The 144,179-nt window shown below is 36.2% G+C and overlaps 1 protein-coding gene and 1 long non-coding RNA gene across 4 annotated transcripts; one reads left to right on the forward strand and one right to left on the reverse strand.

The window, feature by feature from the left end:
• Positions 1-23,518: 23,518 nt before the first annotated feature.
• PCDH10 (protocadherin 10) lies at positions 23,519-85,783 on the reverse strand. Of its 3 annotated transcripts, none has more exons than XM_011281684.4 (5): positions 82,212-85,783; positions 80,579-80,637; positions 79,921-80,027; positions 71,673-71,978; positions 23,519-24,019 (listed from the first exon to the last, which is right to left on the reverse strand). In XM_011281684.4, exons 1-5 carry the CDS (start codon positions 84,840-84,842, stop codon positions 23,952-23,954), a joined length of 3,171 nt encoding a protein of 1,056 aa, XP_011279986.1. In that variant the 5' UTR covers positions 84,843-85,783; the 3' UTR covers positions 23,519-23,951. The 3 variants fall into 3 exon arrangements, with proteins under 3 accessions (XP_011279986.1, XP_011279987.1, XP_006930928.2); XM_011281685.4 differs by lacking the exon at positions 23,519-24,019 and adding an exon at positions 39,510-46,009; XM_006930866.5 differs by lacking the exon at positions 23,519-24,019 and adding an exon at positions 65,786-66,062.
• Positions 85,784-85,908: 125 nt separating this feature from the next.
• Positions 85,909-93,183, forward strand: LOC109498975. The gene is made up of 4 exons (XR_002156040.3): positions 85,909-86,030; positions 87,254-87,345; positions 87,776-87,853; positions 92,055-93,183. It is a non-coding gene; the product is annotated as an uncharacterized LOC109498975 (long non-coding RNA).
• Positions 93,184-144,179: the final 50,996 nt, after the last annotated feature.

Here is a 144,179-nt window from a genome sequence, read left to right on the forward strand (position 1 = left end):
TTACATGATTCTATCTGCCAGTGATTCTCAAAGAATGGTCCAGGAATTCCCAGAGTCCCTGAGATACTTTCATGGGGTCCACAGTATCAACGCTCTTTTCATAAAAATAGAATTTGAAGAAGTTTATTGATATGGCTTCAGATTCTACATTGCCATATGTGGAAACAACCATCTGTCCAGGTTGGTATCAGAGAAAATACCTACAATTAGCTGAAATACCCCTTCCTTTTCCAACTGCATACCTGTGTACTTTATACAGATGTTACTTATATTCTTTTTTTTTAATTTTTTAATGTTTTATTTATTCTTGAGAGAGAGAGAGAGAGAGCATGAGTGAGGGAGGGGCACAGCGAGAGAGGGACACAGAATCCAAAGCAGATTCCAGGTTCTGAGCTGTCAGCACAGAGCCTGACCTGGGGCTGGAACTCACAAGCTGTGAGATCATGACCTGAGCTGATGCTCAACCAACTGAGCCACCCAGATGCCCCTCTTTTTTTTTTTTTTTCACATTCTTGAAAGCCTGGAAATGGGTCAAGCTTGATGTTGTAAAGACCACTGTAGCTGTTGCTCTGTGAAAAAGAGGAGAGTGTTAGAAAACATAGCTAGGCAATCAAAAGCTATATTAATAGGGACTTTATACTTAAAAACTGATTTTAATTTGGATACAAAGACAAACCAATGGACATTTTAAGTTAGGCTAGGACAAATAAGGTTTGGAAGGTAGTGATATGGTCCAAATCAAATTCTAAAGACTTCCAGTGCCTAAGTGGAGGATGCAATATAGTAAACAATGGAAGCAGGAGAAAAATTAGTATAACTTTGCAGGAATCTGGGAGTAAATTGGTGTGGCAAAGAAGTCATCCCAAAAGATATATTTTGAAAGCAGAGCTGATGTATTGAATATTGTATTGGATTTAGAAAATTCTTAATGTGTATTTATCTTTGAGAAAGAGGGGGAGACAGAGCAAGACCAGAGGAGGGGCAGAGAGAGAGGGAGACACAGAATCCAAAGCAGGCTCCAGGCTCTGAGCCGTCAGCACAGAGCCTGATGTGGGGCTCGAACCCACGAACTCTGAGATCATGACCTGAACCGAAGTCGGACGCTCAACCCACTGAGCCTGCCAGATGCTCCTAGAATTCTAAGAAAATTAATAAAGAAAGACTTCCAGATATTTAACTTGTGAAAACGTGTGGACAATAGTTTCATTAACTGATATGAGAAAGATATGCATAGCGACAAGGTTGGGAAAAAAATTTCCAGATCTTAGTTCTAGACACATTAAATGTAAGTTACATACTAGACTTCCAAGTGAAAATGGTAAGTAATAAGTTTGATAGTCAAATCTATAACTTTAGGAAACCTGGAAGTCTGTACTGTCTCAGCTGTGCATCTATCTGTAACCTAACAGTGCCTAACCAATTGTATGTACTCTCAGAGTATTTGTTGACTAAATGATGCAACACCTAGTTCCCTTACTCTTAATCTTAACTCGTCATACAGTCTTCTAATTAATTAATTTATTATTAATTATCCTTCAAGCTTATACCTTATGAGGATGAATGATGAAATCTGAGCATTTCCCTTACTGAAAAGCAAGCTCCTTGAATAAATTCTTAGAGTGAAATATTTCATGTAAACTGAGATAGCGTTAATACTTACCAAACATATAACACTGCCGAATAACTAAGAAAATTTAAGTTCTGGGCGTTACGTGTCTTGTCATTGCTGTTTACCATGACAAGTTCTGCCTATGAAGAACTTATGTATTTATTTATACGTTCATTTATTTCACTGATTTTGACAAATATTTATTGCTCCGTGCTCTCCACTAAGCATTTCAGGTGGTCATATGGAAGAATAATGTCTCTGCCTTAGAGTCTAGGCACTGGGGTCTAGTCATATTCCAGAATTACAATCAATACCTTGCATCCAAGAGGATGGTATTCATAGGTCTAATGGCAACAAGACGTGGGATGTTCTAGAGAGTTCCTGGGAGTTAGGAAACATTTTGTAATATTTTATATGAAACTAGTAACAGAGAGTTAGAAAGGGTAGTCCAGGCAAAGGGTACAGTGTATCTTCTAATTGGAATATTATAGAAAATACTGTGGCAATATTTTAAACAATAAACTGAAAAGGTCAGCAGTAAAAGGAAGAGAAGGAGGTATGAAACTAGAGACAGGGAAAAGGATAAGAAAGCTATTTGAATAATCTAAGGGAACTCTCTGAACTAAGGCAATGACACTTTAGATAAAATATGGCTTCCAAATTTCAGACTTTGACATTTTGGTTGGCTAATACCATCATCTAAAGGTGCTAAGGAAAAAAACAGGAGAGAGATCTTGAGACATCCATGTGGGGATGTCTAGAAGGATAGGAAGGTCTGGAGGAACACTGAAATTGAATCCGTAGTGAATAGTTATATCAATGATCATTTAAGACATAAGTGTGACTATATTTACCCAGCAAGAGTAAAGAGAGCCTCTACCAGAGGCAGAGTCCAAGAAAAGAAATGTAAAAATAAAGGAAAAAAGGGTGTGTGTGTGTGTGTGTGTGTGTGTGTGTGAAACTGAGTCGATATAGACAGAAATACACCTACAGAAGTAATAGGATGCAATGTCATGAAAACCAAGAGAGCAGTGTGTAATGAGCAGTGGAGACTTAATAACGCCAGAGGACACAATCATAAAATTGAAATGCAGAACATTGAAATAAATTTTGATATAGTGATGCAAGATGGAGGAAAACAGTAGGGCATTTCTTCTGCCATCATGAACAATGGTCAAAGTTTTCATAGGAGAATGTGTAGCTTTTTTGAACAATGTACTTCCAAAGAAAATTCTTTGAGGAAAGTTTGAAAGATAGTTAAAAGACTGCAAGATGTGGCACAGCAACAGATGATTTTGAAAAGCCGAGGTCTTTAGTCTATAGGAAATAGGATGTAATGTAGTTTTCCCAGTAGTCCTTACTTATATGAAGGGCTCTTACATGGGATCTTCTCTGGAACATACCTGTGGGAATTAAGAAGTTAATACCAGAATAATATTTCACTGGGAAACGCCATACTCTAATTTGGAAGAAAGGAACAAGATTGTGACTAATGAAGTAAAAAAAAAAAAATCTATTTGAATTTGTTTGGCTTTGGAAGAGGTAGGAGTCATAAAGTTATAAAGATACATATTATGGTACCAAAGGGAATGCCAATGTTTAATTGAAGAAAATAACGTCTTAATGAAGTAGTTTTATTTTCAGACTAATAAGTATGCATTAGGGTTTTGTTTGTTTGTTTGTTTGTTTTTGCAGACTACTCTAATGTAACATTTCATGAAGATGAAACAGGTTTTGCTTCCAGTTATAAGAGAATATACTATGTCACTTTTATATTTTCTTGAAATTTGATGCAGTTTCATGTGTCTAGAATGAGTATCATAAGCACAGTAAATTTTTGCTTTTCATTTCCAATTGCTTGCCAACCTGGAAAATATTATACGTATTAGAATCATTATTTAATCTTTATTAGGTACTGAAAGTTGCATACTCTGAAAGCATATGAAGATTGAAATTATACTTCCATGACAAAAGAAAGTATAAACCTCATCAACTGTGTTTTTTAATCCAGGAAAATCATGTAGATCTAAATTATCCTGATAGCTCCAAGTTTTAATATGTATTTTTTTGTGATCTCTTTAATATGAAAATGACAAGAAATAGTCTCCTTGGATATATATGAAAACTATTTAGACCTTAAGTGGTATAATAGTATATTTTAGGAATATATGATTGACCTTTCATGACTAATGGTTGGTGATTTATTATTTTACCTCCCTTCCATAAAAATGGACTGTAAGACAGTGACAGACACTTAAAAGGAATCGAGGGTCTTTTTCCTGGCCAAATTTATGATAGACTTTACTATGCTTCCAAGAAAGAAAAGGATATCTTCAAGGATGGTCATCTTGGGCATAAATTTAGCCATTATTGATTATATTGTCCTCTAGTTGAAGTAACTAATCCTTCAGCTGATGGCACATGGAAGTAAAATGGTCTGATTATTTCACTTTGAATTTTAAAAGGCACACAGTCAAGTTTAAACTTAGCCAGCTAAAAATAAAATAATGGAAAAAGGTGTTGTCAGCTAGCTGAATAAAAATAGAAATGTTTTCATTACTTCAAAAATAATGAAAATATATTTTAGTAAAGAAGAAATCAACACTCCATTTCCCAGCATTATTTTGGAAACAGATCATAGGATGATAATGTAAGAAGACCAGATGGGAAACACAAGAAACAAGAATTAGACTTTCAAAATACTTCAGTATAAGGTACATGGGAACCTGGAAAATAACTCCATGCTTTATAAGTAATTTATTATTAATTACACAAAAATTTACCAAGGACACTTTATATTAAGACTCACATGGAAAAAATTAAATAAAGCATATATATATGTATATATATATATATGAATATATGTATTTGTGTATATATGTGTATGTTTATACAGTGTGTATATATGTGTGTGTATACATGTGTGTGTATTATATATATATATAATACACACACATGTATATAAAATACACACACACACACACTTTAAGCATATTTTGGTCTTAATTAAATGAAACATAAAATGAAAACCATTCAATGGTTTTGTGGAATTTATTAAAATATCAAAAAAAAAAAAAAACTTTGCGAATGTTGTAACACATAGTGTGGTACTGAATGTAATCAACTGTAGCATATTATAAACTTTTCCACAACTAGTTCTCTACTTTGACTCTAAGAAAAATTACCGCTAATATTTTCCTCATTGGAATTTGTGCTTTATATTTGAAAAGAATTCAAAAGAACAGTTACAAAGAAAAAAAATATACTACTTGATGTAAGGTGTAACACTAGTTGCAATTTAGCATATTGCTTTTGAAAATAATAGGGTCAATCACTTCTTTTCAGTTTGTATGATAAAAATTGCACACCACCCAAATTAGGGCTAATGCATCACATATTCAGTGTAGCATTTGTTTCAATAGGCCATTTTCTCAAATTTCAGTGGCCACTTTTAAAAATCAGAGTCTGTAATTTCTTAATCAAATACTATTGAATAAAGTTATTTGTGAATTTTTCACAGCTGTGAAATATCAAATATGACCAGAACTCCACAGTTAAAAATAAACAGAAAATTTATGAAATTATTTTAATACTTAAGAACTGACATGCTGTATATATATATTTTATATGACTTCTTTTTCCAAAGCAAAGCAAACGGAGACAACATACATAAAGAGGAATTATGGAATTGAAGCGATTGACAATTAAAATTAGGTTTCTATGGTTTCAAATGGCATGATTAATTCTAGCGAAATCTATGCTGAAAATAAAGAAGACCAGTCACGAGATGACTTTGACCTATTAACATAAGTTCCTGTGAATACAGGTTAAGTTATTTATAAATAAGAAAATCACAGAGCTCTTTCATATATTTATATAAAGTGTTACCCTTAATTCACTCATAGGAAAGAAAAAAAGAAACTTACTATTACCCTAGGACTGTGAAAGGTACTTAGAATAAAGAATTGTATAAAAAGTGGTTTCCTCATCTTAAAGTAACTGAGGATCCTGTGCAGCAGGCAGATGTTACAAGGTAGGCTTTGTACCTCTGAATGTGTCACTACCACACCCTGTCCTTCTCACTTCTATCCAGCCACTGATAACCTGCCTTTATTTTTCAGATGCACAAAAGACTTTCCATCTCAGGTGCTTGTGCTGAGGTTTCTATCTGCCTGGGGCGCCCGATGTGACCAGCTATTTCTCAAACTAAGGTCTTTGGAATTCACTAATAGTTGCCAACTCTGTATGCTTATCTCCTGTCTTTTTGCCTAAAATTTTACATGGAGGAAAAGATGATGCTTATTCCAAGCCAAGTATAATAAAAACTATATGCTTTCTTAATTTCCTGTTAATTTCCTATTAGCGCATATATATTCCCCAGTTGTAATACAATGTAGGCAAAAATCTGTTGGACACTACACTGGGAAATCTGTTGTTTCTCTAAAAACATACAACAAATGTAACTACTCCTTCTTTCTTTCTGCTTTGAAAAGAGGTGGGATAGATGGAAATGAAGTTATTGGGTAACCATGAGAGAGCAAGCAGGAGGGAGAAAGCAACAAGATAACAATAAGTATGTCGCTGGTTGCATAACTGAACACTTAAACCACTGTAGCAAAGGACTACTTCTAGATTTCTCAATGGGAAAAAAAAAACTACCTATTTTTTTAATAAATTTGTTTTATTTTTTAAAGTGTATTTATTTATTTTGAGAGAGAGCGAGAAAGAGAGAGAGCCAGCCCAGGCAAGAGGGGGGTGGGGGGGGGAGAGAGAGAATCCTAAGCAGGCTCCACACTATGTTTAACTGACTGAGCCACCCAGGTGCCCTTATAAATTTATTTTTATTTATTTATTTATTTTTTTTTTGAGAGAGAGAGAGCAGGGGAGGCGCAGAGAGAGAGAAGGAGAGAGAATCCCAAGCAGGCTCTACACTGACAGCACTGAGCCTGATGTGGGGCTCTACCTCACAAACCATGAGATCATGACCTGAGCCAAAATCAAGAGTGGGACACTTAACTGCCTCAGCCACCCAGGCACCCCAAAACTACCTATTTATTTTTATGCTACTATAGTTAAATGCCATTACTGACTGGTACAAAGCCCCAGTTCAAGTTCTCTGTTCAAACCATTGAGGATGTTCTCTAAAATTCCTTCCCCAACTAGTTATGTTTAAGTACCTGAACTTTTTTATTTACTTCCAAGCGTGTATAATAACATGTGATTTTCTCATTTATTTTATGTGTTCACTTGTTTGTTGTCTCTCTCCAACTCTGGATGGAATGGAATCTCCATGAAGGCAGGGACTTTGTCTTTTTGTGTACCTTTGTATTGTCAGCACTTGAACCTATCAGAGAGACAACACGGAGCAGGTGAAAACTGCCCGAATCTAGGACACAGAGGAGAAATTGTGCATGTGCATGGAAAGGAGAAATATTCTAGGCAGGACAAACTAACTTGGGAAAAGACAAGGAAACTTGAAGTGGCAAGCAGTTCCTCCTGGGTGGAAGAGTGTGATTGAAAATAGTACAAGATGAGGTTGTAAAAGATGTCACGTGGGCAGGAGATTATCCCTCACCTGCTCTAACATGGGGACTCTCTGATGGAATTGAGTCAACAAGGAATGTGATAGTTATGCCTTTCCAACAGGTGAGTTTGATGCCTTGTGTCTTAGGGAAGAAATGAGGTTGCTACCAGTAAAAAAAAAAAAAAAAAAAAAAAAAGAAGAAGAAAAAAGTTCTGCCACAGTGAGTTATGCAAAGAAGCTTCAATCAGGTTGAATATACTGGGATGGAAGAGGACAGGCGTATTAAGGAGACTTGGAGCTAGAACCTATGTTTTGGTGATGAATTATAAGAAAAAGTTAGTTTCGTATCGGTATTTCAGAAGAAGGAACACATTAGGTATAACAATAAAATTGGTTTTATTCATCTTGATTTTGAAGTGCCTGTAGAACAGTAAGGTGCCAGGATGTAATGATAATCAATAGGCGGTAATTAACCTGGATTGGAACTAAGATAAACCATCACGTCTGAAGATGCATACAGGTATGAGTTTAAAAATGTGGACGTGGAGAGATACCTTTCAGGCAGAGCATGTAGAAAGAGACGATGGAAAGGCCAGAGGAGAACTTTGGAGAAAACCAATATTGGATGGGAAACAGGAAGAAAAATGAGAGAAGTTATAGTTAAAAAAAAAAAAAAAAACCTAAGAAAATATCTGGTGAGAAAATATTTGAATCTCTCCTCTTGGAGCACTAGAAAACTCTGTTACATTTAAAGTTTTTCTGCCGATACGAGTATACGTGCACAACTCTGCTCTTGTCAAAAGAGGAACAGAAAAAGAGGAAGGATCTCCATTAGTTGGACATCTCCCGACTGTGGTAAATGTGATAGGAGAACCAAATTCAACTTAATTTAGGAAATCGTAAAATGTGCTGCTTCTGGCACATTTCTGGCACATGTTCTGCAGCCTAGTATGCCTACGGGGTACAAATCAACAGCACGACTAAAGATGACTACCTCGTGCACAATAAATAGAATACATCTTGTCAGTGGATATAATTCTATCAGGAGCAAACCATCCATCCTTAACTTACCATTTCCAGTTATTTTTAAAATCCGAAATGACAACTGGTAATAAATGTTACTGAGTCGGGAAGAGTAGCGCTCACTATTCTCTCAATGAGAGAAAAGACTCCTCTATTTAATGAGGGATATTTCTGACTTACACTTACATGGTAACAGCTGAATGTGTGCCCCCATGTTACACGGCCACTCATGCACAAACGCTGATTTAGTTTTGTCATCTTTTTTTTTTTGTCCTTAAATTCTCTTAGCTACTAACTGTTTCTGCATTTATTCCCACAACAGAATTCCCCCACATTTCTGAAAAGGGGTTTCTTGTTTTTGTATGTCTCTGGAATAACTGTGTTCTTTGGTATGTTTGAATTTTTGCTGAAATTAAACTGCATTGAGAAAACTGCAAGTCATAGGGTCGCTCACAAACAAAGTGCCCCTGAATGATCAGCACCTAAAGCAAGACCTGGAATTGTACCAGATCCTAATCCTTCCTTATGCCTGTTCAGATACTACTGAGCAAACTATAACCATTACCCTGAATTCTTTTTTTTTTATTTTTTTAACGTTTATTTATTTTTGAGACAGAGAGAGACAGAGCATGAACAGGGGAAGAGCAGAGAGAGAGGGAGACACAGAATCTGAAACAGGCTCCAGGCTCTGAGCTGTCAGCACAGAGCCCGACGCGGGGCTCGAACTCACGGACCGTGAGATCATGACCTGAGCCAAAGTCAGACGCTTAACCGACCAAGCCACCCAGGCGCCCCTGAATTCTAACATCATATATTATTTGGTCTTTTCTTGCATCCTATCTACACAGAATTTTACAACGTGTACTCTTTTGTGTCATATTTTATTAGCATAACATTATGTTTGTGACATTTATCACATTATTATATGTAATTATAGATTATTCATTCTCATTACTATATAATATTTCATTGTATACCTATAACTAAAATTTACTTAGCCATCTATTTTTGTTAGCCATGTGAATAGTTTTAGTTTGCTTTCTGTTTTCTTTTATGAGAGTTACCTGTTTGTTTCTTTTTTTTTCCCCAGGTTTTGTTTTTTGTGTTAATTGTGTATTTGTATGTCTGAGTATATGTTTACTACAAATAGAGCGGGATCTTAAAATATGTTTATGTTCTTTAGCAAATATTGCCCATATTTCCATACTGTATGAGAGTCCCCATTGCTCTGAATCTTGCCCCCAAATTTGTATTATCTGTTTTTCATTTTAGCCATTGCAGTGAATGTGTAATGTATCCCATTGTGGTTTTGATTTGCATTTGTCTGATGACCAACACAGTTAGCACCATTTGTATGTTCACTGCATTTTGGTTATTTGGATTTTTTCTTTTGTTAAATATCTGTTGAAATCTTTTACCCCTATTTCCACTGGATTTATGTGTTTTCACTATAACTTTGTAAGAGTTCTTAACTTATTTAAAAGTCTTTTATTTGAATACATGTACTGTAAAATCTTCTCCGTTGTATGGGTTGTTTTTTCACTCTGTGTCGAGTGTCAATTGAAGGTAGACGTTCTTATTTTTAATGCAGTCCAAATTATTTTCACTTCTCATTAGGTCTGTTTAAAAAATCCTATCTACTTCAAAGTCACAAAGATACTGCATGATATTTTCTTCTACAATATGACATCAATCTACAATTGATTTTTATGTATGATGCAAAGGAAGGGTATGTAGGCATGTGTGTGGTATATATGTGTATGTATGTATATATATATATATATATATGTGTGTGTGTGTGTGTGTATTAGTTGTGCAACATAAATGGGTGAAATTCTAAAGCTGTGGATTATACAATTCTTTACTCTTAAATGTTAACCTTAACCCTCTGAAACTTTCTTACAATTTTAACAAGGAAAAAAAAAAAAACGTTGCAGTGAAAGCAGACCTTGCTATCTTAAAACCTACTACAGAGAGTTAATTACAATAGGACACAGAAAATCACAAACTAAATCTGTATCTTCATCAGAAAGATCCAGGAAAGGTATACTCACAGAGAACAGTGGGCCCTGGATGAAAGGAGACAGAAAGACTGGAAGGCAGAGTAGAGAGCTATATGATAGAGATATATTTACATATATTTCACAGGAAATCCAGCATACTATATAATGTAAACATTTTAATATGTTTCCCCTACAAAAATCTTTGGTAATTTTCTAATAATATTCACTAAATGAAGAATATTAATTTTATCAATCTGCATTTGGCAGCTCTATTTCTTTCTTAAATCTTCGTACATATTCAGGTTGGCCTTGTATTATATATTCCATCATGTTTCATATTTGTTAGCCAAAAACATGTAGCCTAATGCAATGTCTGATAATAAAAAAAAGAGAGATGAAATGACAAATATAATACCAGATTTGCATAAAAGATTTCAGTAGTCTTCCTTATTAAACACATAATTTGGTCTACAATTCATTAGATGGCCCAGGATATTTTTATAGCAAGTAAAGAAATATCAAAGTTGTATTGTTGAAATTCTGTGAGTCAAATGACATTGATGGCCTAAGTTATCTGTAATATACAAATACATAAAAGTCAAATAGATTCTCAAAAAAAAAAATCTGCCTCTGAACAACCTGAGTTAACTATTAAAGGAATCAATGAATTTATCATTATCAGAGGTTTCTTTTGGCATTTTAAGTCAGTAGATCAATTACCATTGATATTTAACTTGCTTTGATGGGAAAATAAAGTCAGCATTTGTAGCCCATATAATTTAATAAAAATTTCATTGGGGTACTCGTGTTTTGCTTCATTTCAGATTTGATTTCAGACTTGAAGAATGGTTTGTCTACTATGGAGCTCACAGCAAACCTCAAACCAGAGAATATGCTCAAAAAACATATTCCATAGTTATTAGGAAATAATGCTACTGAGCACACTATCCTTGACTATACAGAAGATAGATTCTTCCTAGTGGCTGTATGCTTACATGTATATTGTAAACAAAATGATATGTTCATTCGTTTATATAGTCTAGAGAACTTTTTGCTCATTAAAGCTTCCTAGTCCAAAGCAGTGGTGGTTTCTTCAACGTTTATTTATTTTTGGGACAGAGAGAGACAGAGCATGAACGGGGGAGGGGCAGAGAGAGAGGGAGACACAGAATCAGAAACAGGCTCCAGGCTCTGAGCCATCAGCCCAGAGCCCGATGCGGGGCTCGAACTCACGGACCGCGAGATCGTGACCTGGCTGAAGTCGGACGCTCAGCTGACTGAGCCACCCAGGCGCCCCAATGGTGGTTTCTTGATAACGGCATTTTCCTGACTATGGCAGAGACAAAATTGATACGCCTGCTGATCACGGACAAGACGGTGCTTCTCTTACAAACTTGCTCTTGCAATATCACATTAAAAGGGGTTCCTAAATTCTCATCCAAAGATCTCTTTTCCTTAACTCTACTTGGGATTATGTGAGACACTTAATAATCTGTAATAAATTCCCTCCTGCTTAAAATAGCTAGAGAGGATTTCTTTCTTTCTAATGTACTTTGACCAATAGTATGTGGTGCAAAAAATTAGTGTGATGTAAATTGGTTAACACAGTGACTGGGATATAGTTAATGTACAACAAATGTTAGTATCATGATTATTGAGGAGTCCTTAAATATGTGTGAGGTATAAGGTATAGCTAACTAGTTGTAGATTAAACAAGCTTTTGAGCAAAGTTTAAAGGCAAAGAAAATTCCTGGGAATTTTAAGATACCTTTGGCTATCTTTTACAATCTTTCTTATTGTCAATTGCAATTTACTTTACAATAACCTGGGGATGTTGACCTTATTCTTATCTTCATAGATGAAAATTTTGATGCCATTCTGCCTCAGTTACAGTTCAGAGACTCTGTAAACCTCATTTGTGATTGCCTTTAAACAGTCTGGAACGTAAGATATACTTGAAGACCAAATGAAGGAATACAACTCCTCTTTGGATGTCCTCTAAGCTTATCTAAGTATTTATTTCTAGGAAAAAAGGATATTATTCTGCTCCATCTGAAATGAAGAGAAGGTGAAACCTTCAGACCAGATGAAGACAATTTGGACAAGCTTAGCCAGTTTGCATCATAGTATTTTTCATGATTATGGAATACTCGTGCAAGCAAAGGAACATTTGGATATGATGTTCTGAACTGCCAAAGCTGCCTCACCCATCAATGAATCCCATGATCTTAGCCCAGGGCTGGTAGGGCAGCTCACTTGAAAATTATCCTTGTCACCATTAACACCATAGCAACCAAAAAAAAATCTACCAATTACTGCCACTTTATAGTTTGTCCATGTAACAGTGTTTGGGGAAAGATATTACAAACTCAAATTTACCCAAGTAGGGTCTGAGAATCATTGAAATTACCCACTATTACACCAATAGAAAGTGGCAGAACCAAACATTGAACAGAGATTTTTCTAAAAGATCTCAGTGAGTGAACGGTAGAAACCTCCTTCAGTATGAAATATCGTTCTCCCTCCCCCATGGCAATTCGGAGATGTTGCTACTACTTGCCTTCCCCAACTATCATTTTTATCAACTGAACACAATGCGGATTTACTGACCCCTCTACTTCTACAACTAAAGATACTGTGTCTCTTCAAGCTTCTCCTCTGCCTTAAAGAAAAAAAAAAAAAAACAGACCTACAGGAATTCCTTCTTGAAGCCATTTTTTCTCTATGATTAAATGAAATAATTGTATTTATTAAAAAATGACATTGTATTAAATAAATAAATGTCAAAAAATCAGATAAAACTGGGGCACCTGGGTGGCTCAGTCAGTTGGGCGGCCGACTACAGCTTAGGTCATGATCTCGTGGTCCGTGAGTTCAAGCCCCATGTTGGGCTCTGTCCTGAGCACTCAGAGCTTGGAGCCTGCTTCCGATTCTGTGTCTCCCTGTCTCTCTGCCCCTTCCCTGCTTGTTCTCTCTATGTTTCTCTAAAATAATAATAATAATAATAATAATAATAAACAATAAACAATTTAAAAAAAGATAAAACTAAAATGATAAAACAGATTCCATAAGAAAAAATGGCAAATATTTCATATATTTTGTTTTTGTAAACACTAAAATAAAACAAAAAAATAAAAATAGATAATGAACATTCTTTGAAAACTATTATATGTACAGTTGGCAATTGACTTTTAAATAACGTGGAGGTAGAGGGACCGAACTCCTACACAATTGAAAATCCACATGCAACTTTTGACTCCCTAAAAACTTAACTACTAATAGCCTACTGTTGGCCAGAAACCTTACTGATAACACAAAAAGTTGATTAACATGTATTTTGTATGTTTTAAGTTTTATATACTGCATTTGTATCATGAAGTAAGCTGGAGACAAAGAAATGTTAAGAAAATCATAAAGAATAAAAAACACATTTACAGTACTATACTGTGTTTATTTTTAAAAATCCACGTATAAGTGGACCTGCTGTTCAAACCCAAGTTGTTCAGGGTCAACTGTAAATATAATTGTGTCTGTAAAATTAAAGGAAACAGTTATTCAAAGAACTCATATTTCGCTAAAGGCAATTAAGTCACACCATGGAGACACAGTTTCAAAGAGTTGGAAACCTATCCAGATGTTCCTTCTCTTGCCAAAATAAACTTTCTCTGCTTTTATAACATTCTATGAAAAAAGTCACGTTACTTCTCAGATTAATGCAGATCATCACCTGAATTGAACTGCTTCATTCATAAAGGCTTTTAACTCAGAATAAATATTTAAAGTATACTAAATATTGGACAAAGTGCTAAACTCCTAGGATGATAAAAATTAATTCTTTATAGTTCCTGATATTGATATCATTACTGCTAAGCCAAACGCTGGAAATAGAAAAATCTTTCCCAAATAGTTTTGATGAACATGGTTAAGAAAACTCAAAATGCCTTTTATTTCAACGTTCTAAAAAGTCTAGGCTGTACTTCAATGACAATGTACAGATAAGATGGTAACTTATATATACAGCAATAATAATAATAACTATTCATAAACAATTTAAAATCTATGGCTGTTATATTAAACTGGTCACTTTTTCAACATATTGCTTTAATGTATAAACATTACATTAACAAAATAGGAGCACTTGGGTGGCTCAGTCGGGTGAGCACCTGATCTGATTTCGGCTTAGATCATGATCCAAGGATCGTAGGATTGAGCCCCACGTTGGGCTCCACGCTCAGCATGAAGCCTGCTTAAGATTCTCTATCTCTCTCTCTCTCCCTCTGCCCCTTTCCCCCACTTGTGCTCTCTCTCTCAAATAATTTAATTAATTAATTAATTAATTAATTAAAGTGGTCTTTACCATAATACAAGGTTTATAAAGAGCATACATACAGCTTATTACTAATAAGTGATAATAGAGATAAACTAGTCACACATAGTATACTTTCCTTTGTTTTCTGTAATCTCTAAAACTAATCTCTATAAATAAATCATCCCCAATAAACTCTACATAGACTTACTCCATAATTTCTCACTTCATAACTATCTTTTTTTTTAATGTTTATTTATTTTGAGAGAGAGACAGAGAGCGGGCAGGGGAGGGACAGAGAAAGAGGGAGACACAGAATCTGAAGCAGGCTCCAGTCTCTGAGCTGTCAGCACAGAGCCCAACATGGAGCCCAAACCCACGAACTGTGAGATCATGACCTGAGCCAAAATTGGATGCTTAACCAACTGAGCCACCCAGGTGCCCCACTTCATAACATATCTTACTTAGACAATGCTTGTAAATTGTCTTCCTCATTCTTAAGCATTTTGCATGTGACTCTCAGATATATCTAGATTATAAACAACATAATGGCAAAAGTCATTCTTTGATTTATTTTCAAGTTACTTCTAGAAGAAGTGGAACAGAATCAAGTAAAAGAAGGGTAGACATTTATCTAGAGCAGTCAAAGATGTCACAGAATAATCAGCATTTGAATGATTAAGGAGTGAAGAATGAATTGGGGTTCCTTAGAAAAAGTGACTGAGACTGTTCCACACAAAATGAACATCAAATGCCCAGGGCAAAGAGATTGAGGGAGGTTTGTTCAACTAAGAAATACAACTCAGGGTTCCTAGACTGAAAAATGTGTCGCAAACTTAGGGAAAAGAAAGGTTGACTCACTGGTCAGAATATGCACGGAAGTTGTTTATGTTTTATCCAGTAAGTCAATGGTGTTAAAATATTTTAGAGGTAAAAATATTTTGAAATATTCTTTGGTACCTTAAACATAAAATAGACAAAAGGGAACTGCCAATAGTTTCTGGATAACTTGCTGTAGCTTTTTTTTTTTTTTTAATGGTTATTTATTTTTGAGAGAGACAGAGACAGAATGTGAGTGGGTTAGGGGCAGAGAGAGAAGGAGACACAGAAGCAGAAGCAGGTTCCAAGTATACCTCAGAGATACTGTGGGTTCAGTTCCAGACCATAGCAATAAAACCAATACTGAAATAAATCAGGTCGAGTGAATTTTTTTGTTTTCCCAGTTTATATAAAAAGTTATGTTTGGGGCGCCTGGCTGGCGCAGTCGGTTAAGCGTCCGACTTCAGCCAGGTCACGATCTCGCGGTCCGTGAGTTCGAGCCCCGTGTCGGGCTCTGGGCTGATGGCTCAGAGCCTGGAGCCTGTTTCCGATTCTGTGTCTCCCTCTCTCTCTGCCCCTCCCCCGTTCATGCTCTGTCTTTCTCTGTCCCAAAAATAAATAAACATTGAAAAAAAAAAATTAAAAAGTTATGTTTGCACTGTGTTATAATCGATTAAGTGTATGATAGCATTATGTCTAAACAGGTACCTACCTTAATTTAAGAAGACTTTATCACTAAAAATTACTCATCTGGGCTTTCAGCAAGCCACAATCTTTCTGTTTTTGGAGGGTCTTGCTTCGATGTTGATGGCGGCTGACTGAAAAGGATGGTGCTTGCTGAAAGGTTGGGGTGGCCGTGGCAATTTCTGAAAATAAGACAACAGTGAGGTTTGCTGCATCTACTGATTCTTCCCTTCATGAATGATTTCTATTTGATAGCATTTTACCTGCAGAAACTTCTTCAAAATTGCAGTCAGTCCTCTCAAAGCTTGCTGTTGCTTTATCAGTGAAGTTTATACAGTATTCTAAATCCTTTGCTGTCGTTTCAACAACCTTCACATCATCTTCACCACTAGTGGTTTCCGTCAAGGAACCACTTTCTGATTCTAGTGCTTCTGCTATTTCCACGACACCTGCTCTTACTTTTCCCACCGAAGTCTCGAACGCCTCAACGTCATCCATGAGGGCTAGAATCCACTTCTTTCAAACTGTTGATGTTGATATTTTGACCTCTTCCCATGAATCATTAGTGTTCCTTGTGGCATCAAGAATCCCTGTTCGAAGACTTTTTCGATTTACTTCATCCAGATCCATCAAAGGAATTGCTATCTCTGGCAGTTATGTCCTAATGAAATATATTTCTTAAATCATAAGACTTGAGAGTAGAAATTACTCCTTCGTCCATGAGCTATAGAATAGACGTTGTGTTGCATGAATCTTGTTATATACCTTTCCATCAGAGCTCTTGGATAATCAGACCCATTGTCAATGAGCAGTCATATTTTGAAAGGAATCTTTTTTTTTTTTTTCTGAGCAGTAGATTTCAGCAGAGATTGAAAATATTCCGTAAACCATCTTATAAAAAGATGTGCTGTCATCCAGGCTTTGTTATTCCGTTGACAGAGCACAGACAGAGTAGGTTTAGCATAATTCTGAAGGGCACTAGAATTTCCAGAATGATAAATGCGCATTGGCTTCCATTTAAGACACCATCTGCATTAACCCCTCGCAAGAGACTCACCCTATCCTTTAATGCTTTGAAACCAGGTATTGACTTCTCCCTTCTAGCTATGAAGGCCAAGGTGGTATCTTCTTCCAATAGAAGGATGTTTCATCTACACAGAAAATCTGTTGTTTAACTAGTCATCCTTCTTATTTATCTTATCTAGATCTTCTAGATAACTTGCTGTAGCTTCTCTATCAGCCGCTTACCTTGCACTTTTATGCTGTGGAGATAGCTTCTTTTCTTACACCTCATAAACCAATCTCTACTAGCTTCTACTGTTCTTCTGCAGCTTCTTCACCCCTCTCAGCCTTCATAGAGTTAAAAGAGTTAGGGCCTTGCTCTGGATTAGGCTTCGGTTAGAGGAAATGTTGTGGCTGGTTCGATCTTCTATTCAGACCGCTGAAACTTTCTCCATAATCAGCAATAAGGCTGTTTTGCTTTCTTATCATTCATGCGTTCATTGGAGAAGCACTTTTAATTTCTTTCAGGAACCTTTTCTTTGTATTCACATTCTGGGTAACCGTTTGGCACAGGAGGCTTAGCTTTTGGCCCATCTCCGCTTTCAATAGGGCTTCTCACTAAACTTAATCATTTTAGCTATGGATTAACGTGAAAACCATGTGACTCTTCCTTTCACTTGAACACTCAGCGACTATTATAGGGTTAATAATTGGCCTAATTTCAGTATTTCAGGGAATAGGGAGAGGGAGAGGGGTGGGGGAATTACCAGTGGGTAGATCAGTGAGAACACATATTTATTGACTCAATTTTCTGTTTTATCTGGGTACTGTCAATAGTGCCTCAAAATCGTAGCCTCAAAAATTACTGATCACACACACAGAAAAATCACTGATTACATATCACCATGACAAATATAATAATAACAAAATTGTTTGGAGGGCACCTGGGTGGCTCAGTCAGTTAAGCGTCTGGCTCTTGATTTCTGCTCAGGTCATGATCTCACAGTTCAAGAGATGGCGCCCTGCATTGGGCGCTGTGCTGACAGTAACAGAGCCTACTTGAGGTTCTCTTTCTTCCTCTCTCTCTCTCTCTCTCTCTCTTTCTCTCTGCCCCATCCTCATGCACTCTCTCTCCCAAAATAAATAGAAACTATAAAAAATTTGGAAATATTGGGATAATTACTAAAATGTGACACAAAGACATGAAGTGAATAAATGCCATAAGAAAAATGGGACCCCAAGACTTGATGGAGTCCTTTGACACAAATCTTCAATTTCTAAAAAATTTACTTATCTGTGAAGGGCAATAAAGCAACTTATGCCTGTCATTCCTTTAGTAAGAGGAGGCCTTGGCTCATTTAAGTTGGAAGTGAATCCAGAAAATCTGTTAAGTGTGAACAGAAGAGCTGAAAAGCAAGGATTCTCAGAGACTAAATAGTGTTTGGCTCTAGCTTTGGAGAGTACCTTGACCACTTTTGTGGCAGAGGTAAATCAGCAGTACCAGGACAAATTCTGTAGGGTCCACAGTGAGGCTTTAATTTTCTGGTGTGTTGAGTTTGAGAAATCGGCGTGAGGTGAGGGTTTGAGGTGCAGGGACATCTGAGTGGTTGAGCTAGGATATACAGAGAGAAAGTGAGAAACCACACATATATCAATCCAGATGTTGTGTAAGTGTGTATTTTTAAGTTAGGGTAGCTTGGACATGTTTATATACCGAGGGACAAACCTGAAATGTTACTGGAGAGGAGGAAAGAAAGGAAGAGATAATTGATGGAGCAAGATGTCCAAAGAGCAAGCAAGAAGAAATGGGATTAAAATCGTAAGTGAATGGATCAACCTTAAATTTAAGACTTAGTCTTGTTTCTCACTTGGATCCTTGAATACACCCATGCATAGACCTTTCAGTTACCTGAGCCAAGTACTCCTTTCCTCTTAAGCCAGTGTAGGTTGACATTCTGTCGCCTACAAGTCTTGACAAAGACAAACAGTGACAAAAATTTTCCTTTTAAGACGTAAAGATGGATGCAGATGATGTTGAGACTATGAGACGTTTAGAAGAAGTTACAGGATCCTTTCTGATGGCCAAACTATTTCTCTAAATTAGGAGGCAAGCTCACCCCTGAAATGTATGGGTGAGACAGGCTTAGGGTTCAGGCTTGAGTAGAGTAGTGATGGGTTAACATTGAGCAGGGAAGGAATAGAAAATAGTATGAAATGAGATGGCATTGGAAAGCTTAGACTGTGTGATGCCTGATTCGAGGAAATTTAACTAACTATAGATTAGTTAGTTAGTATTGTCAGATTATCCAATTTGCTAAGAACCATTTTTCAGAAAAAAACCCACATTTTTATCAAATGTTATGTTAATTCTCATATCCCTTGGTTTTTGAATTGGAAATCTAGGTATCCTTACCCTATATCAACTATTCAAACTTGAAAATGTAGTTACATGATCTGGTATTCCTGATAATTGCACACATCAAACATTAACTAGACAAATCATATTGGAAAGGCTTCCCATAAGAAAGGCTAAAAAAAACTATCATTTCCTCCAATGCTTATATTAATTCCCCTCTCTCCATTAAAGTGTGTTTTCGATTCCTTTTAATTAAGAATAAGTAATGAATACAATTTATCAGTGTCTTAAAAAGTTCCTTATGAGCCTTGATTTCATGCAAATCAATTACAAATAATTTGTTTTTAAACAAAAAACACTGTTTTTCACAGCATTTCTGAAGGATGATATACTTTTAGATCATCAGGTAAAATGTTTATTGCATTTTATATATTGTATAACATGCAGGTCTGTATTTATATGTGTGTGTATACATATGCACATACTTGGCTAAAAAGCATTAAACAGGACTTTAAGTTGTAAGACTCCTGTGAGACTTTTAACATGGCAAGGTGAATTATAAATCTTTCAGCATGCAATGTCTACTTGAAAATTCCTGGGGCTCCTGGGTGGCTCAGTCGTTTAAGCATCTGACTTTTGATTTTGGCCCAGGTCATGACCTTACAGGTTTGTAAGTTCAAGCCCCACATCCGGTTCCATGCTAACAGTGCAGGGCCTGCTTGGAATCTCTCTGCCATCTTAAAAAATGAAAACCAAGATTCCTATACTTTTCCCTTTTCCCCCACTTTCAATGAAGCGAAGCTGAAGTTCGTGTAACACTTTTGGGAAATTTTAGACAAGGAGATCTCTAAATCCCATTTTACTGCAGCATATTCTATGGAACTTTATTCTATACTATTTTGTTCATGTCCAGTATTGTGACCATGAAGTTCCTACCTCATTTTACACACACACACACACACACACACACACACACACACACACACACGCATACAGCGTCTGTATGCATTGTAATTTAAAGATGTAGCAGGGGCGCCTGGGTGGCACAGTTGGTTAAGCGTCCGACTTCAGCCAGGTCACGATCTCGCGGTCCGGAAGTTCGAGCCCCGCGTCGGGCTCTGGGCTGATGGCTCAGAGCCTGGAGCCTGTTTCCCATTCTGTGTCTCCCTCTCTCTCTGCCCCTCCCCTGTTCATGCCCTGTCTCTCTCTGTCCTAAAAATAAATAAACGTTGAAAAAAAAATTAAAAAAAAAAGATGTAGCAAAAGCATACAACCTACAATTTAAATCTGCTCATCTTTTTCCTCATTTCTAATATGTGTAATACACGCTTTGTTTAAACCACAAGGATATGTGGTTTAAATGTGAGAGAAATATATATATCTTGGTTTATATTTAAAATTTGCCACGTATCTATTTGGGGCATTTCTAATGAAACATAACATGCTTAATTGCCTCATTTTATTTTTTCTTCTTTCCATATTATTTTTTTTTATTTTTTTAAATGTTTATTATTTTTGAGAGAGAAAGAGCAAGCAGGGGAGAGGCAGAAAGGGAGGGAGATACAGAATCTAAAGCAGGCTCTAGGCTCTGAGTTGCTAGCACAGAGCCTGATGCGGGGCTCGAACTCACAGACCATGAGATTATGACCTGATCTGAAGTCAGACACTTAACCAACTCAGCCACCCAGGTGCCCCATTCTTTCCATATTATTTAAGGTAGCTGATAGCAGGGGTCCATATGTCAGAAGTTACTTTTAAGTTTCAACACTCACTAGCCTTATAATTAAGAAATAATCAAGTGTACATGCTTCTCATAGTTTCATCATCTGTAAATTGATTAAAAATATCATTTTTTCATATAAATATTGTGAGGAGTAGCACAGTACTTGTCACAGATGGAATATTTAAGAAATATTAGTTTTCATTATAACTTTAAAAGCATCATAGTTTTGATTTTAATGTGAGCCCTATAGGTTGACCTTGGTTTGTGCAACAATTTGGAATTGTAAAAAAAATTCATGGTAGCGATAGTTTATCACTTTTATCAAGAAAAGATTATTTGTAACACCCACCGATATAACTTAGAATATAACTATTCTCCATCACTAATAACTAGAACCATTTTTGTAGGTCCTTCACAGGATTGACAGAGTTTTTTAGTTTGTTTTTTTATGCTAACCCAGAACTTCCACTGAGCAAGGAGTTTCGCATGAATTTATGGAATGAGTATGCCCCCCACCCTGATCATAAAAGATTCTCTCTAGAAAATGAAGATTGTTTTCTTCTTTAAAAAAAAAATAATGTTTATTTTTATTTTTATTTTTGAGAGAGACAGAGAGAGGGAAGGAGAGAGAGATTGAGGGAGCGGGAGAGGAGCAGAGAGAGAGGGAGACACAGAATCCGAAGCAGGCTCCAGGCTCTGAGCTGTCACCACAGAGCCTGATGCGGGGCTTGAACTCACAAACCGCGAGATCATAACCTGAGCCGAAGTAGGATGCCTAACGGACTGAGCCACCCAGGCACCCTGGGATTGTTTTTTTCTTAAATTATTCCTAACTCAACTTTGATCCATGACCTTAATTTAGATATGAGAACTGATTTGAGTCTCCAGATCAACTTCCGAAATTTACCTAGGTCACATGATTTTCAGCAGTAGACCTAGCAGAATCCAGTTTGAAATAATTTCAGAGGTATCCTGATGCTCCTTACACACTGTGTATTTTCTACAGTATCGAAGTTAAGAGTGGTACCAATCTAATATATACATTAAGTATATACATTAAGTTACATGTCATATATATATATATATATATATATACACACACACACACATATATATACTTTTAAATTATAGTGCCAAAGCTAATTAATGATTATGTTTTTCTCAACTACTGCTTGAGTTATCATTTCCTTTCATATATATTTTGCAGATTAATAAGTGGTAAGCTTTGCAAAATGCCAAACACAGTACAATTCCCCAGCTGTATTGAACACATAAATACTCTATTCATCATCTTCTCAATTCTGCTTGAATCAGTATTAGTATCAAAGCGTCTATTTTGTCCAAAGTTTTGCCCCCCTCTTGTTCTGATTTCAATTATACTTACTTAGTATCTCTGCACAAGCTAGAAACACCAGAGTTTAGGCGATTTTCATCTTCAATTTTAAGACATATTTCCCTTTACTGACAAAACCAGATGAGATGAATATTTCATTCTTCTGTTTGGATTATAATTTCAAGAGAGAATGTGCCCTTTAAACAGAAAAAAAAAATCTTTATTCATGACTGCTCCAAAGAACACTTCTAAGATGTACTTTTACTTAACGCAAAGCGGTTGGGATATTAAAAATGAGCAGTGCGTACTCTTTCAACATAAAGTTAGGGTTTTTAGATTCTCCTCGTAAATAAACATAGTATTGATTTTCAGGTTTGGAACATAGAAAATGCACTGGTTTCCTTTTATGCTTTTATCTTCCTGCTAGCTGTAAGGAAGAGTGTGGGCGCTTTAAATCCTCTTGATGCGTCTGTCACTGGCACAATAAACTCCCCTCCTGTGCAGAAGAGACCCGTGTCTGTCACTGGATCTCTACGGAGGTGAAGATTGCCAAGTGGGTTTTCTGTCGACTTCCGAAAATGTAACCTCCTCATCTAGGCTGCCATCTCTAGGGTGACAGATTGGGTGGATGATTCCATCATCTCATCATACTATGTTTTACCATGTGGGGCCAGATGTCATCTTTGGGGAAGAGAGTTAAAGCTTTTGTCAGAGAGTATTTCTCTTGTTTCACTTAACATCTACTCACCTTTTGGTATTGAAAGAATAAAAAATACAAACTGATAAGACTATCCCCAGGCAGAGTTTTCGTGCTACCCAAAGCAGTCTTGGCAGTTATAAAGATCCTTCAATAATCTGTCAAAAACTGACATCACTGTGTAAAGAGCTGTTCATTTCTATATCTCATTTTGGATTGATGTACGTGCACTTTTATATCCTTCAGTTCGATATAACATTTGGCCTTTCATGTTCTCAGTTTAAGCTACAGGGAATTCAAAGCTATTTCAAAGCATAATTATATCAATCTGCATATAAAAGGCTCTATGTCCTACAGAGGGTTCGATGGAAAAGCAAACTCTTTCAAAGAAGAAAATTAGAAGTAATTCCCACAACTAAAATTCACAAAAGTTAATACATTTTTCATCTGATGAGAACAGTTTTATTTTTTTTTAAGCCAATAGAAGTTTAATCAAGAAAGTGATGGGGACTTTTGTGTGAGGTAGGGAGGAGAAGAGGAAGAAAGGAGAGCAGAAAATTGGAGAGGAAGGCAAAGAAACGATGCATGTACATTATACATATTGTTCGATTATACACATCACATCAGAAAACATCAAGAATTCATATTGCTGTGGCAGACAATAGGATTCTCACTTCCATATTGTATTAGTTATCTATTGCCGCATAACAATATATTCCAAATTCAAATTCGTATGATTCAAAATTCTTAGTGCACTTTAGCTGGGTGTCTCTGACTAAGGTCTCTTCTGGGACTGCGCTCCAGATGTTGGCAGAAGCTCTGGTCTCCTTTGAAGATGCCGCCTGGGGAAGGGAGTCTGCTTCAGGGCTCACTCATGTGTTTGTTGAGAGGCCTTGATCTCGCGCCGCGTGGGTCTCACCACAGAGCTGCCTCCAGATCTCTGCAAGCAATCCAAAAGAGAATGAGAGCGTGTATAAGAAGCTTCCCAAGATGGAAAACATAACCTTTTCATAACTTAACATCAGGACCACATTCTGTTTCATAGAAGTGGGTTCCGTATCTCAACAAGCTTCAAGGGAAGGAGGGTACTCAAGCGTTCAATACCAGGATATGGAAATCACGATGGGCCATTCCAGGGGCTGCCTACCCTGTGTATATACATCCATGTGAAGTTGCTTTGGGGACTTTTTTTATATTACGAAAGACTTTTCAAAATAGAAGTCCTGTGAATATGGTTTTAACCTGAAAGTAAATGTGACTACACGAATTTATTTTTTCCAAATATTTGCTCTCCAAATATGATCTTAGTAGTTTTCAAATGTTTCATAACTTGAAAATCACAAGTACAGTTGCTTCAATCTTTAAAGTGACCCTTTTTAATCTTTTTTTTTTTTTTTTATCATCGCATAAGGAAATTTTTTTTAAAAAACCTCCCAAACAAAATTCTGTAAATTCTGGAGCTAGCGAAATACTTAGCACCGAAGTTATGGAGCATATGGTTATCCTAGTCCCAAACAGTAAAATGCGTCTGTCTGTGCCAGCTCTTCATTACCGGCTCATTAACACTCAGGTGCCAATTGCTGGTGGCAAAGGCAATACCCAAATGGCCTAGTTTCTGTCATGCACAGTGTAATTACATTGACCTCAAGTACTAAAGCTCGCAAGTTGCCTGATACGATTTGGACACTAATTTCAGGCACTATTCAAAGTAGAATAATACGGTGAATAAACCAACGTAATAAGAGAAAAGCACTATGAGGTTTCCAGTTATTTTTTTCATATGTAACTGTAACTTTAAAGACAGTCGACTGTTCTGTTACATACAACAACACATAGGACACGTTTGGCTTTAACATTATTGATCTAAAATTTTGTTAGACCTCGAGATAATGATAAAGTTGTTACAAGCCAAAAGTGAAAACTAAGTTGTTGTAATAGTCACGTTTGGGAAAATAGAAATTCCATATCATAGTTTATAATCTCATTTATTGATATGTAATGGGAGCATTATTTATATCTTACATTTAAATTATGAATTCCCAGGGGGGCCTGGGGGGTCCAATCGGTTAAGCGTCTGACTTCGACTCAGATAATGTTCTCACGGTTCATGAGTTCGAACCTCAAGTTGGGCTCTGTGCTGACAGCTCAGAGCTGGAGCCTGCTTCGGATTCTGCGTCTCCTGCTCTCTCTGCCCCTCCCCACTCTCACTCTGTCTCTCTCCCTCAAAAATAAATAAACATTAAAAAAATTAAATATTAATTTAAATGTGACCAAATGTAAAGCAAATCTATATAATCCTAGCAACCAATAAATATGTACTTCCAGCAAGAATTACACCATCTCTTAATAATCTAAGAACAGATTTCTTCATCACTTTCTGTTTAAGACTTTGCTATTATGTGCAAAGCTTATTTTTAAGGTTCCAGTTGAAAAGAGAGAGGGGATGAATTCATGCACGAAACTTAACTTTTTATAAAACTTCACAGAAACGAAAAGAACATTTTATATGGAAAAATCTACAAGAACAATTCAAAGACAAAAAACAAAACAAAATAAAACAAAACACCCACCACCAACAACAACAGTGAGAAAACGACCGTAACAATATTTTGGAAGTTTGGAAGTGGACCACCAAAATGTTATCGACTTACTAGTTTTGAAAATGTTTAATTTTGAGCTGAAAGTTAAGAGTTTAAAGAAAAAAAAAATCTGATTTATCCCTCAGAATATTCCAAAGTCTCAGGAATTAATAGAACAAATTAGTTCTGAAGTGGGAGTGAATATAAAAATAAAAAGAAGGATCAAAAATGTCATTGAGAGGCAATTAGACTCCCAGGTTTCCCTCATCCACTGTGCATAAGTAGGTGATCAATTATCCCCTCTGGTTAGAAGACAGGAGATTTATTCTCGAAGGAGGTTAAAACAGAGGTGCCTACATCAGAAGACAGCAGGTACAGTTTAATGTGAGATCATCATACCCAGAAAACTTAGGATTTTGAGTATTCCAGACATCTTTCCCCAATTAACTTTCAGAATGCATGTGCCCAGGCAGAAGACCCAAAAATACTTCCCTGAGTATCTCTAACTAGCCTAAGAAGAAATATATACTGAACATATTTACACTGGAGTTTCCTTAACTAAATGATCCAGCAAGATCACCCTATAGACAAACATATTCAACAAGCTTTCCACACAAAACAGTTTTACCTTCAGCAATTTTGAATACTGTTTTATTTTAATAATTTATTGTCAAGTTAGCTAACATACAGCATAGTCTTGGCTTCAGGAGTAGATTCCCGTGAATCATCACTTACGTACAACACCCAGTGCTCATCCCAACAAGTGCCCTCCTCAATGCCCATCAACCACTTTCCTTTCTCCCCCAACACCCATCACCCTCAGTTTGTTCTCTGTATTTAAGAGTCTCTTATGTTTTGCCTCCCTCTCTATAACTTATCTTCCCGCTCTTTTTTTTTTTAAGTTTATTTATTTTTGAGAAAGAGAGTGAGTGAGAGCAGGGGAGGGGCAGAGAGAGAGGGAGACAAAGGATCTGAAGCGAGCTCTGTGCTGACGGCAGAAAGCCCCATGGGGGGCTCAAACCCAAGGACTGTGAAATTATCACCAGAAGCTCAACAGACTGAGCCACTCAGGAGCCCCTAGAGTACTGTTCTTAATTATGGGTACACAGCTAAGTGTAAATGTCACCAGACATCTGCAAAAAACCCCTACCGTAATTCCTGGAAAGAGATATTATTCAGGGAAAATGAAATGCAATATAAACTATCATCACTATTTTCAGATGAATAAGAGAAAATATTCAATACATGAAAAGAGTTCAAAATACCTTAAAAAAGAATTTTGGGAAAACATGAAGAACTTTTATACTTAAAATAATAATAAAATAATGAAGTTAAAAACTCAATAGAAGGTTGGAAGATAAACATAAGAAAATCACTGAGAAAGTAGATTAAAAAACTGTAGAAAGTAGGGAAGAAAACGTGAAGAATATTGGTAGGTCAGTAAAGGAGGTTCTATATTCAAATAATAAAGGATAAAAAAGATGAAAAAAATGGAAGAAATGATGAAAGCAATAATTAAAAAAAAAATTCCAAAACTTGAAAGGCTTGGGTTTAAAGATTGAAGAAACTTAATAAGTGTCTGCAATTCAGATGGAAACAGATCCGCATCAAATTACATGATATAATGAAATTTCAGAACTTGATGACAAAGAGACCCTCCCATAAGAATCCCATAGGAGGTGGGGGACCTATGTTCATAAAAAGTTTAGTTTAGTTTTACTTTGGAAAATGTTCTACTTTAAAAAACAATATAGAAAACCTTTCAAAGAATCAAAGCTTAATATCTGACAAATTTGGTTTGAATCTAGTGACAGAGACCTACATCCTGCAAGGGGTCTCAGGGATTTTGGTCCTCTGAAACAGCCTACTGTTCATTCTTGCAGTATGACCAAAATTAAGCCCAATATATGTGTTGTCTTGACATCTGGCATAACCAGGAAGACTTGAAACAACCTAACTCCAAGTTTCTCTCTCCATTCTGCTCCCAAAGATAATATTCCCTAGCAGGACAACCCTACTGGCCAAAGGGCTCAGGTGAAGGTGGGTGTCAGTTCCCTACTAACTTGCAAAACAAGCCAATTCAAAAAGCCTATCCTATCTCATCAGAATCAGGGAGCACCTCACCCTCTTGATGCTACAAAAACCTGCCTCCATGACTCCTGGTTGTTCACTCTGTTCCTGAGTGCAGCCCTGTGAGGCCTTGTCCAGGATCCTTCCTGCCACCTTCCACCCCGGGGTTGTGATTATATGAGACTAACAAATTGCTGTTGGTCTGTTCTGTCCTATGTCAGGTGCTACATAGTCTCCAACTCCATTACTCTGGAGCAGAAATTTTCCCCTCACCAATGGAGTGATTAGGAGGCAAGTTAAACAACCCTAAACAAGATGATCCAACAATGATCAAGGAGACCCAGTCAGCTTGAATTAACTGCTCTTGGATAACTAAATGGTTTCATGATACAGGGAAGGCTGCCTGGGACTAAACTGCTTGTTACTGGTGGACTTGCACTTCGGCCTACTGGACCCTGTGTTGTCTTTAGCAGGTATTTCCCTCCCTTTCCACCCCAAAATGCTCTTGTTCTAAAGAAGAGAATTGTGGTTAATTCCCTATACCTCAGCATGATGTTTTGCCAGTTTTAGTCTACATTTGGCAGGTGTCTCTAAGACCTCTGCCTGTAAAAGCACCATACCTGGTCTTCTGGTTCTTCAGCTCTACTTACCAAGGAATAAGCTAGAGCTCTCTGGTCACTGGGTCTAACTTGGGAATCATTACTAGCTGCTTGGACAGCCGTCTGGACGTTACTGTGATTGCACACCATCAGAGGGATTCCAGGGATGGCTCATTATGTGGTCCGTGGAAAAGAAGGACATCACTACCCTACAGAAGATTAATCATGGGACCTAAGTCACTTAATAAGTCACTTAATAAGAGTTGTTCAGGCAATGGCAGCTACCTTGCCCATTTCCTGTGCTACTGTTTCCCGTGCTGCTATCCCAAGTATTTTCCTGATCTCCAAGTGTAGGTATACACGTCTGGCAACCCATGGACCAGGCACTGATGGAAAAAAAAAAAGAAGAAGAAGAAGAAGAAGAAGAAGAAGAAGAAGAAGAAGAAGAAGAGGAAGGAGAAGAAGAAGGGGAAGGGGAAAGAGCATTGGGTACTAGTTCCTCCCCAAACAATGGAGGAGGTAACACAACTGCTGTCTCAATGAAAAGGCCCTAGCAGGGATGCCTGGGTGGCTCAGTTAGTTAAGCATATGACTTTGGCTCAGGTCATGATCTCACAGTTTGTGGTATTGGGGTCTGTGCTGATAGCTCAGAGCCTGGAGACTACTTTGGATTCTGTGTCTCCCTCACTTTCTGCCCCTCCCCTGTTTGTGCTCTGTCTCTTTCAAAAATAAATAAACATTAAAAATTAAAAAAAAAATAAGATAAAAGTCCATAGACAATGTGCCTGGGCTTGTCTTAGTGCTGCTGGCTACTAGCATGCCAAAGGGCTAACTTTCTAATCATAGGGCTTGACTGCATGACTAGCACCATAGACAGGAGGATGTTACTAGAGGTGAACCCTGACCTTGGGAACATCGCTTAACCCTGGAAAAGGAGATAGCTGTCTATAGGAGTTGCTGGGCTGCCAGGTTTTTCTCCTCCCCTATGCAGAAGGTCTGCACCAGGTTGTAAGTTTCCTGTGGACTTCTGATAAAGGAAACTGCTCTCCTTGGCCTTGCACTATATACCATTAGAGTGGTAGTTCTTGGCCACACACTGAGCTCTTCTGAAAACAGTCTCCCACAGCCCCTGCACATCTATTTCTCCATACCAAGCCAACCATTATGCCTTGGGTCGTGGAGCTAACATGCTCCATGCTTTGCACGGCTCACAAGCTTTGCACAGTTATCAAGCCTTCCGTTCTACAAGCTGGAGTCAAATCTGACCCTCTGACATATCCCATCTGCAGGGTGGTGTAGCCCCACCTCTCCTCAGTTCCTTGACACATGACATGGTGGTAGAGGAGATCAACCCTCTCCTAGACCCCTTAGCCACATGGAGAGCCCCTTAAGAGCAACCGAGTGAAAAATTAAAGGGAGTTTATATACTTTATGGGCCATATTGCCACTCTTCTCATATATGATGGAACTTGGTGGAATGTTTCTGGGTTTCATTCTTTATTCAGGATGTCCTTGTAAAACAACAGGATCTAAGGGTCAGCCATACATCAGGTAGTCATCTTAGCACCACATACCCTGGCTCCATACGTACATATTCATAAACTCTTGGTGTATTACATAAGAATTGCTTCCTTTGAGGTAAAGCACTCTGGGAACCGCTTGTCTCACAGAGACCCAAAATATAAATCAAGGTAACAGATGTCACTACCTGTACAAAAGCCACAATTCAAGGCTTTGCCAGTATACTCTTCATCCCCTTTGGAATTTCAGAGATTATTGATAGTGGCCAAGGCATTCATTTCACTTCTCAAAACAGACAATGTTGGACTCTTGAAGAAGACATTCAATACAACTTCCATGGCCTCTATAGACCTAATGGCCCCTTCAAAGAATTCCAAATAGAGCAAATAACCCCCCGTCATTGCCACAGATATGGTTTAGTCTCAATCCACGTGCCATGGGGACATGCAGTCTCTGTACTAATGCCACCAGCTTCCTTAATTTCCTTTACTGGTCATAAAGGGAAGACCTCTAAAGTTCATGTTTTCAAAGGTCACCTCACTATGTGGCCCTCTGTGTTGGGGGGGGGGGCGTAGCTGATGTATTAAATTAAAAAAATGCAGTTTATGATTTCCTGAATGAGGAGGCATAAGTCACCCATGCAAGTTTCGCAGATAGCTCCCTTAGCATCTGAGCTCCCACTTTGGGGAAGTAAAACCCAGGATTATTTTGATCAATAACACAGTTTCAATACACTCACACAAAGGAAATAAAATCACAAGGTTTAGTAGTTACAAATCTCAGGGTGGGGGGCAAAGAGCCAGGGAAAGGGCAGTCCCCTGTCCCAGGCCATGAGTAAGGAGACAGAGAGCAGGGTAGTAAGCACCTATAAGGTGGTTGGGGTGGAGATCACTAACTTTTCACTGGCTTGATTCTAAGTGGTTATTCTAAAAGGTGTCCTGGGAAAAGCAAAGCAGGAACTTTTGATGGGAATCCTAAGCTCAGGTCCTTATCTAAATGTCCAGACTCTGGGTCTATGCAGGGTTATCATACTGTGGAATGCTTAGGCAGCAACTCAAAATAGTTCTTTTTCTCATCACACTGCCTCTTCCTCCAGGTCAAGTGCCTACTTCATGTGTTGGAGAGGTACTTCTCTTACCTAGAAATCTCAGTTCATCACCAAGATAAAAATTGATGTCAAGACATCGGGGAGTCAATTTGATATGAGGACTAAAATTAAAGCTCAATATTATGTGGTGCCTTGACATCTGGCCTATCTTAGAGTGCCTTGAATGGTCTAATCTTACCTCCCTCATTCCCCTCTGGAAAGGGAGATCCAAAGAGCTGAACAGCTCTGCTGGACAGGGGACCAGGCCCATTTCATTCTTAAGTAGTGAGGTTTCATTTCCCTGCTAGCTCCACTGAATTCTCCCTGGTCACATCCTCCAGCAGGAACCAGAGAGAATCCCTCCCTCTTGATACCAAAAGAAAACCTGCCTCTCACGGCCCCTGGTAGTGTCGCCCTGTGTTTCGTGTGATATCCTTCTTCCCCAGCCTGTGAAAATACATGACTCATAAATTGTTGTCAATTTCATCTGTCTGTCCAGTGTCAGATGTTGTATGTTCTCCATCCCCGTAACCCTAGGATGGAAAACTCTCCCTCTCCAACAGGGTGAATAGTGGATGACTAAAACCACCCTTTACCTAACTTCTTTTTCTTTCAGTATTTCACTAAATTAGTTGAAGTTAGTTGACGATGATTTTATAAAGTCCAGTTATTCAGACCTATTCTTGGTGAAGCGGCAGTTGCTATATGGGATTTCTCTGGGAGATGTACTCATATTTGTTTGACTTTAGTTTTGCTTATTCACTGCCAACATAGCATGTTGTTAAGAGGAATAAAAATGCATATGTTAAAACAACATTTTATTCTAAATATAAACCATAAAAGGACAGTCAAAACTGTCTAGTTTCTTAGGCCACATTTCATGGTGCCTTATACATGTGAACCATCCTTAGAAATGAGCATGTGGCATAGGGGGAGCATTGAAATTTAAAAATATGAAGTGGAGTTCTAGATGCTATAACTTATTTTTATATTTTTTAAATATAGTTACTTCTAGGATTTCAAGTTAAAATAAGACACAGGGACTAGAAATGCAGCCTGGCACAGGTGAAGAATTCAGTCAAGAGATAGGGTTCAGGCGTTAAGTTCATGGTTATGCTCTGCCATCATCTGGTCTATATTGGTCTCATTTTCTTCATAAGTAGGTTAAGGACCAGAATATTTTCAAAGACTTGCTCTGCACTAAAAGCCTATTATTCTGTGGGGCCCACTTAAAAAGAAATAAAACATAGAAAATAACATTCATTGCTGATAGTAGTTGATGAATAAAGGTCAAGCACCATGAAGGTGTTTTGATTAAAAAAAAAATCTGCTGAAAATGTTAGTTGAACTTAGATGGAAAGGAAATATAAATAAATAGATTTTACGATTCTTATAACTTTATTTTTATTTATGTATCTTCCTCTTCATTATGTAGTATCATGCATGAGTCGCAAAAAGAGTGAGAGGGTTTTTGACTTAAGCTGCATCCTTTTTAAATTAGTCAAGACCCCTTTTGGCATATACACTAGCCAAAGTTGCACAGGGGAAAAAAAGAAAACCTTTAAAAATATTTCTAATTTACATATTACATATGTATTACATATTACATATGTAATTATTTCTACATAAACATAATGAAAAAATTCAGGTCAAGAGACATAATTTAAATGATCCTAGTTATATTACTACATGGAGAATAAACTAGAATACAGTAGAGAGACTACTTTTGATATAAGGATAAAAATCTAAAATTTTATGGTATGTTTAAATATAACTCAGTTCAATTTCCACTTGGATAGCAAGCATAGCAAAAAATTGAATGATAAAAGGAAATTAGCAAACCCTGCTACAAATAAGATTACCTTTCTCCCAAAGCTTTTTCTTTCTTTTATGTTGCCTTATTTAAGTACAGCATGATCCACTCAGGTGCACACAAAACCCCCGTCATAGTTACTTTTCCCTCTCCTTCATCAGTCAGGGAGCAAGTATAATCTGTTTTCTGAAATGTCTCCCAGTTGTGTCCTTCTTCTTCCATTTTTACTAGTCCAGACTGAAAGTTAATTGTGCTCACTTGCTTCTTAGCTAAAGATTTACAATAGATCTCTGTTATCCCAATTTCTTTTTTTTTTCTGTTTTTTTTTTTTTTTAATTTATTTTGAGAGAGAGAGAGAGAGCTGCATGAACAAGGAAGGGGCAAAGGGAGAGAGAATCTAAGGCAGGGTCCATGCTCAGCACAGAGCTGGAGGTGGAGCTTAATCTTACGACGCTGGGATCATGACCTCAACCAAAATCAGGAGTCAGTCACTTAACCCACTGGCCCCCTTGCTCCCCCTTTTCCTTGTTTTTAATGTTATGAATCATCTCATAACATTATCTAAATTAGTAATGCTTTTACATTATGTGCTGCATTTATTTTCATCTTTTCATTATTATTATATCTAATACTGGAATAGACTCTTCTAGAGTGCCAAAGGAAGTATTACATTTAAACTAAAACTGTGCTTCATATGTAAACTTTAAAAATACTAATAGGGGTGCCTGGGTGGCTCAGTTGGTTAAGCGTCCAACTTCGACTCAGGTCACGATCTCGCGGTCCCTGAGTTCGAGCCCCGCATCAGGCTCTGGGCTTATGGCTCGGAGCCTGCTTCCAATTCTGTGTCTCCCTCTCTTTCTGCCCCTCCCCCGTTCATGCTCCGTCTCTCTCTGTCTCAAAAGTAAATAAACGTTAATTTTTTTTTTAAATAAAAATACTAATATACTTTGTTCACTTCACCCAACTGGTGCGCGATAGAAAACACTCTTCCCACCTCAGTAGCAATACTCTTGACTAATAATCAGTGTTGTAAACTTGCCATGTAGCTTTATGAAATGTTATGCCAGTGTCACCTGATTCTGCATGATCTGTTCACAGTATTCCCAGTTTCTCCCCTGTACTGGTCCGTACAATTGCAAATGCATTTTCTTAAGATGATTGAGACGCCTTTGAACCCAGTAATATTTGCACACATTGTCATGTAAATCCATACATCCTTGTCAGAGAAACAAGGCACACAAAGCAAGCATCTACAGAGGCATCCCAATGAGATAGCTTGGTATTCTTAGATTTTAAAATAAAATTTATATATCCTTTCTGTGTTTGACTCCTTTCTAGGGTATACCAGGTCACTTTACCTCATTCTTTATTGTATTTTAACTAGAAATACTCAACCATCTTTTATTTTCATTACTTTTCTCCTTGTTTTAACTTATATATGTATACGACCACATGAACTTTGAAAATCATAACTGCTTCTCAGTCTTTTAAAACTTACTGGAGAATGAAGGAAGACAATGGTTATATTCTCTTTCCTTCTTTTTGGCCTCACATTTCTTACTTTCTCTCTCTAATTCAACTTTACTTGGTACATTTTATTATAAACATTGTGTTGTCTCTTTGTGGTCTTTGTCGCCCAGTATAAAATAAGGGTTCTTATCAGAGAGTGTCAAAAGAAATTGACTATTGATTGCCCACCAGTGGAAAAGCCCATGGTAGGGGCGCCTGGGTGGCTCAGTCGGTTGAGTGTCCGACTTTGGCTCAGGTCGTGATCTCGAGGTTCGTGAGTTTGAGCCCCGCATTTGTCTCTGTGCTGACAGTTCAAAGCCTGGAGTCTGCTTTCGATTCTGTGTCTCCCTCTCTCTTGCCCCACCCCTGCTCATAGTCTCTCTCTCTCCCTCTCTCTCTCTCTCTCTGTCTCTCGAAAAACAAATAAACATTAGAAAAAAATTAAAACAAACAAAAATAAAACCAGAAAAGTCCATGGTAGCTTGTTGAAGATCAACCAGGTTTTCTGATAGTCTAAATATTAATTAATAAAGGGGCACAGAATGTGTGTGTTTGCATATAGGATGATTCCCTTCATGTATTCCTCCATGAGTCTCCTTTGTGTTGCTTAATACCTCTCTCCATCACACACACACACACACACACACACACACACACACACATCAATTTTGAGAAAAATGTATTGCCAGAAAACCTTGAAGTTGGCCATTCTCTCCATTGTTAATTAGGAAACACAACTAAGAATATAAACACTCTCACACTATGAGGATACAATTCAGTTTCAGGCTTATGCAATTCACCACACCAACGCTTGTTTTCTTCGCTTTTTTCATGATTAAAAGAAGAGTCACTCACAATGATAAAGGGAAAAAGAGGATGGTGACTGTGTTCCAAATTAGATAATTGCAACATTCATTAAATGTTTCTTACGCCCAGGCAGACTGGTTGAGCAATGACCCAATGATTAGCAACTGCTCTCAAAGAAAAGTAAATATGTAAGATGAAACAAAACAAAAACTGTCTTCAATTACACAATATTCTCAATAGAAGTTTTTACATGGATTGATACATTTCTTTTAAAATAGAAATGCTCCCTCTGAGACATTTAGTCACAGATTAATATGAACTGCTTTATTTGATAAGTCTAAAACCCTAGCTTTCAAAATAAGGAAATAAAAATTGTGATTGATTAACAGACAAAAGCGGAAAATAAAATAATTTTGAACAACCCGAGGACAGCTCTAGAGAACCGGGTCTGCCGAGCTAAGAAATTACAAGTTCAACAAGTCTGCAGTTAGAACCACCAGTGAAAAAATCCATTTGATAGAGCAGATACTAAGTACTGCAGATTTACAGGGCACCCCTTTAACTAATCCTGATGTAATCGTGCTGTTTACAGGTCATGTTGTAGAAATGAAGAAAGACATTTCCAAGCTCGCCAGGTGCTTGCTTTCCAATAAGGACTATTTGAAAGGGGGAATTTCCCAACAAGTGAAGTCAGACCAACAAGCAGATCCCAGGCCCTCACCGGACCATGTCAGTTATCAGAAGGACAGACTGTTAATATTTATACTAACAGCCAGTATGTTTTGAGGGATGTTATGGAAACAAAGGGGTTTTCTTATGCTCTCTGAGACCCCAGTCAAAAACAGAGAAGTAAATGAACTATTCTTTTACTTTCTGAAATTGCTCTCATCAATATTGAGGCCCACACTGAAAGGACTGAACCTGAATCTCAAGGAAATGCCCTAGCTGACTTTCCTGCACAGACAGCAGCAACAGAATCTTAAAAGTTATGGCTCAGGTGGTGGACTTTATTCTGCTTCGGCAAAAAATTAACCCTCATTGTCAGACTTTTTTGTCATCCTGATGTTCTTGGCACATAGTAATTGTTCCTGATTCAGAAAAAATAATAATAATAATAAGATAGGCAAACAGTGGTTTAAATCAAACAGTTTGGGGCTATGGGAGACCCAAGATGATAGTTTACCCTGGCTCCCTAGTAAACCCCAACTTTGGGTTTTTGCACTCCTTTATCTGCCATGGTGCATTTAAGAGGACTCAAATTATGAATAGACATTGGTATAGCAACTTTTATACAATTGAGAAAACAGTTTACTACCAACATCTAACCTGTCAGATCCATAACCCTGGAAAAACTATTTTTGTCCCAAGAGGCCTCAGACTTAATCCTTTTGGTCCTTTTCAGCACTGGCAGCTGGACTTTATTCAACTGCTACTTATTATGGGTTATTGATATGTATTTCTTATTTTATTTATGTTTCCACATGGTTTGGAGACTCCCCCTGCCACAATGCTGATGCTCTCACCATGGCAAAGAGATTATTGGAGACTGTGTTTCCCACTTGGGGCATACCTTCCACAATCTCCAGTGATCAAGGAACCCACTTCACTGGATAAATCATATGAGCCTTAATGAAAATCTTGCAGACTTCTTGGAATGATTGCTGTCCCTATTATCCTCAGTCATCAGGCAAGGTCGAGAAAACTAATGGGATCCTCAAACTCAAAATCTCTAAACTTGTTGGAACTACTGGACTTCCTTGATCTAAGGTATTGCCTCTGGCCTTGCTGACTGCTCGCAGATCCCTTTCGGGAAACAAACTAACTCTACATGAGATAGTCACCAGTAGACCAATGTCTATTGGTATACAACTTTCTGCTGATCCCTTGTTGTCATGATAGTATGACTCGTTACCAAAAGTATTTCATGTCTTATATTAATATATATTAATAAATATGTCAATAATGTCTTATTTAGTGTCTTATATACGATCATTATTTAACATTTCTAAGTATCAACAGATTAAAGAAGACTTCCAAGTCTTGGGATCCAAGATCTCAATTCAAAAGATTCTGTTTGTTGGTCATTGTCTGAAGCCTAGTGACTGGGTATTCTGGAAACATCAACCTGAGCCCCACTGGAAAGAACATTACTGAGTCTTCTTGACCACTGACACTGCTGCAAATCTAGAAGGCACTGAGTCTAAGGTACACATCTCACAGCTAAAGAAGGCTTTACCTGACATCTTGGCCTGCACAGACGCTGAAGACCCCCAAATCAAACTGACGAGGAATAGAAGCAGCTGACATGAGTGTAGGCTCCTTCCACCCAGGACACCAGATCCACACTTCATACTTTAACTGAACATGAAAGCTTTTTTTTTTTTTCCTTCTCTTTCTTTCATTTACTCTGACATCGGTCTGGAAAGATACACAACACCCCCATCCATATTTCCTACACCAATGCTAATGGGGGTGAACTCGTCAATCTTGGAAGTCTCTTACCAAGTTCCACTTTTATGATCAGAATATCCAGTGCCTTGTTTTTTTTTTCCCCTTCTCCAATTATAGCTGTATTTAAGCAGTTAGACCCATATACCTATGTAAATCTTTGTAGAATCCCACTCCCACATTGCCATGAACATCTGGATCAGATCTGCCCACTAAGAAATCTCTTCAGCAGCACCCATCTTTGCAAGGCCTTTTTATTTCAGACAATGAGATTTACTTTCTGAATGTGCTGAGAACCTAGTTGACCCCTGGGTTGAATGGGGCAAATGCATTAATCTCTGTAAACGAATCCATTAACAGAACCTCCTTAATGGGAATGGTTTGTGCCCTAATTGGCTTTGTCTTTGTCTATGATACTTTTCATTCTTCTTGGACCTGAATACCTAGTTATGGCTGGTACATAACTGGGCCATGCCTCTTGGGTTATCCAACTGTGCCTCTAATTTTCCACAAACTAAGATACTTCGTGAATTGACTCCCCTGAATTCACACCATCCAATTAGAAAGAACCTCTCAGGAGGCACTAGTGACTCAAGATTTGCTTCCTTTGGCAGGGCCATACTTCCTTGGCCAGGAGTAAATGTAAATGAGAATATGATGGGAAACCTCTCCTTAATTCTTGAAGATATTGTAGAATCTGATGCTAAAACAATAGCTACCCAAGAAAAAGTTTTAGACGTTTCTGACCAAGGTAGTTCTTAAGGACAAGATAGCTCTTGATTATCTTTTTTTTTTAATTAAAAAAAATTTTTTTATTTATTTTTGAGATAGAGAAACACAGAGCATGAGCAGGGGAGAGGCAGAGAGAGAGGGAGGGAGACAGACAGAATCTGAAGCAGGTTCCAGGCTCTGAGCTATCAGCACAGAGCCCGAGACGGGGCTTGGACTCACAGACTGTGAGATCATGACCTGAACCGAAGTGGGACACCCAACTGACTGAGCCACCCAGGCACCCCAGCCCTTGATTATCTTTAAGCTCAGCAAGAAGGTATCAGTGCTATGGCCAACACCAATGTGCTGTACCTGAATTAATACTTCTGTGGAAGTTGAAACCCGGTTATATAAGATCATTGAGCAAGCCACTTGGCTTAAAAAGGTTACTCTTTTAGGGGGGTCTTTCTTTGACTTTTTTGATTTTGATTGGTTTGGGTTTGGGGGACCATGGCTCCAAAGTGCACGCCACACATTAAAAACTATCCTGCCTATTATAATAATAATAATCTCCCTAGTGCATTGTATTCTCTCAAAAGCTTTAAATGTATGTTCACAGCTGCTAGCCACCAAGAAAATGATCTCCCCAAGACTGGGATTTCAAAAAAAGAAGCAAAGAGAATGATGAATCTAAGGACTATGAACCTGGAACAGTGACCTATGGAAACCACACAAAGAAACAACAAAAGCTGCGAGTGGTAGCCGAGAGGGGTGCTAATGCCTTCAATTTTGATGACATATCTCAGTCAAGCTGACAGTCTGATCTAAAGGAAGGAATTGTTAAAAAGGAAACCACACATCCAAAATGGAGTTGCTTCTGCTAGGCCCGCATTGCCAAACAGGGGCTTTATTCCTAACCTAATTGTAGTTTCAGCCTTCCCCAGAAATGCAATCTTAGTCAGTCTGGAATTCTCTGCTCAGCACTAGTGAAGTAATCCACGTAATAAGTCCCTGTTAGCCCCCAAAGGGAGGCGATCTTGCCTATCTTGCCGGAAATAGTCCTTTATTTGGTTTATGATTCCCTTGTTCTGGATTTATGAAACCTTTCCCTTTCTGTAGCCCTTTGGAGCTCTTTTCTACTTGCTAGATGAGATGTCAGATTTCTGAATTGTTCGATAAAGCCAGTTAGAACTTTAAAATTTACTCAATTGAATTTTTGTTATTTAACACTGTCCAGATTCATTTTATGATATATCATATGCAAAAAAATATGATTCTGTCAATTATTCAGTAACTCCAACAAACATTTATTTGCATGGAAATAGAAAGTTATTCAAAAAGCACATTGGGGGTCAAGGGGGAAATATCAGGTAAATATATCCTAGTGCAATCATACATATATATTTTTCAATAGTAGGGATAGAGGGCTATTTGAGAGTTGCAAAGGGGGGCGAGGGAAACGCCTGGAGCTCAGCAGCTGTGAGTTTTACTTCCTGGACTCCATACCACCAATAAATAGAGAGGCAAAGGTGAACTGAGCTTATGAGTAGATACCAAAGGCAAGTTAACTTTCATCTTGCAATTTTGCAATCAGCGCTGGTCAAATACAACTCAGAAGCAGACTAGAGTTTTGAGAAAGGAATGATTTCCGTTTGTTGCCTGTATTCCAAACTTTTGAGAATCAAGAATAGCGACAAAGTGATGAAAAGCAATATTAATAATTAAATACACCACTTAATGTGCGTTAGCATTGTGCTATGCATTTCACACGTGTCAGTTCACCTAATTCTCATAAGAATTTCACAGCTAAGTGTACTTCATATTTTACAAAAGTAAAGATCAAAATTCAGATGTGAGATAACTTTTTGAAAAGATCTCCCCTGACTTTCTATAGCATTAAAGAAATTTAAATTTGAAATAGTGATCATACGATGCGGTGCTTTTCAAACATTTGGGTAATGATTCACAGCGAGAAATATATTTCACATTGTGACCTATTTTACACATGTATCGGAAAAAAAATGTTTCACAAAGAACTATTTGTTTTTACCATGAGTGACGTGTTTTCATACTCTTCTACTCTACTTTTTTTCCTATTCTATTTACTTCTAGTTTTATTTTTATGTTATTGTCTTAATACACTGAATTACTCTTGTGACCCACTATTGGGTTTTGACCACAAATTTGATTACTTAATTATTTGACTGTTGAATTATTTCACATTTTCCTATAGTTTCTTTGGTTCTCAAAGCAAACTAGAATTTTCATGAAGGCAGATATTACTATGCATTCCTACCTCTCCTCATTGTTGGACCTTAATAGAAGTGTGTAATTTAATAAAATTTAATTTTTACGTCTGAAAATTCATAATCTTGGTTACATAGAAGAGTCCATGATATGATTCCCAGAAAGGGTAAAAGTAAGGGACAGGAGGGACAGGTCTAGGGGAACAAAGCAACTTGTAACTATCGCTGTTAACATTCTCTTGAGAATCGTTCCTGTATATTTTTATTAGTTTTTTTCCCACCATAGGGCTGGCTTTATTAGACATAAAGAGGAAGAGAAATACCTAGTCCAATCCCTATCCCTTGTTGCTTCATAAAATGAGTTTCTGTCCAGGTATGTGTAGTTTGAACTCAAGAAAATTGGTTACGTAAACCACACATTAGGTTACAAAGCACACTTTTCTTTTACCTTTTAGTTATTTCAGAATATAAATTTCTGTAAGATTTGTCCAGATTATTGTTATCATTATTAAAAAACACTATACCTTAATTTATGTTTTCTTCTTGGAATATGATACCCATATGAATTTTATTTTTTTTCTTATGTGTCCATTGATTTTAAATATGAAGTAATTTGTGTCTAAAATTTTAGATAAAATATTTTCCTTTTATTGCTCGAAGGCATTCATATCCTGTGTCAAACAGCTACATTATTCCTTGTGGGCCCTTGGTATTACTACAAATCAAAAAACTTAAGAAGAAAATATAACAATAGGTGGAAAAATATATACATTTAAAATATTCATTGTGGGTATCATGAGAATCATATAGAATTAAATGCCTACTTTCAAAAGTGTAAATATCGCAAAATCCTTTAAACCTAGCATATGTTTCTTCGAATGAAACTCAGTTTTGAACAGATGTCCCCTTAGACCTGTTATATTAAGACTGAATTTACTAAATCAGCATTAGTTGTTTTTAAACTTAGGGCCATATTTTGCCACTGATTTTTATTCAAAGCTCCCACGGGCGTCAGTGGAAGATCCATGCATGGAAAAATGGCATAATATGTATCCTAGTTTTATTTATTTCATGTGTATACAGCAGTATAAAATAATATATTACATTTACACTCATTTTACTTATGTATTATTATAGCATTCACAGTAACAAACACTATAGTTAAGATTTAAACTCATCTTTTGTTATAATACCCTGTTTTCACTCACAGATAACTGTCTTGAAAATGTGTTTAGAGCTGAAATTCCCTGCTTACTTTCAGCTCTATGATGTACGGATATATTGGAAGTCTGAGTTCTATCATTCAGAAGTTTTTGAGTCTCATGCGAGATTTTAATATTTGCATCATTAATGCAAAAATTGCACGCAACTCAAAAACATCTGAAGTGTAAAACTTCAAACTAAGCATGTGACAAGTTTTCAAGAAATAAAAGTCATTTTTCTAATTTTACAAATACTTAAAAAATAACAGTGGTTAGAAATACATGCATGCACACTAAAGGTATTAGAATTTTAGTCATATTATTGCCTGCAATACTCTGGCGGCACCCATCTCCCAGCATTCTCATAGAATGCTATAATCTAAAACCTATGCCAAGTTTTAGAAGAAACAAAAATATTCTATTGAACAGTAGCTTCACAAATTACTGTATAAGGATTTTGTTCGACCTAGCAGAGGGATAGTCCTTGAAGTGCTAACAATATATATAAAATAATTTTACTACTCCATGGCATAAAAAATATGGAACTTTGTCATTTTCTGTTTTTCCTTGTTAAAAAGGAACATAAAAAGGATGTTAAGTGCAAAGCCTTTACCACTACAAAATTAGAGTTTTGAAAAAGATAAAGAACCCAAGAAATTGCAATATGAAAAATATAAGATTTTCAGAAAAATTATCAAGTATACCAAGATTTTAAATGGTTTTGAGTTCCTCGGGTATTAAAAGCACACATAGAAATATGAGGGGGAAAAAGAAAACCACATGTCATGACAAATAACAGTGCTATGATCAGTCAGCACCGTAAGTAATTTTTTTTATGCTGCCTAACATTTGCAACATTCTGAGTCAGTAGTCGTATTAAATATTAATTTTACTCCAGTAAACTATTTTTGTAAAGTTAAAACGGCATAATTAATAGACAGTTATTAAAGTTTATGTTGAGAATTATGAGGATGTTTTTTCTTCCTCTTATTGAAGAAATAAGGAGGTTTCTACAGTACAGGAGATCCGGCGGCAAATTATAACACTATTAAGAAATGAAACAGGAGGAAATTAAAAGGAAACGGGAGTAATTAAAATATTTAAATCCTCTACTATAGTACTTAATTTGCAATGTTTGATAAAGGCATTGCATTTAATATCTTCAAAAAACAAAATATACATATTTCTCAATAGTTCCCAAGAAAGATGATACACTTAGAGTGATACCATTATATCTGTAAAGTAATTATGATGTGATACTTAAATATTGATTGAAAATGATTTCACAAAATTATGTTTACAAGATAAGAATTAGAATTTTACACGTGGAGGAAATATTTCTAAAAATTGTCGTTTGACATACCTTTGAAACGTTAAGACACTGTTTCCACAGGAAAATATTTTGACATTTTTACTACTTTAGAACGAACCGTGTTTATCAAGGAGTAAATGTCATGATCATTCGTTTCTGAAGTAATTTATTGATGAAATGTCATCTAATAATTTAGATAGTATTTTTTGATATGTATGAAATTATGTAAGACTGGATATTAAGATGACTGGATTAAACAGAAAAACTATTCTAAAATTCCTTTTCATGGTAATCTAATACATGTTTTTTTGTAAACCTTTATTATTGATTGGTTGCATTTTTCTATTTTATAGTCCCCCTCTCATTGGTAGAAAACATCCTAGCCAATTAGCTAAAATTATATCATTACTCTCTGGTAACTTCTGATTTATTCTGGATACAATACATGATTAATAACTGTTTAGGATTTTAGCAAATTCTATCTTTCCCACAAATTGGGTAAAATTTTCTTGTTTTTGTTGTTTGTTTTTGTTGATTGATGATATAATTTAATAATTAGAATGTAAATTAGAATAACTGTTACTATGATATATAAAAACCGAATGCATAAATATATGGCATAAGAAGTTTGTTCAAGGGAGATGATATACGATGACATAAAAGTCTAAATAAGTAAAGAAACCTTCTTAACATTGAATGAATGAATATAAACATAATACATGAAATGAATATAACCTTATTTTTAATGCATGTGATAAGGCAGATGGATGTGTGTTTTCCGCCATAATTGGAAAATGATGAATGAAAGGTTTTAATTAAAGCAGTGATTCAACAAGAAAATCATTTTCTTGTTTAAAAAGCAATTACAACAAACAGACATTTTTCCAGCTAAATTATATAGAAACATATCCTTATTAAAATAGTCTATCATTCAAAATCTTAATGAAGTAGCGCCAAAAGTTTGAGAAAATGTTACTGCTGCACTTTTGTGAACGTATGTGCTTTTGTGTCATATGCGATGGATTGGTTTTACGTATTTTTAAAGGGTCCCCAAAAGACTGGAATATTACACATACTTCAATAGATAAAATGATTGGGATTACGACATATTAATCTCTGTCATTTGATAAGTCAAATGAGTGATGCCAAGATATCACTCAAATCTACATATCAAGGTCCTCTGAAAATATGTATGCATTTTATTGTTAAATCGAAGGAAAATATTCCCATTTACATGACCATAAAACTAGGTGGGAAACATTTGTTATGTGTTAAGCTTTAGTCTGCTCTTTAATAATACAGCACAGCTCAAACTATCACTGAATCCAGAAGATCAGTTAGCAGTTAAGGTAAATGTGTCAAAATTGATCTGTAATTTGGATTGGGCAAACATTTAGAAATGTTGAAGGCTTTCTTAGGAGGGAGCTTTGAGAATTCTGTTTTTTGCTAAGATTATCTCACATCCTCTGATTTTTCTCTCTTAATTTCTCTCTTAATTAAGCAATAAACAACAGCTGGTAAAAAGAAAACTATGTAAAAGAAAGGAAAATACATCTAAATGAATTTAATAATTAACTTCGTGGACATGAAAATAAAAGGCAAGCTTAACTTTTCAAGGCTGACTCAAAGAATTTTCTCATTAATAAAACACTGACTATATTTAAGCTATAAAATCTTCACATGTAAGATAATACTGAAACAATAATGTACCATATCTATCTCCAAATTTATTTAACTTATTTTAAATTTAGAGATCACTTATATCTTATAGTTACTCTTTACCAGTTCAGATACTTATATATCTCTATATGTTCATATAGAGTTATAAATAGATTTTATATTCATGTGTTAGTAAGAGTCACAAAACTATGTAAAACTATGTAAAATAAAATTCTGTGTGAGTTATACGGTTGAGGACTTCTTAAAATAGTAATCTCAATTACGTATTTTACACCACAAAATGTACAGACACCCAGTGTTTGTTTTTGTTTTTTTTTCTAACAACAAATACAGGTGGATTTATAGATTCTTTATAAAAGCTTTAAATGATTCTAAATTCAAAGCCATAGAAATAGAATCGAAAGAATGTAGATTGTTAGATATTCTGATATTACATATTCAGTGCTCTTCTGATAACATCGACAGCTATATCTTTGGCATTGAAAATTCAGTACAAGTTCTTGACAAAATTGTGTAGCTTAGAGCTTCATTTTCTTTTAAACAAGGAAAAACAGGGTTGTATAAGATGAAAATTGGGAGGAAACTATTAATGATTATTCTTTTCTTAGCAAGTTTATCTTTGGGACCCTGAATTACCTTCACTTTACTATATGATGTGGACTGTATGAATCCATTTAAAAACCAACTGAGTTGTACCACATTTTAGGAAAATTATATAATATAATATATATATTTTATATTTATTTAGAAGCTTTGAAATAGTACAGTAAACACTTTGCAACACGGTGTATAAACTACAGAATGTCTTTGATATTTTGTGGGTCTTCAGAATACAACATTTTTTATAACCCACAGGTGAAAAGAACATAATCACAATCTGTCTTGTAAAGTTGGAATAGTTTGGGGAACACTTGATCACACAAAAAGAATATAAAACAGTCAAGTTTAAAACAGTGATATTGCATTTATAATGCACAAATTTCCTTTATCTTTATGACTGGCTTCTCGTGGTGAATATAAACATGTAAAGGGCTCAGTGACATTTGGAGAGAGAAAGATATATAGTGCTGTAAACAGGCACACACTGATCGGAGAGGCAAAAGCAGTTGCCTCTAAAGTTTCTACAGTTCTGCACATTTCAACTCATTTCTCAGGCCTGCTGAGAGCAATTAGGTCCTATAATTGGCCACGATGACTCCGCCGGCAATCTAGTACTCGGTTACACACAACTAACTGATGGCCAAGATAATGAAGTTGAAAAGTTGATGCTTTTGTTGGTCGACTTTGTGCAAATCATGCTGCTTCAGGTAAATCCTGTAGAATTGACTAGCATATCCTTTTCCGTGCTGTGAAAAAGAAAGAAAAATACTCTAAGAAAAGGAGCCTGCGTTTGGGAGTTTAGAATTGCACGTTACTGGAAAAGAAACAAATACAACTGGAAATAAGTCGTCTCCCTATACCAGACCCACGTCGTGTCAAAGTATTTCAGTGTTAGCCTTGGTTTCTAATTGTCAAGTCAATCCGTTGCGTGGGTTTCTAAAAATGTCTATTTTGGTATTTTAGAAAATGAGTTTTGTGTGGGAAAGGTATGTTTTATATATCAAGCACCAATTATGTGGAGATTAAACTTTTGAAGTTACATACAGAACAATCCCCACTTCATTACTTATGCACGATCAGAGTATAGAAAAAAAAAGTGTGGCCTGTAAACATTCTAGAATGAGTCATTAGAATATCTACAAATAACTGGTTATACGTTTAATTGAAAAAATTCCAAATTATATATATTAAATCAACATATCATACAGAAACCTGTACTAGAAAAAGTTGATGTAATTAAAAAGTTAAAAAATGCCTCACATTTTCTGGTTTTACTTTACTTCATCGTTTATATTATGTGAAAACCAAACCTTTTAATGTGTACAAAAATAATAATAATAAATTTATTCCCTAAAAGGAATCCGTTTTCTTATAAAAGGGTGACAGGAAAAAAGATATTGAATTTGGTCCAGTCTTATAAAATGTACTGAAATATGAGGTAGAATTTCCAAATCCAATCAGTTAGATTTTATGATTTTAAGTATTTTATTTATTTATAATGATAACGGATATTTCTTCCTACCTTTCTATAATCTTTATATTAGGCAATAAGCACAGTGAGAGCAGAAACTGCATTGGCTAAGTCAGCATCTGGCACGTAATAGATATATAATGAAAATGTGCAGAAAATAGTGTTCAATTGTGATAAAAAGCAATTCTGTTGTGTAAAATCGATTGTAATAATATATACACATATATAAATTAAAATATAATTAAAAATTAAGAATTACACTAAATGGCATAACTGGATTGTCTCAATCTGGTAAATAGTTGGCTTTTTTGTTTCTTTTGTTTATTTTTTTTAACACAAACATAAGAACATACTGATCAGAATAATTTTTCTTCTGTGGTATTTCCATTTATTTCAAGGAGATTATCTAGTTAATATGTTTTTCTTAATTTATTTCTCCAATTCTCACATTTATTTTTCCTCACAAATTCAGTTTCTGAACAAATCACCAAACATTTCTTCCCTAGGTCACCATTTAGCAGACACATCAACTAAAATTGGAAAAGTCAGGCACCATAATTGACAGAAATAAAGTGAAAATGAATATTTACATGTCCCTGGTGGTAACTCATATTGAACAATCAAAATATACATATTTTTGTAATATAATATCATGAATTATAAAAAAGTTAGCTACAACCCAGGATTATATGGTAGTTATTATAACTTACCTGGTCATAATGCTATAGAGAATATTCTATTAAAGAAAATAGAAATTTTCCTCTTTTTAAGCAATCAAATATTATTTTCCTATGTTCTTGAATTCGAATTCCCTGTTTCATGATAAACGTGAATATATATAGTTTAAATATATTTTGTTTATACCAATCAGAATTTAAAATGCCTCAGTAAATGACAATAATTAAGCACCATGGAAATTCAGGTTTGTAAAATGAATTTGAACAAATAATTGCAGGGGTCAAATAATTTACTGTCTAATCCAAATAATTGTGTGAGTAAAAGGAAGCACAGGACATAATCTTGTGCTTTCATGGATAACTCAGGACACACGAACATCCTGCAAATAATACTACTTTTCTCAAAATAAGGAGGGGATACTACTTACAGGATGAAACTTTTTTTTCTTAAACTACTGATTTATAAGAAACAACTTTCTAGTAGTTCGAGGACGGAACAAACTCGAGTGACCTATCCACAACCTATAGAGTAATTTATTACGTGTAAGAATTAATATACCGAAAAGCACATCGCAGTATAATGCGGAAATTAGTCAACCTAACACATATTTAAATCAGTAAAATGTTTCTCATTAGGTTATAAAATACTTATGGAGAAACCCTTTAGTGTGGATATTACATGTTTATTTCATGTAGTCAAGATACAAAAACAAATTGTTTTTACTGAAACAGTCCAGAATTTTAAGAACACAGAAGTTTAGCACACATTATACTTGATACCTTAAATCTCAACATAAATTTAAAATGCATATTTTAGTTACTGCTTAGGGTTACTTGTGTGCCGCTTTTATTTAAAGTGCACCTATTTCAAGTAGTTGTATGAATAATACAACCGCCTTTTATTAAATTACCACCTCCCACCTATCTGTTAAGTCAGGAATGCAAATCTGAACAGGACAAGCGTAAAGGCTGAGGTTGAAGGTCAGAACCAAGTAGGATGGGAAGGAAAGATTTCCTCTATTTCAGCATCAAATTTCCCAAATGTGAAGTAGTGCCAGATAAACTAGAGAAAATGAAATATTATTACTAAAGTTATAGTCACATACATTTTGTTTCAAGCCTTTTAAGAGCTGATTTTGAATACTGAATATTCATTGTCCTTGGGGGCTGTCTGGGTTAATGTTGGACATGCAGCACACAAATATATATACATATATAAAAGCAATGTTATTACACTTTAGAGTCAGTGCCAAGGACAGTTATTCCGCAGTGTTAACTATTATGGGTATGCATTTGCTGAAACATTTCAGGCTAGAGAGAATGGGTCAAATATGCTGAATCTCTATGCTTTATGATATATTCTACATATGTTTTAGAATTATGAAAGCGTACTTGAATTTTTTTTTTTGCTTTTTCTCTTCATTTCACAAATGCGTTTTTCCCCTAGTTATTCATCAGCATGCATAAGGAGTTGGTCACTTGATACAGATGAAAGATTTTCTTTTCAGTCAAATCTAAAGTAAAGGCAAAGGACTGTTGGTATTCTTTTTATATCAATTTATTCATTCACTTCATTTATTCTTCAAAGTGAGTCATAAAAATCTTATATTTAAGACCTTTATATTATTTTCTGAACCATGGATGAAAAAATTACTCTTAATGGAAAAGAGATATTCAAATATCTCCTTTTTTATAATTTTGCATACATGTATGTATGCATATATTTAACATTATAGGTATGAATATATTTAACATATAGGTTTTAATGACACTTATGATACATATTTTTCTTTGTAATTTTTTAAGTTTGTTTATTTTTGACAGAAACAGAGTACGAGCATGACCTGGGAAGAGGCAGAGAGAGAGAGGGAGACACAGAATCCAAAGCAGGCTCCAGGCTCTGAGCTGTCAGCACAGAGCCTGACGCGGGGCTCGAACTCACAAACCGTGAGATCATGACCGGGGCCGAAGTCGGATGCTCAATCGACTGAGCCACTCAGGCGCCCCGATGCATATTTTTCTTTATATTGTGTCATCCTGTTATTGCCTTTGATCATCTGTAAAGTATGATATTAAACTTTGGGACATTTACAAATTCTGATTAATGACGTAAGAAGAATAACTATAAGCATGTATGCTGCAGAAATAATTGTAAAAATAAAAGTGCTGATAATCTATTTATACCATGAATAATATTATAATTTGCCTGCCGAAAAATAATTTAGTATAATATATTAAAATGAAAATTAAATAACTAGAATATTCACATTTCTATATTTGCATAACAGGAAGCAAGTTATCCTTTATACTTTATGACAGTATGAACCACAGAAGCTAAAGAAATATATAAACGTGTGAAGTGATCTAACCTACTTCTGTGACTGAAAGAAAGAACAGCCTTCAAATATCCCAAATGACTGAGACTCCAGTGCAGTAAAAAACTTCCAGATACTGAGATCAGTAACCTACTCCAGAGCGCATTCAAAAGTTTAATGAGCCTCAAGGTCAGGACACTTCTTTATAAGTAAAGTGAAACTAGCAGAGACAAGTTAAAGCCCATTACCCCTTCTAGAAGTCAGAAACACCTGCCCTCTGTGTCCTGAGTAAAAGCATATCATAAACTGAAAGATCGTTTAAAAGGAAGTCTCCATTAGAGATCTGTCCAGCTGAATAATCAATTCATTTAACTTTCCTCTATCTTATTCCTGAGACATTTTTGAGGATTCTCTTTAAAAATGTATTTTTTTTTCTGTTTAACAGTAAAGTCCAGAAATAAGCATAGTAGAGGTTACTATTAAAAGTGGGTCACTGCTTGATTTGTCTTTTATCTTCCCACTTGAACAGTATTATATTTGTTTTTATATTTTAAGATATAATCGTACATTGTCCATATTGTAAATGCTTTCCTTTTCACAAAAAAATGACAAAAAGGTTTAAAATTTTAAGATCCATATAAGGCAAAAACTGATTAAATGTTATAATTATTATGAATTATAAAAAGCTTGAAAGCCTTCTGTTATTATATATTGTCTTTTGTCTAATAGTACTAACTTAGTGCAGCATAATCTTGAGGTCTTACATTTATTTCGTAATATTCACACCATCCTCATGTTAAATTTCCTTTTTTCCTTTCATCAAACAGTATGCTCTTTATTTTAGGTTGACAGAGCTAAGAGATTATAGAATACATTTAGAAAACGAGAGTTCATCTGGAGAAAGTGGTTCCCATATGTAAACTTGATTAGTTTTTTAGAAAGAAAAATTTATAAAATGAATGACTCAAACAAGCCTTCAGAACATTCATGCGACAGATATGTATTAAATCCAAGTGTTTAGTTTAGTCTTTAGGTTTATGTAATGCTTACAATGTAGTTTACAATTAATAAATGTTTATTAAAAGTTAAATTCATGGGTGTTCGCAGAGATAGGTAATTGGCAAGCGTAGTTTTGTGGTATAGAATTTTACACCAAGAATGAGCAAAATGGATCATTTCTGAGAGAAAACAAGCATGTTGAGCATATTCTTTTCAGAAATATTAGAAAGAAAACCATTGCCTGCCGTTTTCATCTTTCAAAATGGCATCACTTGGACCAAATTCCTATACAGGAGCCTCATACCTAATCTATTTGCAGTTTCAACCTCTCCCTCCCAGAAATCCAGTGTTAATCGTCAGTCTGAAGAAACTTTTCTTTTTGATTAGCGATTAGGGACACAAGGGCCCTCTCTCTTCCCCAAAGGAAGATGAGGTAATTTGCATGATAAATCCCTTTCTTACCCCCGCTATGGGAAAGCAGCCTTGCCTGGAACAATCCTTTCCTTCCTTCCCTTCGTTTTGCTAATAACTTTCTTGCCCCAACTTTCTTCTATAAAAACCTTCCATTTTGCAAAATTCCTCAGGGGCCCCCTGAATTTACCAGATCGGATGCTGTCCAATTGGTGAATCATTTAATAAAGCCAATTAGATCTTTAAAATTTACTCGGTTGGATTTCTGTTACTTAACAACAGTCACCATCTCCCCTAAAAATCCAAAGTAACAAATACTGCTATATTTCAGTTGTGGTAAAGACTATATACCAATTTGAGGCTATGGATTAAAAATGAATTAGGACTCATATTCTCACTAAGAATGGTTATGTACAAAGATACTTTATTTTATAAGCTGGAATGTGCTCCCAATATCAAGTAGAGGTTGATGTACTGTACAAAGCCCTGAATTTACTACCAGGGAAAATTTAGGAATTCATTGCTCAAAATTTATTTTCAAGCCAAACTTTATCGTTATTTAAAAGATTTAACAACCTTCAAAACAGGAGCTTCTATTTGTCCACAAGTACAGTCCACAACTATGACATATATCATGACCCTCACACAACTCTGTATGAGGATGTGAGTCTCCTGAAACATCATGGGTTCTTTCTAGATAGAGGATCCATAGGCTTTTAGAAATTTCTGTATACTTGCATGTGTTTATGTGCATATGGGTATGTGTTATTTAAAATGACCTTCTCACAAAGGTACATTTACAACTGGTTCACTAGAAAATATCTACCCTGTGGGTTACTGCGACCATGTCAATTATCACTACTATTTTTAACAGGAAAGCTGTACAATTATAGTAACTGAATTTCATTTTTAAAATCTTTAATTCTAATTAGCTAAATTAATTAAGAGTGCTTTGAACTCTACAGCAAAAACCAGTGATCATGTATCAGCTCCTTTAATTAGACAATACACTTTGATTATTATCATTATCTAAATTGATTCAAGCTAGATATCTAAAAACACAGTAATCATGCATAATTTTTCCATCTAAACACAAGAGTGGTCAGTATTCTAAATATCTGTTCTTGAAATATTAAAACCATTAAGCTTTTAAATTATTTATGAAAAAATAAAAACCCATATGACAAGGTATTGCATAAAAGTTACAGACTGAAGGAATCATCTAGAAATGTGGAAAATTATGCCTTAGAGGCTTAAGAAATTTTCCCTGAGAGGGGAAAAATAGTAGAAGGCAACAATACCTAGCACACATTGGCCACTCTGTCAGGCTCTCTTGATGAATAAAACCACCTTGCATCATTGGTATCTTAAAATCAAAGCTGGGGATTGAGTTAGTTTTTTAATACTTCCATCCCACATCAGCATATATTTAGGCAATGGAACTCTAATATATATTGCCCTCTATGTTTATAATATCTTCAAACATTTTTCTGGAATCCTTTATCATAATCCACTAAAATATGAACACTATGATTTGTTCCAGAGTTATTTGAAAACCACATTTTTTTTTATGTTGGTAATAAAGAAGTACCCTTGAAATATCTCTTGAAGACAAGCCACTCAGTTATCTTGCTTTAATAATGACAAAGGATGCTTTCATTTAAGTTACACAAATACCATTAGTTTATGTATCTAAAATTCTAAGAGGATATCCTTATACTCCTTTACAGAATAAATGGTTCTTCTTTTTTCTGACAATTATGAGCAACAACATTTACTGACATTTAGACACTTGTATTTTAACTAGTTTTCTTCAAAACAACATTATAAGGAGATCAAATTAGTTGTTTCCCTGTAAGGTTGCAATTAGCATTAACTTTCAAAGCAGAAGACATGAAAAATGCCTGAATGGGATCGGTCATTCCTACAGGTATAAGGATCTTATGTACATAGACCTATCTGCAACAAACATCATTGTACCACAATATTAGATCAATTACTAGTGATGTGTGCACCTTTGTCTTTTATATGAAAACTAATCATAAATTCCAGCAATGAAAGATAGGAAAAACTTTAAAAACAAATACATAAAACCTTCATTTAAAAATATATAGATAGCTCTGCATCTAATTTATTAACCACTAATAACCTACTTAAGCCAAATACAATTTCAAAATAATGTAAGTAAAACCTTAGATAATTAAGCCATGAAAATAAATGCAAAATCTTCAGGACTGGGAAATAAAATACTTATGACACAATTCACACAAATTTATTTTCAAAAAAGACACACACGATACACACAGCTTAGAAATTATGTATAAAAATATGGCTGTATATTTGATATACTTAATGATCCGATTTCCCCTAACATAACTCAGTTGCTTCTATGTGTGAACAAAGAGCAGATTAAAAAGAGGAATTTGCAGGCTCAGATAGGGGTTGAAATGCTGACATACTGAGAAGTGAAAGCTGACCACTGTTTTTTCTGTATTCAGAAAACAACCCTCACACTCAACCATGTCAGAAACTCCAAGACTACGTATGGGCTTCCATAACGCCTTGAGCAGGATTGCCAGATAAAATACAGAATGCCCTTACATTTGAATTTCAAGTAAATAATGAATAATTTGTTAGTATACATAGCTCCGTGCAACATTTAGGTGTCATGTCATTTATTTGTTAAACCTGGCAGCCCTATCCTAAAGCATCTGTTTCATGACACCACAGGTGACACTAGTTACTACTGAGGTAAATGGTACAGTGTTTTCTAGAAAAACATGTTGCGTTACATTTTCTAATTATTTTATAACACTATAATTCCTCAATTTCATATGTATCTCAGTCTACAGTGATTTACAATTAAGATAACAATTTTTTTTAATTTAAGATTGAAAATTCAAAGAAGAAAATAAATAAATAAAAATAATAAAATTCAAAAGATAGAGAAATGAAATGCAGTTATCTACAATATAAATTCATATGTAATGAATTTAATATCATACACGAAGGCAATCTTTATTGTCATTTAAATTATTTCTTTGTATCATGATTAAATTGTAACCTTTCTTTTGAATGAAATCTTTGTTTTTATGAGATGTGGATATAGCATATTAGATCAAATCTTCTTTCTCTTTTTGCATAGTAACATAATTTTTAATCATTTATTCTAAAATCTAAGCCTATGTATACATTTTAATTTTAGTTATCTCCTAGAAACTCATTAAACCACCTCCCTCTTGCCCTTTCAATTTAACCTATCATCAGATAATTAAAGATTTGAAAACTAATACGCAGTGAACTATACTCACCTTTAAAATAATCGCAAACATGCGAATTGTTGAAACAAGATCACATTATGCTTGTTAAAGGTTAAAATAATTTTAGTTATGTACTAATTAAATGACAAGATTTGGATCCTTAAATAGTTGTGTTACATCTCATAACTTTACACTTTTGTTTAAATAGGATTCACCTTAATTACTGTAAATATTTAACCACATAATAAATAAAAGTAAAAGTCGTATTAGACACTTAGTATTTATGAAAAATACCACAATAAATCTAGAAAAAAATTCAAATTTTAAATAATCGATCTTTGCTGGGGCAGCAACAGATTCTGGTTAAATAGTATTGGCAGTGTATGTTTATATATAAGATATCTATATCATTATTAAAACATGACAAATGTACAAACCTACCTACATATCTTACAATAAAGTTCTCACATAAAAAAATCAAAATTCTACCTTATGAAAAAAGAAGTATGAGATAGTCAGTTGCCACAAGGCCATAGAAAAAGAGTTGTCTAAGAAAACAATTTGAAAATAACTTTTGCAATAATGATGATGAGTAAAGATAACAAAGACTTAAAAACTGTTAGTTACATGGAAACCCCCAAACCTAAAGGAAAGTCAGTTAAATTGCCTGTAGCCATAGTTATCCTGTATTATTAACAAGTTCCTGCCCTTGCCCATAATCATGTATTTAAAGTGGATCTCCTTTTATGTTCATGTTTAATTATCTTACATTGACTTAATTGTTACAAATATGTTTGTAAATTATATACAACAAACCATTGAAAACTATATTAAATGGGCAGTTGGTGATGGTGAAACATGAGGCTTAGGGAGTTTTTAAAGAAAAAGTAATCAATCAGAAAAAAAGAATAAAAAGACTAATACAGTTAAGACCAGAATAAAAAGGACAAAGAAATTATGGAAGGTTAAAAATTGATGAAACCCAGGGGCAAGTATGTTAGGAGTAGAAATGGTTAGGTTTGGAGGATTGTTTGTTTGTTTTGGCATTAAGAGATTATTACAATTCTATTAATTTGCGTAAGTCAAGAAGATGCCTAGATAACCAAACAGGAAAAAAAAAAAAAAAGTTCTCTCTTAGTTTCAAGGTGTTTCATTTATTGATTCATTGATGTAGTCTATAAGCATTTATGGGTGTTTACTTTGCTGTAGACATCATTCTGGGATTTGAGACTCTAAAATGAATACACATGAATTCTGTTCCAAAAGAGTTAACGATTCAGTGGTAAAAACAATATTTTACAAGATATTTTAAAAATAACAATCATGTATAAAAATCTAGAAGAAGTTACAAGAAGAATGCATATCTCTTTTTGGACAGGCTTCATTATTAAAAGTAAAATGAGGGATGCCTGGGTAGCTCAGTGGGTTAAGCGTCCAGCTTTGGCTCAGGTCATGATCTCACGGTTCGTGGGTTCAAGCCCCGCACTGGGCTCTGTGCTGACAGCTCAGAGCCTGGAGCCTACTTTGAATTCTGTGTCTCCCCCTCCCTCTTCCCCTCCTCTGCTCATGCTCTGTCTCTATCTCTCAAGAATAAACTTAAAAAAAAATTAAAAAATAAAAAGTAAAATGAGTTGAATCTTAATTGACGAGTATGAGATGGCCAAACAGATGTGGTGAGGAGAGGTTTTGTAGGTGAGAGAGCATTCCAGAAAGAGAATAGAATGTGTCAAATCACAAGAAGCTGACAATCACTGAATGACATACAGCAAAACTACAGGCAGGGTTTAAACATAAAAAGCTTATAAAGCTACTGAACATTATTGTGGTCACAACAGGGAGCTTCTCAAAAATTTTAGAGGACTATCGAAGTCAAATGTCTATAAATATAAATTAATACTCTACTTAACAGTAGAAGCCAGATGGAAAAACAGAGGGATCTTCATTAATTTTGGTGAACTAAGCACATAGGACCAGGCTTGGAGAATGCAGAAGAAAGTATACCTGTGTCTCCTCCCAGAGCCCAGCAGAGAGGCTTATACTTTACATATCTGGAAATAATTTGCATTCCACCCTAAATCTCCCAAATGTAATAAATTATTTGCAATCAGATGACTGCCTGGGTGTTTTGGAGCTGATAATTCAATATTAAAGATAATTATGAAAGACAAAAATTGGTGAAAGGACCTGCTCAAAGAAGTGATTCTGTCCCAAATCTCAAGCCTCGGGTAGTGTCAGCAGCAATAAAACTAGGCGCCTAGAGAAAAGCGTGGGATGTTTTTCACACACATTTGAACAAAGAAAAATTAAGGCAGATGATGCTCATAGCCTAACATTAAATTTACTTTATAACCATGAAACCGAAATTTTGTAAATAAAATATGGCTCCTGAGTTTATTCTTTCAAAGAGACACTCACAAGTAAAGCTCACCCTAAGAACATCTGGGTCCGCAATTCACAGAAATAGTGAAGACACAGGAACAATTTTAATTGTTGCATTTAAAATAATATATTTTAAGTGATTAAAGGTCACATGCATTTGATCAAATCTTTCCTAGCCAAAATTAACCCCTGTCATATCTCTGCCTACTAGAATTTTCAGTTATCACCTTACCTTCTATCTACTTTTCACTTCCAAAAATCTTGATACAAAAAAGTACACATTTTTTTACAGTCTCACCATTAACTGCGACACTGTGTAAAAAATTTCATACTTTTGATATATATTTTGCTTTTGATACATAATTTTTCATCTTTTTCCATTTGATTGAACTGTCCTTTCAAGGGTGTTCCTAGCTGGTTATTAGTTTTTCAATCAAAATGTATTCCCTTTCCTTCAGTAGTTGTATATAAGAGGGATGCAACCTTTTCCCAAACATTCAGTCAGAAGATTTCACAACCATCCTTGATAACTATTTTCTTTATCTTCTATTGCTACATTTAGAATTCTAATACTTCTCCATTTTTTTTTTTTTTTTTAATTTCTCTAATAGTAAGCTTCAGTTGTCATTCTCCTCCGGGGTCTTATTGCCACGAAGCTTGACGACTGGAATACACTCTGCTGATAAAACAAAATGCAAAACAATACCGTACAATACATCCTTCCTGACTTCTCTCTGAATAGTGTCCAATTTCTTAAGCCTGGGATTCAAGTAGTGAATTGGTTACAAGTAAATGCTTACTCTAGAACCAGGTGGTCTCAAATAAAAAGCCTAGCTCTCAGACCATGGACAAGTTACTGGACATCCCTTTTTCTTAATTTTATCATCTGTAAATGGAGACAGAAAACTTATTTCATTTGCTTATTGAGTAAGGCTTCAATCACTAGTTCATCACTAGTGCTGGGCTGACAAGTTCTTATCAACTCTTAGCTACTATCATTATTAGCATTATTATTCAAAACATGTCTTCATCCATCCTAAACATAACTTTCAAACTTTAACTTCCACTATTCCCTCTGGATTTATCTTACAGATTTGGCAACTCAGAATACTCACTTCTTCATATTTATTTGCTGTCTAGTTCCACATTTTTGTTCATTCAACTCTGTCCTCCTAGAATGCCATTTTTCTTTATCAGTTAAAATCATTCAGATAGTGCTCCGATAATGGCCCCAAAGTGGAGCTCTATAAATCCTTCCTTGGTTATACTCTAAGAGATCTTCTCCAAAGATAGTCAAAGACATTTATTATAATAAAGTAACCATCTTATTTATCTGTTAATGAGATAAGAAACTTAAAGTACAATCACCGAAAAACTGCATTTTGAGAAGAGAGAAATGCTTAATTGCCATTGACATTGCAATTTCATTCACAGATATGTAAATGAAACAAACAATTAAATCTGCTTTAAAATGTCATTTTTGCCAGAGTTGGGCAAAAGTACTATTAAATGGAAGAAACTTCACCATTTTATAAAAAAAGATGAGAAATTTTTGTTTGCATATGAGGCATGAACATAAAAAGACATAAGAAAATATAATGCTGGATTGTAATCGGGCACTAAAACTTAGTTGTTAGGTCTCTTGTTATTCAGGCAAAATAGCAATGCACATATACGGCAGTATATATGGGATATGTACAGGAAGGCAGAGGACAGAAAACAGAGAAACATAAAATCACGAGTTACGTAAGACAGCCCGACGAATAAACCATAAACAGAAAGTAAAGTTTGGATAGTCTTTTAAGAATTTCTCCAAACGAGGCTAGGTAAGATCATTTGCTAGTCTTATGTTATTTTTAAAAGAAAAAGTTACAAAAATATAAATATAATGCTGGGTGAGAGAATTCGGTTTATCAGATAATAGGATTTTAGGGCAGAAAAAGAGGCAGGGAAATATTGGAATTCCTGCATGTCAAATACTGACTTACGGCAGGCAGAGTCTTTGGGATATCTTCTAGAAAGACTCTATTTTCACATAGTAGCAGACTGTTCTCATTTACTTTGTGTGATGATTTGGGGGCATCTGTGTCATCTACACAGAGATATCAGAACTTTTTGGAGTAACAATGTCCTAAGGCCAGAATTTACTCTAATGGGCTAGTATAATTGTCGAAATGCAGATTATGTCAAATTAGATACGGGCATCCATTTGTACCACTTAAAATTTGGAGGGGGGCGGGGAGCCCCAAAAAACATAAGGTTTCTTTTTTCAAATATAATATGCTGCTTCTTACACCGAAATAAGAATCTGTTGTCTCAAAAGTATATTCTTTGTCAAATTATTTTAACTGCTTGTTGTACATGATCAAGTATATTTACTCACTGTAAATACACAAGTTAAGTAAAATAATGAGAATATAATTTTTTTTAATTATAATCATGCTCTGTGACTAACATCACCACAAAATGAATACAACCCAGTCTTTAGTGGGCATCATACCTTTGGTTCTATTCAATCTGTCTCATTGGTTTTACAGATGAAAAAGAAAAATACGGATGCTGTCCTTTGAAAACATATGTATTATGTGGAAGAATATATACTGCAGATGTAACATAGTGATATATCGTGAAAAGAACATTTGGAGTCTGATTTTTCTCTGGGAGTAAAAGAAAGCATAATTAGTTCTATTTAAGCCAGAATTTTAATTTTCTCCATACTCAGGCTGATGTCATTGTTCCAATTTTAACTGAATATATGGTTGCCTTGAACACTTAATGAGTGCTTCCTTTGGGCCAGGCACTCCCTGCTTTAGATAGGATAAATAATTTAATCTCTACAATGAGCTTTCGAGGATCTATGTCACAGATGAGGAAAATGAGTTACAGGAAGGTTAAATGAATTCTAGAGGTCACACAGCTAGTAACTGGCTGGATGAGTATTGGAACCCTGGGTAGATTGGCCCTGTAACCAGAGCTCTTAATTATACCACATCACATCTCTGATATGAGGACAGACAGAAAGACCTACTCTTGTAATTATGTAGTAGGCTATGAGTCCAAAGCAAGTACGCACATACCTTAAGAACAAAATCAGAAAGTGATATTTGCTGGAGTTAAAAATTCCATGTTCTCATATAGACAAAATGGGAAAAAAATTAGTGATGCTTAGGAAAACCTACCTGAAAATAATAAGACTAGAGTATTTTCCAAGTATTTGCTAAGACCACAATCCAACTAGGTAAGTAGGCTGTGTTTCATGTACATTTTAAAGGAAATTGAGAACTTTTCACTAGTGTTGGAAAATGCCAAGTTTTGGTTATTCATTTTTGTTTTTTTCAAAATTATCTCAAAAGAGAGCTGGTAGTTAGCATGAAGTATAGCATGGGAGGATATCAATAATTAAAAATGCTTTTGCGTATTTCTGGAATGGTGCAGAGCAGGTGACACTGAGATGACCTGATCTGAGTATGTTGATCTATGCTCTAGGGCAAACAAAACTGAAAATCACTGTGCCTAGAACATAGTTGGTGCTCAACTGTACGTTTTCTTGAATGTGTGTCATACTGTTTTTGTCAGTAGCTTGGAAAGATCTGCCTAAAACAGCTGGTTAAAAACTTTTTTACAGTTCTAAACTGCCATGGCACTACTTTATAATAAATAATAGTGTTACAAATAGTAGGACCTATTGACATCCTCTGAAATTAGAAAGTAATTGAAATATGAAAAACTTTGAAAGATTAATGAAGGGTATAGAATTAAAATTAACTTCAAAGAAATATAATATGCCCTTCATAAACTACATTAAATGTTTTTATTTAAGAGGAAGATAACATTTCCCCATATTAGATATATCAGCACACTTTCTCTATTAGCATTATGAAAATATAATTTCTATGAAGAATTCCTACAAAGCAGCAATTGAAGTTCTCAAGGATTATGTCCCTAGATCCCAGGCTCAATTTTAAATGTGAGAGATGAAAATTAAATTATTTAATGTCAAGTATTTCCTAAAAATAATTCTAAGTAAGCCTGCATTAAAAAAAAATAAGTTTCTTAGTAATTTTAATGAGTCAATATTTTATTTTTATAATTTGAGAAATAATTGTCTTCATTCCTTATATAATTTAAAAAAATATCATTTTCCCAAATCCTTAGCTTAATTCAAGTTCAAAGGAGTTAGAATTCACTCCAATCCATCAACAAAAGCCATTTCTACATTGTCTAATACCAAACAATCCCTTTGTCTCTATAAAATTAAGTATATTTATATAATCATAAAATATGAATGTATCTAATTCAAAAATTATTTCATGACCCTTGATTGATAAAAAGAGCTATCCCCTTACAACACTGGTTGTATATTTACAAAATCAGTGCCTTTATTGTGTCTTATTTCATCTTTTCGTGCCTACAAAATGGGCACTCAGTAGTAGCTAGTACTGTTATTAAATTTAGACTTAATGTTTAGCTAATACAATTTACCATTACACTGTTCTTTTCATTTTCTATTCTTTTTAAAATTATTTTTAATGTTTATTTATTTTTGAGAGAGAAAGAGAGAGACAGAGTGTGAGCAGGGGAGGAGCAAAGAGAGAGAGAGACACAGAATCTGAAGCAGGCTCCAGGCTCCCCATTGTCAGCGGGGCTTGAACTCACAAACTGCAAGATCATGACCTGAGCAGGAAGGAGTCAGACGCCTAACCAACTGAGCCACCCAGGTGCCCCTCATTTTATTTTCTTAAGTGCAGAATTAACTCCTGCTTTCATGTTACCAAGCTAATGCTCCATTTACTTTCCAAAATAAAACCCAAAATGCAATGATCACATATAGTCAGCTTGCTATATCTTCCAATATAATTAAGAAAGCTTGTATGACTACTAGGTTTAAGGAGTAGGCAACTTGACTGTGAATCATTATTAACGGCTGTTTCATTTTTTGTTTAATTGTGAGCCATTTCACAGTAACTGACACCAGGGATTTCCTTAAAATTCAGCAGAAGATAATATGATACCAAAAGGAGAAAATTCTTATTATAAGAGAAATAAGTCAGCTTGATAAAGATTCAATATTTGACAAAGTAAGCTATTTAAAATCTATAGTCATCTGTCTTCGTTTTATAAATTATTATCATATATAGTGTGAAGCTTCACATTTTTTAAGTTGTAATGCATACTTTTAATAGACACAATCTATGTTATATATTTCATATAAACAATAATTAAATAATTATTCAATAATTTAATAAACATTTTACACTTAGCTTTTGCCCTCTACACATTTCCCCAAACTTCCTTCTAAAACTATGATTTCTCAATTTCTGTTCTTGGATAGTCAATCATCAATTGCAACTCATTGTGTGAGAGGGAATCAAAGGCTTTAAGAAACCAATTTTTTTTCCCTTTCAGAATCTCTAAGAAAGAATAAGAAGTCATCTATATAGAAACAGGAAGGGAAGGAAATAGATAAAAACCTAGGCTTCCTCAATTGCTTTTCCTTTGTCCTCCAGTAAAATTGAGCCTCATCCCTTTCACTCCTTCACCAGCCCCAATGCCGGGAAAAGTGTTTTGCAGGAAGTACATCACAGGCTAGAAAGTGCCATTCTACCAAATCACAGTTGACATATGCCTACGTTTGTAGTTTGTAAAGCTTTCTAGGTAAAGTGTTTCCATATCTCTCAGGAGAAAATACCAATGTCAGGGTCAGGATATTTCCCATAATGTGCAATTTACATCTCTCAGGATGCAATATAGATCCATTTTCTCTTTTCTGCTCTCAATAAAGACAGATTAACCGATCACTATCTTATCTGTGTAGTATTTGTTTAAGCACTTAACATTTGTTAAGTCACCTCTCCCCTTTCTTCTCAATTCACAGTCCCTCAATCCTTTTAAACTCTAGTCAGATATGCTATTTTCCAAAATGTTAATCTCTTTATTTTATTAACTCTCCCTTCAGCTTCATGGGTGCCAGTTTGCCACAGTCCTCTAACCTAGACTCAAAGAAATATGAAATACAGACATTACGATTTTTCTACTCTCTTGTTTTAATCTGGTATTCAAATCAATATATTTAAATATTTGTTTCTATAAAACACCTCTAAGTTAACAGATTATGTTTCAATCAAAAATGAAGATATAAAGACAGGTACCAAGCATTTCTGAAAGACTAGACATGACAAGAATTCCAAAAAATAGCAAGATAAATCATGTTCAAGGAGAATACATGTTAACTGGTCTTTTTAGCTTACACATTTTAGGCTCTGCTGATTGCTTTCCCTGTATTAACAGAGAGAATAACTGGCTATTACATTTTAGTGAAACAAATACATTATACTATTCCACTTATTCAAATTATATAAAATCCAAAACCCAGAAAAACTAAATTTGGTTAGGGGCTAGGATAGTGGCACCCCCTGGGGTGGTCATAGCTGGAAGAAGACAGAATACAGGACTTTTTTAGGTACTTGTAATGTTTTGGCTGCTCAACCCAGTTAATGTGGCCACTGATTACACACGTGAGCTCATTTTGTAAAAACTGGAGTTATACATCTGTGATTTTTGTATTTTTCTATATGCATATTATACTTTAATAAAAAGTTTAAAAATAAAAATGAGTTGCCATGTATGGAACTTATTTCAAGCATGAATCAAATTAATTGTAAGTGTAAATAATATTTATGAGAAAATTATGGAGATGGGAACAATAATTAGACAATCAATGATAGTAAAAACTTTCTTGTTGAAGAGGAATAGGTTCTTGCGGTGATGTTAAAAATAAACTTCATCTTTAATAAACATACGCTGAAATAGTAATGGATTAAGCAGTCAGAACCCTGGATTTGCTCTCAAAATGTGAGGAAAAAGACAGTATGTTAGCATTTGGATGAAATAAATTTGACCAAAACCTGATAATTGTTTAGGCTGGAGAACATGGAGAGTTTAGTACTATTCTATTTTATTCTATTTTATATGCTTGAAATTACCCATTATTTTTTAAAATGTTTAAAAGTAAAATTTAGTGGAACTCTACGAGCTCCGAGCAGTATTGTTTTCTATTACCATAGTTCTCATAAAAAAAAGTTTGAGGTAAATCAAGAATCAAGATACATCTACCAAAACAAAACTAGGTTTCATGCTCTCCAGTGTAATCATCTGAGGAGTATTTCTCTGGCAAACAAAACTTAAACCCACACCATTAGTAACTGGCAAGGGGACGAGTTCTTGTATAAGGTTTATCAACAGTGGGGAGAACAAGTACCATCGTTTTATACTAATTTTACAGGTTAGCCTCCAGATTTTCTATACATTTTCTAAGAATAAAATGATAGCAACTGTCAAACTAGAACATTAGCCTTCCTTTCTATGGACCTATTCCTAAAACTATTTTGATTAAACCTACAAGTGAGATATTTCATCTTATGTACACCATCAGGTATATACCATCAAGACAACATGTATGCTTACTCTACTGTTGCCGTTGTTGACTCTGAACTTTCTACCATGTGTTGTACTTTGAGACAAAACCCAATGATATGTTCAGTGAGCTATGAGACAGACCCTTCCCCAGAGCTACTTCTTTATCCTGGGTGATTCAAAATTTAACTCAAGAAATATACATTTGACACTGGCTTTATTTATGTATTTCTCCTAGGCCTGGGTCTTTTCATCTTCTTTAAGGCACTTATTTGAAGATTTTAACAAAAACACATTTACAACTATGCTTCTTATGGAATAATGCAGTCATTGGCCCACTTTCAGCTGAAATATAGTGACTGGCATAAATATAAACCTTAGGACACTTGATCACAAACGAAGTCACTTTTCTAGGAAGTATAAAATATATGATTAAATATCCAGCACAGGTAACTTGGAATCTGGTACAGGATTCTGGCTGATAGCAACATTAAAAGAGGAAAAAAAGTCCTATTCATTACAATATTTTTGCAAACACTAAAAATAATGTTTTCCTCGTAATACAGACACCTATTTCCTCTACAGGTCAATTTTGCTTTAATGTGCAATGTGAACTGGTCCTCAAAAAGTACAACAAGCACCTTAAAAAATAAAGAAACGGACCAAAACCGATTGCCACTTATCTGTTTCTCAAAAAGTGCCAAATTCTCATGTTTAACAGTTTCTGATACGGAAGTAGCCCTTAGTTAAATAATCATGCTCTGTTCTTTCTCTGGTAACTGATAGATATAATTAAAAATTAAATTAAATTAAAGACATAATGCTTCTATATGGAATGTCTATATGCATAAATGCATCCATATAACAGAATCATGACTACAGAACACAGAAAAAGGATTTACAATCACTTGTTAAGTTCATTGTCGAGCTCAATGACTTAAAAGCTGTCAGTGGTAGTTTTTGTTTTGTTTTGTTTTGTTTTGTTTTGTTTTGGTTTGGTTTTGGGTTTTTTGTCATTGATTATTTAATAACACTCTACTGGCCAGATTATAAAAAAAATTGTTGAAATGAAGTTCACATATACTCTTTTCAATCCTCACAGTTAAAAGAAATATATCTCCAGGAGAAAGAATGCAGTATGTGCCTAGGTATAAGGTACAAATATAATTTCATGCAATGTATCAGTTAACGAATCAGAAATAAAACCCTGAATTTTATCTGTGAAAATTTCTAGCTTATAATTTGTTTTCATCCGTGTCCTTTTGTATGTAATTACATTTTCGGGATTCAGTGTTTCCAAATCTTCTATACTGTCCCCACCTAAACTGATGTAGGTGATTAGGGGCCACTAATGCAGTAATTAGGAAGTCTTATGAACCTTGATACAAAACTTCCAGGATTTTATTACACTTTGGGAAACATTAAATTGACTCACATTATGTTAAGTTCAGTCTTGATTTGAGAGTATTATTTAATCTTAAACACTAAACCTCAGAGTACAAAACAGTTTCCAAGCTCTATTATCTAAATGACACTATCTGATTCCTATTAAAAGGACTTCAGAAGACGCAGACTCACCCAAAAAAAGTCTGGCACATTGAGTATTGAATAATGTTTAATGATATTTATAAGCAATTGAATTTATATAATCCAGACTTCTTTACAATATCTTTATAACTCAATGCATTTAAATTTTGACCCACACATCTTCAGTATGATGAGGCAGGAAAAAATCCCAGGTAGATAATCCTTTTCATTGAATAATTCTATTTATATTTTAATTGATAATCTTCCTTTGTTAGGCTCACATGGCAGACAAATGCTTATATGGATTTATTTCCAATGTACAAAATAAGAAAGAGGATGGAAATGATCTGTAATATAAAATCAAGTATATAAATAATATTAATATGCTAAATGTTTGCTCAATAAAATGCAAAGTATGCACCAAATAAACTGCTTTAAATAACTGATGGACACTCACACATGGAGTGTAAAATACTGAATAAAGATATAAATTACTTTTAGCAATTAAGTTTTTTCTATATACCCTTAAATATATATTTTATTGAACTATATATCTGTGAATTCAAAAACAGAGTTAATAACATGCAAATAAGTAATTCCTACATGGGAATTATATAAGAAAAACAAGTGATGATACCAGAGGAAAATTTGGATCTATTAACTTTACAAAGAAATGAAAGATGGGACCGAAACCATGAGAGCTGTTAGTAAATAAAATATGTCCAAAAAAGCTTATCTCAATGACCTGGTAAGAAAGGGGAGTACTTAGAATTGTAAGAGAACTAACAGGTATGAAACAAATTTAACACTTTTTTAGGATATAAGTTCTTAGAATGAATCAAAGGGAAGCCTCAAAGCATAGAAAAACTCCACCTGTATACATAACAAAGCACCTTGGTTGGGTGCATTTCAATATTTTGAATGAGTTCATGATCTACTTCCCCTTATAAAAACTTGGAGGTAATAGCACCAGAGAAATACAACTAATTTAAAACATATTTTAAAAATTAGAAGAGAAGAAAGTTTGCCTGGAGATTAAAAACAACTGCAGACGTGTGTGTAAATGAAAAGTATAATGAGAGCATTAAAGATTATTTGGATACTTTAAAAACACTCATTCAGCCAGTCATTCATTTTTCATCACATAATTATTTAGCATTTATAATATGCATAGCTGGGTAATGAGTCTCAATACGCCAAGAGAGTATTGGATACTAACTAGTTCCAATGCACCCAAAGGCACACATTTTAAATGACATGTGATAAGTCACAGAGAAGCACTGATGTCTGAATAAGTAAAAACAAATTGCCTACAGAAATTGCCATATGTATAGATGTACAAATGAACTGTTCACCTCAGAAGATTTTTACAGCTTCCGATGTAAATCATATTAATTGAGGTAGACCATTACTTAATGAAGGAAGAAATAAGATAATATTATAATATCTCATTTATCTGGAGGTACAGGAAAGTTCCAGGCAGCTGCTGCATCAGCTAACTAGAGTAATGATACCAGTTGTGAACAGATGATCATTTTTCAAAGAAGTAAAATATCATAAAATTCAGTGAACATTAAATCTAACAATAGATATGCAGAGAATATGAACTGGGATTGAGTTATCATTTGTTTCCTGTTCACGGAGTTGAGGTGCATAAATTATGTCGATTATGAAAGATCAATTCTTAATCACTAAACAAAGGAATTTAATGGAAAATAGAAGGACTGGTGTGATTCAAAGACTAGAGATTTGTCACAAAGAGATAAACTAAAAAAGTGAGAAAGTTAGGCTCACAAATCTAGAGCTATTCTTATAGAGAAGAGTGAGAGGAGCAAAAGTCTCAGAAATAGGATATTATAGAAAAGTAACACAACTTGGAGACAAAGGGAACAGAAATTAACATAAGTACTAGGAAAAAAGTAATCCTGAAAAAGATGTGCATCTATTTAGTGATGTATGGAGCTAGGAGACAGGAATGTTAAAAAGGCCACATACAAGAATGCTTATTTGTGGACTTTAATATTTGAAAAAGTGATGCTATGTTTATGACATTATAGGAATATACAAATCCCAGAGAAAACACTATATGAAGATATGTAAATATGAGGGTGCTGTGTGCCAATAAGAGAAGTTGTTTATTTTGAATCCTATGTACACTCTTACCACACTATTGAGTTCAACAGATTAAGAAAACTCACAGAAGGCAGATTGAGATAATGAAGGGATTGAAAGAAATGTGACTAAACAAAACATGCTCTACAATTTTAATCAACTGAAAACTTGAAGTGCACCATAGAAATAACATCGATGCCCAAAAGAATTTTCTCAAAATGACGTTTACTGAAAAAAAGTCTACGTAAAGTGTCAGCAGTTTTTCAAATGGAATGTTTCAAAAGTTCTGACACCTTTTCTTGTGTTAAGAGCAAATTGAATTGAAGTTTGAAGGGGATTCAAAAAGTAGGCAAAATTAAAATTAGGTCAGGAGACAGCTCGTAATTTTTTGGCATGCATGGACTGGTCTAAATGACGTGTAATACGAAGGCAACATGGACCATGACACTTCAGTAAATCGTTCTTTACAGTTCTAGAAACCTAGAATATTTCATGAATAAAGTATTTGAAAATTAATTATGTCACTGTATTTCTTCATTTCATTCAACATAATTTATTATCTCATGACCCTTCAAATTAATGAAAAAAAGATTTTCACAAATACATTTTAGATGAAATTTCATTGGTTATTGTCTTTTGACTGTTGCCAATTCTTAGGCACTGATTATGTTTATCAACAAGAAATCAAATTTCCAAATAATGAATCCTGAAATCCTGAAATCCTTTGTTTCATTTAGGCTTATTTGAACCGAAAGATATGTCTCATCCACTGACAAAATCAATCGTTAAGTGATGATGTTCAAAATGTGTAGCCAAAATCATAAGCAAGAATGATTGCAAAAATAACATAATTGTTTTAACTACTGGGTTTTTCTAAATTACCTTGATAATACAGCTTTTATCAACTATTCTGGAACTTAAACTATTTTTATGCTCCTTATTTGCTGATATTATTCAGAATATGTCATTTGAAAGACTGATTTTATATAAGGTGTCTATAATACTAAAGAATTTCATGAATTCTTCACTATAAAATGTGATGTTATTTTTAAAGTCCAGGTAATTTTTTTGTGTTTCATTTTAATAAGTGTTCAAAACAATGATTAACTTTTATTAAAAGTTAAAGGGATACTTTAGAATTTTTTATTATTCTAAAAAAGATAAAGCCAAGCTAAAATTCATCAGCATTTTAAGATAAATCTAAACACTGAGTTTTGAATATGACCATATTCTACATATTTACATTTATTTCTTCAGTCCTTCAGTGTATCCCTTTGGTTTTTACCAGAGTATTAACAAACTACAATATCGTAACAAAAATAAGAGCAAACAAGCTCATAAGGTGTTCATGACTAACGAGTATTAATAGAAACTTTCAAAATCGCTCCTGATTTAAAAACGAACTTTCATTTCATTAAATGCATCACGTATATTCTTCACAGATCTTTTCTTACACATTGGAAAAAAAAAAGAAAAAATATAGCTGTATGTGAGCATTTCTTTAAAAAAAGAAACATAGAAACTACTTTCTTTAACATGTGCATACACGTACTTTTATGTAAAAGTTGGTTTCTTGCAAGTTTAAATTTTAAATTTTGCAATCACAAGTATAGAAACAGGAAGTCCTTGGGCACAGACAATGATCTCATTTGTATTATTAAGCATATTACCATTTCCTCATCATTTTATAAATGGCAGTGGTAGCTTCATTAGGCTTTATTTTTAGAGCTCTACAAAAATAACCAAATATACAGTTGTTTTTCTCAACATCAAAATGTACGTTATGTTTACTAAAGAACTAAATGCATGTTTAGCAAAATAAAACTCTATCTCAATAATTATTTAAACATTCTGATTCAAAATAAGTTATAGATGTCAAAATTTTAATTTAGTTACGTAAGGGACATGCTTTCAATTTAGAAGATGAGAATACTTCCATTCTTGATGATAAATAATACAAATATGAATGACTACCACCATGTGAATTTGGAGGGCAAAATGGTCAGGCATGGTTTTGATTTATAGTTTATACTATTAAATTAACCATAAAATTGACTGTGTCTATTAATATCGGGCTCATGATGTAATTTTAAGTTAATATTAAACACTAAAAGTTGAAGTCATACAGATAGCTAAGGAGAGTATAAGTAAAAACAACAAAATACTTATATTTTTGCTTCTTTTTCACCTAGGGCACGCTTCATCCCAAACCCTAAATTTTGAGTGGTGTGAGCTGGCTAAAACAGAAAAAAAATAGTTTTTTAAAACTAATTTATTCTACCATATCTGAGTAATATGGAAAAAAATCTTAATTTTCTTAATTAAATGATATATGAATTCTTTGATTTCTAGCAACACACATAATAACTATTTTAGGTTATTTTAAACCACTAATGTGTGTAGATGTGTGAGCTAAACTTTAGGACTTTAGCATCCAAATTTCATCAGTTATGATATTGGACATTTCAATACTTTCTAAGTATATGTGGTCTCCTTGCATTTTATAATGCCAAAAAATAAAGCAAAATAAATATCAATAGTTTATAGACAGGAGTAGTTATTTGGTTCTGAAATGATATGGGGTAATGGTATTTCCAAGAAATCTGAAAAGTTGAATTGAATCCTTCATAAAACAGTTTAATCGGTGTTGCCATCACAATGTATGTTTCCAATGGCAGATCCATGCCTTTATCAATGTCTAGAGTAGTAGTCTTGTCCTCGGTGTATTCAATACATGCCTTTCATATTTACATTCATGAGTTAAAATATATGTTCTTCTAGTTTGTCTTTCCTTTAGGTACTTTTTTTTCTATTTCCCTCCCCTTCCTGAAGTCATGAAAGTAATGATACATCTGCAAACTGTTTTATTTTTGTTTCTAGCTTATGACCCCATGATTTTCTTTCTTTTTTTTTTTTGTACGAGGGGATGAAAGTAAGAAAACGCCATGTACGTTAGATTTGCAGTACAAAATAAAAGTCATCTTTTGATTGAGTCTTTATGAGTTTCATCCTTATCAAGTATTAGTTTATGTGGTTTGACCAAACTATTGAATTGTCAGTGGTATTTACCGATTAACTAAAAGAAAAAAAGATTCCTATGTAGCAGAGAAGAATAGGATAATTTCATTACCAATACCCTCAAAGAAATATACTACAGAATCTCTAAGCATTTTTATTTTCACTGTGGTTGTATAAAAAAATCCACTTAGAGAATATGGTCCCAATATTGAAAGAGAGGAGTACAATTTTGAACATCTCCATTGTTAGAAGAATGTATTATTTTAAGTAAATGAAGAATATTGCTTTATTCGTATGTTTCCATCACATAGTTCCTCTGATTCTGACCATATGAACATATTACTAAATCACGTTGAATGGTCAAAGTGATAGCTGCGCTGATTTCTTAATTTAGCCTAAAATGTTTAATGTCACTGTGGGAGAAGGATGATTATGTGAAAATGCTGGCATCAATAAAAAAATGAGATCTCCCAGTGACTCAAGTGTCAAGAGATGTTTTTCCATCTTAATTAAGCCCTTCAAAACACATGGAAATCAAGTAAGCAAGCGAGCAATATTCAAAGGAAATATGAAATGCATTTGAAAAATGTTTTCAACATCAAAAGTTATGTTTGATTGTTGTCAACAACCATGTCCTAACACAGAAACCTGTCTTCCTGTTAAGATATTCATTTTTTCCATAGTAAAGGACTGCCTGCATCCAAGAGTCACTTTTATCTTTGTTTCTGAAAAACAACCTGAGCTCTATTTTCACTAAGAAGAATGGCATGTTGAACTTTATTCCCTCAAAGGGAATACTTTGATAAAGGCTTTTATGTAATACTTACTCAAATATGGTGGTTTGTAAGGCGCTCGTGTATTAGACAGCAGTCCATCCAGCTCCTTCCTCTCCAGGGTGCTGTGAAGGGCCTTCTCTTTGCCAAAGGTGGAGAAAGACCTCTCCGCCCCAGGCTGGGCTTCTGGAGTTTCAAACACCTCAGTGTCTGGAACAGAGTCCATGCCAGGAACATGCAGATTGCTGCGATAATCCGCAGCCTGGCGTCCATCCGCGGGGACAAAAGAAGGCATCCAGCACCGATCTGAATGGCCCAGCGCTTTACATTCCTCAGTACAGTTGGAGAAGAGATCCATGCCTGTAAACAAAAGGGAAACTATGGATCCAGGTTTCACTAATGTGAAAGATTACAGGTAGCATAGAGTGCTGGGTGAATGCGTTTTAACAAATTTTTCTTGCCTTAACCTCATAGACATCAAAAATGTCTTTGTACTATTGTGCAAAGGGTTAGACTCTTCTAGCAAAGAGGACCTTAAGGTAGATACATCTTTCTAAAATTCTCAGAGTTGGGAAAAAGCTGTGGGGAAAAAAAAAAAAAAACAAAACTAGGGAATGGTGAGTAGAAAAAGAATGAATATTTTAAAAAATCTCTGGTGAAATTCATAATAGAGAAAAACATAAGTATAAAGCTTTTATAATCCATAATCTCTAATGATGATAAGGCATCCAACATGTTTATTTTTCCCTTAGAGACAAAAACATCAGAAATACGTAAAGCACAAATGATGATATTTAGATTAAGAAATCTAGACATTAAACAGAAAGTGAAATCCAAGAGAAATACGGCACACATATTGATAAACCAATAAATAACAAGAATGAAACAACATTTTGTGAGTGGCCAAGAGCATGCTTTCTTAGCATCTCAGAAACTGACCCTAAAAGGTATAGCTCAATGACATTCTGGTAGCCCATATTACTACTTATTATTCGCCACTGCAGACAAACCCAGAACAAATGACTATAATTAGTGAAACCAAGGTAATCAAGTGTAATGTGAGTCAGTTGCAGATACTATTGACAAATACCTTATTACTTGTTTCACACTCGAAACGCTTGTCCTAGTGAACACAGAACTGTTTCCTTACTAATCCTAGGATACTAAGATTTCAAATGACACCTTCAAGTTTCATCATCTCCCACAGATTGACAAGACTATTAAATATTATCTGGTTGTGACTCAAGAAAGCTCAGTTTCTTAGGCAAAGCATAATAATTTTGAGCATTATAGAATACTATTTGACATTCATTTTGGTAACTACCCCTATTCAGAAAAACAAGTACATAAACCATAATCACATTATAATATTTTTCTAAACATACTAACACATTTATTGTGCATGTTTTTAAACAGAATCAATTTAAAATAACTCAAGTATGATTATTCTGCATAAAAGAAGCTCTCAAATGCATGAGCAGTCTGGAAAAACGATGAATTTCTTTTTTAATCAACAGTCATATTTATTTAATGAACCCATCTGATTGTTTCTTCTTACAAATATCAGGAGTGATTTTGAACTCTTGAGTTTTGGTTTTTAAATTCCTAATGGCCTTTTGTCACAAACTGCTTTACGTGTTTGTGTGTGTATATATTAACATCTGTATATATAAAGTATAGAAAATAATTTTTTTCAGAGTATTAATCTTCTAGATTGTCCACAAGTATTTTGGAGATAAGAACAGTTAATTATGTAAATTATGTTTAAAGAAATAAAATGAATCTTCTTATCATATATTAATCTCACTTTATGACTTTTTTATTTTAAATTAAACTATGTATAATGCCGAGTCTGGCTTCGATTATAGTGTTCCATTGATAATTGTCATGCACAAGCCTTGAAATAAATTACTGATCAGTGAACTGTTGAGGAACTTAAACGTGAGCTGAAACCTGGATAAGGAACCAGGTTAAGAAAGCATGTAAAATATGTCAGTGTTTTTTTGACACCAGGGTAGCTGAGGTTTTTGTTTTTTTTTGTTTGTTTGTTTGTTTTTTTCCCTATTTCTTCACAGAGATATTTAGAAAGAAAAAGAAAAAGGAAAGAAATTGATACATATTGACATCCTAGGTTGGTAGAAGCTATAGAACCAAAGAGATTTATATTTGAATACTGTACTAGAAACGCTCCCTATTTGAAATATGATAGAGCAAAAAAAAAAAAAGATTTTTTTGATAGATGGAATTACTGTTCAAAGTAAAATGATTGTGAGCAATTATTTATTTTAAAATTAAATCCAAATCATAATTAAGTTTGAAGTTGGTGGAATTAATACAAATATTAGGATAATACTACATTATTAAACCATAATAATAATGGGTATTAATGCAAAATTTGGAATACAGTTTTTTCTCACATGACCGATGAATATCATTTTAAATATACCACATGATACCATTAACAATCTTTCCCATCTTTTTGAGCAGCTATACTCTCAAGTACTCTCCTAATTTTAAATGTGATCATCTGTCTTATAGAAAAATTTTAATAAACTAGTCTCTCAACATTATTAAGATGTTGTATGTGTTAGGAGGTACTTTTAGTAGAACTTGTTTAATTAAATAGTTTATACTCAGTTGCGCCCATTTTCTTTTCTTGAAGTGTCTGGTTTTCTGGTCTTCGGCTTCTTTAATTATTAGAAACTAGTTAACATTCTCTCAGACGATGTAATCAAGTTCTCACGAGTCGAGAACCCGTACAAAAATGATATCATGTGCATAACAAGAAAAATGAGAAATAGGATGAAGTTTTATGCTGGAAGAACAATTTGACTTGACAGAGAAAACACTTGTAAATGATGTTCTTACTGAATTCATGAACTAGTCTTTTAAAAGTGTGATTCCCACAGTAATACCACACAGCTATATGTAACCAGAATGAAAGATAAAGTGCTACAAATTGTGCATGAACATACTCCACCAGTTTTACTGACAAAACAAGTGTACCAGTTTCTCAGGAGGAAAATGTCAGACTCAGAAGCAAAATTAAAAAATAATAACATAAAAACTACATCAATACATGTCAAATCATTTGTCTTTTAGATACATGATTTGAGAACCAAGTAAATATACCTGTTACCATTCCTCACTTGAGGGAGTCAGTGAAAGACTAACTATTCTTTTCTTTTTTTTTTCTTTTTTTACCTTCTTTCATTTATCGCCAGTCCCATTAAATATACTGTTTAATGGCCAAATAAACAGAAGTATGTTTAAGTTCTGTTGTGATAAATGACTACATGATATATAGGAATGCCAGGTCTTCCGGGACAGGTGATGTAGTAAAATGTATGCTTTTCACATTGCCCTTGGAATTTTTTATTAGCTCAAAGTGAAGGCCCCAGAGAAAATAAATTTAAGGTGATTTTTATATTTTCTCATTCAAATGCCCCTAAGTATAGAACCTGTGAGATTTGTTTAGCAGAAAAATACAGGCCAAACCTCAGTTTTGAAGTTTTGGTAATTTCTAAGAATCATCTCAACATATATATATATATATATATATATATATATATATATATATATACACACACACACACACACACACACACACACATATATACATACACATATACACATACATGTATATACATGTATATATGTATATACATATATACATATACATACATATACACATACACACATACATATACATTACTTGAAATTTCTTCTCCTAGTTATTTATTTTTCCCACTTCTCAGAAATAATCTGTTCTACAAGGCATGACAGCTGACGTGATAGACTGCTTGTTATGCAAAGATATATTTAGACAAATTTTAAAATACATATTTTTGAACTGGCAAGTAACTTGTTCTTTATAGTCAGAGGCAGTGCTATTACCATTGAGAACAAATCATGATTTCAAAAATATTATAATTGTATTCAGTTTGTGCTGTTTTCTGATGAATGTAACAATATAAAGTTATGTGTGCATTTCTTTCTCATGCACCAAGGCTTCATAAAAATGCTTAACTTTTCGTAACACGATAAATTAATTTTAAAGAAAATCAATACTTAATTTTTTGAGGAAATTTCCAGTCTTCCTTTAACCACTTACCAACAACAAAAAAATGGAGAGATATTAATTATAACCGCAAAAATTGGCATAAGTTTTAGGAAAAGATAGCTTGGACGCAGATATTTATTAACATGATTCACTCATGAAAAAATCAAAACATGTGCATCAAAATTCTCCTCATTTATCAATCTTCCAGTGTGTTGATATTTTTCTCCATTTTCTCTAATACTTTGTCATATGCGTTTTTTCCAATTATAAATCTCTCTGTAGCATCAAGTGGCAGTTCAGATTTTCACCAGTAACACGAATAAGCTTTTGCAAACAATCATATAAATTCACTTTATTTACAAATCCAGATGCTAATCTGCCAGTATCTACATTCTGAGTGGAGCTGGGAAAGGGAAATTTGTATTGATGATAAATCAAAAATTGTCTTGTTGGTCTTGTAAGAATGGTGCAATCGCTGAATATGTTTCATGGTATACTTTACAAGTTTGGAAATACTGGCAACTCCAGTCACTTTGTTTTTTTAACATGTAGCCAAATTTTGACCGCACATCCTGCATCCATCTCAATAATTAAAATTAACACACCTAGTCTAAGTTTCCTTGTAACTGAAGGTCAGACGTACAAGGAAGAGCGGTTTGACAATTTTCAGGTAAACTATAACAGGTAACATTAACAGAATCATTTATTAGATTGTCCTTTTCAATATATTTTTTAAAAGGACACAAATATTAGAAATAAATTGATAAGTCTAATAGTGTGCATATCACAAATATTTAATAAGTGAGGTAAAAAATTCTTATAACTAAATATATCTCCTTAGATGTGCCTGTAATAATGTTAAAATGTTTAAGAATGTGCAACTAAAATTTTTGTATCAGTATTCCAAATCAGAAAAAGATATCTTAATCTCATGATATAATAAACCAAATTGAAACCATATTTCTTTTAAGTACACTTTGACTTATTTGTGGCTACTTAAGCTGTGATTAATCAGATTTTCCTCTTGTGATGGTTTATGCATACATTTACCACATCTCCCTGGACTTCTGCCATATCTAACCAATACATCAATAGCACACTGAAAAAAACGGAAAGCACCTTGACAAGGCTATAGAAAGAAAATGCCACAGAGCAGTGGTCAAGCCGGAGAATTTCACACATGGAGCCAGGTGCAGTAGAAAACTGAAAAAGCTTATGTGATTCTCTGTGCAGCTGCCTCCGTGTTTAAAGCCCTTCTATGAACAAGATTGGTGACTCCAAATGGCTTAGAAAGGAGAAAAGCAAGGGGGGCGGGGGGTGGAGAAAGAACAAAAAAGAAAACTATTCATAGTAGAATAAATAGAAGGCATATCGAAATAAATAAATAAATACAAAATAATGCTAACAGAAAAAGAAATCAGGGATAAATAAAAAGTTAGCAAGTTTAAACAGGTGAAGCACTGAGCTAAATAGTGTATATAATGAAATATGGAAGAAGGTACACACTGAAGTAGAGATTTCAGAGTCTGTATCTTTCTAATGTTATTTTTCCATGGCAATCTGGTGTTCTTCCCCTAAAAACTAGCTCAGTGAGATTTGCTGATGTGTATGAATTTTTTTTTTCATATCCTAAACCTGGATATAGACGTGCTATGAATAATATTTCCTAAATATTACACAACTAGAAGATCATCAGTACCTGGCATTACAAGAAAATAAAACAGATGTACTTATTTCCCTGAAATGGGCTTAACTTTTAGGAAATATTGTAGCCACTTGGTGTGAAGTTTATAGGACACAACATCAGTAGGGACTGGAAAAAGTCATTAAGTAAATGGATTTCAATTCTCTGCACTTAGGGTTTCATACTTAAAAAAAGAAAACACTTCAAAATCATTCTTACCATAAAATTAGACATATTAAATCTGATTGCAATTCAGCACACAAAGGTGAGATTACTTCTTAATACAAGCGTGTCATTACAATTCTAAAAGAGCAATTATCGCACTCAGTATGTTGTGCCTGCCTTGTAACTGCCAAGGAAATACAAAAGTAAATTGTTAATTCTGTGATACTTTTCGTGTTTAAGAATGTAAAGACACAGGCAAATTTTACCACTGATAAAGAAAAATACAAACTGCCCTGCTTTTTGGAAATTTTTCCAGTACACAATGTAGCATTTTAATTTTCCTTGTAATGCTTTGACATCTCAAATAATTTGAAAGAAACATTACCGAAATGGCAACAGTGAGTGCCTGTGAAATAAAACAGCTACTGGGAAGACGCATTGATAAGAATATATTCCCATCCATCTTCCAAATTTAACACTTTTTGCAGATGTTTATTCGTTTCTCTTTCTTTGGTTAGGTTATTATGGCTCATTATGTCTGAGGGACGAAACTAATTGAAATGTTCATTGAGATTGGAGTGCTACAGAAAAACAACAACAACAACAACAACAACAACAAAACAAAGCAGAGGGTGGGGGAGTGGGAAAAGAATAAAATGCACCCAAGGAAACATGCACCAGATACTCTGTTTTAATATTAAACATTTTGTTTTAAAAGTTTAAAAAAGGCTAACTTAAATTAGAAACCCTGGAAAAAGAACAGGAATGAGCAATTCTACATGTACAGCTTTTTAAAGATAACAATAAATCATATGCCATATATAGGCCAAAAATGAAAGGGACTTTGTACTCAAATATAAACTTCTGGCAAGATCTGGTTTGTTGTCAGGTTCCCAGACACTAAATAGATGCTCTGTTCACTTAGCGTGAAGGCCCGCAAGGGGCAGGGACCTCCGGGGATTCTTGGCAGTTCTCAAGTCTCATTAGGTCTGCATATTAATGACTTGCAGCAATATAAAGAGACCCTTGAGCAGCCTTTCCCCCCCTCCTCCTGCCTGTGTTTCCCAAGGCTAAGTCAGCCTCAGACACAGCACACATTGGCCAAGTGGGAGGCTTGCAGTAACCACTGCTGCCAGGCGACCGTGGGGTGTGGGCTGCCCTTTGACACACTGCCTCAGCACGGTTTAGAGGTCCACCGAGTGTGTTAAGGAATGTGTGCTCTCTAGGACCAATATTATCTTGAGAATCAGGACTCTCTCACTCTAGGGTTACATCGTTAACCAAAATGGAGCTCAAAAGCATGTGACCAGAGTTGAATCCAGAGGTGGCCCAATGATGGACATTTTTACAAGTCACAAAAGTTAATTCATTCGCCTTTCCATTTCTTTTCGCATGTCAGAAAACCACAAACCTCAAAAAAGAAAAATTAAAAAAAAAAAAATCACCCTATCCTTCTTGGTTGAAAGGCCAACGAGGTGGAAAATCCAACCTCATTTAATCCAACCTCAAATATGAAATCATTTTCATCATTGTAAGGTACGTATTTTATCTTTAAAGTGTCTTCTTTAAGTATTAGTAAGCAGAGTTATCGGCATCCTATAAAACTTAACAGTTAAATTTATATAGACAAAAGTAAAACAAATAAACAATGTAAAACATCTGTGTCACATTGCAACCCCATCAGTGACTATCATTAAGCTCGTATACAAATACACACAGGGTTCAACTTTTGACAGGTCATGGGCCTTATTGAAAATATGAGGAAATCTAGGATGCTCGAGAAAATACACATTATCAAATGTTTCCTAATGTCCTGAAGCCTAAGAACCCAGCATTGGAAACCCTGCTTTCAGGCTATTCATGACTTTTCATCACCATTCCTTCTACCATTCAATACTCAGTGGCTTACAAAATGCACTGCTCTCAAAAGCAAGAAATTTGGATTCTAGTTCCCAATCATCCAATTATTCTCTTGTGACTTTGTACAGTTCAATCAATTTCATTCATCTTCAGCTACCTCATCCATAAACAAGTCTAATAATACCTTAATTGACTAAAGACTGAGGACTGGACCAGGTGAGAAATCTATAGCTCTTTGTATGCAATACAATTGCACTAAAGAACATTACATAAGGAAGAAATAGCTCATATTCTAACATATTTCACAATACATCTCTAGCTTTACCTCTCTGAAGGAACATCAAATTTTTATAATCCTCTTTGAATATACACTTATCAACATAACATGATACCATTTTTTCTGTGGATTTACCAACATTAAACCTACAGAAAATTACCTAGGGCATCATTCTTTCTAGATTTATTTAAAACAACAACAACAACAACAACAAAAATCATAAAAGTCAGCATTGCTCTTTGAACACACTTACCAGCTGACTGGCCGCGGTTGGTGGCATCGTGATCACTATCTCCTTGTTCACTGTCTCCATGACCACTGTCCTTAGAGCTTACTATGTCGGCTTCCTGGAATGCAGAACTAGAAGTACAAAAACGTGAATATTAGAATAAAAAAGGTGAAGAAACACAGAAAACATTCTTCTGCCACCACATGGTCAACAATGGTGCTGCAGATTCATAGACCTCTCAGTTGCCTTTATTTCTGCATAAAGCTGGTTTTCATCACCTTAAACTTAGCTCTTTAAAACTGAGCATAGCAGGTGGTTGAGCCCTTAAGGTGTATCTAGTTTAGCCATTTTCTATGATTAGAGTTATGTATATGTTTATATGATTTTCATAAAAGAGAGTATCCACCTGGAACAGTTAGGGAGACTATCAGAAGCAGCGTAGGCGTGTAAATTGATAAGATATTCAAATATATTCAGTAAGTTGTATATAAATGAAATATGCCCAGATTTTAATGTATTGTCTAGGAACCCCAACATAATCAGCATGTATGTTCTGCCTTAACTGGAAATGCTTTATACATTTTATATTTTAATATTGAATAATACCCCTAATTCCTAATTTTAGTAGGTTGTAAATTGTACACACACCAAGGTAGGAAAAAAAAAAAAAAAGAGTCCATACCTGTTAACTCGGCGAGGTCTGTCAACTAGATAGCTGAGCTCTGCTCGCTGGTGTTTAGTCTAGAAAAAAAATAAATAAATCAAGAGCATTTGAATGCTAAGGGTTTAACTAACAGTCCTTTTTTTGAGGTAAGGAACTGAGTCTAGTTTAAGTAATTGTGTGCATTTTTATGAATTTTCAAGCTATTCTAAGACCTCACCCTAGTGACTGCTGGGTAAGGGGTGGGGGGATATGCAGAGACACTCAATCTAGACTTTCAGTAAAGGTTAAAAAAAAAATTCCAAAAATAAAAAGCCAATTTTAAACGTGTGTATGTGTGTTTTTAAGGAGAGAATGCAAATGACCTCATAGCTAGGGCTCATAAACTATTGTCCCTAATAGAGTCAACCTAGGTAAACTCTACAGTCTTTCTTTCAGTGGCCTAAAACAGTGTTTAGGTGCATACTGGTTGACACAAGAAAAACAGCACGCTCAATAAGCAAAAAGTTTGGATATTTTATGGAATTATTTTGTTGTTTATTTTCAAAATGTGCTTAAGATACAAATGAACTGTACAAATATTCATGAAAGTCAATTAATAATATCTAAGACTCAAATAAAATAACCTGCCAAGAAAGGAATTCATAAAGCCCCCCCCCCCATTCTTTTCCCCCTCCAAACGCCCTCTGCATTCTCCTCCCCCCACCTCCGGCATCCACACACCTTTTTCCGGTCCAAACTTTCTAGTACATAAATCAACCCTGTTCTCCCCCTCCCTCCCACCTTCCAACTTTGCCACTTCTCCATCTTTTAAATAGAAATCGGAATTGACAAGCCAAATTCTTTGAGGAAGAAAGCCAACAGTGATGATTTATCAAGAACAGTGGCAAGAGGTGATTATTAGTTAAAAGATATATTTAAGGTAACAATTGTTTAAGCCTTTCTTTAGTTTACGCTTACAGGGGTTTGTGCCAAAGTAACTTCATTCAAATTCACACTGTGTGGGCCTTGGGTTTCAAGAGCGTCTGTAAATGCTGTCCAGAGCAGAACTGAAGGCTTTTCTGCAACCCGAGTTCAGGGGACAAGGATCTGATAAGTTATTCGCTAAAACATGCATTCGAGTTTAGACGACTGTGCAAAGTTAAACAATCTATAGCTTACTTTTACACGCGACTGAAAGCATCGATAAACAAAGCAAACAGCATTAACTTTATTAACGCCTGGGACAAACGCAAAGAGAAAAAGACCTTTGCCGGTGCCAGCAAGTCCCTCCATCACATTTCCCTCGGTCCCCCTCCTACTTTTCCCTTTACCCTCAGAAAACTGAGAAGGGAAAGGACTGAGAAGGGGTTAGGATTTTAAAGGAACGATGCCCGAGGGAAGAAGGAAGGTCCAAGGTGGCAAAGCACCAAGGGGAGGAAATGAAAGTAAATGTGGAGGGGTGGAGCGCAGAAAATTAGGGACAACACGAAGTTTAGGTTACATACGAAGGGGTGGGATAGCCTCCCCCGCCCAATTCCTGCCCCCACAAAGATACAAAGAAGTTAATATCCTAAATATAAATACAGAGTGCACCAGAGATACAAGGGCCGGGCTAGAGGAGGCTTTCAGATGGAGGAGATGAGAGATGGTGGTCCTTTCGCTTCAGCCTTACCTCGTTGGACAAAATGCTTCCGTTGGAGATGATGTCGGGCTGCTGGTCTGTGTAGCCGGTGACGATGGCCCCGCAGGGGTTGTGCTCAGTGTCCGTACTCCGCGATGGGCTGCAGGGCTTAAGGAACATCAGGTCGGTCTTGGCGGACTCAGGGGTCAGGCAGACCTGGTAGCAGTAATTCTGGTTGTGGTGGTGGGAGCCAAAGCCCCCGGACTCCTCCACCGGCACTTGGGCCGGGTTACTGGGTACGTTGGAGCTTTGAACCAGCATGATGTCCGACTTGCTGAGTTTTTTCTTGCGCGCCCGGGCTTGGCGGCCGCAGCAGGTCGAGCCCCCACCGCCACAGCAGCAGCAGCAGAGGCAGCAGTCACTGGCCAGACAGGTGTAGATGTTCAGCTTCTTCTCTTTTTGGCAACGCACGGCAAGCACGATCATGGCTAGCAGGAATATGAAAGACACCGAGCCCAGCGCAATGATGAGGATGAGGGTGAGGTCCAGCGAGGTCTCCGCGCCGCCGGAGCGGCTGGGGCGCTGATGCTCCCCTGACCCCCCGCTACCGCCCCCGCCCCCTCCCTGGGGCTCCACGGCTCCATCCACCAGCTGCACCACCAGTGTGGCAGTGGAGGACAGGGGCGGCTGCCCGTGGTCGCGCACCTCGATCACCAGCTCGTAAGGCCGCTGGGGGTCGCGCTTGGCCGGCACCCGGCGCGCGGTGCGGAGTTCCCCGGTGCGCCAGTCCATGCGGAAGAGGTTCATTTCGTTGCCCCGCACAATGCTGTAGGTGAGCCGGGCGTTCTCGCCGTCGTCTGCGTCCACTGCGGCCACGCGGGTCAGCAGGTAGCCTGGCTCCGCCGACCGGGGCAGCACCTCCCGCGCTGGAGTCCCGTTGCGCCCAGGCAGGGGCGCCACGATGGCAGGGGCGTTGTCGTTCTGGTCCACGATGAGGATGTTGACGGTGGCGTTACCGGCCAGAGCCTGGGGGCTGCCGGCGTCCCGAGCTTCCACCTGGAAGCTGAAGTCCTTGAGCTGCTCGTAATCGAAGGAGCGCAGGGCGTACAAGTAGCCGTTCTCAGAGTTGATGGACACGTAAGTGAAGACGCTCATGCCCTGGATCTGGCACTCGAGGATAGAGTAGGCTAGCTGGGCGTTGGCGCCCTCGTCGCGGTCTGTGGCGCTTACCGCGTAGATATAGGCGCCGGGCACGTTGTTCTCGGTCACATACACGTCGTAGACCGGCTGGCTAAACCGCGGTGCGTTGTCGTTCACATCTGACACTTGCACCTGGATCGACTTACTGGTGGAGAGCGCCGGCTCGCCCCGGTCCCGAGCCACAACGGTCAGGGTGTAGGAGTCCCCGGCCTCTCGGTCCAGGGGGGCTTCGGTCACGATCGTATAGTAGTTCTTGAAGGAAGACTTGAGGCGGAACGGCACATCCCCCAGCAGCTCGCACTGCACCTGCCCATTCTCCTCGGAGTCGCGGTCGGTCACGCTGAACAGGGCCACCACGGTCCCGGGCGCCGCGCCCTCGCTCACCGCCTCCTTCACCGTGCTGAAGCTGATCTCCGGAGCGTTGTCGTTAGCATCCAGTACTCGCACAAGCACCTTGCAGTGCGCGGGCACCGCGTTGGGGCCCAGGTCCTTGGCTTGTACGTACACTTGGTATACCGGGCTCTCTTCATAGTCTAGCTCTCCGCTCACCTCCAGCCGGCCAGTGCGCGGGGAGAGTCCAAAGAGCTCCCGCGCCCGGGGCGAAATGTGGCTGCTGAAGGAATACACGACTTCGCCATTCTGGCCCTCATCTGGGTCTGTGGCGTTGAGCTGGATTACGAGCGTGCCCGGCGGCGAGTTCTCTGGTAGAGACACAGTGTAGACGGGTTGGTCGAAGGCGGGGACGTTGTCGTTGGAGTCCAGCACTCGGATGGTGAGTAGGGCAGTGCCGGTGCGCTGCTGTTGGGGGGGCAGGCCCCCTCCCCCGCCGCCTCCCCCTCCTTCTCCTCCTCCTCCCCCTCCTCCCCCGTCCACCGCGGTCAGCACGTAGCGGTGCACCGCTTGCTGCTCTCGGTCCAGCGGCTTCTCCAGCACCAGCTCGGCGAATCGGTTGCCATCCCCCTGGGTCTGCACGTCCAGGGAGAAGTAGCTGTTGGGGGTGATCTCGTAGTCGCGCAAGGAGTTGGTGCCCACGTCTGGGTCGAATGCGCTCTCCAGCGGGAAGCGGGTGCCCGGCGTGGCGCTCTCAGAGATCTCCACAGTCAGGTCCGGCTCCGGGAAGGAGGGGGGGTTGTCATTGATGTCCAGCACCTCGATCTCCACACGGAAGAGCTCGAGGGGGTTCTCCAGGAAGACCTCCAGGTGCAGGACGCAGGACGGGCTCTGCTTGCAGATTTGCTCGCGGTCGATCTTCTCGTTCACGTACAGCACCCCGGTCTCCAGGTTGAGGTCCAAGTAAGGGGTCCGCGAGTTGGGCACCGTTTGAAACCTGCGAGCTGAAAGTTTTGTAATGTCCAAGCCCAGATCTTCAGCGATATTCCCCACGAAAGTGCCATGTTCCTGCTCCTCCTGCACTGTGTAGTGAAGCTGGGAAAAGACTCCTTCCACCATCCAGAGCAAGGCAAAGAATAATAGCACAATCATCTCCAAAGGGAAAGGAAGCAGCTTCCCGCAGCCAGTCAGCCACCCAATCACCTCCCCCACCACCACGAAAAAAAAAAAAAATCTTAAAAAAAAAAAAAAAACAAATAAAAGTGCGCTGTGTGGGGGGCTCCTGTGGCTTTCTGTCCTGAAAAATCTTATTCCTTTTGCTTCATTTTAGGGCTTCCCCCAACTCAGCCTCATTTTTCAATCTTAGCGCAGGAAGGGTGACAGGCGTCCCCTTTCCTCATCGGTAATCTTCCCACTGACCAATTAATAAAATAATAATACAATAGTCAGCGTCCTTTATTCCGACAGTCTTGGCGCAACGCGGCGCTGGCAAATCCCAAGGAGGAAATTTCGATATTTCAAGACTGTCCTCGGTTTGTCTTCTTGCTGATGGGAGGAGAAGGAGGAGGAGGAAAAGAAGGAGGGGGAGGAGGAGGAGGAGGAGGTGGTGGTGGTGGCGGTGGTGGTGATGGTGATGGTGGAGGAAGATGAGGAGGAGGAAGATGAAGAGGAAGAGGAGAAGGAAGAGGAGACGCTGCTGGCACCGCTGAACATGCCTCAATGTCAACGGCTGGCAAATGCAAAAGGGCTTAAAAACAGCAAGAGAATTTTTTGCCGGAAAAACATAGAACGGCTCTGCAGCATAAAACTTTCATTCTCTTCATTTCTCCGGATGGATGTTCTTCTTGGCATTTTCTCCTCTTTCGCTTTATTTGTATTTTTTGGCTCTCATAGTTCTGTCTTTCTCTGTCCTCATCTCCAGCATCATTTGCCTCTCTAGAAGTGTGATGAGCGGCTTCTTTCCTGCTGTTTTCTTCCCAAGCCTCTTTCCCTCTAACCTGTCTCTCTTCCTTCCAGTCTTTCCCTCCTCCTGCTTCAGTCCTAGAGACTGTGATCTCGGCTGGCAGTTTCTGAGCTCCGAGCGCTCCGCTTTTCTGTTTTTGCGCAGCGCCCTCATTCTGCCAACCAATCGCTGAGGAGCACCACCCACCGAGCCACCGCTAACTGGCAGATCTGGCTGTCAATCATGAGCGTCACTCGGCAGCCGGGAGGGGTGGGATGGAACCCGCGTTCGGGCGGGCTGCCGGGGTGAGTGTGAGTGTGAGAGTGAGAACAGCCCGGCAGGTCCCGAGGCGCTGGCTGGGGACTGTGCCGAGGAAAGTTCCCAGTCCCCAGCCGCAGGTAATGGAGAGGGAATAGAGAGGTTCCCCTGTTTGCATCAGCAAATGCGAAAACATAATAGCAACAGCAGCGGTATCCTCTCCCAGGAGCGGGGTTTCCAATGACGCTAACATTCTTTTTCCTTTAAGGTGTTTTCCTTTACTACCGATCGTGGAAATAAATCACCGAGAAGGGGAAAAGTTGCAGAGGGGCCGCTAACTGACAGGGGTTACCTAACGAAGGGGCTCTGGCCGAGACTGCCTGTACGATTTTAAAAAAGGGATATAACATGGGTTGTGTCAAACTAAGCGGGAGGGTCTATCGGGGCTGGATGCAGCGGAGTGAGGCAGTTGGGGCGTGGGGCGGAGGTGGGTCCTGAAAAGCCGAGGAATTCACGCCGGGAGATGTGGGCTGGCAGCTACTATACATGTGCAGACGCGTTAGACGTGCCTCTGCCCTTCTTCAGTGTATATCCGTAACATTCTTACCAAACAGATTATCTCCCCTGGGGACCTAGTTAGGGCTACGAGCGCTTTGATCAATGACTGAGGAATTCCATTTGAGCACTACCTGCAAGCACGCTAGCCTAACGCCCGACTCGCTGGCAACCGAGCGCCGCTGGGCGCTGTAAGGCGCCTCGGGTATCCCTGCGCCTCGCCCTGCCAAGTGCTTCGCTGCGGCGGCGCGCACGGGCTATTTTCTGCTTTTTGTGACATTTGGAGATCCCCTTCCCCGCCCCCATTATAGACCCGGGCAGCGATTCTTGCCCAGTTTGGGGCAAGACCGCTGGGTGAAAACGGCGGGGCTGCTGAGAACACGCGCAGGGGTGGGGGTGGGTAGGCGGGCAGGGGCTGAGCACATGCGGGGCCCGAGTCTGTGCCTCTGCGGTTATCAGCGAAGGCGCTCGCACACTGACGGCGCTCGCATCCATCCTCCCCCATGCCGGAACACAGGTCTGTGAAAGCCCCAGCGGAGTCCCGAACCCCCCACCCGGATCTCGAAGGATGCGCTTGACGAACTCTGAGGGCCCACTGCCGTGGCGCGGGGGCAAAGCAGAGCATGCATGCATCCACTTCTTGTGAAGTTAAAATACAGCGCGAACTCTTGTTAGAGAGTGGAATGAATGTCCATTCTCCGAGAAAAAAGATTTTTAAAAGCATGTTTTTATACTAATTAATGGGCTGCACGGGGGTTGTTTATTCACTAAAGCTGCCCCAGTTTAGTCTTCTTATGCCACAATATAGGACGATCCCTCGCGGCTTCCTGGTAATGAATGACCCGAGGGTAACACCAACACAACCTTCGAGAAAAGGCGGACCATTTCCCCAAGCCCGAGGTACGTTTTCATCTCTTCTTGATAGGGAATTAAGCAGAGCAAGTGTCCACGGGCGTGATTGCAGACGGAGGCATGCCTCTGTGAGTCCCGAGAGTGCGTGTCTACTGCCCTGCCCCCCCCCCATCCGCCACCACCCCCCCTCCGCCCCGGGCTCTTTCATGGAGATGGGTCGTGCCTTTGAGCGGTTGGAAGGAAAGGATGCCAGCAAAAATGGCTAATCCTTTTTCAGCTGCAGTAAATTGACTACTGGCCATAGCCAAGAGAAAACCGCTGCAGTTAAAATGATTTTAGCATCACGTCTACTGCTGAGAATGGAATGGCAGTTTATAAAAACGACCTGTGGATCAATGAAAAGGAGATTATAGTATATCTGAATATTAATAACGGCATTGCATCTGTACTTTCCACCCTTCCCCCCCTTTTTCTTTAGATCTGCAGGACTGAAATGAAATATTTTGAGCTCTTCTAGCTGACTCATCAGAATCCTGGAGCATTTTTTAAAATGACGGTAATTTTCTAATGTTTTCATTTATACATATGGAAACACTTGTGTGTGCGCGCGCGTGTGCACGCGTGTTTGCGTGTGAGAGACGTGTGGCTGAATGACAATGCAGATCTGAAACTGTTTGGGGAAGAGGGTTTGTGTTTTCAAAACGTGGATGAAGTTTGGGCGGACTTGAGGCGTTCTCTGAGAGCCAAAGAGCTTCCAGAGGTGGAGATGAGAACGTGGAGAGATGGCCAGATTTGCCTGTAAATAATCACTACATCCACTGTAACACTTGAGCTGCTTTTTTTTTCTTTCTTTTTTTTTTTTTTTTTTTTTTTTTTTTTTGGAGCTGTTGTGTTTGAGCCGGGAACTCTCTCGCAAACGTGGGTTACAGGCGTCTCCTAGCGGCGAAAGCAGCATAGGGCAAGCCAGAGAATTTTGCTTTGGAGCTCCCATTCCGCAGGGTTCGCCTGTTGGGGGCTCTGCAGGATTTCTTGGGTCACAGAGGCCTGTGTCCGCGCAGGCGACGCCGGCCCGGGCCCTCTAGAGGTCTCGCCTCTCGAACTTCTAGTCTCTAAGGCTCCCCTGGACCCTCAGGGTGACAGCGGGGTCTTCTGCTAGGGGGAACAGACCCGAGCCCGGCCTTGTCTTCCTTCTAGGTAGCTCCAGCCAAAGACAACTGCGAGAGCATTTTGTTCCGAACAAGATTCAGATACTGGCATTAATAGCCTTTTCCGCTTCTTTATCCTGGAACCATAAAACAGCCCCACCCCGTCACCTACAAAACAACAGCCTTTTAAAAATGCCTCTTAATTCCTTTTTCTTTTACGTGTCCTTCGGTGGACCCCAGAATTTAGTGAAGCCATGATTAAGTAAATAAGAGCCTCGGTGGTGGGGTTCACGACCTCTTTGAAGTGCGGAACATGGTGTAATAAACCGCGTCTCTCTATCCCCCTTCCCCCATTACTGGACCCGGAAGGGAGCAGTGATACCTATGGAGCACCTCCCTACCCCTACCTCCAACACCTTCTCCAGGGGAGCCAACCGTCTGGGCTAAAACAAATTGCATCCTAAATCAGAGTGGGAAAGCAGTAATTATTATTTCGAGAGGTGTATCAAAATCAATTTTCATAAAAGTCCTGGTTGGTGTATGAGAGTGATAATGCACATTCGTGTGTTTCATTGGCCTCTAAGTGCAGCAGAAATTGGGGGGTGCAAAGGATCCCACAAATGCTTTTTATATACATAGTTAGAAACTTTGAAACTAGGTAACAGGGTTGCTTTCTTTCTTACCCTTTTGTGGAAAAAGCGGGAGGGAAACAAGTTTGTTAACCAGCGGTTGGATAAATGAGTGTTTGCAGTGATTTAACTTGACTTGAAAGCAATTTGTTTCTAAATCCTCTTATTATTGCAGTGTGCCCAGAGCTTTGAGAGAAGATTTTTTTTTAAAGAAATGAAAGAAAAAAAAATTTAAATTGTCAATAAGAAGTCTTTCAAACACCAGACCTGGCCAGGATTGAGGTAGATGGTTCCTGGCATTTGCCATTCGCAGCAAGGAGAGTGCAGAGAGCAATCACAAAGGACCTGGACTGCGTTGCATCTCTTATGGCTATGAAATAGGTTTATTTGTGGTAGTGCAACCTAACTTTAGAGGTGGAAAGTTTTGGAGCCAAAGCCAGGGACGCTGATATTTTTGTTCATCTAGTTATAGAGACAATGTTGACTAAGTTTCTAGAAAAGATTGATAGCATATTGTAAGCATTTAGGTAACTCCTTAGTTACTGTGTTGTAATGCTCTCAACTCAACAGAGAACAAACTAATACATATTTTGGGGACTGGGAATACTAGATATTCCATTAAAGCATTACTTGATATTCAAAGTAGAAATGTTCTTCTCCATTTTGTTTAACCTCGTTAATATTGGTACGGCTTCACATTTCAGTGTCTTTTCAGTTATCAGTCAGGGCCAGCATTTTGTTAAACTCTAAACAGTGAATTAAAAGCACTGATGAGCTGAAGCAGCCCTCTAATGCAAAATGACAAATTGCACTTAAGCAATACATGAAGAAGAAAATGATTTATGGATTTTTACAATGGTCTGAGCAAATGAAAGCAACATGAATTATACATCCTAATGCTCACGATATCATTTTCTAATAATACTGTTTCAGTTCAGATGCTACACTCTCATCCTTTCTATAAGAGATATTGATCAATAAGAGGTCCAGGAATATTTTTAAATTAGGCAATGGTGTCCGATATGGGTTCCAGATATATATTTTTTTCCCCGAGTGTGGGTGGTGAACATTTAACATACTAACATTCCGGTCAGTTCCTTCACATACTGTATCACTGAGTGATAAATAGTCTTTGGGAAACTAATGTTTTGTTCCACACCTTCTTTCAGAATGCAAATAAATAGATCTAATTTAGAATGACAATCCTTATTATGTCATGACCTCTTTCTCTGAAAATCAAAGTGTGTAATCTCATCTTACCTTTTTCTGTCATTGCTTTGGATATTGAAAAATCTGATTTCTCAAAAATGTCTCTTATCTTCTTCATCTGTTTCATCCTATTTTTCCAGAACATTGTTTACTTCCTTAGTGTGTTAAAGACACACCTGAATTAGTAAAAAGGTCATATGCCTTAGTTTTATTTTGGCCTTAGTAGACAGAATAGTTCTTTTGGCCATCTTAAATTACAGAAAAAAAAAATCAATCAGATAAAATTTTATGTGATGTTTGTTTTTTGAATCTGGAAAAAAAAATCTAGTTACCTCTATGTTATGATGGGTGACTGCTCCCAGCACTTTTATTTAACCATTTGTGTCTTATGTAAGTATTTTAGCGTGTGGGTAGAATTTTAAGAGAAGATAGTATCTTTGCTGTATTACACATTTAACCTCAGGAAACTTCTAATTACCCAGAGGCCTCTACAGTCACATTGTTAGGACTAATCTTAATTGTCCAGGTAGAAAAAGAAAAAGAAGAAGAAAAAAAAATGAATCACAGCTTTTGCTTTTGATAGCATTCATATCACTCTTACTGAAAGTTTACTGAAATCAATGATATTATTAGGATTGTGAGTAAGAACTACAAGACATCACATTTAAAAAGCAAGCTGTTTTGCTAACATGAATGCCATGTGGGTTTTACTGATGGGGTCCAGAGGTAGAAATGAAGCTTTGAACATTTAGATCGGTTCAGAACAATTTCAAAAATTAATTGCAAGCCCTGATTAAGTTTGTCTGAGTAAGAAAAAAGGTATCTAGAATTCTGTGTTTTTTCTTCACCAGTGTGTTTGCTTCTTATCTGACAGTGATACAGTCAGCATAATGCTAGTGTTTATTTGGCAAGTATAAATTGTTTTCTTAAGGGGAAGCCCCTTGAGTTTATAAATACAGAATGAGATTATCCAAATTTTGATAATCCACAAGCATCCACATTGATAATCCACAAACCACAGCATTATTTTCTGAAGAGTTTGAAAATGTTATTGGAGACAGTCACCATGCAAAGAATATCAAACATAACTTGAGAATTATATTAGTAATTAGTAATTGGAATTATAATAGTAAACAGAACAAATAGATACTTCAATAAAAACATTATCTATCTCAGTTTGACTGGCTAGTTAGTGTCATTTTTTGTGTTAGAAACTTGATTTTCATCATGCCTCATTTAAATGGGCCTGGGAACACTATACTGTAATATTCTTTATTTTATTACAGTTTTGATTTTTTTTAAGTGAAACTGGATAATTAACTTTAAAGAGCCAATGTATTCCAAGCATTCTTACATAAGTTATCATAACCTCCCATATCTAAAGGTATTATTATTTCAATATCATAGGTAAAGATAATAAGGATGTTCAGAATTTAAGTAACTCACCAAATCAATACAAAACTCAAATCCATACCTCTTGATGCTAATGTTGAAGCTCATTTTTCTACAACATGATGTTTCTCTAGTTCGAGTTAGATTCACTTAAAAAGTAAAAAAAAAAAAAAAAAAGAACTAATTTAGAAGTGGGGTTCATTCAGATTTTGTACTGACAAGAATACAGCTTTCATCATAGTCAAATGGCTAGTACATCATTGAGTTGAGCCATGGAAATGTATTTAAGGAGGTGTTTTGTGTGTGTGCATATGCAGCGGGGGCACAGGGCATTGTCAGGAAACCGAAACTTGAATTTCATGTTTTTTTTTTTTTTTTCTAGAGTGAATAGACTATAAGCAGCCATCTCTTTCTCATGCAGTCCAGCCTGAAATGGAAATTGTAGGTTTTAATGATTGAAAATGGAAATTGATACAACACACGTGCCCAAGAGAAATGCATCTCCAGTTCCTTCAGTCCTGAAAGATAGGTTGTTGATCAGCGGTCCCAGAAGCATTGCCTTGAGTTCTCAGAGTTTGTTAAAAGCTAGGGGAAAAAAAAAAAAAAGTGTAATCACTCTATACAGTGCAAATATCTGTGTTTATTTTGTATATATTTCTGGTCTTTAAAAGGGAAATTCTGTTTCAACTATCATTTGACACTAACTTCTTCAATGTTGCTCAGAAAATATTGTTTTAATTTGAAATTTCAAAGTTAAACAAATTTATTTGACCATCTTGTGCCAGCAGAAAATGGAAAGAAACAACTTTAAAATGCTCTTAAATGCAGAAAGAAATAATCAAAAGAAGATGATTTGGAATCTTATATACCTACTGTAAGTAAAGTATGTATTATTATTTTGATAATAAGTACTGACAGAGGAACAATATTGTGTTTCTTTTAGAAGAGTACTTGGTAATTCAGGGTATGTGTATTGGATGCCCTACAGGGTAGGTTCTATATGTGACTCATTTCTAAAGGCACCCAACTATGGCAGACAATGATACAGTAAATTATGAAGAACATAAACTTGAGAATTAAGCCAAATTGGGCTCAAATCCCTGCTTCTCAAAATATGTGAACTTGGGCACACTACTTAACTTCTTTGAAACTCTGTCAAAGTGTGTCAAACATGCTGAACATCTGTTAAAATATGATGATATATTGACCTTGTTGAGTCATTGTGAGGCTTACCTGAAATGTTATATGTAAAATTCTTGGCCTGTAGTAGACTCTCAGTCAGTGTTAAATATTTTGATAGCCAGATGTTTTGAATGAGGTATCCTGAAATAAGATAATTATGGAGAATAATTGGCATTGATTTTCCTAGTGGTTTTATTTCCTTCATGAAACACAAACTAAAGAATTTACTTTGAGGTGCAAAAACAGTTTAACATTGTTCCTATTTTACGGAAATTATAATTTTGAAGAATTGGATGCAAATAATGAATGAAGAAGACTAAACTAACAAAATTTTAATTAGGTACCAAGACATAAAAATCAGTAATGACCTTTATTTCATAATCATGTTTTATATTGAAACTTTTATTTACTTTTTCCCAGATAAGTTTACATTTTCTATAAGCTTTAATTTATATGATAATACTAATATGTAGATAGATTTTTAAAATCATCTTGATAAGAACATGGCTCTTTCGTTGCAAAAATATTTTTCTTCTATATTTGTCGCAATTTTAGGATTAAAGTACTCTTATTTGATAGATTCGCTTATCTTTCTTCCAGTTCCTTGATGTAAAGCCTTAATACCTTCTACTCTATCCATGCCGTTGAGTACTAAAATTCTTAAAATTAAAAACAAATTAGTGAAAATCAGTGACTGAAAATAGAATGAGTTTATTAGAATGACCAATTCTGAGTGTCAAGCCTCAATTGTATTTGACTTTCTCTTTAGCATTCTCTTCCTTGCAATTTCTCTGCCTAGTTTTGCTGTTAGTATTCTCTTCAGTAGCTTCTTATAAGTTTAGAAGCAAAAGCATGCACTGGTGCTGTTATGATAGGAGCACAGCCATAGGAATACTGAAATAATAGGAAAAAAAATGTAGGGGGAGCCTGGGTGGCTCAGTCGGTTAAACATCTGGCTTTGGCTCAGGTCATGATCTTGCGGTTGGTGAGTTTGAGCCCCGCATTGAGCTGTGTGTGCTGACAGGTCAGAGCCTGGAGCCTGCTTCAGATTCTGTGTCTCCCTCTCTCTCTCTGCCCCTCCCCTGCTCATGTTCTATCTCTGTCTCTCTCTCAAAAATAAACATTAAAAAAAATTAAAAAAGCAAAAAATTTAAATCATGGGTATATTTTTTTAAGGATTCACGCTCAATGTGATAAATAAAGAATATACATTAACAGGTCTGAACATTGAACAGTATGAAAATAAACCTGTTAAAACATATAATGACTATAAATGTTGAGTGCACGGAGAATAAAGAAAAGACTAGAATAACACCAATTAGGTAAGCAAAAATTTCTAGAAAAGGGCAGTTTTGTTACTGTTTTAAAGACAACAGTGATATGGGTTAGTAGAAAGACTTATCTGAAGTGAGAAGGACTTGCACAGTGAGGAAGTGAAGGCAGTGACAGCATAAAGCTTTTCTTACAGAGATCATCAAACAACAAATTAATCTTTTCAATTACGGGGCAACATCCTGGCTTTGGACTCAGTTTATCCTGGCTTTGGACTCAATCTCATTGGAGATTGGCTTAAATCTCCAATGTCAGGAGGCCTTAATTTTATTTCATTAGATTTTCCCCTCCCCATCACCACATGCAAGAACTTGACCAAATTTAAGGTCAGCAGAGAAGGGTGAGATCCTCATTCAGCATTCATACCTGAGTAATGCTTTGGGTATGATTTGGGCCAATAGCCAACTTTATCCTTAGAATTATGATAAAACCTAATATTATTGCTTGTTCATTAGCATATATATTTGAGGACCTTGGCCGCTGTTGCTAATCTAATGATGAAGTGCTGATTGCTGATTTTCGCCAACCATTTTTTAACCTTGCCTAGTCAGACTACCTAAGTATTGAATTTACCAAGAACATATTGTCATTCTGCTGAACAGGATAAGAGAGAGTACTGTTTAAGCCCAAGGAACCTAACAAACGTTCAGCTGAATGGTCACATTTTTGATGAAATTGTTGGCTGCATAACCAGTACTTAATAAAGATGTGCTGCTAAACACATGAATGCTTGACCTTTTCACTTTCTGCTATTATTCATCTTAAAAGATATTTCTAAGATACTTCACTCAATTCCACAATATATGTTTTTAATAATCTGTATTTGAAAAAGGTCTTTTCAAGTAGATTATTGCTAAGAAACCTAATACGGAAAGCCCATGGTACGAGTGTGTTAAAAACACTTTATCTCTTACTTTCCACTAATGAAATGCATGTCTTCTCTCTCCAATTGCTATCATTATGATTTTCTTTGTTGTCTAATGTTAATCTTATTTTCTATTTACTGCATTGACTGTATGAATATGAATAGAGTAAGCAAAAAAGCCAATATTCTGGATTGTTTTATTTCTTTTATAAGGTCATGATGATAAGGTAAGAAGGAGTCCTCTGTGATTAGAATGTTAGATGTTAAGGGTAAACAGAGAGGGAGATGGGAGAACATTTGCTGCCTTAGGTAGAATCGGGAGATACTATAATTTAGAAGAGTATTTCAGGGTTAATTTAAAAAGAAATGTTGATTAACTTTGTGGACTCAAAGCAATATACTGAATTTCAAGCCAGAGGGGACACTGTCTTGCTCCTAGCTTCTCATTTCTTCAATCTCCTGAAATGGAATTATGTCACTTCAAAAAAAAAAAAAAAAGGCTATTAGTTGCATATATATATATATATATATATATATATATATATATATGCATTTCCATATTCCCCAGCTTCTTCATTCCATATTATGACACTTATATTATGTTATGGTTTAGATATTATGGAGTTTGGATATAATTCTGTAATTAGGCTCACAACTATTTTGCACATGCAAGATTAAGAGTAATCCTGTGAGGTTTTTCACAGGCTAATAAAGTCAGGATTAGTTGACCAGAGTGAAAGGATTTAAGTATAAAGGTAAAGTACACACGGTAGGGAAAAAAAAAAAAGTATAGTAGTTAAAACTATGTTTTTTGGTATTAAGAAAATAAAAACATATCAGTGAAACAGGGCAGATGACACAACTTCAGGTGATATAGAAGTTTGCTTGGTTTAAAATGGAGAAATTTCGTGTCTGTTGTGAAAAGAAAGGTTTAGTTTTTCATCTTTCATGATATACAAAGATGAATTCCCACTGGATTTGAGCATTAATTAAAAAAATATAAAACCATGGGCTAACTAGATCTATGATAGCATCTGTCAAAAAAAAAAAAAAAAAAAGAGGTAAATGGAGGAAAGTGCAAATACCAGAAATTTAGTTTATTCAGGAATAGCAGAAGAATTGCACAGGGAAGGCAAAAGGTAGGAACCTTTTGCAAAGTCTGAGTGCCTAGGGAGGCTGCATTTATCTGGGAGGAGCCCAAAGAGCAGGGAGTCCAGCCAGAGTCCAAGCAGTGAGTTTATTGGCTTAAGAAGGGGGATAGATTCTTTGCAGATGTTCCTTGGCTGGAAGAGAAGTTTCAGTCTTCTGTAAATAGGGGATTTACAGGGACAGCCTTCTAGTTCTTCAGTTGTGTGTCCCTTAGAGTGCATGGGTGAGATGCTCTGTTTCAGAGGCTCCATTGGTGCTTTCGATTGGAATCCTTTCACATGTGAAACATTTACATCACTCCAGGTTCTTGTTACAGGGCTTACCATTGTGCTGTTCAGGTCCACTCCTGAAGGCAAGTAAGAGAATTTCCCAAACAAATATGTGAGAGACCGCAGAAATTTTGCTCTTCCCACGAAGTGAGGCACTCAAATGGTGAGCAGGAGCCCTCTCCTGAGACCTGCTCATTCACTCCTAGGAGCCCCTGTTGACTGAAACCACTGATGGTGGCAACAGATGGAGGTTCTGGAAGGGGAAATCAAGGTTGTAATTATATGGACCTCTCTTAATTGCAGTATGAGGTGTTTTTTTTTTTTTAAGTTTGTTTGTTTATTTATCTATTTAGAAAGAGAGCTAGCATGTGCACACCCAGAGAGAGGAGGGAGAGGCTCTGTCAGCGCAGAGCCTAACATGGGACTTCAACTCATGAACCCTGGGATCACGACCTGAGCAGAGATCAACAGTCTGCCTTTAACTGACTGAACCAAGTGCCCCTACATGGTGAGTTCCTTTTGACAATGATGTGGGAAGACGGGAATTAAGATTGTTACCCTTTCAATAATTTCCTCATTAACAGGATTTTAAAACTTCCCAATTTTTAGTGTTGATATCCCAGAAACTCTAAGAGGCTTGTTTCAGTTAGAGAGTCCTGAGATAATAACCCGTTTTTCACATTCCAACTGGAGAGTATTTCTAACCTGCATAAAGAGCTTTGACAATGTCTTCTGATTGGAAAACTAAGTTACTAGTTGTTTTATGGTTCTTACTGAAATTCACATTAATATTTGTCTAAAAGGTTTTTGACTTTTCAGTTATTTATGTTTTAGTATAGCATTCCTTATTTGAGTAACTATTTTTCTAGAATTAAATGTATAAAATAGTATTTCTCTCTGAAAGGCAAAAAAATGAGTAAATATCAACCAAGAGCATGTGATTTATTTATCTTAAAAATCTACTGATCTTCGTCATAATTCTTTTTAATAGCACACCCAAATTAATCTGGGATGGGAAAATTCATTTACAATTTTAAAATAAATGCCCGTTTAAAAAGTTCCCTTCTTCCTCACCCTTAAAATTAGTAGTTTGGATTTAGCTGGTTTTCTCATAATTTATGTAACATTTTTATGTTTAAAATAAGGACATGCACGAGAGCATGAGATCTGATTCATAGATTGGAGAGTCTAACAAGAACAATTTATTTCTGTGCACTTAAATTTTACATATGAAGAATTTTAGGTGTAAAGGCAGCAATGTTACTGACTTTATAGTTTTATTCCAACTTTAATAATTGTGGGTAAAATGGATTAAAAAGTAAAGGTCACAGCATTTAAGAATATCTTTTTAATATGGTGCTGTTCTCTTAAATTGCTGATGATCACAGAGTCCCTGCTGATTTATATTGTGTTCAGCAACATTTGCAAATTTTCTTTTTCTTTTTTTTTTTATCTGAGAAGAATGTGTTATATTTCAGTGAATTATAGGTGGCAGTATACACAGCTAAATTCTATGTTTTATTGCAGGTAGATAGAAGATATCTCAGTTGGTTAGCAATTTCATATTTAAGCTTATTGCAATTTTAACTCCCATTCTAAACTCCCCCTTCCTCTTTGTTATTAATATAAGAACATCAAATAAACTCTCACAAATAAGAGAATGCTCTTGGAAAGTATTTTAAATCTCAGGTTTATTCTGACAGATACAAAGTATTGTTTGTAATGTTATTAAAGATACATTACAAAGAGTGTAATAGTCACTGACCAGTTGACTTAATATTAACATCAGAATTTTAAAGCTTAAAGCCTTCTTAGAATTACATATCAAGCCAGTGACAAGAGAATTTTTTATTCTGTCTCTGCCTCTTCTGTTTTAAAAGTTACAAGCAAATGTGTTTTGACTGCTAAGTTGTAAAAATTCAATACTTTCTTGATTTACTATCTTGAGGTGTGATATCTATCTTTGAGAATAAGTACAAAATTGCTATTCTTTATGCCTCATATCCACTCCAAAAGCATTATATCCATGAGTATAATAAAATTATACATGATATAGAGAAAGAGAAAACTTTAAATTGATGATCAATAGCCAGAGTGTGTCGTCTCATGGAGAATAAGAACCTTAGGCAGTAAAGTGGTCTATTGACACCATGCCTTCCAGAACTTTTCACAAGTGAATCCAGAGGTTTTAGGAAGGTTACTGAGAGACACGTGGGGTTGGAAGATGGGGCAGAGAGAGTGGAGGTGAGAGCCAAAGAGGCAAGCAGGTCAAACTCTGGTGCCCTGCAATTTTCCTGTTGTTTTGTTTTACCTATTGAACTTTGTAAACTAACCTCTTTCCCTTCTAAACTAAAATCATCTTATCTAATTCAAAATCCTCATGTTTAGAGCAGGTAATTGAGAATGGAGTAGATTCAGACACTTGCTAAGGGTCAAGTCAATAATTAGCAGTGTAGGGCTGACATTATGAATACTAACCACTGTACTGCTAACCAAGTAAGCGGTATTTACTTTGTATATGTGTTTTCTCCAGAGTCTTTTTTTTTTTTACGTTCATTTATTTATTTTGAGAGAGAGAGAGAGAGAGAGAGAGAGAGAGAGAGAGAGAGAGAGAGAGAGAGAAAGAGGGAGAGAGAATCCCAAGCAGGTCTGGATCCCAGGAATTGCAAGAACATGACCTGAGTCCAATGCTTAAGCGACTGAGCCACCCACACGCCCCTCCAGTGTGGCTTTTTATGTCTGTTTGCTGACTTGCTTTGTTTGTCCCTTTCCCCACCATAACTTGTTTATTCATTTTAATGCATCCAATTACTTTGCAAATTTTGGCCTATATAGTAGCTTGTAACTTTCAAATAGATATGCTTGCTTGCAAATGTTCATGTTAATGCTGGGCAATTGTTTTAGGATCATTTAGTTCTCTCAAGCTGATATTTAAGCATTATTAATTCTAATAAGAAATAAGTAGACTTAGAGAAATTCAGAGAGAAACTATTCATTTTTTTTTTCTCTTTCAAGGTCAGTAAGATAAGTTCTCAAAACTTGAATGTTTCTTAAGTACTTGCCAACGGATTTTATTGTTTTTTGATAAGATGTAGTTCTCTAGCATTTGGAAGTATGAATATCTTTAAGCATTTGGAGTTTAAAATAGGCATAAACCGGGGCGCCTGGGTGGCGCAGTCGGTAAAGCGTCCGACTTCAGCCAGGTCACGATCTCGCGGTCTGTGAGTTCGAGCCCCGCATCGGGCTCCGGGCTGATGGCTCAGAGCCTGGAGCCTGTTTCCGATTCTGTGTCTCCCTCTCTCTCTGCCCCTCCCCCGTTCATGCTCTATCTCTCTCTGTCCCAAAAATAAAAATAATAATAATAAAAAAAAAACGTTGAAAAAAAAAAGAAAAAAAAAAAGAAAATAGGCATAAACCTGTAGAAACACAAGAAGACATCAGCTAAATGTATTGAGCTAAGTTCATTTGAAAAATAAATTGAAGCCATGAAAATGTTGGGAGACCAACCCCAAATCTCCTGTTTGGGTCGGAGAAATGCAATGGGCCCCAGGTTGTAGCCTCTTTATTTTTAAATAATTTACTCTTGAATAGCTTTTGAATCAAATAGCATGTTAAGAATAGGCATCTTTTCACCTGAAAAAAATATGCTTGGAGCTACCGTATTCCTATGGAGTATGTCTAAGAATTTTTCCGTTATTATATTAGTTGAGATCTCAATCTTTCCCACTACTGATGCATATGTTTAATAAAAAAGTAAACAAACATCAATGGATATTGCAGTATGAGTGCAGCTGACTTATTTTGCATGTGTGGTTAGAGCCTAGGAAAAAATCATTTATTTAGGTTGTGCTTGCATGGTCCTATGTGATAATCTGGATTTCAAGTTTATGAACTCAAGTTTATTAAATGTAGCCCCCCCCCCAGTAGTTAATAACTTGTAATGCTTCATGTAACTTCAACTTGAAATTTAAAAAAAATGGGAAGAAATTTTGGTTGACTAATTCATTTATTTATTCAGGAAATACATATTCAACATCTGTGCCAAGCAAGGTGTTTAGGATACAATAGTGAACAAAACAGACAAATGTTCTTGTCTTCATTTAAGTGTGTGTAAGTAGAGACAACAACAAATGAACGTATTAAATAAATAAGTCATCTAGCTTTTCAGAAGGTGAAAAGCGCTATGGAGAATAGTAAACGTTGAATAGGTTAAGAGGATCTTTTAATTTAAATTGAGTACCTCTGAAATTTGTGAGGGTTATGGAATTCAGAGATGAAATACAGAGGGTTATTAGTAAATGACTATGGTTGTTTTGCCATGGGAAGAGAAAACAAACACAACTTAAGCTGTTCTTTTTAAAGATTTCCTTCAGGAGTTGCTTTAAAGTAGATTTCTCATTAGCCATTAAATTGAATGTTTTCCCACTAGACAATTTGCCCCAAACACTAAATTAGTGGGAGACCCACTAAAATAACTTTGTCATTCTAATGGAAATAAGGCTTTTAAAGTAAAGGTGTAAAGGGAAGTCTGGATATAGAGTAGGTTTCCTTTTTCTTTTTTTTTCTTTTTTTTTTTTTTTTCTCTTGGCAGAAACATAAGGTAGGATTTAAGAACATGTCAGTGGAGGCAAAACTGTGGTTTAAGATGTTGAGTCCCCAGCAGGAGACATTTGAAGAATTTCTTGGTTACATTAACAAAACCCTTATCTTCCATGGGGAATAACTAAACAATAATAAAAATACAGGCAAAAAAGAAAATGTAGTTATTGTCACTTGAGCAAGTAAGTTTCACATGAACACTGATGACAAAAAGCTTTGTCAAAGTTGACTGCTCTAAGAGTCCACCTTCATTGCCCTTTGCAAAAATACCATTCTTACACAAGCAGTGGTCTTAGAACAAGTAATGTCTTCTGTGAATGCAAAATCAGTGATTGCAAAATGCTCACTCTTGTTTTATCCTCTGAAAGATTTTCTCCTGCCTAATTTTCCTAGTTTTATTTTAGAAGAATGCGTATCTCCCAAGCTTATTTATTTTCTGCTAATGTCATATATTTATTTACTCACTTGTTTAAAAATGTGCAATGAAGTCTTCTATGTTTGGGACATTGTGCTATAAGTGCATACAAAACCTTTTTCTGGTTAAAGAAATTCCTGTGAAAGGTGGTAAGGTGATATGGCTAGTCTGAGTACCTGATTTAAGAGCCATTGGTTAGTTCTTTCTAGTTCACAGCTGTATACCGTACAGCTGTGAGTCAACCATTTGATGACAGGGAAGATGTGCACAGAAGTATCACTAGATTTGGAAGCAAAGAACCAGAAATCTGGGTGAATTCAGGTAAGTGCTACACATGTGATGGTGTACACAATGAAGACAAAGAGAAAAAGTTACATGTTGTTTAATAAGAATAAGAGACATTTTTAATACATTTCAAAATGATTTCAATACAGTGGCCCACATTTATAGAAAGTTAATAACAAATTGCATTAATGATAATGATCCTTTATATATTTAAGAAGTTTATGAAGTCCTTGATTAGCTATTTTTTTTTAAAAAGTGTTTAATTATTTATTTTGATAGAGAGAGAAAAAGAGGGAGAAAGAGGAGAGAGACAATACCGAGCAGGCTCCATGCTGTCAGTGCAGAGCCCGACACAGGGCTCAAACTCATGAACCATGAGATCATGACCTGAGCTGAAAAGTCAGGCACTTAACTGAGACACAAGGAGCCCCTTTGATTAGCTATTTTTCCAGTTCTTTTGTAAAGAAAATTATTTTGTGTGGATTATTTTATTTTTATAATTTGATGAATAAATTACGCCATTATAGATTGCATTTAATCTATTTTTTGAAAAAGATGCTCCATAAATATTTAGCTTACTGATTTAACATACCTGTTTTGCTGCAAGCCTATTATTTCTATAAAGACTCTCCTATATTTTATGGATTTACAGTGCAATTAGTGAATGTATTTATAACCCTAAATGTTAAAAGAATCATGTTTAAATCATTCTTTCATTTACATACAAGGAGCTCAGTCCAGTATACCATATCTTGTACATACTAACTTGTGGATATCTTGTTTCCAACAATTTCATCATGTGAAATTGGAAATGTGCACTTTAGTTTCTATAGAATGACTGTTAAATTTCACATAATATCTTTCTGTGAGAAATGTGAGTAATTAAGAAGCATGAAGCTTCCTATTTAATTAGCCTACTTGTATCCACAGAAGAATGTTTAGTTGTAAAAAGTCAGAGGGAGCTTGCCTTTAGTTAATTGAATCAGGGGATATTTTACCTTTTTACATTTCCCCCCATTCATTTTATTTAGTTTTATTCACTCTAAATGACTCACTGAAAAATTCCAGACTGTATACTTTTGTCTCAGTAATATTTTGTTGAAGCCTCTCTATGGCCAAATCTAGGGTCAATATCAATCATATTTTGTGACCAAAAAGGCATGAATATGTTTTTATGATAAAGAAGTATTCAAATATGAAAACAGAGTTCATCGATCTTTAAGAGTAAGGGATTTAATGTTTTGACATCTAATGAATAGTTCAAAATGCACTTTGATTGCTGCTTAATCTTTCTTTCGAGTGGATATTGCTAAACCACAGGTGTGGAGAACTTGGCTTACATATAGATCCTTCTATCCCCAGATAATTGTAGTATTTACGGAGATGAACTTTATCTGTTTCAGCTTAATATTTCTTTGAAAGGGCAGTCCTAATTTAGAAGCAAGTGAATCTAAACGCATCATGCTTTTAATTACTTTTTAAAAAGAACCTGATTCTTTCCCCTTTGAATACCCTGAATGAGATTAAACTTTTCGGGGAGAAACAAAGCACAGGGAGTAGTCAGTGGAAAAGTGTTTTGAAGCCAAATACAAGTTACCACTCCTTTTATGGAATGAAGGAAACTAAGGAAAACAGCAGCTGCCACTTCAGCTCAGTAACTCCAGTAGCTCCGAGTGAAACCATTTGGAGACTGATGAGTAGAAATAGTTTAAAGGTCTATTGTAAAAAACAATAATTTTACGCATTAATTAGACTTGTCAGAAACCGCTTTGATTTTGCAAAAGTGAATAACCTTTTATTCCCTGGTTATAGTGAAGTCCTTAAGCTCATTTGATTTCCTGTGCCCCACTCGATTTCACTTTAAGGTTTCACTTTTGCAAATGCATTATACCAGGCCAATCTCATTAATGTTTTCATTTCCCTCTCGCTTTAATAAAAAAGCAAAGAATAACTTTTCTTAAAATGAACATAAGACGGGGTGGGGGGGGTGTAAATTGCAGAATTGAAGGCAGGAGTAATAGAATGAGTAGCATTTTGTTTGCGTGTTTCCTACCTCAACCTCAGACAGATGATGAAGACTGCTTCCTTTGTTCTTAGGAGTGATTTTTTTATGTTGCACCATATTGGATTTTTATGGAGATTGTTTTCAGTTTTGCTACTTTTTAGTTGAGGTTGATTCAAAGGTAGAATTTATGCCAGCATTTGGGATTTTGCTGTCTAGCATCTATCATAAGTTAATTCACACTCGATTACTGTAGAATTTCTGAAAATTTCAGTGTAGTATTGGACTTTTTTGATACAGTGGAAAAGAGTACGCTAAACAAATAAATAGCGTAAAAAATTACATAGGAAAAGTATACATACTTGGAGATCAAGCAGCTTTCAAAGTTTTAAATATAGCTGAAAATTTTCAAAGCATTATTTTTCAATCATTTTGACATGACAGTTTCAACTTGCTTATTAATTATAGTATTGATGTTCCTAAGAAACATTGCCTTGTTTTAGGTTTTAACATATTTCAAGTTACAGTTTCTTAAAAATAACTAATTTTTAATTTAAGTTTTTTAATGTTTCTTTTTTTCTTTATTTATTTTGAGAGAGAGAGAGAGAGAGAGAGGGAAGTGAGCGGGGGAGGGGAAGAGAGGGGGACTGAGAATTCCAAGCAGCCTCTGTGCTGTCAGCACAGAACCCACAGTGGGGCTCGATCCCAGGAACCATGAGATCATGACCTGAGTCAAAATCAGGATTTGTATACATTTTAACTAAATAGTTCAGTGTATAAAATACAGAGATCTTCTGCTCCCACCCTCCTAGTCTCCCCATCCAAAGTACCCAGTCACTGAAGGCAAGTATTTGAATGTTAAAAGCTTTTTTTTTTTTTGATAGTTTTAGTTACATATCTAAACATCTCATTGATATTTAGATTTCTTGACCTCTCAATTTTAGGCTGCTTCTAGCTATTAATGTCCCAGAGTAGAAGCTCTTTTAACAATCTGGGTATACATATAAAAACACGCTCCTACGGCTTCCATTATCCCACTAGAGTCTTATTATAATTTTTGGTTAAAACATTACTTGGTGTTTACGTTATTACAAGTATGTAAATGTTTTTATATCTGAGTTAAATGCCATACACTAGGAAAATAATTGCTTTCTTCTGCAACTGTTTTTTTTTTCTGGAGTTGATGATAAATTATGTCTTTAATTTGTATGTACCTATCATTCCAAATTCTCCAGATACACTATGAAATTCTCTCAGTACTTACACATCAGATAATCTTCTAGATTTATTTTTTTTCACTGCCAGCTTCTTATTTTATTCTGCAGCTTCTGAGCTGTAGGTCAGTGATACCGCTATCAATCCAGGACTTCCTTCCCCATCATCCCAATATTTCCTGTGTGTAGCTCTTATGTTCGGTTTATTTTTATTCTCCTTCCGGGTTATCCCTTAATTTTAGGTGAATATGTCCTCCAGAAACATATGAGAAAGGGATCTTGGGAGTTAACATTTTTGAGAGCCTACAATTCTAAAAAGCATTATGGAACACTGTATTTGACTGAAAATATAATTCTAGTTTAAAAATGTATATTTTTCCAAATGTTGAAGATTCCATTTCTTCCCCCTTCCAGAGCTGCTCTTGAAAAATCTTACTGACATTCTGATTCTAAATCTCGCTCTTTGTGATGGGACCTATTGTGCTTATTTATGTCTCCAGAAGATTTTGGGATTTTCTGTTTATCTTTGGTATTCTGACATTTTAGGATGATACAACCTGTGTGTTGCTCCACACAAAATACGACATTTCATTGGGCTCAGGACTCACTAGATCATTTTGCATTGTAAAATGTGTGTGTGTGTGCTTAAAAATATATATATATTTATATATATTCATACATATATATATATTTATATACACACATATAATCTTTCAGTTTGGGGAAATATTTTGATAGTATTTCTTAAATTTATTTTCTTCTATTTTGTTGTTCTCCTTTAATGCCCCCGATTTCAAATCTGAGAGACCACCAAGGAGCCAATACTGATGCAAAGGCACGAGGGTTTATTTGCAAGCTCAAGTTTGGGCCCAAGTATACCCGACACAGCGACACAGCGGAGCAGGGACTTGGACCCCTAGTTTAAGAGGCGTAGCAGTTTTATAGGGGCCAGTGGCCAATGAGATTGTAACACACACAGAAAGTTGCATAGTCATGCCAGTTCACACGCAGGTGGCCAATTGATTTACAATTTACCCTATAGTTCCCTATAGTTCCGCATTCCTATATGAGCCGGTTTCCAGTAAGGGTGTGCTCAGCAGCTTGACTAGGGTGGGGGAGTGTCTTAAGCAATAAGCAGGTCATATGGGGGTTATACATGAGATGGTGGGGGTAGCACAAAATGGAGTTAGTCTTGCTCTGCTTGTCCAGGGGTAGGGGATTTTTGTTAAATTCCTTGGGTCCCACACTCCTTTTTCTTGAAACTTAAATAGGTGCCTTAATTTTATTACATTTTCCTATTATCCATGTCTTTGTGATTTTTTTCCTGCTGTCTAAACTTTTTTTTCAGTTTGGTCTTCCAAGTCTTCACCTGGGTATTTTCATTTCTGTTATCATATTTTTAATTTATAAGAGGTGTTTTACTCTGAATGTACCTTTTTAGTATCTGAAAAAATATTTTCTTTTGAATTTTTTTCAATGTTTTATTTGTTTGAGAATGAGCAGGGGACATGCAGAGGAGGAGGGGACAGGGGATCTGAAGTGGGCTCTGCACTGAGAGCACAGGACCCGATTTGGGGCTGGAACTCACAAACCAAGTTCACGACCTGAGCTGAAGTCGGACGCTCGACTGACTGAGCCACCCAGGCACCCCTCTTTTGAATTATTATCCTTCACCTTTATTTATTCTCTTTCTTCTCTGATCCTATTTTCTGTTTATTGAATTTGTTCACTGTTTTTCATTTACAGTATTCTTTTTCGTGTGATGGCCATTGATCATCCATTCAGTTTTAAAAACAGAACTAAAATGTTGCTTTAAATGATCGGAATGAAAGAGTTCATTACATGCTCAGCGTACAAGGGTCAGTTTGAGAATGGTACCTGTCCCTTGCAGTAGGGAGAGCCATTTAATCAGGGATTTTTAAATATCAATGTTGAGGGATCATTTATCCTCAACTAATCTGCATAAAACAGAATCTTCTAATCTCTTCCAGATAAATATGAAATGGGCTGGGGAATGCAACTTTTGACTATGCGGACTTTCATGTTAAACCTTTTGGTTTTTGGGGGGTACGTCACCTTCACCTCTGTCACCTTTGGTGACCCAGAGACAAAAACCTTTTTCTTTTTAGGTTTATTTATTTTGAGAAAAAGAGAGAGAAAGAGAGTACAAGCAGGGAAGGGGCAGAGAGAGGGAGAGACAGAATCCCAAGCAGGCTGTGCACTGTCAATGCAGAGCCAGACGCAGGGCTCAAACTCAGCGAACCGTGAGATCATCACCTGAGCCCAGATCAAGAACCAGACACCAACTGAGCCACCCAAGCACCCCAATAAAGTATTTTGTGTTTACCATCTCCATAAAGTTAATGCATGTTAAGAAGAGGTAGGGGTACTTTTAGGACTGGTGGGAAGGCTAGAAAGATCTGAGAAGTGATCTAATCCATCTTTTAACAAATCTGCCTGTTTTCAGTTTTATCCTATATGCATTACTACTGGTAAATTCAATTCCTGAAAAATTCAGTGGCCTTTTGAAGTGGGACATGACTTTCTTCCTGTGAGGGCACTTCAGCATTGGCTTTCTTTGCTGTCCTATGTCAGTTATCATGTACCCATCTTCTTCACCTTTGCCAAAAGAATTTCCTGACGTTTCTCATCTGCTGTTTCTTCTCTTTCTCTTATGTATATGTATTTTTTTATTCATTTACTTGTCACTTTATTTTTTATTTATTTTTAAATATTTGTTTATTTATTTTGAGAGGGAGGAAGGGAGAGGGAGAATCTCAAGCCGGCCCCACACTGTCAGCACAGAGCCAACACGGAGCTCAATTCCAACAACTGTGAGATCACGACCTGAGCCGAAATCGAGAGTCAGACTCTTAACCCACTGAGCTACCTAGGCGTCCCTTTTTACTTGTCACTTTAATAGTTTTAAGAGGCAACAGAGGAAAAACCATGTTCAGCCGGAAGTCACATAATATAACTTCAATTTGTAAAACTGGCAGTTCAGAATTTTTATTATTTTATTTTAGTGAATTCACACTAGTGACCGGTTACATTAGATGAGTGGCAAAATGTTCTCGTGAAAAATTATTACCCGCTGACTACAGTATTCACATCTGATCTTTTCTCTGCTAGAATAAAGATGATTTAAAAATACATATATTTATATACTGATTGAATTCCTTCATCAGTAAAAGTGCATCACTGATCATACCAGAGCGTTCAATTGATTTTCTATAGTACTCGGTTTCAAATGTTAAAAATGTGTGGATGAGATGTCCTATCCTAGTATTGGTATCTGTGTTTAGCCTGTTGATAGAATAATTGCCACTGTTGTTGTAAAATGCACTGTTGTTGCATTTTAGGCCTTGCTAATGCTTATAAAAATATTGATATTATTGGCCGATATCATAAAATGTCCTACTGAAATGTATAGAATTCAGTAAGCATACTGACATGTCACATTAGATTTCTGTAATTGAGGTAGAGATAAGAACATACTATTGAAATAGGAGCAAGCTCAAAAATGAGATGACGTCAAGTCAATTCAAGGTAGTGTCATTGATTATTCTGTATTACAAATGAGAGGAAGCTTCCTAGGAAATGTAGGTTTTGAATAAGGGGGCAGATACTGGTACGATTAATTGAGGCATGATGTATACAGGAAAGAAGTTTGTGGGAGACAGATGTTTTGGTTTCAGATGGATTAGCCTTGAGGATCTTTTGAAAAGTTAAATAATCTGTAATGTAGGATGGGAACTCATCAGAAAGGTCTGGTGTAAATATATAGAATTGATCCAGTTAGCTAAGCTACAGCGAACAGGAATATGCCCACATCACAGGTGCGTAAACAAGATAGAGAATTATTCCACTCTTGTGGAAGAAGCATAGTGGAAGGCAACTAGGGCTGAGGTGAGCACTAAAAATTCATCGAGACTTATTTCAGATCTCTATTCTGCCATTTGCAAGTGTGGCACTCCTTCTACTCCAAAGTCTCTGGTGTAAATGCTTCATCACAGTGGTGTCTCCAGTAGCAAGAAGGCAGAGCTCCTCCCTTTAAAGAGACTTAGCCAGACTTTCACCCCATTCTGCTTATATCTCTTTTAGGAGAATTTAGTCATATCTCACCAAACTACCAGGAAGCCCTGAATATTATACTTTATTCTGTATGGTAACATGGAAGGCTAAAAAAAAATGGTGTTTTATATTTAAATAGAAATAAGGGAATGGTAAATGGAGTATGCGTGTCACAGTCCTGTATTAAGTCACTGGCATATAGATTGCATTTTGAAATGTGGATATGTATGAATCACAGCGTGTATATTAAAAACCTTATTTTGAAGTCAGATTTCTGTGGATTGAGCAACGAATGGCAGATGAGGAACTAAAGAGAAACAGACAAATCCTTCAAAAGGCTTGGATGAAAGACGAGGGAGAGAGGACAGTAGTCCAAACATTTAGGATTTGTGGAGAATGAAGTGAACTCAGAATGAGGTGAATCAAGAATGCAGGGTGTGATAAGGCTGATGACCAATTAATATGTATTAAGTGATGCTATGTATTGGTGCTGTATTGAATACTTTTATATGCACCAACTCCTTGCATCTATCATCCCCATTTTATAAGCAAATAAGCTTAGGCCCGAAAGATTAAATGACTTAAATTGAGACCCAGAGTTGCTAAATACTAGCGCTAAGAAATTTTACACCTAAGGGACCCTTTGTCCACTCATAATTACAATCTACCTATTTCTTCTTACTTAAACAGGATCTCTCCTCTTAACGACCGTCCAACTTAATTACCTTTGTTTTTAGTTAGGAAGTTAAAGAGCTCAGGTGAATGGATAATCTTAGTCAGAAAGGACAATGCATGAGCAAGCTTTTGGTGGAAAAAGCCTTCCTAATGATGACAAATTTCAAAACAATTTTACCAGGAACCTAGGTTAGGTGCCAAAGGTACATGTTCTAGTTGTGTTTCCAAAGCAGAAACTGATCATCACATTTTAAATTAAATTAATGCTCAATCCTCTTTGAACTATAAATACTGCCTTAAAAGAGGGAATTAGTATTTGTGTTTTACATTTCATTATTTTTTATTTTTGTTTGATCTCTCATCATTTAAAATTTTCACTCAAGCACAATTTAATAACTATGATAATGTTATAATTACAGTTAATTTTGTTTATGTGAAAATGATACCATGGATGTCTATGTAGTCGGTGACAACATTTTCAGATGATTTTATTCTTTAGAACTATGCTTTACACTAGACGTTCAAATAAGTGTACAGAATAGGAAAAGGGTGTGCTTTCTCCTTGGAGAAGGGCCGATAGTTTATTTCCCAAAAAGTCTTCATTTAAGTGGACTTTTCAAAGTTGCTGAAGAATGTGATTCTTTGAATATATTATGTCTGTTTCTCTGGTATCATTTCTTATTGACTAACAGTGTAAGACGGATATACACTAGTAGAATGTATTTAAACCCAATTATAAGTAATTTAATAGAGAGCAGAGCTGTGTTACTAGAAAAGCTCCTTTACTTCATGTGGTTAAGCCTCTGCTGGGACCAGTTGCTAGGTGTTTCTGAAATGAGACTAAGGCAAGCTAATTTAATTTTACAGTATTATTAAAACTAGTCAATTCATTCATCTCTCATATGATGGCGTTTTCTGAAGAAAAGTCCATTATTTGCGGTGCATTGTGAAGAGAGGATATAAATGTGTATAATTATCCGGGCCCTTAACAAGTACCAGTGTACTGAGGTCTTTTTAATGCTTTTGTTTTCCCTTTATTGCAACCTTTTCAGATGGATAATGTTATTCTCATTTGACAGATGATAAAACTGAGGTTAAAGAAACATTATGAATCGTTCAAGGGTTGTAAATGATTGACTCAGAATTGTCACCAAGGCCAATTCCATAACCCGAAATGGAAAGGACTCGGTGTACAATATTCCTATAGCATGCGTTTATCAGATTCTTCAGAACGCTGTAACAAATTGTCACCCACTTAGTGGCTTAAAATGACAGAAATTTGTTCTCTCAAAGGTGTGGAGGCCAGAAGTCCAAAATCAAGGTGTTGGCTTCCCACAAAGACTCTAGGGATGAATTCTACTTTGCCTTTTCCAGCTTCTGTGGGCTCACGGTTTTCTTTGGCCTACACCCGTGTAACTCCAGTTTCCTTTCCTCCTCCATTTTTTCATGGCTGCCTTCCTTGTATCTCTGTGTCTCCTCTTTTCTGTGTCTTGCAAGGAAATTTGTTATTGGATTTAGGACCCACCTTAATCCAGGATGATCTCTAGGGATTCTGATCTTAACTCCATTTGCAAAAACCCTTATTCCAAATATGGTCACATTCTGAAGTTCCAGGTAGACCTACCTTTTTAGGAGATCAGTTTTCAACCCAGTACAATGGACATGGCCACAATTTTAAAAACATTTAAAAATTGTAAGATAGGGGTGCCTGGGCGGCTCGTCGGTGAAGCGTCAGACTTCAGCTCAGGTCATGTTCGCACAGTTCGTGGGTTCGAGCCCTGCATTGGGCTCTGTGCTGACAGCTCAGAGCCTGGAGCCTGCTTCGAATTCTGTGTCTCCCTCTCTCTCTGTCCCTCCCCCACTCACACTCTGTCTCTCGCTCTCAAAAAATAAATAAAACATTAAAAAAAAATTTAAACATTGCAAAACATTGCAAAAGGACAGAAAAAAATATAATGCATCATATACAATATAATTAATAATAATAAAGTGATCACCTGAGTAGCCACCACCCACAATAAGACATAGAACTTTCCCAGCAATCTGAAAATATACTGTTTCCTTTAATGATTATCTCCCCATCTCTGTTCATTAGAACTGTTTTGATTTTATGGCAATAATTTCCTTACTTTTTAAAAAAAATGTTTGCTATTCATGTAGCAAAATAATAGTTTTATACATGTTTGAATTTTATATGAATGAAACATGACTACATATTTTATTTTGTGTTCTGCTCTTCAAAAATTTTTTAAAATGTTTATTTATTATTGAGAGACAGAGAGAGCCAGAGCATGAGCAGGGGAGGGGCAGAGAGAGAGGAGACACAGAATCCGAAGCAGGCTCCAGGCTATGAGCTGTTAGCACAGAGCCCGACGCTGGGCTCAAACTCACAAACCGCGAGATCATGACGTGAGCCGAAGTCGGACACTTAACCAACTGAGCCACCCAGACGCCCCAAGTGTTCTGCTCTTTTAAAATAATACTGCATTTATAGGAATCATATATATCATTGAGGGTGGCTGTAGTTAATTTACTTTCTTTACAACTTATACATTTTATTTTTGTTGCATATGTTAAATTCTCTTTTTTGGGCTATCACAAACACTATTGTTATGAACATTTTTATTATATTTATCCTCATATAGTTGCACAATTTTATGTGAGATATGTGCTTAGTAGATGATAACATATTTTCTTTTTTATTTATTTTTATAGAGAGAGAGTGTGCTGGGGGAGGGGCAGAGGGAGAAAGAGAATCTTAAGCAGGCTCCATACTCAGCACAGAACCCAATGCAGGGCTCCATACGAACACTGTGGGATCATGACCTGAGCTGAAATCAAGAGTCAGAAGCTGAACCAACTGAGCCACCCAGGCACCCCTGAGAACATATTTTCAAAGCAATTGTAGCAATTTACCTATCAGCAGTTTATGTGAGTTCCTATTGCTCATAATAACCCATGGCATCAGCTGAAATTTTAGTTATCTGATAATTTCATAAGTGTGCAGCCAAATTCCATGACAGTTTTCACATAAACATCCCTAGTTACCAATGAGTATCATAAATTTACTGGATTTGTACTTTTGTGAACTGACAGTCATTTCTTTTTCCCATTTCCAATTTGTCTTTCCTTATTATTTCTTTTTTCTTATAATTCTGGATAGGAGCCCATTTTTATTACATGTAATGTAAATATTTTTCTACCATATAATAGTTGTTTTTGTTCTCTTTTAGTGTATGTTTTGACGAACAGAAGTTCTTTTTTAATGTAGTCATTTGAATCCATCTTTTTCTTTATGATTAGGGCTTTAAACTTTTTTTTTTCTATTATTTTCTACCAATGTTTCTGTTTGCAATCCTTTTTTGTTTGTTTGTTTGTTTCTTTAAACAACCAAATCCTTTTCTGACTGACATATTCTTTTTTAGACATGGTATATTTCGACTTTAAACAAGCCTTGCTTATCAGAAGCAATTCTTTCATTTTCAGGTGTGTTGTACATTTAGTTTGTTGATTTTTCTAGGCTAACTTAGAGGCCAGTCTTAATTTGCTCATTTTACTCTTCTTGGGGAATTTGTTTACAGTGGGCCTTAGCTATCCAGTAAGTATGGATAAAAGTGGGTTGGCTTTAAAATTGGTTTTACTCTGTGCTTTTTGTATAAAGAATCTCCCCAACTGATTTCAGTGTCGGTCATACTTCATATTAGGTATCTGACTACATGGAAAATTTACCTTTACCAAATATTTGACATGTGATATTTCAATTATATATCATAAAAGCTATTAATATATATAATAATTATCGTATTCTTGATGGAGATTACGAGATTGAGTGACAACATTAACTAATATACTCAAGGACAAACGAGGAAGTTACAAATTAAAAATATGTACTCAAGCTTCATTTCTTTCAGACTCCTTCGATGTCTCTCTTTAAATGCAATTTCAAACTTTAAAGTTACAGATTCACGTATTTTAAATGACATCGCCAATTTAAAAATAAGTGAAAGAACCCTGCTCTAATTTAAACTACTTCCAAATTTCTCCCTATGAGCATTCTTGCCTTATCCATATTCAAATAAAATTATTTACATTTATAATCCTTTTGAAAGTTATTCCTGTTGTTTTTCATGTTAGTTAATGTAATGTATTTTCTTTTTCTTTGAGGAATTTTGGGGTGAGTCATAGGGAGTCTTTCGAGGACAATTTGCTTAGCAAATAAACTTTCTCCCTTGTTTAATACTTTTTAGCAAGTATTTTAGATAAGAGAAAAAAAGGCAAGATGGTCAAGGCCAGAAAAAAGATCCAGTTAGAGAAGTTCACTTACCATTTGTCTGCAGTAGATTTTTGACTACGGTTGCTGTTTTGAAAGTCTATTCCTAAGAAGATATTTATTTACAGTTAAGTTATTACAGTTTTAGAATACATAAGTTTTATTTGCTTTAAAATCTTGAAAATCATATTTATAGATTTGTAAGGGGATGAGTTCCAACCTTATATCTCAGGAGTTATTCTTCAAAAACAGATTCAGTAATTCTAAATGCTTCTACTGATTCCAAACCAATGGTGAAGGCTACATGTCTGAAGTTATGGGATAGGCAAGGGAAGTGGTAAAATGAAGTGGGAATATCTCTCTTTTGAATCTATTAACACAATGAGATGAAAATATAATAATTAACTGATGAATGCTGAGAAAAAATTTAAAGTGTAGTATCTAGTTTAATGGAGTATCTTCAGATAAATGTGCTCAATTTGTGAGATTTCCTAATCCTCATTTGTCTTCTAGCAATAAGGCTATGCATAATTTATTGTGTAATTAATTCTTAGAAATCATTATATTATTCATACAATGCTGAATTCTAATGATAATTTAGTTATTTAAAATAAGACTGAACCTAGACCAGTATTAGCCACTAAATGGTAAGCTGTCTTCTGCCCATGCTCCTACCTATGGTTGCTTTTTAGTATGATTTCTCATTTTGAAAAATCTTTTGTAGTTCCTAGGTTTGAAATCTTAGAATATATATACTTCTTTCAAAAATTACTTGTACTTTGTAATTATAATTACATCTCTTTCAGAAAAAGAACAATAGAAAAGTTGGCTATTATATGCTAGTCTCTCAGATGGATTATATTCTATCATGCTGCTGTTGTCTAAATACAAATACATTGTATTACTAGTTGATATAGATTGAAATCTGAGTAATCTATATTATCATTCTACTGGGTGTTAGGGTTTCCCCTTAAAATCATGCTTTTCAATTTCCTTTGAATCTCTTTGGTTCAATCTCCTGCTGTTGTAATCATTAGAAGTCCATAGAAAGTGAAATTTCTCAAAATATAGACAGCTTTATTCAGAACATGAGCCCTCAGGCATTTCTTTTCATTTTTACTTAGCTTGGGATATATAGATGCACCTTTGACTTTAATGTACTTATTATAGAGCCTGAACGCAGAGTATGCTCTCTTCCGCTTTCAGATACAGGTGGCAAGAATTCTTGGTCTGCCAAGGAATTTTATTTGCTCCTAAAGTCTCACTGTCCCATTATATGACTTTGTTAGATTAAGATTTTAATAATGCAAATAAGGGTCAAGCCTTCTTTGTTGATGAAATATTAAATCACTCTTTGGTCTTCTTACATCTGACAGTTATTTTCTACTTCATCTTTAAAAGCGGAAGTGTGAGAGCTTTTCACCCAGTGGAGTAGCTGGAATTTATTCATATGAGTTCAGACCCATTGAAACCTGCCAACCGTATAAAAACAGTTGCCAATATGGGAGAAGTCTTCCTTGTGTTGTGATAGAAAGGGTTTCACTGTTTAGATGTGAGCTTAAAATAAAAATGTATCCCTCCATTTAAAAAAAAAAAAAGCATGTGCCTGCTTGTCCCAGATGGCTTTCTACAGGAATTAGGAACAAAGATTTATTTGATAACAACTTAAATCTTAAATTACTTTTCAACTTATATGTGTATGTGCTTACAAACATATTTTAAATGAACATATATATATATCCGTGTGTGTGCGTATGTGTGTATACACCCATGTAGATATATATCTAATGTTAGAAACAGTCTTAATTTAATGTCAACTTTAAATTGGATACAGAATTTATTTGGACTTGTTTTTTGACCAACTAGGCAAGCAAGCGATTTTTTTTTTTATAATTTATGGATTTGTTTTTTGGACTGTGACTGATACTTTGGCATGTGGATTTAAAAACTATTCAAAGCAGGGCGCCTGGGTGGCGCAGTCGGTTAAGCGTCGGACTTCAGCCAGGTCACGATCTCGCGGTCCGTGAGCCCAGAGCCCCGCGTCGGGCTCTGGGCTGATGGCTCAGAGCCTGGAGCCTGTTTCCGATTCTGTGTCTCCCTCTCTCTCTGCCCCTCGCCCGTTCATGCTCTGTCTCTCTCTGTCCGAAAAATAAATAAACGTTGAAAAAAAATTAATTAAAAAAAACTATTCAAAGTGATCTGAATTTTTATCAGTGAATGTTTCTTGACATTAGTATGTTTTTTCTTTACTACCTGTGTTCTTTTGTTAGTCGTGTTTTTATCATTCTAATCACCTGTAGCAGCAAACATGGGGTCACAGTTAAAAACATCAAAATCCTGGCTCATAGCTTCCCTGCCCAAGACGCTAGGAGTTGGCGAAGCCAAGACTCAGCAGGCATGACTGAAAAGGGAAGTCCCAATGGTGCTAGAATGGTGCTGCAGTGGCAGAAGATAGCTCATGGGTGAGGTCTAGAAGAATGATAGAGGGCATCCATCATTTGCTCCAAAGTATGAAAGTCGAATCCTGGGGAGAATCATGACAATCCTGATCCCTGAGCCGTTACAGAAGCAGACTCTGGATGAGCTGAAATGCACATGCTTCAGCATAGTTTGATAAAAGGCCAGTCTTCCTGCTTCTCCACACTCCCCTCCCCTTTGTTTTCTGAGGCCGTTTGTTGCTATTATTTCATCCTTTCCCTGTGCTGTAGGAGTTATGGTACTTTTACTGGAAGAGACTTCTAAAGTCTCAAAACCCAACAGAAAAGGAATGGGGAAGCTATTTTTTCCATTGATAGAGGAAGGACACGAAAATGCCAGTGAAGAGGGGTTTGAGATGTTGAAAGATGTGAATTGTTTTACACACTCACTTTGGGAAGACAAGAAGAGAACGCTTAGGAGATCCTAACATCCCTACTGCCCATGAATGGCAGGAGTGAGCTCGAGAGGGCTTCCTAGAAATCTCCATCCTGAACATAAATCATGATGGATATTCTCTCTCTCTTAACCTTTGTTTGAGATGCAGACATAAAACAAAACAAAGCTCAAAATCCTGTTTATTTTGTCTCTTCAATGTTTCCCAATCATTTATTCCCCCTGCATTCATCCTATCACCACTCTTATTTGGGTCCTCAGTCGCTAACATTCAGTTTTTTGCAGTTTCTGTCTATTTTACTTTTCCATTTCTCTCTATCCAATTCATTCTAAACATTACCTTCACTATTATTTTTCAAAAATATAGCTTTTATCCCATTATTTTCCCTGCTACAAATTTTCCATAGATCTTTGATTTTGGAATAAGTTTCAAGTGCCTTAGAAACTTCTCAGCTCAAGACAGTAGCCACAACCGCGTGCAGGCCTTCATATTTAAATGTAAACTTAATTAAATGTAAGTAAAAGAAATTAAGTTCATCAATCACAGCTTCATTTCATGTATGCAAAAGCCACTGTGGCTACTGACTACTGAATTGGTTAACATTTAGAATATTTAGAATATTCTATTCTAATATTTAGAGTTATCTACTTGATTTAGAATATTTCTATCCTCACAGAAATTGTTATTGAACAACTTTGTCTTAGAATGTTGTACAAACCCTTCCATAATATGTTCTAGCTTACCTTTCAGCCTTATTTTCTTCTACACAGTGTCAACACACCTCAATGATCCAGTCATGGGTCTACTTATTGTTGAAAGCATCAACCATCCAATCTACAAACTTTCATTGAGTTCCTTTGGTATACTAGCCATCGTTATATTGGCAGCACTACTATGGATTAAAACAAGACAAAAAAAGACTTCTCTCATGGAGTTTATGTTAGTGGGGAAATTATAAACATCCAAAATATTAAAAATGTAAAATGCGCCATGATAAGGGGCACGAGGAAGAAAAATAAAAATGGTAGTGTTCAGTGAACAATAGGTGAGTGTTTACATGGGGTGTTCAGGTAAGGTCTTTTTGTTGAAGGGTATTTCAGCCAACCCTGAATGAAGTGAGGAAATGAATCATGTAGCTCTCTGGGGAAGTATAAGTCTTTCATTCTATTACCTTCAAGATTTTACCCCTCTTATGTTTGTGGGAATATCATTTATAAAGGACACATCATCATTAACTGGTAGCCTTTATCTTGCTCTAAAGATTTTTGGTCTCAAGTCAGGATGTAATTGGGATCATAGACTGCTAAAACAAGAGGCAACTATAGAAATCATGAAATATGGCCCTTTGTAGCAACATGGATGGAACTGGAGAGTGTTATGCTAAGTGAAATAAGCCATACAGAGAAAGACAGATACCATATGTTTTCACTCTTAGGTGGATCCTGAGAAACTTAACAGAAACCCATGGGGGAGGGGAAGGAAAAAAAAAAAAAAAGGAGGTTAGAGTGGGAGAGAGCCAAAGCATAAGAGACTTTTAAAAACTGAGAACAAACTGAGGGTTGATGGGGGATGGGAGGAAGGGGAGGGTGGGTGATGGGTATTGAGGAGGGCACCTTTTTGGATGAGCACTGGGTGTTGTATGGAAACCAATTTGACAATAAACTTCATATATTGAAAAAATAAAAAAAAAAAAAAAGAAAAGAAATCATCTAATCTATTTCCTAATCTTAAGGGGGAGGTAGCTAAGATTCAGATAGGCCTAATTGATTTGTTTTAAGTGGCAAAGAGAAATAATGGTAAAATGTTGATTAGAACCTAGTCTCCTGGCCTCTACTGTTGTCTTATTTAGGACTGAGTTTTCTAAATAATGAGATCAAAATGAGGAAGACCTCTTGAACCTTTTAAGAATCTTTTTCTTTAAATATTTATATTATTTTGGCTTCCTTCAGAATTTTGTTGATATTGATGTTTCAAATGAACCATTTGTTTTTCTTTCTACACTGCAAATCTATCTAATTGTTCAGACACATATTTGTAATTATTTCTACATTTAGTTGTCTTTTAAACTTTAGCTTACCACTGCTGTAAAATATTTTTTAGCATTGTAAACATGACACATACACATATATATGTGTTTCTGTACAAGGTAGATGTCTATGTATACATCTCTTTGCCATCAATTATATGTGATGTTTTTGTGTTCACACAGTGTATACATAAAAAAACAGAAACCTCCTTTTGTGTGGTCCCAACTAGCATAATTTGAATTGATTTAAGGCCTTATTTTCCAAATGAAATCCTGAGGAATTGCTCTGAGAATTCACATAGAGGGTGGGCTAGTACTTAATTTTCTAGAACATTTTTAAGGAATTAGAAACCTTAAACTCATCTTTGGTAGGTAAGGGCTAAGTCTCCTCTTCTTGCAGAATGCAAGTTCATGGCACATTATTCAAGGTTGATAGTTTAGTAGTGTAATTTTATTATACTCACTATATTGTCAATTAATAGTAAGCTCATAAGGTGCCTCTTCATTTAATTATTTTGAAAACAGTATATTTCAGCACTGAAACTACAGCTACTGAGAATGTGTATTGAGTTACGTGCTTAAGAGAATGCCATCACCAATATACCAACACAGGTCATTCTTGATTTTGCTCCCCCATCACAAGAAGAACAATTGACAGCTATTCAAGAACAAGATATCATTGAGAGAATTCTAGAACATGGCAGTGAGGCCGAAGCGTATCCTTGCACTTTAGAGACCAAGGCAAACTACATTAGAAGGGTAATGGAAACAGCCACACGTTGACCACATTTGCCCCTTCCCCAGGATACCAGAACACCATACAAATAGCTCTCCCTTGAGCCTCTGTTTATTCCAGTAGGAAAAGACAGCAAGGAGGTCAACCAGCCTTCCGCAGCATTGTAGGTTGCTTTGTGGGAGCCCTCACTCTGCTCTTGCATCATGGAGATTGCAAGGGAATCTGCAGGGCCATCTCTGAGAATCTTCTCTGTTGCTATAGAGAAGGTGGGGAGGGGCTTACAACAACCAGCACATAGATCTTGGCAGACTGAGCTCATACCTGTAGTGCCCAAGTAGTAATCCCAGATAACACATCTGTTCATTTGCAGAACCTAGTCAGGGGTGCCCTCTGACCAGAGACCTTGAGGGGGGGGTGCAGATCTGCCTGATTCAGGTCATCAAAGGAGGCATTTGCTAGCCTAGAGCCCAAGATGCTTACAGTCAAGCAAGGTGATGATGAGCTGTAGCTCAACCCACTACAGAGAATGCCTTCTAGGCCCATATGACCAGTAGGCTTGATGACAACTCATGAAGCTGTTCAGCCCAGTGACACTTGAGCTGACAGGCAGACAAGAAGAATTGTTTTTTCCTAGAGCAAAACTTGTACCCAATGTTGCAGCTTCCTGTGCTATTAATAGGCAGGAGAATTAATGCATAGAAGGCTGAGCATTGCTCCTGGCCCCAGCCAAACAGAAAGCCTGTTTGGGTGAGTAGCTTGGAATGGCTCCTTCCCCTCCCATCTAGACAAGGAGGCTGATATATAGTCCCACCTGCTGTGGAGAATGTCTTCAGCCCCTTCTGGCCAGAAGAACAGGCAAAAACACCTGAAAGCTATGCAGTTCGGTGTTCAAGCCAAGAGAAATGCAGACTGAGCCAGTAGTTTGTAGAGCAAAGCCAGTGGCCTTTTATAACCAGGGACATTGGGGTGCAGGTCAGCTTAACTTTAGACAACAAAGAGTTTCACCAGTTTTAGAGCTATTTTGCCTGCACCTTGTTAGGGAATCTAGTTCATAGCCCTGCTTATTGTTAAATATAGCCTTCAGCCTGTCCAAAGAGAGCACTTAGTAAGAGCACACAGGAAGCTACATTGCTAATTCAACAGTGGGACTCTGTACAGGGGTCCTTGAACAGAGAGTGTTGCCTGTCTTCTCCTCTCTGCAGAACAAAACTTGTGGCTTCATCTGACCAAAGAACTCAGTGCACATTCAGCCCTGATTTGGGCCCATCCCAAAGCAAGCTGTACAGGCCGTAGGCCCTTGTTTGCTATCTTAGCAAGGAAGCTAATCCATAACCCTATATACTACTAAATATAGTACTCAGTCCCAAATATATAGTAAGTCTGATGAGAGTATTCACAAATGTAGAGTCTATCCTACAGCCTCACTTGGGTAGTGAGTAGTGTTAATCTAACTATTCTGTCAGTGAGACCCCCCCCCATTCCTGTCTTCAGAACTCAAACAGTTGCCTAGCTTCAAAACAGCCCATGACAGCAGGCCTCAGATGCCCAAGGGCATTATCAGCAGACATACTCAGAAACCCAAATTGAACTGACTGGTGAAGAATGGCCTCTGCCAAAGCAAACCCGTAAAGTCTGGAAGAGGAGTCCCATTACTTAAAGGCACAAATACCAATGTAGGGGATCAGGGATCACACAAAATCAAGTAAATATACCACCAAACTAAATGAATAAAGCTTCACTAACTGAACCTCAAGAAATGGAGATCTATGAACTGTCAAAGAATATATAAATTAAGAAATTTAGAAAACAATGCCTGAACAAAATAAGAAGCTTAACAAGGAAATAGCAACCATCAAAAACAAAAACAAAAAAGAAATCCTAGAGTTGAAAAATATGATAATTGAACTGTAGAATTCAATAGTGAGTTTTCAAAGTAGACTTCTGTCATGCAGAAGAAAGAATCAGCAACCTGGAAAATAGGATATTGGAAATTAACTAGTCAAAGAAACACAAAGAAAACAAGAAGTAAAAAGAGGGAAGACAGCCTAAAGGACTTGAGGGCACCATGAAAATAAATAATATTTACACTATGGGAATTCCAGAAGAAGAGAAAGTAAGGAACAGAAAGTATATTTAAAACAATAATGGTTAAAACTTTGGTAGTAATTACACAACAGAACACAAGGAAATAGTCAAAGTGTACTGATACTAAAAGACATCAGAACACAAAGAAGAACACAGGACCAGAAATAGGGAACAATGGGTCTATATAACAACCAGAAAACAACAACATACCAATAGGTAAGTCCTTACCTGTCAATAATCACTTTAAACTTAAATCAATTAAATTCTCCAACCAAAGACATTGAATGGTTAAATAGACTAAAAAAATATATCAAAGTCCAATAATATGCTCTCTATAAGAGACTCACTTTAATGTTAAAACACTCATAGACTGAGAGTAAAGGGATGGAAAAAGACATTTCAACCAAATGGTAACCAAAAAAAGGCAATATACCTGTACTTATGTAAGTATATTTATATAAGAAAACTATAAACTATACTTATATCAGACAAAACAGATTTTAAACAAAATGGTAAAAAGAGGCAAAGAAGGTCATTATATGATAAAAGGGTCAGTATATCAAGAAGATATAACAGTTGTAATATTTATGCACCCCAAATTAGAGCACTTAAATATGTAAAACAAAAACTAACAGAAGTAAAAGGAGAAATAAAGAGTAATGGAATAATAATGAGGGACCTTGATACCCATTCTCAACAATGGCTAGATCATTCAGACAGAATTGATAAGGAAACAGTAGACTTGAACACTATAGACCAAATGGACCTCACAGACATATACAGAACATTTTGTCCAACAACAGCAAAATGCACATCATTCTCAAGTGCACATGAAACATTTTCCAAGACAAACCACATATTAGGCCACAAAACAATTTTTATAAAATTCAATAAGATTGAAATTATACCCCAAGTATCTTCTCTGAACACAGTGGCATAAATCTAGAAATGAATGGCGAGAGAAGAACTGGAAAATTCATGAACACGTTGAAATTAACACTCTCTGAACAACCGATGGATCAAAGAATAAAAGGGAAATAGTTTCTTGAGACCAATGAAAATGGAAGCCCCACATAGCAGAACTTACGGAAAGAAGCAGAAACAATTCTAAGAGGGAAGTTTATAGGAATAAATGCCTACATCAAGAGTCAAGAGCAGCTAAGATGGCAGAGTAGTAGGAGGACCTTCGGCTTGCCCTTCCCTTGAGGGATATTTATCCCTATGTAAGTATCAAATCATTCCGAATACCCAAAAAATTGATCTGAGGACTGACAGAACAAACTGCACAACTAGAGGGAGAGAGAAGGTCATGTCATGGAAGGTAAGAGGCACAGAGATGGGGAAAAATGGATCTTGGGTGCCATGGAGAAGAGCAAGCCCTGGTCAGGGAGAGAGGCAATGAGAAAGAGTGAGAGAAAGAGAGAGAAGAGCGAGAAGGACACAGGAAATTGCACAAGGAAAACACTTTCCTGAAGCCATTGGCCGGGTAAAGGGGAGAGGCTGATTTTTGTGAGTTTTTACAACCAGTGGAGCTCAAAGTTTTAGAGGTCTGATGCATGGCTGGTATAGAGCTCTGAGGGCACTGCAATGTTCCTGTAGAGAAGGCAAACAGGTAACCCCAGGGGGTGGGGCACAGGCGGCATTGTCTCAGGATCACCTTGGATGCAGTGGGAGAGAGAGTTCCCCCTTTCTGGAACACATCTGACAGAGGTAGTATTGCCTCTCTGGGAACAAAGGAGCCTACAGGGACCATTTCTCTCTCCCACCCCTCATCACAGGCACAGACACACCTGCTGAGGACAGCTAAACTGGACACTGGCTCTTTAGTGTGCTTTGCTCCAACCCTCACGTTCCTGCTATCTAGTGTGACTGCCTTTCTAGGTCAAACCTGCATCAATCCCAGCATGGTGAGTCACTCCCCGAGAAGACCAGCACAGGTCCCGTCACACCAGGTCCCTAAAGTTTGAAGTTACAAAAGATAGCAGGCTTGGGTGGGAGAGAGCCCAAAGCGCACTGTGCTGTTCCAGGCAGGCAAGCAACCTGGACACAGACACAGACATTATGAAAACAGCAATCTGAAGAACACCTAGGACACACGAAGGGCATTTGTTTGCTCTTCCAGGAGGGCTTTCCTGACAGCAGCAAGCACAAATCCCCCTCTCCAGGCACAAAGGGGCTGGCTGGTGCCATTTCCATACCCCATCCCCCAGCATAAACTAACTTCAGTAAACAGCACTGTGCCAACACTGGCTGCCTAATCTGCTTACACCAAGCCCCACCCCCACAGTGCTCTGCTGGTACTACTTTTCTCCGGCAAGTGTGCCTGAGAACCACTACCCCAGGCCCCTCTCCCAGAAGACCAGCACACACACCCTCCCCCCTCCCATGCACCATGGCTACTGACCATACTGACCATAGAGTTCTACAAAGCTTCAGCTCTAGTGGAAATAGCATCAGGTCTCTTTTACTTTTTTTAACGTGTATTCATTTTTTGAGGGACAGAGAAAGACAGAGCAAGAGTGGGGTAGGGGCAGAGAGAGAGGGAGACACAGAATACGAAGCAAGTTGCAGGCTCTGAACTGAAAGCACAGAGCCTGATGTGGGGCTCGAACTCACAAACTGTGAGATCCTGACCTGAGCCGAAGTCAGATGCTTAACTGACTGAGCCACCCAGGCGCCCCGCATCGGGTCTCTTTTAAAAAGCAGACAAGAACACACCTCGTTAAAACCTACATCCTCTGGCCAAAGTTTAAACACTCCCCACTGCAGGCAAGGAGAAACTCTGCAGAAGACTGACCTGGGGACAGAGCAGCCATAACATAGCAGCAGAGTACATGCAGCATACAACAGAGACACTTCCTGAAGCTCCAGGCCCTGGACAATATATGGTCTGTTTTTCATAAAGCCATACTCTCTGGGGCAGGAAACATAACAGGTTTTCCTAACACACAGAAGAAGAGAGACACCTAGACAAAAAGCAGAGACAGAGGAATTCATCTCAAAAGAAAGAGCAAGAAAAGGTCATGAACAGGGATCTAAGCACAACAGACATAAAAAATATGCACGATTTTTTAAGTTTATTTATTTATTTTGAGAGAGAAAGAGTGCAAGTGAGGGAGGGGCAAAGAGAGAAGGGGAGAGAGAGAATCCCAAGCAGGGATTGATGTCATGACTGTGAGATCACAACCTGAGCCAAAATCAAGAGTCGGTTGCTTGGGGTGCCTGGGTTGGTCTGTCAGTTAAGCTTAATAACATTCATACCATAAGAGTCCCAGAAGAAGAAGGAGAGAGTGGGGCAGAAGTTTATTTGAGGAAATTATAGCTGAAAACTTTCTTAATCTGGGGAAGGAAACAGACTTCCAAATCCAAGAATCACAGAGAACTCCCCTCAAAATCAACAAAAGCAGGTCCACACCAAGACATATAACAGTTAAATTTGCAAAATATAGAGATAAAAAAAAAATCTTAAAAGCAACAAGACAAAAGAAGTCCCTAAGGGAAGACAAATAAGATTAGCAGCAAATCTCTCCACAAAACTTGGCAGGGCAAAAGGGAGTGGCATGATATATTCACCATGCTCAATGGGAAAAATCTGTAGCCAAGAATATTCTATCCAGCAAGACTGCCATTCAGAATAGAAGGAGAGATAAAGAGTTTCCCAGACAAACACAAACTAAAGGAGTTCATGACCACTAAACCAGCCCTGCAAGAAATATTAAAGGGTACTCATTGTGTGGGAAATAAAGACCAAAAGTTACAAATACTAGAAAGAAATAGAGAAAATCTCTAGAAACAATGATAAAACAAGTAATAACACAGCACTAAGTTCACATCTATTACTAATTACTCTGACTATAAATGGACTAAATGCTCCAATCAAAAGATATAGAGTGTCAGCATGGATAAAAAAAACAAGACCTATTCATATGCTGAATCTCTGAGAGACTCATTTTAGAATATGCTGCAGATTGGAAGTGAGGGAATAGAACAACAATTACCAGGAAAATGGATATGAAAAGAAAATGAACATGAAAAAGGACATGAAAAGGAGTAGCAATACTGATATCAGATAAACTAGATTGTAAACCAAAGACAGTAACAAGAGATGAAGTAAGGCACTATATCATAATAAAGGAGTCTATCAAGATCTATCAATTATAAATATTTATGTCCCCAACTTGAAAACACTCAAATATATAAAACAATTAATAAAAAACATGGGGCGCCTGGGTGGCTTAGTTGGTTAAATACCCGACTCGATTTTGGCTCAGGTCGTGATCTCACGGTTCGTAGGTTCAAGCCCTGAATCAGGCTTTGCGCCAACAGTGAGAAGTCTGCTTGGGATTCTTTCTCTTCCTCTCTTTCTCTTCCCTTCCCCTGCTCATGTGCTCACTGTCTGTCAAGAATAAATTAATTTAAAAAAAACACACATAAAGGTACTGATTGATAATAATACAATAATAGTAAGGGATTTTAACATGCCAGTTACAATGGACAGATCATCTAAGCAGAAAATCAATAGGGAAACAATGGCTTTGAATGACACACTGGACCAGATGGACTCAAGAGATATATTCAGAAGATTTCATCCTATAGCAACAGAATATACATTCTTTTCTATTGCACATGGGACATTCTCAACAATAGATGACATACTAGGCCACATATCAGACTTCAACAAGTATAAAAATATTGAGATCATACCATGCATATTTTCAGACCACAACATTATGAAACTTGAGGCCAACCACAGGAAAAATTTGGGAAAGAACACAAATACATGGAGGTTAAAGAACATCCTACTAATGAATTGATGGGTGACCAGGAAATTAAAGAAGAAATGTAAAAATACATGGAAATAAATGACAGTGAAATCACGATGGTCAAAAACCTTTGGAGTGTAGTAAAAGTGGTCATAAGAGGGAAGAATATAGCAATACAGGACTACCTTAAGAAGCAAGGAAAACTCAAATTTTCAAACTAATCTTACACCTAAAGGAGCTAGAAAAAGAACAGCAAAAAAAGCCAAAAGTCAGCAGAAAAAGGGAAATAATAAAGATGAGAGCAGAAATAAATGATAGACAAAAAACAAAAACAAAAACAAAAACAAAAAGAAGTAGAATAGATGTATGAAACCAAAGAACCAGCTCTTTGAAAAACTTAATAAAATTGATAAACCTCTAGCCAAGCTTATCATAAAGGAAAGAGAAAGGACCCAAATAAGTGATATCACTAATGAGAGAAATCACAACCACCCCACGGAAATACAAACAATTATAAAAGAATATTAGGAAATATTATATGACAACAAAATGGGCAATCTTGAAGAAATAGATAAATTCCTAGAGATATATAAACTACCAAAACCAAAACAAGAAAAAATAGAAAACTTGAACAGACCAACGGTCCACAAAGGAATTGAATCAGTAATCAAAAATCTCCCAACAAAAGACCAGGGCCAGATGGCTTCACGGGAGAATTCTACCAGACATTTTTTTAAAAAAATATAATTTATTGTCAAATTGGTTTCCATATGACGCCCAGTACTCATCCCAACAGGTGCCCTCCTCAATGCCCATCACCCACTTTTCCCTCTCCCCCACCCCCATCAACCCAATGTTTGTTCACAGTATTTAAGAGTCTCTTATGGTTTGCCTCCTTCCCTCTCTGTAACTTTTTTTCCCCCTTTCCCCTCCCCCTGGTCTTCTGTTAAGTTTCTCAGGATCCACATATGAGTGAAAACATATGGTATCTGTCTTTCTCTGCCTGACTTATTTCACTTAGCATAACACTCTCCAGTTCCATCCACGTTGCTACAAATGGCCAGATTTTATTCTTTCTCATTGCCAAGTAGTATTCCATTGTATACATAAACCACATCTTCTTTATCCATTCATCAGTTAATGGACATTTAGGCTCTTTCCATAATTTGACTATTGTTGAAAGTGCTGCTATAAACATTGGGGTACAAGTGCCCCTATGCATCAGTACTCCTGTATCCCTTGGGTAAATTCCTAGCAGTGCTATTGCTGGATCATAGTCTACCAGACATTTAAAGAAATGTTAATACCTATTCTTCTCAAATTATTTGAAAAAGAACAGGAATGGAAGGAAAACTTCCAAACTCACAATGCTAGGCCAGCATTATCCTGATTCCAAAATCAGACAGACTCCACCAAAAAGGGAACTATAGGCCAATATCCCTGATGAACATGGATGCAAAAATTCCCAACAAAGTACTAGCAAATCAAAACCAACAGTGCATTAAAAGAATCATTCACCACTATTGTGGTTCAATATTCACAAATCAATCAACATGATACACCACATTAATAAAAGAGAACCATATAATCCTCTGAAAAGATGGAAAAAAAAAGCATTTCTATTTGGTACAGCATCCATTCTTGATAAAATCCGTCAGAAAGATAGGAAAGAGGGAACATACCTCAACATCATAAAGGCTGTATATGAAAAACCCACAGCTAATATCATCCTCAATGGACAAACCAAGAGCTTTTTATCTACAGTAAAGAACATGACAGGGATGTCCACTCTCACCACTGTTATTTAACAGTACTGGAAGCTCTAGTCTCAGCAGACATCAAAAAGAAAGAAAATGTTTCCAGATTGGAAAGGAAGAAATTAAACTTTAATTGCAGAGGACATGATACTTTATGTAGAAAACCCCAAAGGGTCAACAAAAAATGGCTAGAATAGGGGCACCTGGGTGGTTCACTTGGTTAAGCGTCTGACTTCAGCTCAGGTCATGATCTCACGGTTTGTGAGTTCGAGCCCTGCATTGGGCTCTGTGCTGACAGCTCAGAGCCTGGAGCCTGCTTCGGATTCTGTGTCTCCCTCTCTGCCCTTCCCCCACTTGTGCTCTGTCTCTGTCTATATATCAAAAATAAATAAAATGTAAAGAAAAATTTTAAAAATGGCTAGAATTGATACATGACTTGAGCAAAGTTTCAGGATACAAAATCAATGTTGCAACAAAAAACATAAGATACCTAGAAATAAACCTAACCAAAGAAGTAAAAGTTCTATACTCTGAAAAGTATGAAACACTTATGAAAGAAATTGAAGATAACACAAATAAATGGAAAAAACAAAAGCCCCAAATACCCAAAACAATCTTGAACAAGAAAACAAAACTAGAAGCATCATAATTCCAGACTTTAAGCTGTGTTACAAAGCTGTAATCATCAAGACAATATGGTACTGGCACAGAAACAGACACATAGATCAATGGAACATAATAGAAAACCCATAAATGTAACCACAACTCCATAGTCAACTAATCTTCAACAAAGGAGGAAAGAATTTCCAATGGAAAAAAGACAGTCTCTTGAAGAAATGACATTGGGAAAACTGGACAGCAACATGCAGAATAATGAAACTGGACCATTTTCTTACACCATACACAAAAGTAAATTCCAAATGGATGAAAGCCCTAATTTGAGACAGGAAACCATCAAAATCCTTTGACATTGGCTGTAGCAACTTCTTACTAGATATGTCTCCTGAGGCAAAGGAAACAAAAGCAAAAATAAATTATTGGGACTTCACCATGATAAAAAAATCTTAGCACAGCAAAGGAAACAATCAACAAAACTAAAAGGCAGCCTATGGAATGGGAGAAGATAATTGCAAATGGGATATCTGATAAACGGTTTGCATTCAAAATCTATAAAAAAAAACTTATAAAACTCAACACTCAAGAAAAAAATAATGCAACTAAAAAATGGGCAGAAGACATGAATAGACATTTTTCCAAAGAAGATGTACAGATGGCCAACAGACATATGAAAAGATGCTCAACATCACTCATCATCAGGGAAATACAGATCAAAACCACAATAAGAAACTATGTCATGCCTGTCAGAATGACTAAAATTAACAATGCAGGAAACAATAGATGAGCATGTTGAGAAAGGGGAAAACTTTTATACTGCTGGTGGGAATGCAAAATGGTGCAGACACTGTGTAAAACAGTATGGAATTTCCTCAGAAAGTTAAAAACAGAGCCAGCAATTGCACTAGTAAGTATTTACACAAAGGATACAAATATAATGATTTAAAAGGATGCATGCCCCCTGATGTTTTTAGTAGCATTATCAACAATAGCCAAACTATGGAAAGAGACCAAATGTCCATTGACTGATTAATGGATAAAGAAAATGTGGTACACATAACAATGGAATATTACTCAGCCATCAAACAAATGAAATGTTGCATTTTTAATGAGGTGGATGAAGCTAGAGAGTATTTGCTAAGAGAAATAAGTCAGTCACAGAAAGACAAATACCATGTGATTTCACTCCTATGTGGAATTTTCACTCCTATGTGGAAATAAAACACATGAACAGGGGGGAAAAAAGAGAAAGGCAAACCACAAAACAGTCTCTTAACAAAACAGAACAAACAGGGTTGCTGGAGGGGAGGTGGGCAGGGTGAAAATGGGTGATGGGTATTAAGGAGGGAACCCATATGAGCACTATGTGTTGTATGTAAGTGATGAATCACTAAATTCTACACTGAAACTAATATTACACTCTACGTTAACTAAGTGGAAGTTAAATACAACCTTGAAACTTAAAGTAAATTTAAAAAAAATAAAAAAAATTATAAAAAAGAGGCAAAGCAGTCCCAAATAAACAGTCTAACCATACACCTTAAGGAACTAGAAAAATTAAAAACAATGTGACATGAAAGTTATCAGGATGAAGGAAATAATAAATATTAGAGCACAAATAAATGAAATAGAGAACAGAAAAACAAAAGTTTAACCAAACTAAAAGTTGTAACTTAAAAAAGATGAACAAAATTGACAAAACCTTAATTAGATAACAAGGAAAAGAGAGAAAGGACTTAAATCTGCAAAATTGTAATTGAAAAAGACATTACAATTGATACCATAGAAATTCAGAGGATCATAAAAGACTTCTATGAACAACTATATGTCGACATATTGAATAACCTAGAAGAATTGGGGAAAAAAATCTTAAAAACATACAACTTACCATGACTCCATCAAGAAGAAATAGAAAATTTGAGTAAACCAATTACTACTGAGAATATGGGTTCAGGAAACAAATATCTCCCAATGAAATAAAGCACAGGGCCAGATTATTTTCTGTGGTGAGTTTTACCAAACATTTAAAGAATTAACACTAATCCTCTTGAAGCCTTCCAAAAATATCAAAGAGGAAGGAACACTCACTCCCAAATTGGCTTTACAAGGTCAGCATTACCCTGGTATTAAATACAGAAAAGGATGCTACTAAGAAAGAGAACCATAGACCAATATCTCTGATGAGTAGAGATGCAACAATTTTCAATAAAATACTAGCAAACAGAATTAGTAGCTTGTTAAAAAGATTATTCACCAGGATCAAGTGTGATTTATCCCTTACATGCAAAGATGGTTCAACATATGTAAATGACTGTGATATATTGCGCTCATACAGTGAAAGAAGAAAATAATATGATCACCTCAACAGATGCAGAAAAAGCACCTGACACAATTCAACATCCATTTATGATAAAAACTTGTAACAACTTAGGCATACAAGGAACATATCTCAACATAAAGAAGGCCTTATATGACAAGCCCACGGCTAACATCATACTCACTGGTAAAAGGATGAAAGCTTTTCATTTAAAATGAGGAACAAGAAATGTGTGTCCACTTTCACTCCTCCTATTCAACATAGTATTAGAAGTCTTATCCAGAACAGTCAGACAGGAAAAATAAATAAAATGTATTAAAATTGGAAAGGGATAAATAAAATTGTCTCTATTTGCAGAAAACACAACTTTATGTGTAGAAAATCTGAAAGATCCAGCTAAAATCTGTTGGCTCTAATCGGTGAATTCAGTAATTTGTAGGATACAAAACTAACACACAAAAATAAGTAACATTTTTATACGCTAGCAAAAAATTTCCAAAAAAAGAAATCAATCCATCCCATTTACAGTAAGCATCAAAAACTTTCTTGTGAGAGAAATAGAGTGATAAAGGCTTTATTATTACGAGAAAAAAAAAATATTTTGACCTTGTGGACCCCTTGAAAATTGTTGGAATCACTAGGAGTCCTTTGGCCACACGTCAAGAACACTTTAAGAACAAATGCTATTGTAGAATATTATCCTGCTCATTCGATTTATGTTTATCTCTAAATTCCACATCTCTTAAAACCAGTTGCTTGTGGATTTTTATATTCCAGTCCTACAGTAATGGATTGCTCATGGTACTGAGATCTAGTTTGGTATTAGGGATGTCTCTAACTTTGCATGTATTATTCTCACTGCTGAGGAAGCTTTTACTCATCTTGCAAGTCTTTTTCGGATAATCAGTCACCTTCTCTGCAACACATTAATCATTCCTGTTATCTTGCTTGTTATGTACTTCATACATACTTTTATTATTTTATAGTCATGCAGGTGTTACTTGCAGTCTAAAAGCCAAGATGTGTACAAAATACCACTTTATTTCCTCTCTAATTTACTTTACTTTGACTTTTTAACTTTCTAACTTCACAGGAAATTCCATCTTCAACATGGTAGCGTCTCCTTCCCTGACCTCATGTTCCTCCATACTCTGAGAGCCTACTTGTTACCCAGTGACTGGAAATCAGGATTTGGTGACTGTGATGGACATGCTGACAGTCCCAATGCCATCACATACGGTAGAAATCTACTTGCTTGCCAAGTTTTAGCTGCTCCCATGCCATGCTTTTCGTGACAAAATGTCTTCTGAGTCTGATGACCAACGAACAGTGACAATGGTTACTTGTTTCTCTACTCCCATGCAGCCATTCTTTTTGGAGGCTATAGGGCACTGTCCCATCACACTTGTGTCTCTAGTTCCGGCCCCCACCAACCGAAGGCAAACAGTAGTTTAAAGGAAACCCCAACTTGCCTCATGCTTTTGCAAGATTCTTTTTGATTTATAATTGACCCCATTATGCTCAGTGGATCTTGGATTTACAAAACAAGGGTTAAGAATTCTGGCAGGCTATCATTCTTTTCCTTCCAGTTATATACTTGCCCTGAGTACATGAAGCTTGGCATTTTCTACTTTCTTAAAGGGGAGGCAGAAAAAAGAAGAAAATCTGGGAGATGGAAAAGACAACACTAACTCATCAAACAATATAGTATCTATCCTTACATGTATTAGACATGATTATTTTATTAAGTTTTATCTTTGCTCCCCACTCCCAAACACACATACACACATGTATGCACACACAATCCATGATGTTGATGTGAATGCCTTGACATAGGTAGTTTCTAGTGCCACACACAATGACCAGCATATTGTAGAATTTCTAAATATTTGTTAAAGCAATCTAAAAAAATATACATAACTTAGGTCTTTACCGATATATTTTATCTTAATTCTCTTTGAAGAAGAATCTAAGCTATGCCTTCTTGTTCTTTACTATTATAATTGAGGAATTAAAAGCTAAAGACCACGCAAAAAAAAAAAATACTGATACCTTTCATTAAGGATTTAAACATACTAAAACAAGTTCTGGGTGTAACAAGAGCATTTACTGACTATCAATGCCAGGCAGAGCTCTAGACTGAGGCATTGGGGAGGAAATACACAATAAGTAGACAATGTGTTTTCTGACTCAGAATTGTTTATAAATTAAAATTTCCTTTAGTGTTGGAAAATTATAGCCATCTGGTAGGTACACTTAGGTATGCACACTAATTCATTTGTCCGCAGGAATTTCTTATAGCACTAAATGAAATGATGTTTTAAAATTGCTAGTACACTATGTCATAGTTGTCATAGGTGATGCCCAGGAAATGGAAGCTATTTACTGACCTTTATTTCCCTCTGACTATAGACCTGTGGGTCTATAGCACAGCTATTATGCAGCTTTGAGAAGTACCAGTTTTCCCTGCTGCCAGTAAATTCTTTTTGCACCAAGAAGAAATCCGGACTTCTCGCCGAATTAATGTGCATAACAAAATAACTATTATACAAGCAGAAAAAGGGAGGGACAAATGATTCTGTAATGTCTTAGAAATGTACTTCACAGGAGACAGTGGGAAGAAATCTGAATTTCCCAGTACTTTTAAGGTTTTTTTATGACTTATGTGTCTGTGTTTTATGCGTGCTCAATTTCTGCTATGTCTGGATAAGCTCACAGTGTGTGTTCACATGACACATAATGCTCAGTTTCTTGAAATAATAGTCATAAGATCTCTTCCAGCATAAAACTTAGTCCTCATCATATAATGAAAGAATTTCCATAACTCTAAAAAATATTTATTTATTTTGAAAGAAAGAGACACAGAGAGAGAGAGAGCTTAAGGAGGGGAGGGGCAGATAGAAAAGGAGAGAGAGAATCTCAGGCAGGCTCCAAGCTCAGTGCAGAGCCCAATGTGGGGCTCGATCCCATGACCATGAGATCATGACCTGAGCTGAAATCAGGAATTGGATGCTTAACTGACTGAGCCACCCAAGTGCCCCAAATTGCCCTAACTTTTTAATAAGCATTTTAGGAAGAATGATTTAGGGTAAATTTAAAATTTATTATAAAACTTCTATAGATATTTGATGGATTTGCAGACTGGGAATGTGTTCAGGTAATTTTTTCAGAACAAAAATCTAATAATGTAAAATCTTTAACATCAGTCTTCCTTGTGTTGACGCTTAAAACTGCAGGGTGTGACATCTGTATCTTAATCTTGGCTCTCTATTGGCCACTGTGAGCAAATTTTTATATTTTCTGATACCCCAGTTTCACATATAAGACTGGAACTAGAATTAGGAACTTGTCATAGGTTTATTGTGATTAATAAGTGAATAATTCATATAAGATGACAAAAGAGTATCTAGCACATTGTCAGTCTTCATTAAATATTAAGTATAATAATTAACTTCTAATCTTTACCTCAGAACCTATATTTGTATATTTCATGAAATATTATTTAAGTTTTAAGAATTACTTTCATCTTGCATCTAAAATATGCTGCTGCTGGGGTGCCTGGATGCCTGAGTCAGTTAAGCATCTGGTTCTTGATTTCAGCTCAGGTCATGATCTCAGTTTCATGAGTTCAAGCCCCACATCAGGCTCTGCACTGAGCACAGGGAGCCTTCTTGAGATTCTCTCTTTCTCTCTCTCTCTGCACCTCCCCCACTCATTCTCTCTCTCTCTCTCCCTCAAAATAAACTTAAAAATATGCTGAGCAATTATAATATATTTGGATGATGGATTATCTCATGGAACTATTCCTTATTTATTTCCTACTCCTTGATTTCAGGAATTAAAGTTTGAATTTAGAAAAGAAGTTAATATTCCTAATTGTAAATGCCATCTTTATAGTGTAGTTTAATCATAAACATGATTTATTTGACATCTTGTTAACAGTCTCTTTCACTTATGATAAAATAAATCCCTGTAGTATTGTTTGAATCATTACATTAGTTATGTGTTAAAAATCTCCTTTCTCTGAACTTGGTATTAATATACTTTTCATTCTTAGGAGGTTATAGGAAGTAGGTAAGCTTTTCCTCTGTTTTCTTTACTCAGCTCCAAGGTATGTACAGTGATGAGTATCATTGAAATTCTGAGATTTATCTCACTTTTACACTCACTGTTAACTTGCCTAACTTACTTAGTTCATGTAAGCTTGCGTGCAGATCCACTTTGACAAGTAATTTGGAAGGTTGTCATGTTTGACAGAAAAGCTTCTGTGATCATGGATTTTCTACTCTATTAATATTGTCAACTGGACTCTTTTCTGACATTTTAAAATAAACGTGAGCCATATTTACTATTATTCAAAAGACAGATCACGCAACTACTTTGAATGAAAAATATTTCACTGACTAGTGAGAATTTTTTAAGACAAAAATGTTATATTCAGAAATTTCAGTTAAATAATCATTAAAATTCCAATTATTAAAAACATCCTATTATTTAGTGTAATTGGGGCTTTTTTTTTGTACATACTTAAATTTCACTGCTGTGTTACACTTTCTTCAGCCAAATGAAAAAAGCAATACTCTTTTAAAACTTCAATCTAGACAATGGCTGTTTTGTGCGTTTCCATTTTAAATTTTTTTTTCAACGTTTTTTATTTATTTTTGGGACAGAGAGAGACAGAGCATGAACGGGGGAGGGGCAGAGAGAGAGAGGGAGACACAGAATCGGAAACAGGCTCCAGGCTCTGAGCCATCAGCCCAGAGCCTGACGCGGGGCTCGAACTCACGGACCGCGAGATCGTGACCTGGCTGAAGTCGGACGCTTAACCGACTGCACCACCCAGGCGCCCCTACGTTTCCATTTTAAATAAGCAAATAATTTCTCGAAAGGTTGCAATGTAAAAACACTATGGGGAAAATTCTCTCTTATACCACCCCCTCTTTGAAAAAAAAGGAGGAATCTCTTGAGTTTTTCGGTTACCCAAATAAAAAGCAGAAGTTTCTTCTAAAATGAAAGATTCTATCAAAGTGGTTCCAGGAAGTTAAGCCTATTTGCAAGAAAATGAGAGCAGCACTCCAGTAATTCAATCAGCTAAGTATCTTTATCATAGTAGCTAAGATAAAGATTTTTTTTAGCCAGATGGCATGGGTTTATAATTCTGTCTCTACTACCTGTGACCTTGATAAGGTTATATGCTTCAGTTTCCTTAACTATAAAATGGGGATAAAAAAATCCTACTATCTCATCAGGTTACTACATGGGACAAGTGGATGTGTTTTTACTTTTTTTTTTTAAAACACTTTGAATTGTGTCTGGCATGCACCATAAACACAGACTCAGGTGAGCTTCCCTGTTTGGCACTACTCAATGCATATTGTCATTTATTATGAAAAAAAATAAAAAAGGTACTGTATGAATGACTTCTCTGGGAGGGGACAACTGGAAGATTGTGTTTGGCGACTCCTGGACTTTGTTGATACTAATATGTATAGTTTTGCTGTAATAAACTATATCTGTGAGTATAATGCCATTTATGAGTTCTGCTGGTTCTTCTGTTGAATTATTCAGCCTAAGAGTGTTCTTGGGATCCCCTGAAACTTGAAATCCATGTCAGAAGTGAGGGTGATTTTGAGGACTCCTGAACTTTGCTCGTCCATTCACAAATATCTTCACACTCTATAGTTATCCTGAAAGTTTCATGCATACTTCTCCTTTAGGCTACTTATTCTGTTTTCATACCTTTCTTTTCCAATTATATGTCCAGCAGCCACCCTCAGCTCTTACCCATGAGTACGAATGTCAGTATATCTCAAAACTTCTTTTCTTCTAGGAAGAGTGGACAGCCAGATATGCTGCCTGAAAGTATATCACTCACCACTGATCCTCAGTAATTCAGTAATTCTATGGCCATCCACATTCCTCTAACCAGGTCTGCATTTTTCATCTCCTGTTAACTGGTCACAGGGAAACCCCACTGAGGCCACGGCTATGGGTTTAGGAAGCGTTGGAGAGCAGCATGAATAGTCATCATTCTGAGCCACCAGCTCATGCAATTTAAATGCTTGGTGCTTTTGGACCTGGTCTCATACATAGCATTTCCATTTAATGATGGAGTAGATATAAACTAGTTCATGATGGGCAATTCATGCTGCATATTTACTTGATGTTCTTTAATTAGACATTCGGTATTTGCCAGAACCCAGTAAATTGCCAGGAGTTGCTTCTCAACAGTAGAATAGTTTTTGACAGAAGTAGACACAGCTTTCCTCCCGAACTAATGAGTCTTTCATGTAATTCTCCTATTGAAATTTATCAGATACTCCATATGCCATCGTCATTGTCCGTGTACATGTCCAACATTGCTTTGATAATAATCTGCAGTTATTTTCTGAGATCTATCAGGCTTTCCCACTGTCAAACAGAAAAGGTAAAAATGGGTAGGATAGGAATCACCGGCCCTTCAACTCTTAAATATACAAACAGTAGTAAAAATCCTCAGTTTCCTTACAGATGTAGTATTGCTTTTTATCTTCTATTTGTAAAAAGGGGGAAGGCAGTTCCAAGAGGTTTTTTTTTTTCTTTCCTTTTTTTTTTTTTTAAGCTTTTATTACCCTAATAGTGGGAGGTCAATGTAAGAATTCTAACTTTGCATTCAGGGACTGAAAAAATAACCACAGGATTGGTTGTGGATCAATAGTATCCATGGGAGACATATACCATAATTCTGTCATTTGACTTCCCATTCTGTCAGTTGGGTCTCAGATGTACTTGTGTTCTGAACTTCAGTGTTAATTCATCCTATACTTAGATTTGGAGATTTGGGTATTTATCTATATCCAGTTATAAGGCATCCAAATAAATAGCTGTATATCTCCCTGGAGAAGGCTTGTACACATGTTCATTTAACATACCTACGAGTACCATTGCAGGGATCTTCCACAAATCCTCTCCATTCACTAGTCAAAGGACTTATCATCTATGAATTGACTTAAGGCCATAAATTGACTTAAGTCTATTCTACTATGGTAATTTTTTACCCACTGAACTGATTTTTTTTTCTTTATTAATGTCAAGCACATTCGGGTTGCTTATTTATTGCATTCTAGGGATATCATAAGAAAATGCCAACTGCTTCAGTTTCCTGCAAGTTTCCTGCAATACTCTGATTACTACACTTTCCTTGTGGTTTTATATTAGTTCCATATGCCTTCTTCATCTGGCCAATACTATACTGGGATTCCATTTTTCCCATTATAAACAGTGAACCCAATTTTCTTGGAGTATCCCTCACAGGACAGCTGCCATAATTTCTTCGTAGATAGTGTTGCCTTCCTCATCAATATATTTATTAATGCCTCCAAAAAAGAAAACTCCCAATTATTATTTGTTTTTTTTTCTTTCATGATCATTAGTAATTGTGCTATTTATTGGTTTGTTAACACCCCCATCCTTCTAATATGTAAGATTTCTGGATTAATAAGGTAAGCCTTATTTATCTTATTCTTTGGTAATTTTGTAGTGCCTAAAATAGGTCCTACTATCAGAGACACTTAATAAATCATTACTGAATGAATGAATGAATCAATCAATCAATCAGTGAAGCAATGACTATATCTGCATGCTTCTATGTGAATGTTAATATGGGATAGATTTCCAGAAATTTGAATTGCTTTGTCTAAATTTATGGACATTTTAATTTTATGAAGTACCATCTAATTGTCCTACAAATGGATTTTGCTAATGGACATTTTCATCAAATATGTATGAGAATACTCATTTCCACAAATTCTTCCTGATACATGGCCTTAGTTTTATTGTCAGTCCATATGTGAAAAAAACCCTATTGATTTAATTTGCATTTCTTTGATGACTGGTACATTCAAGTATTTCATATAAAATACATACGTATTTAATATATATGTATATATATATATATTATATATGTAAAATATATATGGTTCTGTTTATATATACTGGCCCTTTATATTACTTTATGTGTAAAGAGCTTGTTCATACACTTTGTTTATTTTCCCATTGAATTTTAAAAACTGTTTATTTGAAGAAGGTCATTTTGTTCTGTAGGTTCTGTTGGTTATATATGGATTTGGCAACCTTTATGAATTGTGTTAATTATATAATTTTTTCTATAATTTCATTTGTATTTTTTATATAACCTATCTTTTCATCTGTGAGTAAAAGCCTAGGTTTTTCTCCCCAGTTCTTAAACATTATTTATTTTTCTTGCCTACTGCAAAAGCTTTAACTCCTGTACACTTCTAATAAGAAATGAGAATTATCTTGTCCTTGGTCTCAAAGAAAATGTCTCAATTATATTTTTGTCTGGAAGTTGTTTATTTATTTTGCATGCTTTTATTAAATTTAGGGAGTTAATTTATTATTGTATTCGCCAAGAGTTTTCTTTTTAAGAAATCCTGGATGGATGTTTAGTTTTACCAGCATATCTTTTGAGGGGACCATATAATTTTTCCCCATTAATATGCTGATGCGGTGTTTTGTATTGATTTTTAAAAAGATAACACCACACTTTTATTGCAAAAATAAATCCAATTTTGTCATGTTTCTTTTGCCTTTTATTAAAAGCTTGATTGATTCAGTTTGTCTATGTTTTGTTTAGAAATTTTGCACCTAAATTTAACCATGAGTTTTTATGTAATCTTCCTTTCTTGTACTTTTTTTTTTTGATTATGCTTTTTTTTTTTAATTTTAGAAAAAAAAACACCTCTTTTTCTAAAGCAATTTAACTTTTTAATAAAATTGAGAGTGTGGTACAGGGATTTCTCATGTATTTCTCACACCCACAGATTAATAGCTTCCTCCTCCATCAACATCATTCATCAAAATTTTAAAACCAGAATGAAAGTACATTGGCACATCATAATTACTCAACTCCCATACTTTACATTAAGGGTCACTCCTGGTGTTGTACATTCTATGGGTCTGGAAAAACACATAATGGCATATGCTATAATATCTTTAAATTTCACTGCCCTAAAAAGCCTCTGTGCTCCATTTATTCATCCTTTCCTCCCTCCCAATCCTGGCGAATACTAATCTTTTATTGTCTCCATAGTCTCCATAGTTTTGCCTTTTTCCAGAATGTTGTACAGTTGGAATCATACACTATGTAGGCTTTCCAGATTGGCTTCTTTTTTTTTTTAATTTTAATTTATTTTTGAGAGAGAAAGAGAGAGAGGGAGAAGGGATACAGAGAGAGAGGGATACAGAGGATCTGAAGTGGGCTCCATGCTGACAGCAAAGAGCCTGATGAGGGGCTTGGACTCACAAACCATGAGATCATGACTTGAGCTGAAATAAGGAGTCGGACACTTACTCCACTGAGCCACCTAGATGCCCCCAGATTGACTTCTTTCACTTAGTAATATGTATTTAAGTTTACTCCATGTCTTTCATAGCTTCATGGCTAATTTCTTTATAGAGATAAATAATATTGCATTGTCTGGATAAACCATAGTTTATCCATTTACCTAATGAATAACATCTTCATTGCTTCCATTATTTTACAATTATGAATAAAGCTGCTATAAACATCTATGTGCAAGTTTTTGAGTAGACATACACTTTCAGCTCCTTTGGAGAAATACTCAGGAGTGCAGTTGCTGGATCATATGGTTAAGAGTGTCTAATTTTATAAGAAACTGCCAAACTGTCTACCAAAGTGGTTTTACCATTATGCATTCCCTCCAGCAATCTGTTAAAGTTCCTGTTTCTCCACATCCTTGTCAGAATGTTGTCAATGTTCCAGATTTTACCACCCTAATATGTGTGTAGTGGTACCTTGTTTTAATTTGATTTTCCCTGATGGCAAATGATGTGGAGTGTTTTTTCACATGTTAATGCTATCTGTATATCTTCTGTTAGGATTTGGGTTTTATTTTTTTTTTAAATTGGGTTTTTAATTGGGTTATTATTTTATTTTTAATTTTTGAGTTTTAAGAATCTTTGCATATTTTGGATAGAAATTCTTTATCAGTTGTGTCTTCTACAAGTCTTCCAGTCTGTGTCTTCTCTTCTATTATTTCGATAATGTCTTTCAAAGAGCAAAAGTTTTTAATTATAATGAAGTCCAGATTATCAACTCTTTCTTTCATGGGTTGTTCCTTTGTATCTAAAAAAGGCATGGCTATACCCAGGATCATCTAGGTTTTCTCATATCTAGGAATTTTATAGTTTTGCATTTTACCCTTAGATCCACTTTGAGTTAATTTTTGTGAAGGGTGTAAGGTTATTTATTTATTTATTTATTTGGCACATGGATGTTCACTTGTTCCAGTACTATTTGTTGAAGGGGGTGTCTTCATTCCATTTTATTATATTTTATTCTTTGTCAAATGTCAGTGACTATATTTATGGAAGTCTATTTCTGGGCTCCCTGTTCTGTTCCATTTGATTTATTTATCTATTCTTTAATCCACTCCACACTGCCTTAATTACTGTAGTTTTATATCTCTTGAAATCAGGAAGCGTCAGTCTTCCAAATTTGTTCTTCTCTTTCAATATTGATTATTCCAGGTTTTTTGCCTTTTCATATTGTATTGAATCCATAGATCCAATGGGAAAGAACTGACATCCTGAGTCTTATTGAGGCTTCCTATTCATGAACAAAGAATATTTCTCCATTTATTTAGCTCCTCAATTTCTTTCACCACAGTTTTGTAGTTTTCCTCCTATAGATCCTGTATAAATTTTGTTAGATTTGTACCAAAGTATTTGTTTTTGATTGCTAATATGTTATTATGTTTCTTATTTCAAATTCCACTTGTTTATTATAGATATATAGGACAGCAATTGACTTTTGTGTATTGATCTTGCACCCTGCAAACCTGCTATAATTACTTATTAGTTCTAAGAGCGTTGTTTTTTAAATTAATTCTTTGGATTTTCTACATAGGCGATCGTATCTTCTAAATACAGTTTTATGTCTTCCTTCTGAATCTTTACACCTTTCATTCTTTTTTTCTGCCTTATTACATTAGTAAGGACTTTCAGTATGATGTTGAAAAGGAGTGGTGAGAGGAGACATCTTTTTTTAATTACTGATCACAGTGAGAAAGCTTCAAGTTTCTCACCATTAGGTACGGTAGGTTTTTGTACGTACTCTGTCAAATTGAAAGAGTTCCCCTCTATTTTTAAATTACTGAGAGTTTTTTATCACAAATGTGTGCTAGATTTTCTCAAATATTTTTTTCCACATCTATTGATATGATCACATGATTTTTCTTTCTTTTTTGTCTGTTAATGTGATGGATTATATTAATTATTTTTTGAAGGTTGAACCAGCCTTGCATACCTGGGGTAAACCCACTTGATCATGGTGTATAAATCCTTTTACACATTGTTTGGTTCAATTTGCTAGTATTCTGTTGAGGATGCTTGCCACTGTTGCTGGATAAAGTAGTCTACAGATGTTAATCCTATCCAGTTGATTGATGGTGTTGTTGAGGTCAACTGTGTTCTTACTAATTTTCTGTCTATTCTGTTTCTGATAGAGTAGTATTAAAGTCTCCAACTATGATGGTGGATTTAGCAGTTTCTCCCGGCAGTTATGTAGATTTTGCCTCATGGAGCTTGATGCTCTGTTGTTAGGTGCATTCAGATTTAAGTCTTTTTGGAGAATTGGCTTCGTTATCATTATGTCATGCCCTTCTTTGTCTTTGTTAATTTTCCTTCACTTTTAGTCTGCCTTGTCTGAAATTAATATTGCTACTCCTCTTTCTTTTGATTACCATTAGCATGGTGTATATTTCTCCAACTATTTACTTTTAATTCATATGCCTTTATATTTAAACTGGTTTTCTTTTTTCTTATTTAAAAAAAATTAACGTTTATTCATTTTTGAGAGACAGAGAGAGACACAGTGCAAGCAGGGAAGGAAAAGAGAGAGAGAGAGAAAGACACAGAATCTGAAACAGGCTCCAGGCTCCAAGCTGTCAGCACAGAGCCCGACATGGGGCTCAAACCCACAGACCGCGAGATCATGACCTGAGCTGAATTGGCTGCTTAACCAATTGAGCCACCCAGGTGCCCCTAACAAAGTGGTTTTCTTTTAGATAACATAGAGTTGGGTATTATTGTTTGATTCACTCTGACAATCTTTGTCTTTTAATTGGTGCATTTATACTATTGACATTCAAAGTGATTATTGATATAGTTGAATTAATATCTGTCATATTCATTACTGTTTACTATTTGTTGCCCTTGTCCTTTGTTTCTCTGTGTGTCTCTTATTCTTTTACTGCCTTTTCTGATTTTAAGTATTTTATTTTTTAATTTTCTTAAGCATTTTATACAACTTTCTCTTCTTTCTTGGCATGTTATTTATATATATATTTACTCATATATATATATATATTTACTGTCCTAAAGTTTGCAATGTACATTTATATCTAACCCAAATTTACTTTCAAATAATAATACTTCACTTTATGATAACATGAGTATCTTATATTAACAAAATTGTATTTTTCCTCCTGTCTCTTATATCATTACTGTTACTCATTTCACTTATATATAATCTTACATAAGAATATATACACACATTTATAAGCATATATAATTGAACACATTGTTATTATTAATTTGAACAAACATTTCTATTAGATCAATTAAAAAAATAAATAAAGGTTTTATTTTACTTTCACTTATGCCTTCTTTGGTACTCTTCCTTTGTCATAAATAAATTAAAGTTTCTGACCTATATCATTTTCCTTCTCTTTAAATAATTTAATATTTCTTGAATGGCATGTCTCCTTGCAAAAAATTTCCTCAATTTTTATTTGAGAACTGTTATGCCCAGAATTCATGATCCCCAAATACCACCAGGGAGCCGAGTCCGATGTAAAAGCGAAAGAGCCTTTATTTGAGCTAGCTCGAGCTCAATCCCCTACCTGCACCCACGCAGCAGTGAGATGCCGGGGAGAGAGAGCGAGTTTCAAAAGGACAAAGGTTTTATTGGGGCCTAGGGGC

Source organism: Felis catus, chromosome B1, assembly GCF_018350175.1.
Source record: "Felis catus isolate Fca126 chromosome B1, F.catus_Fca126_mat1.0, whole genome shotgun sequence".
Taxonomy (NCBI): Eukaryota; Metazoa; Chordata; class Mammalia; order Carnivora; family Felidae; genus Felis; species Felis catus.

Excerpts from the sequence above, each read along its gene's own strand:
- PCDH10 (XM_011281684.4), bottom strand. The coding sequence starts at position 84,842 with ATGATTGTGCTATTATTCTTTGCCTTGCTCTGGATGGTGGAAGGAGTC. Across the intron at positions 80,638-82,211 it reads GAAGCATTTTGTCCAACGAG|ACTAAACACCAGCGAGCAGA; the intron begins GTAAGGCTGAAG and ends TTTTTTTTCTAG. Across the intron at positions 24,020-71,672 it reads TTACAAACCACCATATTTGA|AGATCTGGAGGCAGCTCTGT; the intron begins GTAAGTATTACA and ends GATTGCTTGCAG.